A 144,179-nucleotide genomic window follows, 5' to 3' on the forward strand; every position below is an offset into this window, starting at 1 on the left:
GACATCCCAGGGTATTTCAAAAGGCATATTTTGAACCTTAGCATGGGATCATTTTTCCGCTAGCTTGTACCAGGTGTAGTGGTAATGAGCGTTATTAAATTAATTTTTTTACTTTTTAAAACTTTTTTTACTTTTTCAAAGTATTTTTTTAACTTTTGTTTTGCTTATTAATTTTTTTAAAGTTTCCTAAACTTTCGTAAAACTTTTTTTTTACAGATTTAACATTTTTCTAAGCTTTTTCTTTTACCGTTAACCCCTAACTAGCAGTAAGCAGCACTAACAGTAAATTCCCCATTTTCCCATAACTCCCACCCACCCCAGCTAGCAAAATATTTAATTATACAATATTTAAATTAGTTAATTAAATAAATTTAACCCCTGAGGGTTAACAAATAAATAAAAGTTAATCGTCAGGGGTTAAAAAAAAAATTAGATCACAGTATAATACTGTGATCTGTATTTTGATCACTGTAGGCAGTGATAGACTGGCAGGGAAGGGGTTAATTTTTATTTGGACTGGGTAAAGGGTGTATTTTTTGAAATTTTTTACTTAAACGTTATTAAAACTTTTTTTTAACTTAATTTTTTAACTTTTTAAAGCTTATTTTAAAACTTTTTTTAACGCTAACCCCTAGTTAGCCTAACACTAATTCCCCCAATTCCCCACTAACTTCCACCCACCCCAGATAGCTAAATTTATAATTTTAAAATATTTAAATTAATTAATAAAATAAATTTAACCCCTGAGGGTTAAAAAAAAAAAGAATTAACCCTCAGGGGTTAAAAAAAAAATCAGATCATATTAAAATGTAATCCCTGCCAATTGATCCCTCTAGTCAGTGATCAATTGGCAGGGAAGGGGTTAATATTTGATTAATATGGGTAAAGGGGGGTGGGATTTTAATTTAACTTTTTTTTTTACACACCAGGGGGCAGGATCACTGAAGATCCGTCTCCCTGCACTTCACACTGAACCCGGAAGTGCAGGGAGGCGGAGGTGAGTATACAGAGCACATGTGCCCGCTCTGACATGCTGTCAGAGCGGGCACATGTGCTGGGACAGCCCGATCCGGTGCTCCCGGTCTGCCTCTAATGCAGAGATTGCGGCGATTGCGGCGATCTGGGGTTAATTTTACCGCGTGACGGACGAGGTCCGTCATCCGTCGTTAAGGGTATCCCCTGGATGACGGACCTCGTCCGTCACCCGTCCTGAAGGGGTTAAGCACCAGTTGTTAATTAGTTTGCTATGTACTATTAGGAGTGCTACCACATTGCTGAGTCACTTCACACCTGCAAATTAAAACAAGTTATCATGCCCTCATTAGTATCTTAAGATGATTAGATTTTGTGGAATCTACACCATAATAAGACATTGAAAATCCCCTATTACTTCTGTTAATCTTTTTTTTTTTCATGCAATGTTCTGTTTTATTTTAACATTATTTTAAAGATCTAGCAAATTACATCATAATTCCCAGATTTTACTAGTAACATGACGTAAAGTCATGATTTTATTAAAGACACGGAGGCGAGTATTATGCATAACTCTTTCTTTATTTCCTCAGCAGCAAAGATAGAGGAATATAAATATTATCGAAATTGAAAGCAAAAAACTGTACAGGCATAACAGGCAGCCAATCACATAACAGAGGAAGTAGCTATATAAGCCCTGTGTCTCCCACAATCCCCCTCTTTCTTGCGAAACCGAAGACCAGGTAAGACGAACGATGCTCCATTAGATCCAAACAGGAAACGGGAGACAATGCGAAAACTTCAAGCTACAAAAGATAGAAAAATATGGTAATTTCCAAACTCAAAACTGTAGACTTACCAAACATAACTGTGAGGAGCCATACATAAAACTGGATTCTGAAATATAAAATATATAGGATTAGAAATCAGCAAAAGCGTTCAAAATCATCCAAAACATGATAAAACACATGATACAAATACATGATCTAAACACATGATATAAATACAGACCTGATTGAAAAAACATACCTGAATCGTATCGAAGCATCTCTTATCCCAGATCCACACCGGGAGGGTGGAAGGGAATAATACTCGCCTCCGTGTCTTTAATAAAATCATGACTTTACGTCATGTTACTAGTAAAATCTGGGAATTTTATTAAAGACACGGAGGCTCATATTATGCAAGTTCAAAGCTGTGCCACCACTCGAGATGCGATGTGTTCAATAGGTCTGAAATAGAAGTCTCGAAAGGTCGATTCTCGGGACCAATCTGCCGCTCGCATAATATCTTCCAGACGGCATCCGACTGAGGAAGCTTTTGAAGCCATCGCGCCTCGCACAGAATGAGGCGTAAATACAGAGGTGTCTATACCCACAGAGGCTAACAGCCAACGCACCCAACGTGCCAGAGTAGGTTCGAAACTGGCCGATGAGGAGACTTAAAAGATACAAACAAATCGTGCAGATTGGCTGAACGAAGAGAGCGCGTAACATCCAGGTAAACTTTGATGCAATCCACCGGGCAGAGCGCCGGACACTCAGAAAATCTGGGATATGAAAATGACTTGGATGCAGATTTAGTCCTCCTGGATATGTCAAAACTAACACCCTCCGGGGTGAATGCAACGGCGTCCCAATCCAGGGCCCTGATGTCCGAGACCCTCTTGCAAGAGATCAAACAGAGTAGCATCACCAACTTGGATGACAATCGTTTTAAAGTCAGTTCTTGGTTAGGGTACCACGATGAGAGGAACTGTAACATCACGTTGACATCCCAAAAGGCCGAGAAATGAGGCCGAGGAGGACGAGCAAGGCGAATACCCTTTAGAAGACGACATACAAAAGGATGTCTGCCTACAGGGGAACCATCCAAACCCTTGTGGCCGGCCGAGATAGCCGAATGGTAGAGATTGATCGTGCGGTATGCCTTGCCCGAGTCAAACAGGGACGTGAGGAATTCTAGGATCAAACAGAGAGGGGCAGATACGGGATCCACTGCCCGTTCCATGCACCAACCAGACCATGATCTCCATGAAGCTCGATAGGCTGTACGGGTGCCTGGGGCCCAGGCGTTATCGAGGAGCAGGAGAGTTGCCTGCGGAACGTCCGGGACAGTCCAAGGTCCCCTGAAAGGAACCACGCTATCAGGGGTAGCTGGTGTTGCAACACCAGCTCGTGTGAGTTCCCATCCGGATCCAGAAGGAGGTCCTGGAAGACAGGTATCAGCCGAGGGTAATCTATCGATAACTCCATCAAGCGAGGGAACCATGGTCGAGGTCTCCATAGAGGGGTGACCAACGCCAAACGACAGTCGTGGCGAACCATCTTCGAGATCGTGCGCACGATCATGTTGAACGGGGGAAAAGCGTACAGATGACCCCGTGGCCATTCCTGGAGAAAGGCATCTGTCGCCACCGCTGCTGGGTCCGGCCTCCAGCTGTAGAACTCCGGCAGCTGAGTGTTCAGCCGAGATGCGAACAGATCCATCTGGAATCTTCCCCCCAGCATGTCCAGGCTCTGGAACACCGAAGCGTGTAAACGCCAATCTCCAGAGTCTCTTAAGTGTCTGGAATTCCAATCCGCTCCCGAATTATCCAGACCCGGAATGTGTTCCGCTGTCACCGAAACGTTGTTGTAGAGGCAGAACTGCCAGAAATCTTTTGCCAGAATCGCCAACATCTTGGACTTCGTACCCCCCAGGTGATTTATGTAGCGGACCGCCGATACGTTGTCCATCTTGAGGAGAACGCAGCAATTCGCCCGTTCTGGGGTAAGGCTGCGGATCGCGAACGCCCCTGCCAGGAGTTCCAAGCAGTTGATGTGTAACGACTTCTCCATGTCGGACCATCTGCCTCCTGTGGAAACGTCGCCACAACGAGCACCCCAGCCGTGCAAGCTGGCATCGGACTCGATCACTACGTCTGGGATGGAGCCGAAAATTGCTCTCCCGTTCCAAGCCTCCATGTGTGCCAACCACCACACCAATTCGTTCCTGGACTCCGCGTCCAAGCGTATCCGAGACTCGTAGGAGTGACCTGACCGAAGGTGTGACCCTTTGAGCCGTTGGAGGGCCCGGTAATGCAGCGGGCCTGGGAAGATCGCTTGAATAGAGGCTGCGAGAAGGCCAATTATTCTCGCCAGTTGTCTGACGGATAAGTCTGAGACACGAAGAGCCCTTCGAATTTCCTTCTGGATGGCTCTTACCTTTGAACACGGTAGGAACAGAAATTGTTGTACGGAATCCACTCTGAAGCCCAGGAACTCTATGGACTGGGCGGGAACTAGGACCGACTTGTCCCAGTTGATCAGAAAACCCAGCTTCTGTAGCAGGTTGGTAGTCCACTCCAGATGTAGGAGGAGGTCCTCCTTTGATTGGGACAAAATCAGAATGTCGTCCAGGTAAATAATGAGGCGAACCCCGCGGGTTTGGAGGAACGCCACTACAGGCTTCATGAGCTTGGTGAAGCACCAGGGAGCCGATGAGAGACCGAAAGGCAGGCAAGTGAAGCGCCAACGACGCCCGTGCCATGTGAAATGGAGGTAGTCTCTGAACTCCAAAGCAATGGGTACCGTGAAGTAGGCGTCCTTCAGGTCCAGTTTGGCTAGCCAGTCCGACTGGCGTAGAAGGTCTCTGAGGCAGTGTATACCTTCCATCTGGAAGTGTTGGTAACGTAGGAAGGCGTTGAGGGGACGAAGATTTATCACAGGGCGAACTCCGCCCCCTTTCTTGGGCACCAGGAACAGATTGCTCGTAAAGCCTACGGCGGCAAATGGCAATTCCTCTATAGCGCCCTTGGACAGCATTTCCACGACTTCCGTGGAAATCATCTCGTCCTGATCCAGTGGAAGAGACAGTTCTCTGGGGGAACAAAACTGGACAGGCATGGAAACAAACTCCAGGCGATACCCCTTTACACATTGCAGAACCCAAGCATCTGAGGTGATATTTTCCCACTCTCGGTAAAATAAAGCCAGCCTCCCTGCCACTTGAACGGGAGGGAAAGAAAGGGTACTCACCGTAAGGACGTCTGCTGGGGGTACCACCGCGGGGGTATCTGGAGCCCCAAGCCCGACCTCTGGCTGGGAAGAAGGGAGGGGTTCTCTGATCCTGAAATCCCCGGGAGGGAAAGAAGGAACCTCTGGTTGCGCGGAATGCGTCTCGGAAACCACGGCCGGGTGGACGGTTCCTGCTACGCCCGGCCCCTCCGAAAACCTTAGGGGCGAACATGCGCTTCATGTTCGCCTGCGCCTTGTCAATAGCAGTAAAGGTCTTGACATACGACCCCATGTCCTTAACGAAGGAGGTGCCGAACAGCAAACCCTCATCGGTCGGCTCAGGCTCCGCCACATTCATGGTGACCAGCTTAGGGTCGATCTTTAAGAGAATAGCTTTACGCCTCTCTGTAGACATCGCCGTATTGGCGTTCCCCAGTAAGCATATGGCCCGTTGGACCCAACCTACGGCCACATCAATATCCAAGACCGAGTCGCCAGTCCTGGCAGAATCGAGAAGCTCGTACAGCTTCGAGAGGGGTCCTAGCGTATCCAGGATCTTGTCCTGGCATCCCTTCAGGGAATGGTCAAGGCCCTTCTTGGGCTTCCAGCCCGACTTATTTAAAAACTGGGCAATCTGCGGGTCAATGTCTGGGGTCTTACAGGCAGCGCCTGGGAGGGTAGGGCGTGGGCATTCGGCGCGCAGTTTATTGCGGCCTTCTCTAGAAAGGGGCGTGCTGATGCGCTTAGCCACATACTGGGCAATATGGTCCGGGGGGACCCATTCAGCGGACCTGGGGTGACGCAGGTCATCTGGATCAAACAGGGGGTTACCCTGCGGGTCAAGGATTGCCTTGTCGTCCCCAGAGGGGCCTAATATCTGACCCCGGGCCTTGGCAGAGGACCCCGAGGGGTTCACGCCCGTAAGGGGCAAATCCTCGCCAGATATCTCATCATCAAAGGAGTCATACCCATAGCGTCAGTTTCTTCCTCCACACTCCGGTCAGTATCCGACCCATCATCAAGGGCTCTAGCCCGTTTCCACAACCTAGCCTTTTTAGCCCGGCCAGGGGCTCTTTTGCACGTGGGGTGCGCGCCATCTGTGACCGCCTCTAGCGTGTCAGTCATGGCAGGCATAGCCTGCATCGAGGAGTGGGAGCCGACATTTTTAGCCTTGGCTCTAGCCTTACGGGCCCCAGGCACAGACTGGGCAGGTGAAGGGGACCCCCCACCCTGGGGGGTCGGGGAGGCCATAGCAGGCAAAACCATAGAATGGAGGGAGTGGGTAAAGGAGGAGGAGACAGCCCCCATGGCTGAGGCAATAGCCTTCTGCAAGGAAGAAGCCATAGTGGCCTCAAGCAAGGCTTGAAATTCCTGAGAGGCCATAGCACTCCCAGTATTCTCCAAGTTAAATTCCCCAGAGGGACTAGTAGGCCCATCATCCCTATCCTGCATAATGGCAATGAATTGTAAAGACCAGAAATTGAAAACTAGTGAAGTGGGGCAGGAGAGAATTGAAAGGGTTGAGTAACCCACAGCACAGAAGAACAAATATTAGCAATCAGACCGTTAGTGTGCCCAGGAGAGATCGAGGCGACCGACCGAACGGCAGCTAGGATGCAGACCTCGTGGAGGACCGTCCAAGATGGCCGCCGCACGCGAGGGAAGTGCTCGCGGTCGTGCACCCGTGGGGGAAGGGGCGCGTGCACTCAGCCCGCGCGGGAGTCCGTGAGCGGGTAGGGGAGTGCACGGAGCCGCGGCCGCGAAGAAAAGAACGGCCGCGGCAAAAGAACCACTGCAGGTACCCGCGGAAGATGAGGGGAGCAGGGGAGGGTAGGGAGACAAACTCCCGGCAAAGGGGGAAAAACCCCGTGGTCCCCAAGGCACACTAAGGAGTGAAAACGAACAAAAAATGACAAGAACAAAACAAATAACCGTCAATAATAAATAAAATAATAATGATAAAGGCAAAATTCAGTAAAAGAACAATAATCACAAGCACAAACACTATGATAAATTGTAATGAGTAAGAGAGCTAAACAGGATACTTAGCTGTCTGAGGAAGCAGCAAAGAAAGAGGGGGATTGTGGGAGACACAGGACTTATATAGCTACTTCCTCTGTTATGTGATTGGCTGCCTGTTATGCCTGTACAGTTTTTTGATAATATTTATATTCCTCTATCTTTGCTGCTGAGGAAATAAAGAAAGAGTTATGCATAATATGAGCCTCCGTGTCTTTAAGAAAATCCTGTGAACCCCTGGCACAACCAGGGCACACGATGCAAATGAAGAAAAGAAACAGAAACACCATTTCATTTCTTCATTATATGCTTTCTCTATGCTGACTGTCGGGCTCAAACAAACAACAGAGCATATAACAGTGATTGACAGCGAACTAAGCTGGAGGCACTCAGTTGCAGTATAAAGAGATGTAGAATTCTACATTTTATTTCATTTTTCACACCTCATACCATAAATCTTGTTAAACATACAGAATATGTTAATTGATGTTTAAATTTCTGTGAAGTGACAGTTCTCTTTTAATACTTTCAATCTTCAACATTTAATTTTTTTTTTTAATTAACATAAAAGGGTGTAACAGTTTTCTCTACACAATTCAAAAAACTAAATCTATCATAACTTTTGCATAAAATTACAATTGGTGGACTACTGGATAGAGCTACATCGATCCTTGTGGATATATTTTATATAGTAGTTGTGTTACCTATTGCCTGGCATACTATCTGATGATACTTGTTGGCAAAGCGTTGTAAATTTTTTAACTTTGGCCACAACAACCTGAATCTCACATCGATATAGCAGAATCAATTATATTTTCTAGTAAATGCATAACAAACCTTAGTTTATGTTATAAGTTTGGGATTTTCATTAGGACTTGCAAAAAAAAAGTATAATTTAAAATGCCCCCAGACTGACTTGTTTAAAAATAATAGAAATGAGTGTAGGAATTGTCCCAGTTAACTTGGCAAAACTAAAATTGTGAACTGTGTTCGAGAAGATCTGTGGAATAATAACCCAACGTCCAGCCAGTGTTACTTTTTTTGTAGGCCAACCCAATCACTGCAAGGGACATGGCTTAATTTTATTCAGCCAAAGTTTGCACAGAGTTAGTCATCATGTGTCAAAGGCCAAGTAAAAGCAAATGTGAAAACTGAAAAGCTGGTGCAAAAGGTTAGCAGCAAGTGCAAACTTCTCGGACAAAGACTGTGAATCTCTCGGGGATGGAGGGGGAGGGTGGGAAGCGTGATGCTGTCCCACCCAATTTATTTACTGGAAGAGGGCAGTTCACATCTGAATGAGAGGAAGCCAAAAGGAGTCAGCTATAGAAAGAGCCCAGAGAACAAAATACAAGCCACAGGGCTGGAGAACAGATGGAAAGCACAAAAGGATCTGAGTCTCCTAACCCTATGAATAGCAGAATTCTACAGCCTATGGGTTAACCCGTTAAGTGCCCAAAGAGTGAACCTCACAGGGCATTCACTTTTCACAGTTCTCTGGAACTCAAATGGTTATTTAAAATACTAGTGAAAATGTTTTATCTGAAAAGTGGTACTGTTAAAAAATGAATTTGTTTAAGTGCTGTCCAAATTTCTTATGTTTTATTCATACTGTCCTGCTATTTGGAAATCCAATATTTGTGCATAACTTGTTTATCTTTGGTCACGGAGTATAACCCTAACACGCAGAGTTTAGGATAGCAAGGAACGGACTAATTAAATATAAACGTCTTACCGGGTCTTAGAGTGGCCGGACTTAACGCTAGACAGAGTAAGGCATAATAGAAATACGAGCTGAAGTCTGGGTAACGGAGAGACAGCAAAAACGAGAATTATCCAGAGACAGGTACACAGTAACAATAAGAAGGGCAAACAAGACAGGCAAGGGTTAAAGAGAAACTCAGAGTCAGGAAACAAAGCCAAAGTCAATACCAGAATACAATACTAATCACAAGGAACCCACTAAAGGGTACTGGGAACAGAAACCACAATAGGGCACAGAATCTAGGGTCAGGTAAGTTTAAGACTTGCGTTTAAGAGAACACCCCATTTCAGCCACTTGCCAGTTTAGCTATTTTGACCTTAAAGGGAGATTATAGGCACCGGAAGCACTACAGTTTTTTTCTTTTTAGCAGTGGGTCATATGCGATTTCATGACATGGGTAGATCATCTGGGTGGTGCATTATGATGTCATATCGTGGGCAGAGCATATGGGGGCGTCAAAATTGTTTTTGCCTGGGGTGGCAAAAATCCTTGCACCGGCCCTAAATACAGACTATTAGAATATATTTCAAGAACTGAATTAATAACAAAATATCCAATATTTACAATGATCAGCCACAACATTAAAACCACCTGCGTAATATCATGTAGGTCCCCGTCATGCTGCCAAAAACAGCTCTAATGTGTCGAGGCATGGACTGAACAAGACTTTTCAACGTGTTCTGTGATCTTTTTGCTTGCCCATTTTTCCTGCTTCCGACACATGAAATTCAAGAACTGACTGTTCATTTTTTTGCCCAATATATCCCACCCTTGACAGGTGTCATTATAATATATAATCATTGTTATTCACAAAACCTGTCAGTGGCTCTAATGTTGTGGCTAGTGATGTCGCAAACATAAAATTTTCAGTTCGCGAACAGCGAACGCGAACTTCCGCAAATGTTCGCGAACGGGCGAACCGGGTGAACCGCCATAGACATCAATAGGCAGGCGAATTTTAAAACCCACAGTGACTCTTTCTGGCCACAATAGTGATGGAAAAGTTGTTTCAAGGGGACTAACACCTGGACTGTGGCATGCCGGAGGGGGGTCCATGGCAAAACTCCCATGGAAAATGACAGAGTTGATGCAGAGTCTGGTTTTAATCCATAAAGGGCATAAATCACCTAACATTCCTAAATTGTTTGGAATAACGTGCTTTAAAACATCAGGTATGATGTTGTATCAATCAGGTAGTGTAAACTCCCCATTTGCACAAGGTTGGATACCAAGCTAGCCATGTCTCATTCCTTGTCCTCACTGATGTCATTGAAGGTCTCTTCCTCCACCCAGCCACGTAGAAACATAGAAACATAGAATGTGACGGCAGATAAGAACCATTCGGCCCATCTAGTCTGCCCAATTTTCTAAATACTTTTTCATTAGTCTCTGGCCTTATCTTATAGCTAGGATAGCCTTATGCCTATCCCACGCATGCTTAAACTCCTTTACTGTGTTAACCTCTACCACTTCAGCTGGAAGGCTATTCCATGCATCCACTACCCTCTCAGTAAAGTAATACTTCCTGATATTATTTTTAAACCTTTCCCCCTCTAATTGAATGTCCTCTTGTTGTGGTAGTTTTTCTTCTTTTAAATATAGTCTCCACCTTTACTGTGTTGATTCCCTTTATGTATTTAAATGTTTCTATCATATCCCCCCTATCTCGTCTTTCCTCCAAGCTATACATGTTAAGATCCTTTAACCTTTCCTGGTAAGTTTTATCCTGCAATCCATGAACCAGTTTAGTAGCCCTTCTCTGAACTCTCTCTAAGGTATCAATATCCTTCTGAAGATACGGTCTCCAGTACTGCGTACAATACTCCAAGTGAGGTCTCACCAGTGTTCTGTACAATGGCATGAGCACTTCCCTCTTTCTACTGCTAATACCTCTCACTATACAACCAAGCATTCTGCTAGCATTTCCTGCTGCTCTATTACATTGTCTGCCTACCTTTAAGTCATCAGAAATAATCACCCCTAAATCCCTTTCCTCAGATGTGGAGGTTAGGACTCTATCAAATATTCTGTACTCTGCCCTTGGGTTTTTACGTCCAAGATGCATTATCTTGCACTTATCCACATTAAATGTCAGTTGCCACAACTCTGACCATTTTTCTAGTTTACCTAAATCATAAGCCATTTTGGCTTATCCCTCCTGGAACATCAACCCTGTTACATATCTTAGTATCATCAGCAAAAAGACATACCTTACCATCAAGACCTTCTGCAATATCACTAATAAAAATATTAACGAGAATGGGTCCAAGTACAGATCCCTGAGGTACCCCACTGGTGACAAGCCCAAGCTTCGAATATACTCCATTGACTACAACCCTTTGTTGCCTGTCACTCAGCCACTGTCTCACCCATTCAACAATATTGGAATCCAAACTTAAAGATTGCAGTTTATTGATAAGCCTTCTATGTGCAACAGTGTCAAAAGCCTTACTGAAATCTAGGTAAGCAATGTCTACTGCACCACCCTGATCTATAATTTTAGTTACCCAATCAAAAAAATCAATAAGATTAGTTTGGCATGATCTCCCTGAAGTAAACCCATGTTGTCTCTGATTTTGAAATCCATGTGTTTTTAGATGTTCAACAATCCTATCCTTTAACATGGTTCCATCACTTTCCCCACTACTGAAGTAAGGCTTACTGGCCTATAGTTGCCCGACTCCTCCCTATTACCTTTCTTGTGAATGGGCACAACATTCGCCAACTTCCAATCTTCTGGGACTACTCCTGTTATCAATGATTTGTTAATTAAATATGTTAATGGTTTTAGTTTAAATCCTTTTTTTTATTGAGTTTTATAACAATATAAATATACAATACAATAATCGAGAGAGGTACTACAAAAAAGACAACCCTTCTCGAATAAGACAAATACAGGTATGGCAAATTACATCATATAAATGTAGAAGATATCTTTTCCGATGCGTAAAGATTTAGTATGCAATATCAGAATATATAGACATCATACTCCAGCAAGGGCCCATACCCACAAAAATAGGACATACAATACAAACAAAACTGATCCAAAATGTTATAAGAATATGGTAGGTCAAAAATTACATTAAAAAAAGTAAAAAATACTGCTAAAATCAGATATATGGTCAAGGAGCCCCTAAGATATTGTCCAGTACTGGGTTACAACTAGTTCTAGGGAAGTAATTAATTTTTTTTTTCTCCCTTCCTTCCCTTTTCTCCTCTCTCTATTTTCCTTCCCCTTTTTCTTCCCCTTTTCCTTTTCCTTTTTTCTTTTTTTCCATTAAGCTCGCCTCAATACAGCCCTCTAGTCTTGTCAATGAGGTTGGAATATAACGTCAAAATATTAGCGTTAATATGATCATTCATGAAGGTCAGCCCTTTTTCCATCTCAAATTGGTATAGTAATTGGGCTTTAACTTGGTCTCTAGTGGGGATCTCAGTACTTTTCCAAAGTCTAGCGATTAATATTTTAGTCGCCATTAAACAATGTATAATCCCAATATCGAGATTATCTTTTATTTCTGAACCCATAAGATGAAGAAGGGCAATTTCAGCTTTATGTTCCAAACGTAAACCTCCAATCCTATATATAAGATTAAATGAAATATTCCAAAGAGGCTTAATTCTGGGACAGGCCCACCAAATATGGAGCATAGAACCGTCTGGGTGAAAACACCGCCAGCAATTTGACGGGTTAGTGTTGGATATTTTAGCAAGTCTAGTTGGTACCAGATACCATCTATACAGGATTTTGGTGAACGTTTCTCGAATATTCAAACAGTGAATGTTTTTTTTAATCATCATAAAGGATTTACACCAGTTATTGAATGGAATAGATATTGCTAAATCATTTTCCCATTTAGTTAGAGCTTTGGGAATATCTGGGATCCCCTTAAGTTTTATTAATTCTATCGCAAGAGAGAACACCTTATTTACCCTAAAACTGGAGAAAATTTTCTTAAACAGTTTACCCAAACGGCCATCTAACGTTAGTATATTATCTTTAAGAAAGCTCTTGATACGAAGGTAATTAAATATTTCTCTAGGAGGTAAGTCCAACATTTTTTAAGGACTTCAAAGCTTTTCAATTGTTGGTCATTATAAAGATATTTTATCTTGTAGTTATAGTTTTTATACCAGTTTATCAAGTTAATCTCTAACATATAGTGTTCTAAAGAACTTAAGCTAAGGTTCTCATATAGTTTTTTATTAATATTCAGCTTTTTCTTTATAGTATTCCATTCTTTTAATGTCTGTGATAAAGACAGGGGAGATTGGGATGTGAACTCGACCATTTGCTTATTCTGGCTTGCCTCTCTCCATAGAAGAAGCTCCAGATTATCTAGTCCAATTCTAGCTGACTCAATTTTGTACCAAGCTTGGTTTTTGGAATCACTTAGTTGTAAATTACTAGCATGGACCAACATATTGGCCTGATATATTTGAGTAATTAAGGGGTAGCCCAGTCCCCCCTGTTGGGCCTTCCTTGATAGAGTATATGTATTTATTCTTGGTCTCTTCCCTCTCCAAATATAAGATGTAATACTACTTTGTAGCATATTTAACCAATGGCTAGAGATCGAGAGAGGGAGCATACCAAATAGGTAAGCCCATTTAGGGATTATATAAGCTTTAATGGTGTTAATCCTTCCCCACCAGGAAATTTCATGCACTCTCCATTCTTTTAATAAGACTTTGGTCTCTTTTAATAATTTCAAAAAATTAATTTCCATGGTCCGCCTTATATCTGCAGAGATAATCACCCCCAAGTATGTAAACTCTTTTTCCGTCCATTTAAAATTAAAATCTTTCTTTAAGGAAGTTAGTTTGTCTCTTTGTATATCAATTGACATAGCTATTGTTTTATTCATATTTAAGCTGTAATTTGAAACACTACTATAATTATCAAATTCTTGGATTAAGTATGGAAGAGAGACATGTGGATCAGTAATAGAAATTAAGATATCATCTGCATATAAACATATCTTCCATTCGTCTTCCTGAGTTCCCAATCCTTTGATCTTAACATTATGTCTGATGTTATTGGCCAGAGGTTCTATTGATAAAACATATAATAGGGGGGAAAGAGGACACCCCTGTCTTGTCCCATTATTAATACTGAACCAATCAGAACATAAATCACGTGCTACTATACGGCTGAAGGATTCGAATATATGGCTCCTACCGCACCCATAAACCACCCTTCGAAGTCGAACTGCGATAGAGTTCTCCTCAAGAACCCCCATCCGACCCTGTCAAAGGCTTTTTCTGCATCCACCGACAGGGTCAGGAGGGGGGTTCCCTCAGTCCGAGCCCACTCCAATAGATCTAAGACCCTACGTGTGTTATTAGAGGAGTGCCTACCCAGCATAAAGCCTATCTGGTCCCGATGGATGAATGATGGCAATTCAATTTTTAATCGTTCCGCTAAAATAGCGGCATAAAGTTTAACATCGACATTAACCAAAGAAATAGGATGATAATTACTCACTTCATAGGGGATTTTACCTTGCTTCAAAATAGGAGTAATATGTGCCCTTAATAAATCCGAGGAGGCCGACCCTTTGGTCGCCATTTTGTTAAAGGTATCAGTTAACAGCGTGAGTAATTGTGTTTTGAAGACCCTATAGAACAAATTCGAATACCCATCCGGACCAGGAGCTTTGCTATTAACAAGCTTATCGATTGCTAAATCGACTTCATTCTGAGATATACTTCTATTAAGCCTCTCCTTCTGGTCATAAGATAATTTTGATAAATTAGATTTTTTTCAAATAGTTATCCAGCATGCCTATGTCAGGAGACTTATTCAAGTTATATAATTTTTCATTAAAAGATCTAAATTTACTAGCAATTTCATCTGGTTTATAGATATAATTTATTCCATCTCCTAGTTTGGAGATTTTTGATCAGTCATCTTTTTCTTTAGCTTATTTGTTAACAATGAGTCAACACGATTATTCTTGTAATAGTATTTAATATTGAACTTATTTAGATTACGTTCTATCCTGTTCTTAATCTGGACATTTATCTTTTCTTGACAAATTTTAATGGATGATGCTCTCTCCACGGAATAAGATTGTTTATTTGCTTTAGAAAGATTGTAAAATTCAATATAGAGATCGGACAAAATATTATCTATATTCCTTTTTTGATAGCTTGCTAATTTAATCCAGTATCCCCGAATAAGTACTTTACAAGAGCACCATAGGCATTCCTTGGATAGCTCCTCAGATGTATTCTCCTTAATAAAAAGATCAATTAACTTCGCTATATGTTCTATATTTGCCTTATTTTTTAACAGATAATCTGCCAGTCTCCAAATCGGAGGGGGTCTCATATTAGTTACCACCAAATCTGCAATTACCATATCATGGTCAGACCAGGTATTTTCAACAATAGGAATTGTAGAAATCGCCTGTACTAATTTTAGATTACCCAAAATCATATCTATCCTGGCAGCCGAATTATGAGGGATTGATCTATGCGTGAAATTCCTTTCATTAGGATGTGACAGTCTCCAGCAGTCAAACAAATCCGCTTTCTTAATCACTCTACTTAATGACGCTGCCTGTCTTTTCAGGGATTTATCTATCCTCTGATTTTTAGCCAGTTGTTTGTCCAATAAAGTGTCAAAAATACAATTAAAATCACCCGCAATCATAACTCTACCTTTTTTAACCTGTTCCACCAGACCTAAGGCTTTAGTCAGTATTTTGATTGGGTCTTTATTAGGTAAATACACATTGACTAAAGTATAATCCGTCCCGTTCAGTTGGCCCACCAGAATGATAAACCTCCCTTCCGGGTTTATATGATCAAAACAGCAATCAAAGGTAACTTCCCTAGAGAAAATTATTGAAACACCACATTTCTTTTTTCCTTGTAAGGAGGCAGAATAAATCAAAGGGTATTTTTTATAAAACCATAATTTCCTACACTCCCCAGTCCAATGGGTTTCCTGAATAAACCCTACTTGTATTTTCTGCTTAACAAGAGTATTATACAAATAGCCTCGTTTAACAAAATAATTAAGGCCTTGGGCATTAATAGTTAGGACTCTAACCATGTCTCAATCTGTTTTTCTTTTTTGGGCTCCTTGACCATATCTGCAATATACTAGACCAGTTAAACAAATTACACATCTGACAAAACATAAAAACATTCATATCTACATAAAGACCTGGAGCACAAAAAGTTATTCCAGGTACTGGGAATCCCATAGAATCCCAAGGAGGGGTATAGAGACTCGGAGAGTCATTATAGAGAGAGAGGAGATAAAAAAATAATAAAAAAAAAAAAAATAAAATAAATGAAGAGAGAAAGAGAAAATGAAAGAAAAAAATCGCCACTCTAGGTTGGTTGCTATTTGAATTACTGCAGTTAAATTCACCGTTCCAATATATTACCCTTGCTTATTTGCTTATTATTTTTCCTTTTATCCCTTTTGGAGCCTAAAAAATAGACTCTCGACCCCTACAAACTAATCCATGTGTAACATCTCGAGTATATAGGTGTGAGTTTGCTTATCATATTGTGATAAAAAAAAAAGAAAAAAAAAGAATACAAATAAATTAACTGCAGATCCTAAACAATTGCGGCAAATTACTTATATAATAAAGTGACGTAGTAAAACTAGGCTAATAAAACTAAAAATAATTTACAATAGCCCATGCAATCCCATATATCTTTAGATTCTCAAAAACCAAACACCACTCTTGGTCAATTACTCTTTTGCTTATTTATTTTCCTATTATCCCTTTTGAAGGCTTGTAACTATACTCTCAACTCCTACAAACTATTCCATGTGTTAACATCTAAAGGATATAATAATCCAAAATATTTTATACTGCAAATCCCAAATACCAGCTACAATTTAGTTATATACTAATGTGAAAGAGTAAAGCAAGACTAATAAATCCCCCCAAAAAACAAAAAACAAAAAAAAAAAAAAAAGAAATACAAATAAATTAACTGCAGATCCTAAACAATTGCGGCAAATTACTTATATAATAAAGTGACGTAGTAAAACTAGGCTAATAAAACTAAAAATTATTCATAATAGCCCATGCAATCCCATATATCTTTAGATTCTCAAAAACCAAACACCAGTCTTGGTCAATTACTCTTATGCTTATTTATGTTCCTATTATCCCTTTTGAAGGCTTGTAACTATACTCTCAACTCCTACAAACTATTCCATGTGTTAACATCTAAAGGATATAATAATCCAAAATATTTTATACTGCAAATCCCAAATACTAGCTACAATTTAGTTATATACTAATGTGAAAGAATAAAGCAAGACTAATAAATCACACAAAAAAACACAACAAAACAAAAAAAACATACACTTGCATTGCACCTTACAAACTAATGTGTTAGTACAATAGCTACATATCATTATCTTTTAGCCAAATATGAACAAGATCCGATGTCTTAAAAGACTTCCATATGTCTTTATAGCAAATTAATAAGGCCGATTGCGAATTCCATTTGAACTTTAAATTATATTTCTTCAAACACGGGAAAACCGTAGAAAAGAGATTCCTTCTTTGCCTCGTTAGATAGGAAACATCTGTTAAGACTCATTGCTTTAAACTGTTCGTCATTTATCTTCATCTTCCTTGCTGACTGGAGAATCTGTGTCCTGAAATCATACGAAACAAACGCCACAATAACATCTCTTGGATATAATTGATCTTGCTTTCTTTGAAAGAGACGATGATAACCGGAAATCTTTATATCTTGCTGTGCCAGAGAAATCCCCAGACAGTTAATATATTTTATTAGAAAATCATGTAATTGGGCATCTGATATTTCCTCAGGTATATTTCTGAACCTTAGGTTCAGTCTTCTTGATCTATCTTCCAGGTCACATACTTTATCTTCTAATTCTTTCAATTTTGATGCCATCTTAGTTTGGGTCTCTTTCACCTCATGAAGCTGAAATTCTAAAGCCTCTTCCTTTTCTTCAATTTTCTGGATACGCCCATTTAACATGGCTAAATCCGCTTTCATATCAGAAAATTTATCACTCAGCTCCTTTTTAATATCATTAGAGATATCTTCCAGGCATTTCTTTAATAGGATAGGTGTAACTACCTCTTTATCTAAAGCCTTAATAGGGGAGGGGAAACCCCCTGTATGTAAACACTCCAAAGATGATTGTTCCAGACATTCTTGATTGTCTTGTGGAACAAAAAAAGCCGAAAGTCTCTTTTCCTGTTTCTGGCCTTTCTTATCGGCCTTCGTTGAGGCTTTGTCTAGTGCTTTTTTAGATGACATTTCTTTAAAAAAAAAAAAAAAAAAAAGGTGACTGTATTGAGTTGGGAATTGTGAGAATAGCTAAATCCCCTCAGTAGCTCAGAGAACCCATACCACACTTGGGAGTTTAGCAGGGAAACCCCTATGCATCCCGATATTAGTGCATGTGAAGAGAAACAGAAATAATAGATCAAAGTCCAAAAATTAGATCATAGTTTGAACTCTCTGTGCTTTGTCCCAATCCAAAAATCCAAAAATCAATAAAACCAATTTAGCCCTTTTTCTCAATAGTTAGTAAGGACTAAAGGCACAGCTCATCTCCTTTCCTTTCCCTCTCTCTTGCCCCTCACAGGAATGCTTCACCAAAAGATTCAGGCATCCCACACAGTCTTCGACAGCTTGTCAAACTGACTCAACCCGGCATAAGAGGGAACTGGAAATATACTGGTAGTATTATATCGCTGGAGCAGCTATATCAGCATACCCTCCTGGTCCGGTCTCATCCTATCTAGGCTCCGTGCTAGCAAGTGCCTCGTAGTCTCTCCTCTCTCCTCGGGATCTCTCATCTCCTCGTGGCATTAGCGTCTCAGCTTCACTCCGGTCATGGCCCCTCCCCTCCCGGCGTGAGCGTCGTTACGTCATCACGCCAGCCCACGCCAGAATGGGTAAATCTGTTAATGGTTTTGCTAGTACACCACTAAGCTCTTTTTTGAATTTTTTTTTTATATTTTATTGAGAATTTTGCATCAAAGAATACAACTAATACAGAGTATGTCATGGAGGCAAGCATTATTCTTTGCCTCTTCTATAGGTCTTAAATTTTAGAGTTCTGCTATTCTTTCATACATGACACATAGGTTGCCTTCAATTGGGTCTTGTTATAGTCAGGTGTGTGTGCGCTCGTCTCTTGTGAGTGATTTTGTGTTGTCTATGTTGTGTAGTCTATGTGGTGCTGCGTCTCATAGTGTGTCTTATATTATGTCTGAGGGCCTGAGTGTCATGGGTTGCCTTCCAGTTCGTCCTAGTGTGAGGCTGTCTCCCTGCCTGGCTATGTGAGTCTTGTGTGGTCTATAAGGCGTGTTGCCTGGCATGGGGTTAGTCAAGTGGTGGGTCAGTCCTTGTTATAGGGCGGCTCTGCTCGCAGTCAACCCTTATTTGCACACTCAGGGTCAGGCCCCAGTATTTTGTAGTTCTTTGCCCGGCAAGTTTATGGTCTTCCAGAACGCCGTGGGGTCTTCCCCGGCCGATAGGGTAAGTGTCTCAGTTCCCCTTTGGATGTTCAGCGGTCCATCTTCTCCCCAGCGGTACCGGACCTCTGTCTCTCTCAGTTTCTTGACTACTGGTGCCAGTTGTCTCCTTGCCATTAGTGCCTTGAAGGGAAGGTCCCCATAGAACGTCACGCAACAGCCCTCGAGCCGGAACGTCTTGATCTCTCTGGATCTGTTGAGGATAGCGCTTCTCACCACAATGTCTCTGGTGATGACTATTGTGTCTCTCGGAGCCCCTTGAGGTGCCACTGCCGCTTTTCGCACTCTGAACGCTGAGACTACCATCCCCTTGGTGTCTTTGCTCTTTAGGCCCATCGAGGCCACCAGTCTCTGGGTGAAGGGTAGCAGGGCTTCGTCGTTCACTGTTTCCGGTATTCCCCGCATGCGGACATTCTTGCGCCTGTGGCGGGATTCCAGTGCGGTCACCGACCGGGTAAGTTTCTGCACCTTTGTGGCCAGGTCCTCTATTTGGTTGTGCGTGTCCTGCATCTGGTGTTCCCGTGACTGCTCTTTATTTTCTATTTCGGAGATCCTCTTGCGGAGGTCTCCTATGTCTGCTCGAGCCTCTTTCAAGTCCGATTTCCAGACTTGCCTTATGTCTTGCAGGAGGTTTTTTATGTCTCCTTTAGTCACTGGGGAGGAGTCCTCCTCGGAGTCCGTTTCTGGGTAGTCTTCTCCCGGTTCAGGTGAGGTGGATATGTCCCCCTCATCTTGGGATGCGTCTGAGGCCTCCTCTGCAGCCCGGGCCGCGGGCGCCATTTTGGCGGGAGCCGCGGCCGCAGCTGCTGGTCTCTCAAAGGAGAGCCTTATGTCCGGCAATCTCGGTGTCGCTGGCGGCTGGTTTTTCCTATTTTTGCGCCCCATGGCAGCCTCTGTTGGAGGGTGAGTAGGGATGTCGCCTGTGGGGCTCCTATATGCCTGGAATATCGCTGTATTTAGCTTTCTGTCTCGGAGCTCCAGAGGTTTGCGTCCGCTCTGTTGCTCAGCTAGCCACGCCCCCACTAAGCTCTTTTAATAGCTTTGGGTGTATTCCATCAGGTCCCAATGACTTATTTGTCTTTACTTTTTTTTTTTTTTTAATTCTTTATTTATATCTAGGCAGAGCACCAATAATGATACAAACAACACAATACAGTAAGACACAAGGTAGTATAGCATACATCCAATATTGCACAAGTGAGGAAAACAAACACATTGAAATAAGGTATTCTCCGAGTGCATGCGTAAATCGTGTACAGACTGTCATATCCCAAGTTCTGAAAGTGCCCCGCCAGGGTTTTTTATAAGAGAGATAATATAAGAGATGAAAATTATCGAGATCCGACCAGCTATCAAGTTCCGTATCCTCTCACACCATGCTCATATGTAGTTACCCATATAAAGTACAGGTGGGATCAGAATGTTTGAGGGAGCCTAAAACTTTCACAGAGTCGTCAGCACGTATCTGCCAGCATTACGCCAGTACCGCCTAAGACTCCACACCTGCGCACCTGAGCCCACCTACTTGGTGATAAAGGAGCACTATTATCGGTCAGGACCGAGAAGAAGGTGACATATAGAAAAGTGGAAGCACATAAACTTCCAAGAAGTAGAGATAAAGGAGAGAGGGGTAGGAGGAAGGTATAAGAGGGAGAAAGGAGGGGGACAGGAAGGGGTGGACCAGGGAACCAATCGCCACGACCCCAACAGAGTCACGCGGCCCAGGCCCACAATGGAACTCGAGCAATTAGCAACATTCGTCCCTACGAAGGAGCGCCGGGTGGATGAAACAAGGCCAGGGGATGACGGCCAGCAAGAGACGTAAGGGGCCGGGGGAGAAACCTCCCCCCACTCCATCACCTATTCGCCGACTCCACTCTCCATCCACGGGCCCCAGACCTTTTCAAATCTAGACAATGTACCCCTGACCTGCGCTGTCAGCTTGTCCATTAGGTAATTATCTCTAATCTTTTGAATAACCAGGTCTCGCGAGGGGATCCCCCTCTGCAGCCAGACCTGTGCCAACGCCCTCCGAGCAGCCAAGTTCACCTAAAGTACCAGTTTCTGTTCATTCCTGGTCCAATCATCCATGGTCCTGGCCAGGAGGAAGACCCAGGGGTCCAGGCGGACTTCTCTATCAAAAATATCCCGTAGCAGGTTTGCAATCAATTTCCAATACTTTCGTATCTCAGGGCAATCCCACCACATGTGAAGATAAGTCCCCTTTTGGCCACAACCTCTCCAACACAGATCATTGGGCACCCTATGCATCTTGTAAAGCTTTACCGGAGTGGTGTACCATCTAAACATGGTCTTGTAAGCCTGTTCCTGCAGGGAGACACACATTGACGAGGTCGCCGCGGCCTCCCAAATCTCCTGCCACTCGACCCCTTCTAGCTCCTCATTCAAGTCTGCCTCCCAGTGGGCCGTGTAGGTCAAATCCCCCCACTCAGTCGTGGTCGTGCTTAAATGTGCGTATAAATTAGTAATCTTAATAATTAGTAATTAGTATAAATTAGTAATCTTAATTAGTAAGACCTTTCGGGAATTGTTCTTTCACGCACATCCGTTCAAAGAACGTGAGCGGGGTCAATGCGGCCGTTTTTACCTCCGGGGTCAGGGCAAAATCCCTTAGTTGGAGGTATCTGAAAAAGTCAGACGGACGTAGAGGGGCTCGGGATTTCAATTCCTCAAATGTTACAAGCGATCCGCCTTCATAAAGTTGGTAAAATCTCTGGACCCCAGTGCCCTCCAAACCTCGAAAGTCCCTCGCCTCCATCCCAGGTAGGAACGCTGCATTCCTCAAATAAGGGGTCAAAGGGGACACATGGGGAGACAAGCCATACTTTAAAGCTGCTGCATCCCATATTTTTATAGAGTTATTGATAGCCGGGCATGCTACATGGGTCGTTGGTCTACGGTCCCGAGGGACCCACATGTAGAATTGTGGCAAATCTGATCCCAAGATAGCAGATTCCAAATCAACCCATCGCCTCTCCCCGACAGGGGAGTGCCACATGGCTATCTGGGTCAGTTGGGCTGCCAGATAGTAAAAATAAAGGTTAGGCAGCCCCAAACCTCCCCTCGTTTTCGCTCTATAAAGAACATTACGTGAGATCCTATGGCTCCTATTCTGCCAAATGAATTTACCCACCGCCTTCTGAAGCGCACCCAAGTCCGCTCTAGTCAGTCGGACCGGGAGTGCCTGAAACAGGAACAAGATTCGGGGGAGGACATTCATCTTGACAGAATGGATCCTGCCGATCCAAGAGATCGGCTTATCCACCCACCTCTCCATATCGTCAATCAGTGTTCGCATCATAGGGGCGTAATTTTGTTGGAACAGCTGAGCAGGGTCTGCCGTAAGTCGGACTCCAAGGTACGTAATATAATCCCCCGCTATACGTATATTGTACGTTCGTCCTATAAGGTCTAGTTCCGCGGCTCCCACCTTCACGGGAAGCACGCTCGACTTGGCCATGTTAACCTTATAGCCGGCTATTCCGCTATACACATCCAACAGGAGCGTCAATGCCTCCATAGAATCCAATGGGTCAGTCAGAGTAAGCAAAATGTCATCAGCAAAGCCCGACACGACATACTTCTGCCCTCCAACCATAACCCCCTTGATATCCACGTTTTCCCTGACAGCCTGCAAAAGGGGTTCCAAGGAAAGGGCAAACAGCAGGGGCGACAAAGGGCAGCCCTGTCTGGTACCGTTCCCCAAACTGAAAGGCGTTAACCTGGCCCCCGCTATCCTTACCCGTGCCCTAACATCCGTGTACATAGCTCTAATCAATGTAAGGAACGGGGTTGGAAAGCCAAAGTGTCGAAGTACTTCGAACAGATACGGCCACTTCACCCTGTCAAAAGCCTTCTCGGCGTCGAGTGATAGTATCAAGGTTGGGGTGTCCCTAGCGGTTTGTCGCCAGATGAGGTCAACATTGCGCCTAGTATTCTCGAACAGTTGCCTACCTGGGACAAACCCCACTTGGTCCGGATGTATTAGGCCTGGCAGCAAGGGGTTCAGCCTATGAGCCAGAACTTTTGCCAGGATTTTGCAATCATGATTGATCAAGGATATAGGGCGAAATTTTCCGGCACCGTGTCATCCCTACCTGGCTTTGGCAATAGAACAATATCGGCCAATGACATGTCTCCATCCGGTGCGCCCCCCTCCAAGAGATCGTTGAACCATTTCTCCAAATGGGGAGTCAGTTCTTCCCGAAAGATCTTATAGTAACCCCCATCGAAGCCATCAGGGCCCGGAGCCCTGTTGCCTCTTAACGAGGAGATAGCCGCGTCAATTTCCTCAGCCGTAATCCGCATTCCTAGGGCCTCGGAGTCTGCACCCCGTAAGGCCGGGAGGGACAATCGGGAGAGGAAAGAGCGGGTGTCGTCAGTTTCCTTAGAGGGGTCAGTGCCCGTCCCCCCAGAATGGTTATATAATTTGGAATAATATTCCGTAAAGACTTGAGCTATCTTAGAGGGGTCTGTATGGCCTTTGCCAGAGGCATCTTTAATGCTCGTAATGTGCGTGCTCCTCTGTCTCGGTCGGAGAGACCTTGCTAATAGTGTATCCATTTTGTTTGCTTTTTCGTAATAAGTCCGCTTGGACCACACAATAGCCCTGGCCGTCTCGTCGAGGAGAGTTTCGCGTATTAATGCCCGGAAGGCTTTAACGTCAGCTAGGGTGCGAGGCGAATTGTTAAGTTTATGTTTCGTTTCTGCTTTTCCAAGAGCCTCCAGGAGCGACGCTAACCGTTGAACCTTTCTCTTTTTTTTCAAGGTGGCTTCTCGGATTAGAACACCCCGGATTACGGCCTTGTGCGCTGCCCACACCGTGGGCGGGCGGACACCAACCTCAGTATTTCTAGCGAAATACTCTGCCAGTTCCCCCCGAACCTTCTCCACCACGATCGGGTCCTGGAGCAGGGAGGTATTCAGCTTCCAAGACCACGGAGAAGCCGTACACAAATTTTCCAAGGTCATTGTGACCTCCGCGTGGTCCGACCAGGTTATCGACCCCACCGTGGAGCCGGATACCTTGGGCACCACATGGGGGTTCACAAGAAAAAGGTCGATCCGCGAGTAGGTATCATGGGGAGCGGAATAAAAAGTGTAGTCCCGATCATCGGGATGATGTGCTCTCCAGATATCCAAAAGACCTGTACGCCGAATAAAGTCATATAACAGTTTATCCTGTCCCCCTCTCCCATGGGATCGAGGGAGTCCCCTGCATGGCCCTCTATCCACCGCCGGACATGGAGCCGCGTTGAAATCGCCTCCAACTATCACCATGCCATGCGGTAAAGAATTCACCAATCGAGCCATATCCTCCCAAAAATCGGAGGAGGGGGCGTTCGGTGCATAGATATTAAGAAGGTGTATCGGGTGCGAATGAACACTCCCCGTCACTAAAATAAAACGCCCTCCTGGATCCGCCTGGACCGTTCCCACTCTGATCGGGCATCTATGATGAATAAGCACCGCGACCCCATTTCTCTTGTTTAAAGCCCTGGACTCATAGGCTGTCCGAAAGGTATGGTCCTTCAAGGCCAGTTTAGCTACAGCCGGGATATGTGTCTCCTGTAGGAATGCTATATCAGGATTAAGGCGCTTAAGTTCCCGAAACATAAGGCGGCGCTTGTTCGGAGCATTAAGGCCTTTCACATTCAAGGATAATAACTTTAGAGGCATCTTATTCTACATGTTGTCCAACTAATCTCGTGAGCCAACTCGCCCTGAGGCCAAGAGGCGCGGTCTGTCATAACGTAGCTCAAAAACATTAATAGGCCCAGGCCCAACTGACTAGGACAATAGTACGTGACACAGTTAGGTTCACCCGTTCCCCCCTCCTGAGGGGATAACACAAGGGAAGGGATAAGAAAAGGGAAGTAAGGGGGAGAAAAAAGGACAGAAAGAAAAAGAGAAAATAAAAAATAGAACATAAAAAAAATAAGCCTGGTCTTACCTATAGCCAGGCATGTCTGGGGTGTAAGCTCCGTTCTCCTCAAAACCTCCATGAAGATCCATCGGATTAGGAACATAGACCAACAACAAAATGCACCACAAGGGTGCCAATGTCAACTAATGAAGAGATATTAAATATACTACCATTAGGTGGGTGACAGTGCAGATTACCCACCCCAACTCCAAGGGGTCTGCCCCCGCAGCTAAAAGCCGCCCCGCCAGCCTCCCCCCCAGGAATCTACCCGAAGGCCCAGGCAGACAACCAACCCCCGCGACTCCACCCCCGCAGCCATGATTTCAGAAGTAACGAAGCCATCCCTCCCCCAGTTGGCAACCCTTCATACACCGGGCCCTCTAGCGCGGCACGGCCGATCGATCCGCTCAGGGGGTAAGGAGGGGGGGGGAGGGGCCAACTCCCCGCCACAGACCCAAAAATCTGATCCCATAGCATATCCGGAACAGTTACATAGCATAACCTGAACAGTTACAGAGCATGACCCAAATAAGAACCCCGCCCGCCGCCCCCCACCTCCACCCGACCAGAAACAGGACCGGGATATAAAAACTTGGAGAGTAGGGAAAGAGCCGTCTACCACCCGGAGCATAGCCAGATGAGTTTAGCTAGGGGTCCCAACATCACATAAAAATCTGAATTAGTACATACAACCCGAAACCATTGCGCAAAAACCAACCCGCCGCCCACCACAACCCGAACCTCCCATCAAAGACAAAAGGAAGAGAGGGGGCGGGGGGCGATAGCCTCCCAACACAGTACAACATAAACCTAAACTTAAATACATGACCCCTTTCCGCCGCATAGGCAGGCTCCCCCCGCCCAGGTCAACCCGACATACACACATTGCAGAAAAACGACCTCATCCATAGTATATCCTGATGATTATGTAACAAGCAAAATCTACCCTGCCGGTCCCCAATAACTAGCGCAAACCCCCACCCGCCGCCCACCGCACAGAATAAATCCAAGGCCACCAAAGTCTTGTCAATGTCGCTCAAATAGAGAGAGTGTGACGGTGGGAGGGCCAGGGCCAGAGAGAAGCGGTGACCCGAATGTGAACGGCCACCTCTGCCCCTAAAATACAGCGCTCACCCCCGTCAGCTCGTCGGGACAAAAATGACAGGCCGTAGTGAAAGTAAACCCTAGCCCACCCCATAAAGAAGTCCCAACCCCAACAAAAAGGGAAGCTTGAAAAACAAATAGGGTCGGGCCGACCCAGGGCCTTGGGGGGGGGGGAATGGGAGGGGGGGAGGAGGGGGGGGAGGGGGGAGGGGGGGGGAGGGGAACAAGTAAAAGGATCAGGGAACCCCCCAGATCTACCCACCCAAACAGCGAGAGCCCCCCCTGAACACCTGAGAGCCCATAGCCACGGACATCCGAATCGGTAGATCGCCAAATAAGCCGATTCCCTCACTCTCCCGCCGTGAGCCAGTCGCGAGGCAGAGGAGTCAAGGTGCCTGCCGATGTAGCCTGTACCGCCAGATCCTCTGGAACCAGAATACCCATCCCCTGCAAGAAAGGCACCGGGTCACCATCAGCCAGCAAGATTTTGGTGCGGCCATCCTTAAACGCCATCAATCGGAAGGGGTGGCCCCAAGCATATTTAATGTTGTTGCTCTGGAGAAGTTCAGTAATAGGGCGCCACTCGCGCCGCTTCTGCAGCGTGGCAGGCGTTAAGTCCTGGTAAACAGCCAGTTCAGCCCCATTATACATTATCTTGTTATTCCTACCATGTTTCATGATAGCTTCTTTAGTTTGAAACGACAGGAACCTGATGATCACATCCCTCGGCCGCCTGTCGTCCATCCGCCGGGCTCGCAGTGCCCTATGGGCCCGTTCAACATGCCACAGATGTTCTGGTATGTCAGGGAGAAGCGGTCTAAAAATGCTCACCACCAGTTCAAGGAGAGACCCCTCCCCCTCCTGCTCCGGCAGGCCGCGAAGACGGATATTGTTCCTCCGTGATCTGTTGCCGAGGTCATCGATAGCTAATTCGGCTTGGGATAGTCGGGACGTCAGGACGTTAATTTGCCCTGCAGCTGCATTGTGGGCTACTACAGTAGACTCCATCCGCTGTTCCAGGGCAGCTGTCCTGACGCCCAAGGCCTGAATCTCCGTTTTGACCTCGGCCGTGTTCCTGGCAATCTCCGTGGCTAGGTAGGACCGAACCTCCGCCAGCTTCGCCAGAATTTGGCCTGTGTCGGTTTCCAGGGCCACCGAAGAGACTCCGCTCCCCGGGCTGGATGGTGAGTGAGGCGTCCCCCGGCCATCTCGTCCGCCATCTTGAGTGGCCATGCGCATGGCGCGGGAGGCCGCAAACATTTCCGACACCGTAGCGCCCGGTTCTGAAGATTTTTTTGCTGCTTTCTCGGGGCCCGCCTATCCATCTCAGGTTACCCACCTAAATCCGTAAGTTATACAAGTATATCTCTGCTAATATAGGCCGTTGGCACCGTGGTTCAGCGGAGCTCTATCCGGACACGTCCAGCTCGCTCGGCTGCAAACCACGCCCCCATTTGTCTTTACTTTTGACAGTTGAAATAGAACCTCTTCCTCTGTAAACTCACGTGTAATAAATAACTAATTTATCCTTTTTCTTAACTGAGGTCCCTCTCCTTCATTTTCATCTGTAAATACCGAACAAAAATATTCATTGAGGCAGTCAGCTAGACCTTTATCCTCTTCTACATACCTTCCTTCTTTTGTTTTTAATCTAACTAATCCTTGTTTTACTTTTCTTTTCTCATTTATGTATCTAAAAAAAGTTTTGTCCCCCTTTTTTACTGACTGTGCTATTTTCTCTTCTGTGTGTGATTTGGAAGCTCTTATAACTTGCTTAGCCTCTTTCTGCCTAATCTTATAGATCATTCTGTCTTCCTCACTCTGGTTTTTTTTATAATTACTAAATGCTAACTTTTTGTTTTTTACTATTTTGGCCACATCTGCGGAGTACCACAGTGGTTTATTAAATTTTTTGCTTTTACTGACAAGCCTAATGCAATTTTCTGTTGCCTTCAGTAGTGCAACTTTTCAATAATCCCATATCTCTTGGACGCCATTTAAATTGCTCCAGTCTGATAATGACTCATTTACACATATTCTAATTTTAGAAAAGTCTGTTTTTCTAAAGTCTAAAACTTTTGTTTTTGTGTGGTGTGACTCAGTCACTGTTCTTATATTAAACCACACTGATTGATGATCACTGGATCCTAAACTTTCACCTACAGTAATATCGGATACCAAATCTCCATTTGTTAACACTAAATCTAGTATGGCCTCTTTACGAGTTGGCTCCTCAACGACTTGTTTTAGAGACAATCCCAGTAGGGAGTTTAGAATATGTGTGCTCCTGGCAGAAGCAGCTATTTTTGTTTTCCAATTCACATCAGGAAGATTAAAGTCACCCATGATGATAACTTCCCCCTTCATTGTCATTTTAGCTATTTCCTCAACTAGTAGATTATCTAACTCTTCAATTTGTCCTGGGGGCCTATAAATCACACCTACACGAATTACTGTGTGATTACCAAATTCTAACATAACCCAAACGGACTCTATGTTCACCTCACTAAGTTTTATTAGGCTAGATTTTATGCTATCCTTCACATACAGGGCCACCCCTCCCCCTTTCCTGCCTTCCCTGTCTTTTCTATATAAAGAGTACCCTGGTATTGCTATGTCCCAGTCATTTTTCTCATTATACCATTGTCAGGATCGGGACAGGGATCCAACACGCAGAGTACAAACAGGTGGTAGGTACGTATACCGGACCTTAGAATGGCCGGACTTAACGTAAGGAGTAAGTAGAGAATGGTCTAGGAACAAGCCGAGGTCGAGGGAACGAGAGGACAGGTAAGCGAGAGACAAGCCGAGTCAAAGGGTAACAGAGATAAACAGGGTAGTACAAACAAGCCGGGTCAGAACCAAAGAGACAACTAGAATACAAGAGCACTGAGTGACTAGACAGGCAAGAACCACGACAGGGCAATGAGCAGATGCCGAAAGCCTTACTTTATACCTTGATTCTAGAGGGTAATCACACCCCCGACGAGTCCTGATTAGTGCTCAGGACTTGACTGACAGGTCGACCCGGGTTGGCGTCATGACGTCGACTACTGAGCGTCGCGTCATATAAGGAAGTGGATCCCTCGCGGTCGGCTTGTAAATGGCCGAGAGAACCGCGAGGAACGGAAGAAACAACCCCTCTGGGAGGATAAACGTCTAAGTCTCTCACCTCCTCTGAGGTAGAGACTACAGGTACCCTGACAGTACCCCCCCTCTCAGAAACGCCCACCGGGCGGAAGGAACCGGGACGAGATGGAAAACGGGAGTGAAAAGCCCTGCGGAGGCGAGGAGCATGTACATCCTCCTGAGGTACCCAAGTCCTCTCCTCAGGACCATATCCCTTCCAGTCAATAAGATATTGTAACTTCCCCCGGGAGATTCGAGAATCGATGATGGAGTTGATTTCATACTCCTCCTGACCCTCAACCTGAACAGAGCGAGGAGAGGATATAGTGGAGGAAAATCTGTTACAGACTAGCGGTTTCAGTAAAGAAACATGAAAGGAGTTAGGAATGCGTAAGGCAGCTGGAAGAGCTAGGCGATACGCAACTGGGTTAATTCGAGTCAGAACCCTGTAAGGGCCAATGTAACGAGGAGCGAATTTCATAGAAGGAACCTTCAAACGAATGTTTCTAGTACTCAACCATACCCTATCACCTGGAACAAAAACCGGAGCCGCCCTTCTGTGCTTATCAGCGTGTTTCTTGAACAACATGTAATTATGTAGGAGAATTTGTCGAGTCTGATCCCACAACTTCCTCAAATTGGCAACATGAACATCAACCGACGGTACCCCTTGGGAAGGAGAAACCGAGGGAAGAATGGAAGGATGAAAGCCATAATTCATGAAGAAGGGACTGGAACGAGTAGAATCACAAACGAGATTATTGTGTGCAAACTCCGCCCAAGGAATCAAACCGACCCAATCGTCCTGGTGTTCAGAAACAAAACAACGCAAATATTGTTCAATCTTTTGATTGGTACGTTCAGCAGCTCCGTTAGACTGAGGGTGATAGGCAGAAGAAAAATTCAATTTGATGCCTAGTTGAGAACAGAAGGATCAAAAACGTGAAACAAATTGGGAACCTCTATCGGAAACAATTTCGGAAGGTATCCCATGTAAGCGATAAATCTCTCTCGCGAATATCTCCGCCAATTCAGGAGAAGTCGGGAGTTTAGTTAAGGGCACGAAATGAGCCATCTTAGTAAACCTATCAACCACCGTGAGGATCACAGTCTGTTTTTTAGAAACAGGCAAATCTACAATGAAGTCCATAGCCAAACAGGACCATGGTCTCTCTGGAATGTTCAAGGGATGTAACAACCCACATGGAAGCGTATGAGGTTGCTTAGTCTTCATACAGACCTCACATGCTCCGATGAAATCCCTAATATCCTTCCGTAAAGAAGGCCACCAGAAATCTTTAGAGATCAAGGAACATGTCTTGCGAATACCCGGATGCCCAGCCGCCTTACTGTTGTGAAAACACTGTAAGAGTTCCAGTTGGAGTTCAGGAGGAACGAAATGCCTTGCCCCAGGAGTCTGTCTAGGCGCCAGATGTTGCAACTTCATGATCTGACCAAGCAACGGAGAGTGAATCTTAAGACTCGTGTTGGCAATAATATTGCACCTGGGTACTATAGAAGACAAAACCGGCTCAGATATCGCAGAAGGTTCATATTGTCGAGACAAAGCATCAGCTTTAGAATTCTTAGAACCAGGTCTATAAGTGAGCACGTAATTGAAATGCGTGAGGAATAAAGACCAACGAGCTTGCCTGGAGGACAAGCGCTTGGCCTCCCCAATATAGGACAGGTTCTTGTGGTCTGTCAAAATAGTAACAGGATGTAAGGTGCCCTCCAATAAATGTCTCCACTCCTTTAAAGCCATGATAACTGCTAGTAATTCCCTGTCACCAATGTCATATCTGCTCTCAGGACCTGATAGTTTCTTGGAAAAAAAACCACATGGATGTAAGGGCTTATCCACACCTAACCTTTGGGACAGGATAGCACCTATACCTGTCTCTGAGGCGTCTACCTCGAGTAGGAAAGGCAGAGTCGTATCAGGGTGAACTAAAATTGGTGCAGAAGCAAACAGTTCCTTGAGTGTTTTGAAGGCAAGAAGGGCTTCAGTAGACCAGTTCTTAGTGTCAGCCCCCTGTCTGGTCATATTGGTAATAGGAGCTATAATTGAAGAGTAACCCTTAATGAAGCACCTATAATAGTTGGAGAATCCAATAAACCTCTGAATGGCCTTAAGGCCCCTGGGTAAAGGCCAATCCAAAATGGACTGGAGCTTATCCGGGTCCATCTTAAACCCTTCCCCAGAAATCACATAACCAAGAAAGTTTATCTAGGATTGGTCAAAGCTGCATTTCTCCAATTTGCAGTACAGGCCATGTTGAAGAAGCTTGCGCAATACCCTTCTGACTTGTCTGTGGTGAGTCTCAATCTCTCTAGAGTGTATAAGTATATCATCCAGATATACAATAACGCAGTCATGTTGAAATTCCCTAAGAACTTCATTGATCAGGTCCTGAAATACTGCCGGTGCATTACAGAGGCCAAAAGGCATTACTGTGTATTCATAGTGCCCATAACGGGTATTGAACGCCGTCATCCACTCGTGTCCCTGCTGAATTCTCACCAAGTTATACGCCCCTCTGAGATCTAACTTGGTGAAAATCTTGGAGCCTTTTAGACGATCAAAGAGCTCGGTAATCAAAGGAATTGGGTAGGCATTTCTAATGGTTATTTTGTTCAAACCTCGATAATCAATGCAAGGTCTTAGTGTACCATCCTTCTTTTTAACAAAAAAAAACCCAGCCCCGGCAGGAGAGGAGGATCTCCTAATGAATCCTTTTTCAAGGTTCTCACGAATATACTCCTCTAAGACTAAGTTCTCTTTAGTGGACAAAGGATATACATTACCCCTGGGGGGCATAGTACCAGGTAGTAGATTAATCTTACAATCAAAAGACCTGTGTGGAGGTAAAGTATCAGCATTCTTTTTGTCAAATACTGCCTTTAAATCCAGGTACAGGGGCGGTATTTGTACCTCTGTAGAGTAGGTAGAATTAATCGGTGTGTTAACTGCGCAAAGCGGTGACACTGTCCGTAAGCACCTGTCCTGACAACCCTGACCCCATGAGATTATCTCCCCTAATTCCCAATCAATAATAGGGTTATGTTTTTTTAACCAAGGGTACCCCAGGACTATGGGAACAGAAGGAGAAGAAATAAGCAATAAAGATATGTCTTCCTCGTGTAAGATACCAACAGTTAATTTAACGGGTATGGTTTCACGGAAAATAACAGGCTCAACTAAAGGTCTACCATCTATGGCCTCAACGGCCAAGGGTGTCTCCCTTAACTGGGATGGGATAGCGTGTTTGGTAACAAAAACTTGGTCGATAAAGCTCTCAGCAGCTCCGGAATCTATCAATGTCATAGTTTCTAGTACTCCCTTCTCCCAAGTTAAAGAAACGGGTAGCAGAAGCCTGTGATCTTTATAATTAAGATTAGAGGACAAAATAGAAACACCCAAGGCCTGTCCTCTAGAGAAACTTAGGTGCGAGCGTTTCCCGAGCGATTAGGACAATTTAGGCGTAAATGACCTCTGACTCCACAGTACATACACAACCCCTCCCTTCTCCTGTACTGTCTCTCCTCTTCTGAGAGGCGAGTATTGCCTATCTGCATAGGTTCTGGAAAAAGTGAGGTTGTGGATTCAGAACTTTGAAATGAAGGAGCTAGTTTAAAGGAAGGTCTACGGTTTCTCTCTCGAGTGTTCTGCCTCTCTCTTAAACGTTCGTCAATGCGAGAAATAAAAGAAATTAAATCCTCCAAATTTTCAGGAAGCTCTCTAGTAGCAACCTCGTCAAGGATAGGAGCGGGGTTGTAATTCGAAATGGATACCTATTTGGTTTAAGAAACCCACGACACTTCTCTGGAGAACCACCATAACGTTCAGGTGGAGTGATACGGGAAGAAGCACCTACAGTGGCTACCTCTAGACCTGAACTCACAGGAGAGATAGAAGTATTACGCATCTCCTCTGGTTGATTACCAGAACGAGATAGTAACGCCTGTAGTGCTAGAGCCATCTGGTCCATTCTGTGATCCATGGCATCGAACCTAGAGTCAGAAGGACCAACCTGAGTGTTTGTACCTGCAGGATCAATTGGCCCTGTCGTAATGTCAGGATCGGGACAGGGATCCAACACGCAGAGTACAAACAGGTGGTAGGTACGTATACCGGACCTTAGAATGGCCGGACTTAACGTAAGGAGTAAGTAGAGAATGGTCTAGGAACAAGCTGAGGTCGAGGGAACGAGAGGACAGGTAAGCGAGAGACAAGCCGAGTCAAAGGGTAACAGAGATAAACAGGGTAGTACAAACAAGCCGGGTCAGAACCAAAGAGACAACTAGAATACAAGAGCACTGAGTGACTAGACAGGCAAGAACCACGACAGGGCAATGAGCAGATGCCGAAAGCCTTACTTTATACCTTGATTCTAGAGGGTAATCACGCCCCCGACGAGTCCTGATTAGTGCTTGGGACTTGACTGACAGGTCGACCCGGGTTGGCGTCATGACGTCGACTACTGAGCGTCGCGTCATATAAGGAAGTGGATCCCTCGCGGTCGGCTTGTAAATGGCCGAGAGAACCGCGAGGAACGGAAGAAACAACCCCTCTGGGAGGATAAACGTCTAAGTCTCTCACCTCCTCTGAGGTAGAGACTACAGGTACCCTGACAACCATGTCTCAGCGACTAAATCTACACTATCAGTTGCCATTATTGCCACAAGTTCATGGATCTTATTCCCTAAACTACGAGCATTTGTAGACATGACTCTAAGCTTATCATTTTTTAACACACTTGCTACAGGCACCTTCTGTCCTTGTTTTGGGGGACAATTGGATTGATGTTTTATCACCCTTTTGCCCCCCTCCTAGTTTAAATACATCCTAGCAAAACCTCTGAACTGCTCACTGAGAACATTTGTTCCCTTTTGAGAAAGATGCAAACCATCTTTTTTGTACAGTTTATTTCCATTCCAAACAGAGCTACCATGAGAAATAAAGCCAAATCCTTGCTCCTGACACCATTCACCAAGCCACAGGTTAAAGTCCCTAATACACATCCGCCTGTCGTTCTGAGTGTTATGCATAGGCAGAACTTCAGAGAATGACAGTGTGGAAGCAACCTGCCGTATATCATTGGCAAAAACACTAAAAACGTCCTTAACCTCTGAAACCTCATTGCAAGCCAAGTCATTTGTCCCTAGATGGACAAGTACATCCAATTCCCCTTCCTGCTTTGCTCGCTTAACAATATTACAGATACGTTTCCTGTCTCTGTGAGCAGTAGCTCCGGGAAGACACCTCACAAGACCACCATTGTCCATCTCCACACCTCTTATGATGGAATCCCCCAACAACTGCTTTCTATTGGGCCTCACCATAGTCTCCAAGCCTCTCTCCACAACACCACTAGCCTCAGTGCCTCTCTCCACAACACCACTAGCCTCAGTTCCTCTCTCCACAACACCACTAGCCTCAGTTCCTCTCTCCACAACACCACTAGCCTCAGTTCCTCTCTCCACAACACCACTAGCCTCAGTTCCTCTCTCCACAACACCACTAGCCTCAGTGCCTCTCTCCACAACACCACTAGCCTCAGTGCCCCTCTCCACAACACCACTAGCCTCAGTGCCTCTCTCCACAACACCACTAGCCTCAGTGCCTGTCTCCATAACACCATTACACTCTGAAAGTGCAGAAAATGAATTATGTAGAGCAACAGACTGTGCAATATGCCTTTTATCCACAACTCTAAGTCTACCAGATCCTACAGTGATCCATTTGCCATTCCTATTCTGTCTCTGCGGCAGTGGCTTTGCAGCAGTTCCAGCCTGAGTTTGTTTACCAGATAATTTACAAATCTCAGACTTCAAAAATACAATCTCCTGCCGCAAGATAGAGAACTGTCTACAGATTAGACAACAACCAAACCTCCAAAAAGTGGAACGTGAAACAAATGCATAGCAACTATTACACTGAACTAAGTCTGCCATTCCAATAAGGCGAATAATTTAAATCAAACAAATCTTAACTTTTAATTTATCCTCCTGAATACCTCAGATTACCTCCAGTTTATCTCCAGAATATCTCCAACCACACACACTTAGAAACAACACTCTCCAGAATATCTCCAACCACACACACTTAGAAGCAACACTTAGATGAAGCAACCAAGCTAATGACAACAACTCTTATATACTCCTAAAATCACCACCCACTTGGAATGAAGCCCATGGAACAACGCAGTAGGAGGAGTGGGCCTTGACAGAGCCAGGAAGTGGGCAGGTGCTAGTGTTTGGGGGTTGGATTAGTTTAATGGAGCTTGGGGGCGGAGACAGGGAGTATAAAGAGCAGCCATTTTAGAATAGGGGCCATTTTAACCAGAGCCTTTCTTACCTGTAAATTGTGTCAGGTCGGCGAGGTTCTTTTTCTTTGTCGTTTCTGCAGGATTATGGCGTCGCTAGAGGAGATCCTGGATGGTGTTCGGGCAGCTGTGAAGGACAGAGGACTGGATTGGCTTCATCAGCAGTTGGGGACCGCCGGGCCTGCTCCTGCGGTACCGGCCCGTCGACCGGCGAGGAGGACGAGACCACCTCAGCGTTTGAGCCCGGGCGCTGGGCCCGAAGCGCGGCGGAGGAGGAGCCCTTCGGCGGGATGTGGTGTGACCGACGGTCCGGGTGAGGCCCGGTCAACGGAGCCAGGCAGGCGCACGGCTCGCTCCGGTGGGCGCGGCAGCGGCCTGGCGAGGACGGCCGCACAGCGCATGGTGGCGGAAGGATCCAAGCCACGCGGTTCCGCGGCTGGCAGGAGGAACGGTCCGGGCGGATCTCAGAAGACGGCCGGGACGGAGGCCAGGCCGGCTGGGAGTCATGTGAGCGGCGGCACGAAGCGGACACGTCCCGGTGAGTCAGCCACTAGTGCGAATGCTGGAGGGCAGGGGAGTAATGGTGATGGCGGATGTATGACGGCCCCTCAGGCCGTGGGGGGAGGCCAGGACAGCGGTGTGAGGGCAGGGACGTCTCAGGCTGAGGCAGGTCAGGGAGACAGATGCAAGGACAAGGGGACCTCACAGGAAGCGAGTGGGTCTGGGCGCACGGCAGGCTGCCAGGATAGCGAAGATGAATCTGATTTGGGGCAGACGGCCGAGGAGAGGCCAGGCTCGGCACTGACAGTTGTGGGACAGGGTGCTCAAACTGTTAAGCTGGTTCGGGATGTCAGCGGTAGGCGGGAGGGCCCATCTGGCCGCTCCCAGGGTCAGCTTCAGGACAGGGAGGCCGCAGGGAGCGAGTGGAGAGCAGAACGACGCTTCTCTGGCGTCAGGCGCAGCGTTTCGAGGAGCAGAACAAGGAGTTCAGGGAGCAGGGAAAGATCACCTGCGCGGAGCGGGTGCAGCATAGCGGGCTCATGTTGCAGGAGGCGTGATTCCAGGGATAGCAGGAGGAGGAGCCAGCGGAGAAGATCAGGTTCGCCGGGAGGGAGGCCCAGTGGTCGGTGGAGGGGATCACCTCGTGAGGGCAGTCGCCCTGCGAGACGCAGTGTTGCTGAGGAGGATTGGGAGGAACGTAGGGAGGAAAGGCGGGTGTGGAAGGTGCAGGACAGACTACCCAGATTTCCTTCTCCCTACAGGTCTCGGAGCAATACCCCTACGGTCTCGAGGCGAGTCCAGGCGGATGGGAGTCGGCGACAACGGGACTCTCCGGTGCCTGAAAAGGTGGACGGAAGGACGGCGCCTCTGCAGCCAGCTACGGCCAGAGGTTCGAGTGGTGAGTTCCTACACACACGACACCCAGGACAGTTGTTAAATGATTTAAGAACATTTTTAGATTCTTGGTCTGGGACAGAGGGGTCGCCTGCGCAATTCGGGAAGGTGTGGGCGCGAGAGAGTAGTCGGGACATAGCCGCAGGGCTCGGGGTTACACAGCTGTCCGCGCACGGAGGAGGTGAGTCGGGAGCGGGGGCTGATTTGTCTGGGTTGGAAGGAGGGGGCGAGGAGCGGGAGTTAGGTGATGTCCCGGATGCGGCGCGGCAGAATGTGCACGTGTCCTTCGCGGGCCCCCTCGGATGTCATTTAAAGGTGGAAGTGAAGGAGAAGATATGGAAAGGTGAGTTTGTGGAGATATTTTCCCTCCTTCCCCTAGAGGAGTTCTTAGACTTGAAGGAGGAGGATAAGAAGGATGCTAAAAAGGAGGAGGAGGAGAAAAGGCGGAGGTATCGCAAGATACCTAAGACCTTTGGGAATTGGTTGAGGGCCTTCTGCATTCTGGCTAGTGTAATTGGGGAGAAGACTCCGGGGCGTTGCTCGGAACTATTTTGTTATCTGGATGGGATAGGTGATGCGTACCGAACCTACGGAGGTTTGGCTTGGTGGAGGTACGACGAACAATTTCGTCAGCGGCTGGCAGCGAATGCGAGCATGCGGTGGGACCAAATGGACCTGCCGTTATGGATGCGCCTTATGATGGCCCAGAAGACGGCGCCCTTTCCTGGGGCAGCCGGCACGGCCTCAGGGGCCGGGTCGGCTGGGCAAAAGAAAGGTTTCTGTTGGATGTTCAACGAAGGGCATTGCAAATGGGGAAATAACTGCAGGTTCCGGCACGAATGCTCAGGCTGCGGGGGGTCCCACGGTGTCAACCGTTGTTTCAAAAAGGGTAAGTCTGGCGGGGGAAGCGGGCCCGCAGGGGCGGCAGCCACCGCAGCTCCCGTTGGGAGCGTCTCCGGTGAAAATAGACGTGATGTTGCCTTGGCTAAGGCGATACGTTAACAGGGAAGATGCTATTTTCTTGTGGCGGGGTTTTCGGGAAGGGTTCTTTATTCCCTACGTAGTAAGGGGACCTGGTACGTTGTGTGGGAATCTTAAGTCAGTGCGGGAACACCCAGAGGTAGTGAAGGACAAGCTAAGTAAGGAAGTGCAACTGGGGAGGATGGCGGGTCCGTTTTCGGCACCGCCATTGCCCGATTTGCGAATATCCCCGCTGGGCGTGGTCCCCAAGAAGGAGGCAGGCAAATTCAGGTTGATTCACCATTTATCGTACCCGAAAGGGGCTTCGGTGAATGATGACATCGACACGGCTCTTAGCTCCGTCTCTTATACGTCATTTGACAAGGCAGTCGAGTTGGTTCGGAGGCTGGGGCATGGTGCGCTGATGGCAAAGGTAGATGTGGAAGCAGCATTTCGACTGCTCCCGATACACCCGGACTGCCATCATCTGCTCGGTTGTTGTTTTGAAGGGGAATACTTTGTTGATCTGTGCCTGCCTATGGGGTGTTCGATCTCGTGTGCCTATTTCGAGAAGTTTAGTACCTTCTTGGAGTGGGTGGTGAGGAAGGAATCGGCAGGGGGTGCGGTGGTGCATTACCTCGATGATTTTCTTTGCGTGGGCCCGCGGGACTCGGAACGCTGTAAACAGATATTGGACGTGTTTCAGTGGGTGGCGCATAAAGTGGGGGTTCCCCTGGCGGAGGACAAGACGGTGGGGCCTACGACGTGCCTTAGTTTTTTGGGCTTAGAAATTGACTCCTGTAAATGGGAATGCAGGTTACCGGGGGACAAATTGTCACGGCTGCGGGAGCTGGTGGCCACGGTAGGGAGGGCCAAGAAGGTGACGCTGCGTGGGCTCCAATCGCTGGTGGGGAGCCTTAATTTCGCGTGCCGGGTCATACCCATGGGGAGGGTTTTCTGTAGGCGCCTTGCGCAAGCTACGAGTAAGGTGCGTCTGCCGTCACATTACATTAGGGTTTCGGCGGATATGAAGGCGGATTTATTGGTGTGGGACCGGTTCTTGCAGGATTTTAATGGGACGGTGATTTTTCGAGAGCCGGCGGCATCTGGGGAGGTTGTTGGTCTATACACCGACGCTTCTGGTAGCATAGGCTTTGGGGCTTACCTGGGGGGTCATTGGTGTGCCGAGCCATGGCCTGAGACCTGGAGGCAGAGCTCGTTGATTAAAAACCTAGCGTTTCTGGAGCTATTCCCGGTGGTGGTAGCGGTGAGTTTGTGGGGGCAGGTGTTGTCCAACAAGCATATTGTATTTCACTCAGATAACATGGCGGTAGTACAGGCGATCAATAGTTTGTCGGCGTCGTCCCCCCCTGTTTTGTGTTTGCTGCGGCGTTTTGTCCTTCTTTGCATGTCTTTTAATTTGGTGTTTAGGGCTAGGCACATCCCTGGTATGTTGAATGTGGTAGCTGATGCGCTTTCTCGTTTTCAGTGGGAACGATTTCGGGACGCAGCGCCGGAAGCTTTGGCACAGGGGCAGGCTTGCCCTGGCGAGATGTGGCAGCTCGGGACCGCATGCTTGGGGAGTGTATAAAGAATTCTCTTGCGCCGAGCACTTGGTCAGGCTATGTCAAGGTTTGGAAAGAATGGGACGAGGCGGTACAGCAGGTAGGGGGTGACAGTTCACAAGGGCAGAGGGTGGATGTGCTGTTGTGGGTACTGTGTCGCTTGTTTGCTAAACAGGCGTCGCCGGCCGTGATAGATAGGTGCATGTCTGCCATGGCGTTTTTGTTCAAGTTCAACGGGTGGGAGGATGTAACGAAGAATTTTCTAATAAGACAGGCTTTGAAGGGCTTTAACCCCTTAAGGACCAAACTTCTGGAATAAAAGGGAATCATGACGTGTCACACACGTCATGTGTCCTTAAGGGGTTAAGAAGGGTAAGAAGCTCGCGGACCCGAGGCGACCGGTGTCGTTTTCGGTCTTGCAAAACCTGTTAAGTGTGTTGATTGATCTGTGTAATTCCCCTTTCGAAGCAACACTATTTTCCGGGGCGTTTGTCTGGGCGTTTTTTGGGGCTTTTCGCATTAGTGAGCTGGTGAGTGCCAACAAGTCGGGGAACGACGGTTTAATGTTCAAGGACGTGGTCGTAGGTAAGGATCAGGTGGAGATATGGCTGCGCCGGTCTAAAACGGACGTGTACGGCAAGGGACGTGCGGTGGTACTGTATGAGTTGCCAGGATCAGAGGCTTGCCCGGTGGCTTGTGGCAAAAGGTACTGTGAGGTGCGGCCAGAAGGTAAGAGTTGTTTCTTTTTACACGCCGATGGTTCGGCGTTGTCGCGATTTCAGTTTCTGCGGGTTTTTCGAATGGGTTTGCAGAGAATGGGCTTAGAGCCGAGTCAATTTGGGACGCACTCCTTTCGCATTGGGGCAGCGACGGAAGCTGCGCGTTTAGGTTTGGGGGACGAGAAGATCAAGCAAATAGGGAGGTGGGAGTCCGTGCGATTCCGCTCGTATGTGAGGCCTGATAAATTGGTGTAATTGGTAAGGTGCAAGACTATGGGATGGGGACGTTGCCTTTTTCCTGCCACTAATTTTGTCTCTTTTCAGGTTTGGAAGTTTGGTTGCTGGGCCACTCGTATGTGTACTGGGCGGAGAAGAGAGCCGCAGTTCGCAGAAGCGGATCACAGCTGGGCTTTCCTTTGGAACGAGTGACTCTATGTTGGTTTGGTTTCAGGGGCGCTAGTTGGCAGAGTTTGTGTAATTTCTTGTTTCAGAAAGTGGTTGGTGGGTCGGTCACGGATGTGGTATTGATTCATGGAGGAGGGAACGACTTAGGTGGGATTCCGCAACGGGAATTGGTGAGAAGAATGAAAAGGGATGTAGATCGGCTGAGGGAGCTGGTTCCTGGCGTGGTGGTGGTGTGGTCTGAGATGGTTCCGCGATTTGCGTGGCGGCGCGCCAGGGATCCGGCTGCAATAGCTCGATCGAGGGGTAAGGTTAATAAGATTATGTCAGTTTTTATTAGACGTTCTGGGGGCGTAGTGGTGCGTCACAGAGAGTTGGAGGGCATGTTACCTGGGTATTTCAGGAGGGACGGAGTACACCTGTCAGACGTGGGGAACGATTTGTTGAACCTTGGGTTCCACGAAGGTATTGAGCAGGCCTTGTTTAGGTGTGGTGGGGGTCGCACATGCGCTTAAGGAGGTCAAGCCATGTGCTGTGGCGGAACAGGGCATAGTAGAAATTGGAATTTGGCGTAGAGTTTGGACTGGACAGGCCGAGGTGTAGGCCTGATGGAATTAAGGACTGGTTGGTTCTAGCTCTTCGGTGGCGACGAACCTGTGGGTGTAGGGGTGTCTGAGGTACACCCCTACAGTTAACAATATGATGTGGGGCCTCTTTGGTAGGCCGTGTTTCAAGTGAATTGTTATTTGTTATATATTGTTCAATTGGTAGGGTCATTGTCAGGGGTACTGTGTGGGGGGTATAGTAATTTAATGTATAGTTGGACAATGACCCTAAATTATGTTAATTTATGATAATTTAATTAATAATTTAATTAATAAAAGCTGTGGACTTTATACTCCAACAGAATTAACTGTGTCCGTGTCTTATTCAGTTTAAGGTTATAGTGCATGACGAATATCGTCTGTACAAAGGTTTATATAAAAGTTTAAGCACATGCCGAATAACGTCTGTGCAAATGTCATGTTTAACACCTGGGTAGGCCTCTGCTTATTTGCAAACAATAGCTAATTTAAACAGCAATCAATAGCAAGTAGCTAACTAATCAAATCAAATGCCTTATAATTACCAACAGGAAATCAAACCGTGTGCAATCAGTAACCTTTTCCTACAGATGAATCTTACCTTGTGCAATCAGTACCTTTTCCTACAGATGAATCTTACCTGTAACAGTAAAAAAGAAAACTCTTAGCACAAATCTTAGACAGTTGAAGCTTCTGTAAAACTCTCCAGAATATCTCCAACCACACACACTTAGAAGCAACACTTAGATGAAGCAACCAAGCTATATTAGCCAAGCTAATGACAACAACTCTTATATACTCCTAAAATCACCACCCACTAGGAATGTTTAACCCCTTAACGACGAGTGACGGACGAGGTCCGTCACTCAGGGGAATGCGTTAATGACGAGTGACGGACCTCGTCCGTCACCCGTTAAAATTAACCCCAGATCGCCGCAATCGCGGCGATCGTGGGGTTAATGGTGCTCCGGTCTGCCTCTGCATTAGAGGTAGACCGGGAGCACCGGATCGGGCTGCCCCAGTACATGTGCCCGCTCTGACAGCATGTCTGAGCGGGCACATGTGCTCTCTATACTCACCTCCGCCTCCCTGCACTTCCTGGTTCTGTGTGAAGTGCAGGGAGACGGATCTTCAGTGATCCTGCCCCCTGGTGGAAAAAAAAAATAGTAAAATTAAAATCCCACCCCCCTTTACCCCCCCTTTACCCATTTTAATAAACAATTAACCCCTTCCCTGCCAATTGATCACTGACTACAGTGATCAATTGGCAGGTATTACATTTTACTAAGATCTGATTTTTTTTTAACCCCTGAGGGTTAATTCTTTTTTTTTTTTTTTAACCCTCAGGGGTTCAATTTATTTTATTAATTAATTTAAATATTTTAAAATTATAAATTTAGCTAGCTGGGGAGGGTGGAAGTTAGTGGGGAATTGGGGGATTTAGTATTACGCTAACTAGGGGTTAACGTTAAAAAAAGTTTAAAAATAAGCTTTAAAAAGTTAAAAAATTAAGTTAAAAAAAAGTTTTAATAACGTTTAAGTAAAAAATGTAAAAAAATAAACCCTTTACCCAGTCCAAATGAAAATTAACCCCTTCCCTGCCAGTCGATCACTGCCTACAGTGATCAAAATACAGATCACAGTATTATACTGTTCTAATTTTTTTTTTAACCCCTGACGATTAACTTTTATTTATTTTTTAACCCTCAGGGGTTAAATTTATTTAATTAACTAATTTAAATATTGTATAATTAAATATTTTGCTAGCTGGGGTGGGAGTTATGGGAAAATTGGGAATTTACTGTTAGTGCTGCTTACTGCTAGTTAGGGGTTAACGTAAAAAAAAAAGCTTAGAAAAATGTTCAATCTGTAAAAAAAAGTTTTACGAAAGTTTAGGAAACTTTAAAAAAATGAATAATCAAAACAAAAGTTTAAAAAATAGTTTTAAAAAGTAAAAAAAAGTTTTCAAAAGTAAAAAAATACATTTAATAACGCTCATTACCACTACACCTGGTACAAGCTAGCGGAAAAATGATCCCACGCTAAGGTTCAAAATATGCCTTTTGAAATACCCTGGGATGTCTTCTTTAAGAAATGGTATGGCTTTATGGGGTATTTGGTTTATATAGCCTGGTAAAATACTCTAAAATGGGACATGGGCACAGCGTAAAAATTCAAAATTTGAAAAAAAATGGAATGGCTGTGTCCCAAATGTGCCCCTCCGATGTCCACATATACCTGGCAAAGGTACATACGGGGGTATTTTTGTACTCAGCAGACATAGCTGAGCAAAATATGAAGTATTATACAGTGGTAGTACACATATGGTTTGCAAAATATACTGTGCAAACTCACTTTGTGTGTCAAAAAGGCAGAAAAAAACGCTTATAACCACTACACCTGGTACACGCTAGCGGAAAAAATGATCCCACGCTAAGGTTCAAAATATGCCTTTTGAAATACCCTGGGGTGTCTACTTTAAGAAATGGTAGGCCTTTGTGGGGTAGTTTGAATTTAAAACCTGCAAAGATGCTTGGAAATTGCACATAGGCCCGGCGTCAAAATTCAAAGTTCGGTCAAAACTGATATGGCTTGGTCTCCTATATGGCACTGTAGCTTCACAAAATAGTGCCATAGACATACAATGGGGGTGTCCTTTTACTCAGAAGACTTAGCTGAGCGTAATTTGGGGGGTTTGAACTTAGTGGCACATGAAATATACAAAATGCCCAGCAAAAATGCAATCCGTATGTAAAAAATGCACAAAATAATTTTTTCCCACATACTTTGGCATGTAATGGTAAAAAAATGGGGGCATGTTAAGGCACAATATGCACCTTATGAGATACCCTGGAGTGTCTACTTTTACAAATGGTAGGCCTTTGTGGGGTTTTTTTTGAACAGTCAAACTGTTATAATACCCCAAATGGAAGCATAGGCTCATTAAATCCGTCTCTCAAAATTCTACTGTGAATACTGAAAAGGACAGGTCTCCTATATGGCACTGTAGCTTCACGAAATAGTGCCAAAGACATACAATGGGGGTACCGTTGTACTCAGCAGAAGTAACTGAACACATAATAAAACTTTGTACAGGAATAGCACACACCAACTTTACAAAATACACATGAGAAGTTCTTTGTTATAAGTTTGTGTGCGAAAACCCCCAAAAAACACAATTTTACTCCAATATTTAGCAGAGGTTGGCGGTAAAATGGCTACGTAGAAAGTGTCAAAACAACCTTAGGTAAATAGCCTGTGGTGTCTACTTTATATAAATATATACTTTTGTGTGGCAATTTTGCTTTCTTTTATGGCTATTAGGCTTACAAGACAAACATACCAAATTCTAAAATCGCTCCACATAAAAAGTTTATTTTACTCCTTGTGCTTTGTGACCTGTAACTACCAAAAAAAACTTAAAATCCCAGACACATTATATATTATGTAATTCAGAACAACTAAATGAATTTATTTTTAATTACTTTCCTTAACCTGCACTAATTATGTACACGTTATTATTGCAAAAACTGTAAAAAAAAACACACAAAAATTCATTTTTTTGCATATTTCTGTATTTTTTTATAATAAATAAGCATTTATATATATATGTGTTACATGAAATTAAAGCCCTTTCTGTCCTTTAAAAAACGGTATATAATATGTGTCGGTGCAATAAATTAGTAAAATGCAAATTGCAGTTGAACGCAAATAGCAAAAAATGCCGTTGTCATTAAGTGAAAGACAAGCTTCTGAAGCTCTGTCCTTAAGGGGTTAACACCTGGGTAGGCCTCTGCTTATTTGCAAACAATTTAAACAGCAATCAATAGCAAGTAGCTAACTAATCAAATCAAATGCCTTATAATTACCAACAGGAAATCAAACCTTGTGCAATCAGTAACCTTTTCCTACAGATGAATCTTACCTGTAACAGTAAAAAAGAAAACTCTTAGCACAAATCTTAGACAGTTGAAGCTTCTGTAAAACTCTCCAGAATATCTCCAACCACACACACTTAGAAGCAACACTTAGATGAAGCAACGTACAACACCAAGGGTCCCCGAAAGGTGACAAAAAGCCCCCTGTATTTTTTTTTATGTACACTACTGTTACACCAGATATGAGTTGCACTGGTGTGACACTGTGCCCGGACAGGCCCTGAAACACACACGTGTGAAGGAAACTGACTGCTATTATTTCACAGTCAAATTTCTAGTTTTTTTTTTAATGTACACTACTGATTGGCCCACGTCATGCCTACGCCCCCAAAACTTTCGTGTGTGGGGGTGCTGGAATGACGTGGGCCAATGGGAGCCTGAATCAACTTTTGGCTCCCACTGCCCCTTTAAGAGCGAGCTTGTGACTCGAGCCGTGCTCCTAGTGCCAGACGGGCCACGTGACCGATCACTGCGGTCAGTGCACGCGGCTAAGTCAGAAGAGGAGATCAAGCCGCATGCGGCTCGTGTGGAGGCAGGAGTGATCCAGCCACGCGCGTCTCAAGCTTAGGAGCCAGGTCGGTCCCAGGATAAGGTAAATACAGCCACAACCACTTATCCCAATCACACACCATTCCTAACGTCCTATCCCATTAAAAGCATATTACCACGTATTTAATAAAACAGATAGACCCCCTACTTCATCCAGGTTACCGATCGATGGTTCGATATTCTGAGCCCTCTCTGATTTACTGTACACGACTATTCGATATTCACACAAATATTATATATAGCATTTTCCGTTTGTTTGAGACCACCTTAAAATTATTGGATATCGCTAAAAATCATTATCACTATATACTTTCTCTACAAACCTCTAAAACGAACCAAACTACTCATCCATCCGCTATACCACTTTATCCCACCTAGAACTAGTGCCCAGTTAAAATACTTGACTCTTACTTACCCACACTCAGTCATGCCACACACATTTCACCACTACTCTCACTGAATCCCTCTGACTACGGCTAAATTCATCTTCTACATCAGAACACTACTCCTAAGATTGGGTTGTATCCATGTCTCGGGTCTTTCATTTAGAATACAGGCAGCTTCGGTCTCCTTCAACACTGACACTCTAGTGCATATTATTAAAAGATTGGACAGATGGAAATCCTCAGTCTACAACCGATTTATTCCTCATCCCGAGTAAGAAATGAGGAAAGCTTTTAAAAGTTTGGCTTTGTAAATTTGATGCAATAAGTGTGTTTTTCTTTAATACCTTTTCACCCACTTTGCATGAACCCGATTTACATATATTACTAATATGTTTCTGAACATGTATATTATATTATTCACTCACTCACTCTCTGGGCCGGCCTAAGACATCATGCTGCCAAGGTCCAACGATAAATGACTATGGGGGATAATGTATAATAAACACAGGTTACTGGCTATGGGGGGGATAATGTATAATAAACACAGGTTACTGGCTATGGGAGGGATAATGTATAATAAACACAGGTTACTGGCTATGGGAGGATAATGTATAATAAGCACAGGTTACTGGCTATGGGGGGATAATGTATAATAAACACAGGTTACTGGCTATGGGGGGATAATGTATAATAAACACAGGTTACTGGCTATGGGGGGATAATGTATAATAAACACAGGTTACTGGCTATGGGGGGATAATGTATAATAAACACAGGTTACTGGCTATGGGAGGATAATGTATAATAAACACAGGTTACTGGTTATGGGAGGATAATGTATAATAAACACAGGTTACTGGCTATGGGAGGATAATGTATAATAAACACAGGTTAATGGCTATGGGGGGATAATGTATAATAAACACAGGTTACTGGCTATGGGAGGGATAATGTATAATAAACACAGGTTACTGGCTATGGGAGGGATAATGTATAATAAACACAGGTTACTGGCTATGGGAGGATAATGTATAATAAACACAGGTTACTGGTTATGGGAGGATAATGTATAATAAACACAGGTTACTGGCTATGGGAGGATAATGTATAATAAATACAGGTTACTGGCTATGTGGAGGATAATGTATAATAAACACAGATTACTGGCTATGGGAGGATAATGTATAATAAACACAGGTTACTGGCTATGGGGGATAATGTATAATAAATACAGGTTACTGGCTATGGGGGATAATGTATAATAAACACAAGTTACTGGCTATGGAGGATAATGTATAATAAACACAAACACACACAAAAAAAAGAATAAAAACAGGTTACTGGCTATGGGAGGATAATGTATAATAAGCACAGGTTACTGGCTATGGGGGGATAATGTATAATAAACACAGGTTACTGGCTATGGGAGGGATAATGTATAATAAACACAGGTTACTGGCTATGGGGGGATAATGTATAATAAACACAGGTTACTGGCTATGGGAGGGATAATGTATAATAAACACAGGTTACTGGCTATGGGAGGGATAATGTATAATAAACACAGGTTACTGGCTATGGGAGGATAATGTATAATAAACACAGGTTACTGGCTATGGGAGGATAATGTATAATAAACACAGGTTACTGGCTATGGGAGGATAATGTATAATAAAAACAGGTTACTGGCTATGTGGGGGATAATGTATAATAAACACAGATTACTGGCTATGGGAGGATAATGTATAATAAACACAGGTTACTGGCTATGGGGGATAATGTATAATAAACACAGGTTACTGGCTATGGGGGATAATGTATAATAAACACAAGTTACTGGCTATGGAGGATAATGTATAATAAACACAAACACAAAACACATAAAAAGAATTAAAAAAAAAGAATGCAGCTTCAGAATTAATCTAAATTGTATGCTGTCTAGGTGGAAGGGTCTGGGAGGGAGGGTCTGCTGCTGATTGGCTGGAATGTGTCTGCTGACTGTGAGGTACAGGGTCAAAGTTTACTCAATGATGACGAATAGAGGCGGACCGAACATCGCATATGTTCGCCATCTGTGGTGAACGCGAACAAGCTATGTTCGCCAGGAACTTTTCGCCAGCGAACCGTTCGGGACATCACTAGTTGTGGCTGATCAGTGTAATTGGTGTTGGAAATAGGAATCAAACAGTGATGATAACTTAAATTATTATTTTTTTTTTAAAAAAAACAAAGTAGTAAATAAACTGCATCTATTTTAGCTAAAAATAAATTAACTGCATCTATTAGATATGCTAACTGAAAAAAAAATATATATATATCATAGAAACTACAAGGATCTCAAATTTTATTAAAATATTTTTGTTTTCTTGGGATACTGCATATTGTTTATCATGTACAAGTTTAATTAATTATCAAAAGAGCCTCATCCTGAGACTTAAATATTAGTATTCTATCCCTTTGCTTTATAAATCTACAATCATATTGATTATCTGATAAGACGTTGCTGTCATATTAAATGCAAGTTAAAAGAAGGTTTGGGGCAAATCATTTCATAAAGAAATATCTTAGATATACTGTATGATCTTTTATTAAAAGATGTAAGCATATGGCATTTTTTAAATAAGCTTTTCAAATGATATAATATTTTTGGATAAACTTTTACAATTATTTAATATTTTTTTTTTTTTTAATTCTTTATTTTTGTCATTTTTTATAATATTTTATAATATTTTCAGTGTCATTGGGGTGGGGGTACAGAAAAGAACAAGGGAATAAAATTATTGTTACAGAGGTCATAAAGCTTATTTACCATTGTGATGACAATCATACATAATATACTTGCAAGGTAAGGTCTTTCATTGGTTGCAATATCACACGTATGTTGGTACTTTTGTGCTATCCATGCAACATTTGTTGCTGCGCTGATTCTAAGGGTTAGGGAGGGGTACAAAAATAGAAGGGGGGGGTACGGGTACCCTGTTTTCTTATTTTTGTTTTTTAACCTCGTTGTTTTCAAGAAAGGTTATGTTCCTTGTCGTTGGTAGAGGGTACAGGGGAGGGTGAGGCAACAGGGAGGTGGTTCAAACAGTGCCAAGCGTAACATTGTTGGCATTAACAGTCATACTGTATAAGCATGTTAGGTACAATTCGTCTTTGGTTACATTAATTGCTGTGTATCCGGGTACCAATACTTTGTGTGTAACCTTTAAGATTGTTCTGAATCTAAGAGGGGGGGGGGGGTACAAAAGTAGTAGAGGGAGGGGGTACGGGTGCCCTATCTAGTTCGTTCACGTTCTAGTTCAATATTTTCCGCAATTTAGCATGCGTGTTGGGTTGTGTACCTTGATAGGTATAGGTGGTAGAACAGGTGAGGGGTTGAATAGGGTTGGAGGGGGGTGTCGGGTCCCCTATCTGACCTGTTTTACCGTTCGGTTTGTGTCCCCGTGTAGTTATGTTGTCTTATGTATTCATGGTCGGCATATTAGTCTGTGGCCGAGTCGGTGATCAAGCTTATGTCAAGGTGTGTCCGAGTTTGCGTATCATGTGATGCGGATTTATCGGGGAATACGTTTATCGTACAAAGGTAAGTCGATGGGGTCATGAGTGGAGGGTTGGTCTCAAGGTAGTACATTCTCATGGGGGTCTCTTTCTGCTGTTATATGGGGTACGGTAAGGCACGGGGCCCCGGTCCGGAGGGGTCAGATATGCTCTGGGTGTTCTTTTGGTTTTAGGGTTACTCCCTGTTCTTGCGCAGTGGGGGGTTCCTATTGTTTCGAGTCTTTTGTTTCCTATATTATAGTTACCAAGGTAGGGATGTGTCTCCCTCGATCCAAGGGTCCCAAATTTTGTGGTAGCGTTTAGGTGTGTCGTGGAGCAAGGATGTGAGTTTGTCCATTTGTATGTGATCTAATATTTTTTTTGTGATAGTTGTCGGGGATGGGATTCGGGGGGTCGACCACAGTTCCGCTATTGCTCTTCTAGCTGCAAGAGCTATGCGGGCGCTAAGTTTGTTTTCTGCTCTTGTGAGTTCTTCCAGTGGTTTTGATAATAGTAACGCCCATGGGTCTAGTGGGTATGGTTTGTGCAGTATTTTAGTCAGTAGGTTTGTGACCTTTGTCCATAGAGGTTTGATCTTGGGGCAAGTCCACCAACAGTGGAGGAATGTCCCTTGTTCGCCGCATTGTTTCCAGCATGTGTCGGGTGTTTTGTGTATGATTGCTAGCCGTTTGGGTGTGAGGTACCATCGGAATAGCATCTTATATGCTTGTTCTGTATGTGTTACACAGATGGAAATGGTCGCCGTAGCGTCCCAGATATCAGCCCAGTCTGTGTTGTCTCCTGGAGGTCCCAGGTCCCTCTCCCACGCCGCGATGTATGGGAGGGTGACCTGGGTGGGATGGGTTGCTAAAGTCTTGTATAGGTCGGATATTTGTCCTTGTCTGGTCGGGCATTTCATGCACTCCTTTTCGAATCGGGAGAGAGTTGCTGTGCCTGCTTGCTGGATTGTCGGGTTTGAGGCGAAGCTTCGTAACTGGATGTACCTAAAGTGATCGAACGTCGTCAGTGTGTCGGCGTCTTTGATTTCCGTGTATTGAATCACCTTGTTATTTAGATATAGGTGTTGGAGTCTGTCTATGTCCCTTTGATCGAAGCTGGCAAATTGAGTTGGAGTGAGCCCTGGTGGGAATAGCTTATTTCTCCATATCGGGGTCATTGGAGAAAGGAATGAGGATAGATCGAATTTATTCTGTAATTTATCCCATAGGTCTAGAGAGTGGGTAATGGCTGGGGCAGTTGGGGGGGGCAGGGGTCGGTGGGGTCTTGGGACCCACATGTAGAAGGATGGAAGGTCTCTTCCAAATATGGTATGTTCTATATCTACCCATCTTTTGGTTTGCGGGGGTGCGTGCCAATGTTGGATTTGGGCCAGTTGAGCAGCTGCATGGTAGTGTGAGAAGTTAGGTAGTCCTAGGCCTCCTTGCTTTTTTGGGATATAGAGGGTGGTTCTGCGGACCCGGGGTTTGCGGCCGCTCCAGATGAATTTGTCGACCGCCTTTTGTAGCGTTTTGAAGTCTGTTGTGTTGAGGGGTATGGGTAGTGTTTGGAAAAGATATAGTAGCCTGGGAAGTAGGTTCATTTTTACGGAAGTAACTCGACCAAGCCATGATATTCCCAAGGTCTCCCATTTTTGGAGATCGGCATGTGCTTGGCGTAATAGCGGTGTATAGTTGTTTTCGTATAGGGTGTGTAGGTCAGCTGGAAGTTGAATTCCTAGGTATGTTATGGCTGCCGGGCTTATTCGGAATGGGTGTTTGTGTTTGAGGTCAGTTAGTTGTGTTTCCGAGATTTGTATTGGTAGTATTTCCGATTTTGCGATGTTTAGTTTGTACCCTGCCACTTCAGCGTATTCGTTTATGGTGTCCAATAAGGAGTCTATGGAGTGATCTGGGTTAGTGAGTGTGAGGAGTATATCGTCTGCGTAGGCGGATACCGTGTACGTTTCGCCCCTGATGGTTATTCCCTCTATGCTAGGATTGGTGCGGATAGCGTGGAGGAGAGGTTCTAGTGACAATGCGAACATGAGGGGTGAGAGAGGACAGCCTTGTCTCGTGCCGTTTAGGATCGGGAATCTAGGTGGGGAAATGTTGGGGAGCAGAAGGGCTCCCTGTGGGGAGTGGTATGTTGCCCGTAGGAATGCTAGAAAGGGGTTCGGGAAATTCATGTGTTCTAATGTGCGATAGAGGAAGGGCCATAGTAGGCGGTCAAATGCCTTTTCGGCATCCAAGGAGATCACTGCGGTGGGGATTTTGCGGTGTTTGGCTAGCCAGATGAGATCAATGTTTCTTCGTGTGTTATCTAACGCTTGCCTGTTGGGTATAAAGCCCACCTGATCTGGGTGTATTAGCTTGTCTAGGTATGGATTAAGTCTTGTGGCCATCATCTTGCTCATGATTTTGAGATCTACGTTAAGTAGAGAGATAGGTCTATAGTGATCCGGCTCTGTGAGGTCTTTGTTAGGTTTGGGGAGCAAGCATATGTTCGCTGTCGTCATGTCCGGTGGGAGATGGTCTCCCTTCAGGGTAGCGTTAAATACTGCGCAGAGGTGTTTGAGGAGCAATGGGCTAAATTCTTTGTAGTAGAGGGCGGTATATCCATCAGGGCCAGGGCTTTTGTTTGGTTTGCAGGCCCCCAATGCCGCTGCCATCTCTTCCACCGTCGCTTCAGCCCCTATGGCATGTTTAGCATTTTGGGGCAGGGTGGGTAGTTTTAAGCGCTGTAGGTATTTATCTATTATTTCTTGGTATGTTGCTGTCTCTTGGTTAAGGTGTGGGGAGTGGTTATATAGTGATTTGAAGTATTGTTGGAATGTGTCGCCTATCTGGTCAGGCAGATCGGTAAGTGTGCCCGTTTTTGTGCGTATGGAGGATATTTTCTTGGCTTCTATGCGTTTTTTGAGTCGTCGGGCTAGCATGGTGTCGGCTTTGTTACCCTTTTCGTAGTATTTTTGTTTAAGCCACATCATTGCTTTAGTTGTGTCTGTAAGGGTGAGTTGTTTAAGGAGGTCTCTAGTGGCGGTTAGATCGCGCAAAGTTTGTGGTTGTGGGTTGTGTTTGTGGTTCATTTCTAATCTTCGTAATTCAGTTAGCGTGTCCGTTATCTGTTGCATTTTTCTCTTTTTATGCGCAGAGGCAATGCTAATTAGGGTTCCCCTGATCACTGGCTTGTGTGCAGCCCATAATGTTATTGGGGAGGTTACCGAGGTTGCGTTGGTGTCGAAGTATTCTTTTATGGATTGAGCGAGTGATAGTCTTATTTGGGTGTCATGGAGGAGTATCGGGTTTAACCTCCAAGTCCATGGCCTTTTCAGGTCTGGTATGCGGATGGTGATAGTTATGTCTGCGTGGTCTGACCACGAGATATTACCTATGGATGTGTGGGTTATCTGGGTTGTCAGGTTCGGAGAGATAAGGAAGTGATCTATGCGTGAGTATGTATTGTGTGGATTCGAGTAGAAGGTATAGTCGCGGTCGGATGGATGTTGTGCTCTCCATATATCTACTAGTGTTTGTGTGGCTAGGAATTGTGCAAAGTATGCGTCATTTCTTGATGGTTGAGATGTAGGCACCCCGCGGGTCGACCTGTCTATGGCTGGGATATGCGTGGCGTTGCAGTCTCCACCTATTATCATTCTCTTGCCTGTGTAGACTTGTAAGTGGGATGCGTAGTGGTTCCAGAACGTGCTATCTGGCACAGAAGGGGCATAAACCGAGCTTACGACGTAGGGGGTTGCGCCTAGTTTGCCTTCTATCGTGACATATCGGCCTTGTGGGTCTGCGGTGCTCCTGACGTCTGTCAGGGGGCAAGTGGTTTTTAGTAGTATCGCTACGCCTTTTGTTTTTGTGGTCGGGGAGTGGGCCATGTAACTCCGATTATAGTATCGATTGGTAAGGGGGAATGACCTTTTGGTTGTGAAGTGTGTTTCCTGTAGGAGTAGTATATCTATGTTTTGCCTGTGGGCCCATCGTAGGAGGCTATGTCTTTTGGTGGGTGCGTTAAGACCCCTGGCATTGATGGAGACACATTTCAGTAGGAGGGGCATTATGGCGGTTAAACGTCCAATATGGTTATACTATTCGCCTGGACGTGTAGAGTATCTGTGGTCAGTGGCCGGGGCGGTGGTCGCGCCCAAAGGTGGGCCGGGGTCCCGTGCCTTGGGTATAGGGCGAGGAGGGAGGTTGAGGAATAGGGGCGAGGGGTGGGTGGGGTGGGGATAAAAGTAGACTAAAGGTGGGGTTCTCCCTATAAGGGCCCTAGGGGGCCTGTCTATTGGTCTTATACGTTGCCAATAGGTGGTGGGGTGGGTCGCCTGACGGCTCCTTAAGGGTCAAAGGTGGTAGTGGATAGAGTAGTGGTCTACGGTGGCGGGTAGCCAGAGTCGCGGTCTGGTCCTTTGGTCAAGTCATTGCAGTTATCTTATTAGCACGTAGTTGTGTGTGCCACAAGTCGATGTCCGCGGCATCACCCCCCCCCCCCAGCCGCCCCCCCATAGGGTGGGGCAGCCGGGGGGGGGTGGGGAAAGGCCGCGTGTGTGTGTCGCCAAGGGGCGAGTGGTAGGTTTGTGTACTGTACCCAGAGTCAGTCGTCATTTGAGGGATGTGGGTCTTTCCCATAGGGCGATGCGTCTCAGTGTGGTCGTCTTCTATTGTTGCAGTCATCACTGGTGTTTAGGGTGCCATGGTAGGGGGCCACTGGTTATACATTAGCGTTCCTGAGCAAGATAAAGTAAAAAACATTTGAACATCATCGCTTTACATTAATACAGTTATGGTTATATAAGTGCTAGTACATTCTCTTCGCATTCTTATACCATACCCATTCCTGTCAGTATTGTGATTTCGCCTCATTCCCATCTTGTTTTAGTTGTGTTACCTCTACATGCTCTCCCCTTAGGTGAAGTAGGTTTAGTGGTTTACATGTTGCGGAGGAGCAGGGACTGAGCTGCCTTTATGTTATAGACTGCTAGTTGTCCAAATACTATACAATCTATGGTATCTCTTTCGTGCATGGTATTAGGCCATTAGGTCTGTCCTGGCTGCTTTGGTGTGGCTAAGTATCTATGTTTCTATTGTGAGTAGTTCGGTTCTCTGGTGTCCCTGGGTATCGTCTTTCCCATAACGGGATCTATTTATGGTAGCTTTACTCAGGTGCTGTCATGTGGATGTTGTGGTGCGTCCATTGCACCTTGTTCATTCTAGAGGTAGTGTGTATCCTGATATCATGGTCATTTGATCTAAATTTCCCCCCCCCCAGATTACTCGCTTTATTAAAGGACTGTGGTGTTTGTTTGTCCCCTTTTTTTTTTTTTTTTTTTTTTTTTTTAATTAAATTTATTTATTTATTTATTTTTCAATTACCGCATACCTTATGGATTGGCATATAAGCGTATAGATTGGTACCGTATGTACATTTTAGCAGTGATAAGGCGGATAGTAAATCTAGACCCTGTCCTCATAGGGTCGCCTGCAGCTAATTTAGCCTGGGGGATATATTCAATTATACATTGGAGGATATAAGCACAATCTGTTCTTATTGAGTCTATGTTGAGATGTTGGTCTCTCAGGTGCGGTGATACCTGGGTCAGGGTATGCGCACCATATTGCTTTAGGTGTTTCGTGTCCCCTTTGAACCCACGTATGTTATAGTTATGGCTATTCCTTAAGATTGGATGCTGGGTGGGATAAGCCCAAATGGTTGGGGGTGTTATGAGTGTGCAAGTGGGTGGAATCGTGGATATGTCTCAGCTATGGGTATACATTTGGTTATTATCATGTCATGCATAAGCAAGGAATACTTAAGTGTCCGTAATGGGGGATCATCGTCCGTTTATCTTGCTGGTGGCGGTGGCGTCTGAGGCTGTCGGTATATCGTCTCTGGGTGAACTTCAGTATGTCAAGCGTTGGAGTCTCTGGGTGTGGGAGCAAACAGTCTGTGGCAATGTGTTGATCGGGGTCTTCATGTCAGTTTGCGGTGTTCAGTTCTGAGCGCTGGGGTTCAGGTTATCAGGAGGTAGCCGGCGTTGGTGGTGAGAATCTCTTTCCCTTCGGGTGGATGGTGTCTGGGCTAGGTCGGATCCCTCTCCATGGTTGGTCTCAGGGTGAGGTAGGCCCAGTCGTTCCGCGAAGTTGGCCGCATCTGCGATGTCGTGCAGGGTGTACGTGTGATTATTCCGGCGTACCGTGAGTTTAAAGGGGTGCCCCCAGGCGTATCGAATTCGTCGTCGCGTTAGTTCCAGGGTGAGTGGTTTTAATTCTCTTCGTTTCCTCAAAGTACTGGGGGCCAGATCCTGGAAAAACATCACCGGGTGGCCTTCTATTTGGAGGGGGTTGTCTCTGGCTGCTCTCATTATGGCCTCTTTTATGTGAAAGTAGTGGAGCCGGACTATCACATCCCGCGGTCGGGCCATGCCTGGTGTAGGGGCTCGCAGGGCTCTGTGGGCACGATCCAGAAGGAGCTCGGCCGGAGGTGCCTCTGGGAGCAGGCTGCAAAATGTCTCCCTGATGGTGGATGCGAGGGATTCCATGTCGATCGTTTCGGGTATGCCTCTAATTCTTATATTATTTCGGCGTGACCTGTTGTTGAGGTCTTCCTGGGCATCCTCGAGTTGCTTCATTTGTTCCCTTAGTTCTTTGATGGCCTGATCTTGCGTATCTGCCCTGGTGGTGGTGTCGGCCATTTTATCTTCTAGTGAGCTGGTTCGTTGCACGAGGTCGGTGAGGCCTGCTCTTATGGGCGCCAGATGCTTAGAGAATTCTGCGGCCATATTAGCCTTGATATCGTGCAGTAATCCACGGAGGTCTTCTCTTGTGATAGGGTTAGTGTTTTGGTGGTGGCTAATATCGCTTGCCGTCGAGTCGGAGTCATACTCCTTTGGGTCTCCGGCCTTTTGTTCCTCCTCCGGCCTGCGGGTTTTGAAAATCGGGGCCACTGCCGACCCCTGCTTGGATTTACGTCCGCCGCCCATATTGCCGGGTACACCGTCGATGGCAGGTTTAGGGGTGAGTTTTTTTGGGTGGCTTTGGCTGCAATTGTTGCTAATATTCGCTTTTGTAGGACCAGGTTGTGCGGAGCTCTAGCAGAACGCCGCCATCTACACCGGAAGTCAAGCGCCGCCCCCCCCACAATTATTTAATATTTTTAAAAAATAGTTTAATATTTTTATACATTCATATTTTGTATATGTATATTTTGATATTCAATTACATATATATTTTTTAAGTTTATCCAATAATATTAAATCATTTGAAAAGCTTATTTAAACGTATTAAATCAAGGCCAATATTACAATTTATATAATAATATATTGGAACCATGATTTTCCTGGTGATGACAATGTTTAAAAGTGCTTCCAGATACACTTCCACCCATGCTGTGTTTTCACATGTAAAGGCATTTAAGGCTGAATGGGTTGTTCAGAATACAATACTATGTCTATGATTAGAATTCTCCAACCGATAAAATGTATCTATAATTGCTAAGCCTTTTAATAAGATGTTTTGAGTATAAGGGCCAAAGCTCCAAATGTGTAAATAGGTTTATTATAATTAATTTGTATTTCAAAAAATATTTTCATATTTAGTTATTTTTTTATATTTTTTTTTTATTTTTTTTAAATTCTTTATTTTCATTGTGCATGAAATAACAACAGGCGTGCAGAGCCACGATAGCAGCTGCAGGCTTTTCATAACATTTTTACAAATTATATTGTGGCAGATTAGACAGCACTTTTTTTTTTTTTTTTTTTGTAAAACAAACGTGAACTTCTGGCTTTATAATAGTAGTAGATATATTTAGACATACTAAGCTATACGATTCTATGAGTTGTCTAGTTTAACGACGTTTAAGATTATATTAAATGTTTTGTCACATAGGTGCAATATCTGAGTTATGCTATGCATTTTAAAGTAGCAAGGTATGCAGACGCTAGTATGCTCATTCATATTCTGCGCTTGTAGTGGTAGTTATACATTAAACAATCTCGCTTTTAAGAATGCAGGGACATAAAACATGGGATGAAGCGTAACTCAAAAATGGCAATTACAAACATCGAGAGTAAATCTAGGCATTGTGGCTTCAATCTGTATTACAAGCTATATATGTACCAATGGTGTCTGGTCCTAGCATTAGAAATTGCAGAACATGTTAATTCAAATTGCTCATACAGTCAAGGATGTTGGTGTAGCTTTATAAGTAGGCTGGGGGATATACAGCAACAAGAGAAGATTATATATATTTCCATGTTGAGTCTCTCAACGGGTAAGTCCAGTTACTCGGCTTCCCCTTTAAGTGACTGGGCATCACGGTTGCGGGTTGGAATACCTGCTCAGCCTATTCCCACTAGTGGCAAAAATAGTGCAGGCGTGTGGGCGATAAGTACTACAGGTAATGTAGTTCAGCGCTAGTGGCAACATTCAGCTAATACAAGTGTACCTGTGGACGTTAGTACTTGCGCTTTTTAATGTTATAGGTTAATACACACAGATTGATACAGTGGTGAACAAGCTAGGTATATACATCTAACTCTAAATCATTTGTTATGACTAAATGACTTTGCTAATTGTTAGATAGATAGAAAACAAGCTTTGGTGTAGCTGAAGCTTTGCACATGTTTAATAAAACATGGAGTCACTGGAGCATGCAACTGGTCTATCTCCGGCTGCTTAATCCTATGCTTGCCGAGTGCTGCTCAAGCAGAGGAGACAATTAGTAAAAAAGCAGAATAAAAGTAATGATACAAAAAAAATATTGAAAAATATAGTAGGCACATCAAACTTGCGTCCAATTAGTGTGAGTCACTATAATACAGTAAAGTCTCTCTTTGGTCAGGTTTTTTTCTCTCTTTGTTTATCTTTTCGGAAGATCAATTCCCCCAGACTTCAGTGATTTCCGTGGGGCCCCATATGACCTCTTTGGTTTCCCGGTCGCGGAACACTGCTAACGGCGCGTTCTTGATGGCTCACCCGATGCCTCTTTGGGGCTGTGCTGTTCCCTGCTGCGGGTGTCTGGGTTCCTTGCTCTGCGGTCTGGGTGTGCAGAGGAAAGAAGCGGCCGTGGAGGTTACAGACTCGTCTGGCAAGCCTCCTGGGGTCCTGGCTCTAAGTTGCGCTGAGCGATGCTGTGGCCGTGTTGCGATTTTTGTCAGTGCAGGCTTGACGGTCTGCCATCCCCTTAGTCTGCCTGGGTGGGTTTTGCAACTTTTGGATCTTCGTTGGGTCATCGCTGTGCGGCGAGGCTGGCTGTGGTGTTGTGCAGTGGGAGTCCCCTTAGTTTGGCGGGGTTTGAGTTTAGGTGCGGCGTCGCTCCGTTTGGGCAGTGGTGGGCCAGACCCTTTCCCGTGAGTGTCCATTTTAATAGTGGGGTTAGTCCCCTTTGTCGCTGTGCCCATACGCTTCAGTCCCTGCAGCGTCCCGCCAGATGAGGATTCCGCTTGCTGGGGCCACAGTAGAGCCTGCAGCTTCTCCCAGGTCGCTCTGAATATGCGGTTGTACCGTAGCTCCGTGTCCCTCTCGATCGTGTGCTCGGCAGTGGAGCATGTGCCATCTGCCATTTTGTGGGCTCCGTCTGCGTTCCCCGGACTCCGTAGTCCTGACGCTCGGGCCTCGTGTGGCCGGTTGGGCATGAGGGGTAGGACCGGGATATCCCCCGCCGGTCCAGAGGGGGGGGAACGAGGGCCCTGAGTTGGTTGCCCCCTTAGTTTTCGGCTGCAGAAGAGCGGCCGCTTCTCCCGCCAAGCTAGTAGGCCTCACCGGTGTGAGCGGCGTGGGTCGGGTCGATCGTCGCTTGTAATGTATCCTTTTGTTTGTCCCGATTTCCCCCATCGCTTGGTGGTCCCGGCCTGGCTTCTAGGTGCCGTTTTGGAATAGTTATTTCGCTTTTTCAGTGGTTTGATGCAGGAGCTGTTAATGGCTGCTGCTGCTCCTTTTATATTTTAATATAAAAAAAAAAAAACAATTGTAAAAGTTAATCCAAAAATATGAAATCATTTGAAAAGGTTATCCAAAAATATTACACTTTATATAATAATATACTGGAACCATGTTCTTCTTGCAGATAACATGGTAGAAAAGTGCTCCCGGCCTCAACCACCTCAAGGTTGTGCTGTGTTTTAACATGTAAACAAATGTAAGGTTACATGGGTCACTCAGGATACAACGTCTATCAATAGAACTCTTCAATCAATAAGATCTATGATTTGTCAAGTACTTAGATTTACGGGCATAACAATTGGGGCCACAAGGAATGCAGTTGTAACCGGTCCATCAAGTCCATGGGGAACCCCCTCAGTCTTCCTACTATTGGTGATCTAGCATTCTTCAAACAAGACTCCATACTCATTTTGGCAAAGGCATTCCTATGGCAGCAAACTCTACAACTTAACTGCCCTGACTGTAATAGAAATAATGCTATATTGCCAACACATCGTTCTGTGTTTCTCCCTGTACATATCTCCATACTGGTTGCTAGAATTGCCTTTTCCTCTAGAAAGATATTGTCACAGTTATCTTTCCAACTAACCTCGAGTATTAGTTTAATCTATTTTTTTTAGCAGATCTTATAATTATTTTTTTTAATAGTTTAGTAAGCTGTATTAGACAGACACTGTGTAATCCTCAGAGTCATTTCTAAAACTCTCCCGTGGTCATACCAGAAGTCTTTCTGTATGACATGAAAGACCTTTTTTTATAGTGGCATCAGCACTTCTGAGTCCAAACTCTCGCTATTAAATTCCGCAGTCACTTCCTGGGCAACGTATTACAATGAGCAGTAATTTCTTCCTTGTCATCTCTACACTACCTGCTTGCTCCCAGCTGGGTAATGTAAATTGGTGGCCACAAGATGGGTTTTCTTCATATGAGTTCTTTTATTCAAGCCTTATACGGAGTTCATGTTTGGAAAATGAGTTATGTAATACCAGCTCTAAGATTATTTTCAACTCAAGTCATAATTGACATGGTGAATATAATTCACAATATCTTGCATATTTGTGCTAAACTGCAAAGCTGGCGTTCAATCAAGTCAGAGGTCAGAACAATGAGCACTTTGTTGCAACTTCAGACCCAGACTATCTTATAATATGAATGGCATTGCCTCGGGAAGGATTTAACTCACCCCTCCTGTAGGATTTCGAAATACCTTAAATTAAGTCCCCAGACAGCAGGAACCATACAGGTCTTGTCTGAGAGGGTAAAATATATTTAATGAATACAAAGTGATGGCAACTGCAGACTGAATAAACACATGATAGATAGGCAGATAAGCAAACAGATAGATAGACAGATAATTTAACATGCAAGCTTGCCATAAAATGCAGAGGATTCCAGTTTCACATGGAGGTTTTGCCATAATGTTGCAGTTAAGTTTTCAACTCAGCACATTTAATGGTTTAGTGTGAAAAGTAAGCCTTGTGGGGTGTACAGTCAATCATTTTTTGCAAATCCAAGCCCTTATAAATAACAACAAATAAAATAAATATCTGCCTACTCTCTCACTCTAATAATAGTGATGGGAGGGTCAATACATCTAATATCTTTTTAAAGGGACACTGTAGGGTTAGGAATCCAAAACTGTATTCCTAATGATACCGGAGAAACTGACGGAAGCCAAGCACAGAGAGATGGACACAGGTTTCTTCAGGAAGGAAGAGATTCTTTATTGGATCACCGATCGGGACTCAGAGGGACTAATGTCACCAAAATACAGCAAGTTCTGAGCCCCGGACAATAGTGCAGGCTCCTTATATAGGCATATAACTCCTCCCATATTAAGCTCCACCCGCACATTCTCTTAACCAATCAACACAAATAAGAATTAACTTCCTGTTTGACCGCATGGCTTGTCCAGCACAATGGAGGAGGGGGAATACTATATCCTGTATTCTTGCACATGCTCCGTACACTACTGATCGTATCTTGCCTCGTGCAACCAACTGATCGATACGTCAGCATATGCACGTACACATGCCACGTGGTAATCTCGGCCTACTAAATTTATTTTTACCGAGATTCCACCACATTCCCCCCTTTGATGCCTCTTGATATTTTACAATTACTTGAGGCATCACATAACCTTAGTTTTGCTTACACCACAAGTTACCTTGAACCAGACCAGACTTATCTTATGATGTGAATCTTCAACATTCATCTTCTTGCATTGGTTCTCCCTGATCTAGAGCCTTATATTTATATATCGCCATTATCTGTGCAGCAGCCTTCCTCTCTGCTATACTTCCTATCAGGCTTTGCACAGACCTAACTACTAAGGGTATAAGACACGGTAGGAGTAGACACAACAGTAAAATCAGTAGGACTCCACCTACCACTGCCTTAAGCCCTCCAAACCACTCATACCAGCTACCAAACCAACTACTTGGATTGTACCCTTTCCATACCTGAGTAGGCACATGCGCTAGTTTAACCATATGGCTAGTAAGCTCAGCTATTGCTTGCCCTTCGTCGTCTATTTGAAGACAGCAATTGCTTAGGTTAAACTTCCCACATACACCTCCCTCTACTGCCAAAAGGTAATCCAAGGCTAATCTATTTTGGTAGACTGCTGTCCTCATCCTGGTGTTATGCTTCGCTAGAAGATTGAGCGCTTGTGATGTTTCGTTAGTGATAATCTCAACCACCGCCTGTAATCTTATAATGCGGTTGAGCATATAAATAGGGGTTCTATAACCAAAGGTACCATCCTCAGCCCACGTGGCTGGCCCATAATAATCTATGATACGCTGGGGAGGCCATTCATTATCTTCCCAGGTGCCTATCTCTATGGGTCCCCTTTTCTTCCTATGATTCACATCATACACTTTAACACCTAAAGTCTCACCTGTTTCAATCGGTAACAAGAAGAAGGATGGTTTGAGCATACCCAACACACATGCCCCTTCCCAGTCCTGTGGCAGCTCCGAATAGGCTTTCTTACCACAGATCCAGTACAAATTTGCTGGGGCTCTCCAGGTAGATGTGATGGATAGATCAAACCACACATCCTTTAAATTGGCGTATCTAGCAAACGGGTTTGATGGTTCTGAGACATTTGAAGCCGACCACCAAGTTGTATTCTTTGTATCATCATCATAAGCTTTTTGCCCTAGACAAGTTAATTCTCCTACAGAAGTATTATACATTATTCCTTTCCTTGCTATGCAAACATAACCTATGATGGAGGTCTTTAATCTCCACTCAGATTTACCTCTAACACTCATATGATAATCGGCTTGTGTAGATATTAGTTGGTCAACTGCCTCAGAACCGGACATTACCTCCTTTGCTTCCCAAGGCCATTGGTCTCCCATGTTAGTACCTCCACACACATAGCAGTTGGTAACATTAAGACTACCGGCAATACTTTCAGCTAAATCGATGAACAGGTTTTTAGCGTTATGGGGGATCTTATTATCTATACTCATCTCTTCATAAAAGGAATGGTATACTTGATGAGTCTGGGAGGATACCGTATCAGTCTCTATTCCTATAAACAATAATGTCCCAGGATCTAAACCCGTCCCGTATATCTGAAACCCAAATAAATTGCCATATTTGTCTAAGAACTTATCGGGGTTATTTATAAGTATATGGATGGGATTACATTCCATAGACTTACAATATGGGCTGGTAGGCAACTTAGTCACTATCATGTCCTTGTCTACTGTCTGTCCCCAAGTTGCCCACCCCACACAAGACCAATATGGGCAAAAGTTATAATCTCTATTTGGGCATCTAGGACTCACATATTTATTTTTACTACTGGGACAAATATATTTATCGTTAGACCCATACGTCCTCTCCCATCTAAGATCCCCACATACATTCCACGGCTTTCTACCACTTGATATCGCCTTACACGCATCAAATAGCAGAACACCCGAAGAATGTACGGATTCTAATACTGTCTTGTTAATTAGGGTCCCCTGAGGATCTCCATTCCTGAGAGTCAACCAAATTGTACGAGGTTGATACTCTGGACTGAAGCACTTAGGTTCTCCTACTCCTAAATGGCACACACTATAGTCTATATTTAGGTATCTACATCTTGATACCTCTCCTTTACACTCGTATTGTGAATGCCAAATTAGGGTTTGGGAAATATGGTTACCTGTTCTCGTAGTCTTAATGCATACCTCACAGCTAGGAGTGTCGGTACCTCTACCTTCCTGAATATAAAAACACATATAAATAAACACAATCAAAAGCACATCTTTCGCCGTCATCCTCAGTCTTCGTCCGTGCGATGGAACCTCAGCTTCCAGGATGTGAGGGCTGCAGGGAATGGAGTTCTGCTCGTCTTCACAGGTGTCCCTTCGAGACTTTCCTGGCTTATACACTATGTGTTGGTAAGAGGACAGGCTTTATTATGGCCTTCTCACTCACACCTGTAACAATAAAATTTGTAATCCACAATAATTCCTCGTTACTCCGACTGAGTAGTGCGTTTCAACCGGATCTTGCAGGGATTCTCTGGATCTGCTGTAACTTGCCAAGAATCAACTGCTGCTGGCTTAACCCTGGAGTGATGTATCCACGGAGTCACTTCGGCTACTTTTATCGCTGTAGGGGTAGACAAAAGAACAACATAAGGACCTCTCCACTTGGGCCCTAACGGTACATTATTCCATTCTTTAATCCACACTTGGTCTCCTGGATGATAACTATGAACAGGGGGATAAATATTCACAGGTAATCTATCTTGTACCCATTTCTGTACCTCCTCCATAGTCTTACCCAACTCTACAACCTGCTGCCGAGTAATTCCTTCTCCCAACTGACTCAAATCCCCCCTTAAGTTACCAAGTACGGGAGGTGGTCGCCCATACATAATTTCAAAAGGAGAGAGGCCCATCCTTCTGGTAGGGGTACTGCGGATTCGCAATAGAGCTACAGGTAAGAGAACGTTCCACTTAAGTTGGGTTTCCTGACACATTTTAGCCAACTGGTTCTTAATAGTTCTATTCATTCTCTCTACCTTACCAGAACTCTGGGGTCTATATGCAGTATGAAGCCTCCACTTTATACCAAGCATATGAGTCAGTTGTTGTAGGCACTGGTGAACAAAAGCTGGACCATTGTCCGATCCTATAGAACAGGGTAGTCCATATCGGGGTATTATTTCTCGTAGCAGGAATCTCACAACTTCTCCTGCTTTCTCTGTACGAGTAGGACATGCTTCTACCCAGCCTGAATAGGTGCACACAATTACCAGCAGGTAACGATGTCCACCCGATTTAGGCATCACTGTAAAGTCTATTTGTAGATCGGACATGGGGAGTCCCCCCATAAACTGGACTCCTGGTGGCTTTACTGGTCCTTGTCTTGCATTATTCTTAGCACACGTTACACATCTGCGTACAATGGCCTGAGTCAAGTTGGACAATCTTGGTATGTAGAAATGTTTCCTGAGAGATTCTTCAGTACTGTCTCTCCCAGAATGTGTCCCGTTGTGATAATTTTGGACAATTTCTACTGCTAGTGATGCTGGTATGACTATTCTTCCATCTTCTAGCTGATACCACTTGTTCTCCAAATACTTTCCCGGTTCAGTCTTTGACCACTCCTCTTCTTGAGTTGTATAAACTGGAGTCCATTGAGACAGTGGGGTTGGTATTAGAGCAGCTATATGCCCCACATACTCCTGTCTTCCTGATTCAGCAGCACGCTTAGCTGCACTATCTGCCATCCGATTTCCCTTGGTTACATCACCATCTCCTCTCAGATGCGCTCGACAATGTATAATACCGACTTCTTTCGGCTCCCACACTGCTTCCAATAGTTGTAGGATTTCAGCTGCGTACTTGATTTCTTTGCCTTCTGAATTCAGTAGTCCTCTTTCTTTATACAAAGCTCCGTGGGCATGAGTGGTTAAAAACGCATACTTAGAGTCCGTATAGATATTCACTCTTAAACCTTCAGCCAATTGTAACGCTCGTGTTAGTGCTATTAATTCTGCCTTTTGTGCTGATGTTCCTTTCGCCAGTGGCCGAGCTTCTATCACCTTGTCTATTGTTGTTACTGCATATCCTGCATAGCGGATCCCTTCTTTCACATAACTACTGCCGTCGGTATAATATTGAACATCGGGGTTCTGGATGGGAAAATCACGAAGATCTGGTCTACTTGAGAATACTTCATCCATTACTTCCAAACAATCATGTTGACTTTCAGTAGGTTGTGGCAAAAGGGTAGCTGGATTTAAGGTGTTTACAGTCTCTAAATGCACTCTTGGGTTTTCACACAACATTGCTTGATACTTGGTCATACGGCTGTTACTAAACCAATGATTTCCTTTGTAATCCAACAACGTCTGTACTGCATGTGGGACTCGTACATAAAGTTCTTGACCCAGAGTGAGTTTATCGGCTTCAGCTACTAGCAGGGCGGCTGCAGCTACGGCTCTTAGACAAGGTGGAAGTCCGCTGGCCACTGCATCCAGTTGCTTAGACATGTAGGCAACAGGTCTTTGCCATGATCCCAAGTACTGTGTCAATACTCCCACAGCCATTCTTCTTTGCTCGTGTACATATAAGTAGAATGGTCGTGTGTGATCAGGTAAACCTAATGCTGGGGCACTCATCAAAGCCTTCTTCACATCTTCAAATGCCGTTTGCTGTTCTTGGGTCCATAAGAAGGGGTCGTGCTCTGTACCTTTGATAGCTGCGTACAGAGGTTTTGCCAGTATCGCATAGCTGGGAATCCATATCCTACAGAAGCCTGCTGCCCCCAAGAATTCTCGCACTTGTCTTCTATTCTTGGGTATTGGTATTTGGCAGACAGCTTCTTTTCTCTCTGGCCCCATAATCCTTTGACCTTCAGAGATATGGAATCCCAGATACTTGACAGTTGGCAAACACAACTGAGCCTTCTTTCTAGACACCTTGTATCCTGCCTTCCAGAGAATGTGCAGTAGATCGTGCGTTGCTTGCTGACAGATTTCTTTTGTAACTGCTGCTATCAACAAGTCATCTACGTATTGTAACAAAACACACTCTCCTGGGATGGACTCGAAATCCAGTAGATCTTGACTTAGGGCTGAACCAAATAGGGTAGGTGAATTTTTAAACCCTTGGGGCAGTCTTGTCCAAGTCATTTGGCGTTTTGAGCCCGTTACAGCGTTCTCCCATTGGAAAGCGAAAATACATTGACTTTCTGCGGCAATTCGGAGGCAAAAGAAGGCATCTTTGAGATCTAAGACTGTGAAGTAAGTAGCCCCGCCCGGAATTAAAGCAAGCAGGTTATATGGATTGGGTACAACTGGATGTATACTAACAACCGCATCATTGACTGCTCTCAAGTCCTGCACAGGTCGATACTCATCTGTACCGGGCTTTTGAACAGGCAGCAATGGGGTGTTCCAGGGGGAAGTACAGAATTTTAGGATACCATACCGTATGAACTTATCCAGATAGGATTGGATGTTCTTCTTAGCCTTCTGTGGGATGTGGTATTGTCTTAGGCTCACTGGATAAACCCCAAGTTTTAGTTCAATTTTTATAGGTGGAATATTGCGGGCCAGTCCTGGTGGGTTGTTCTCTGCCCAAACTCCTGGTATGTTAAATAATGTCTCATCACTCCTAGGGTTTTGGCTAGTCAACACTGTATAAAGTCGCCACTCTTCTTCCTTTGGTACGGATAAAGTCATAATACCTGAAGGTCCATTAAACTTTAAAGATGTTGTTCCATTTGGTAGGAACGTAATCTGCGCTTGTAATTTTGATAGCATATCACGTCCCAGCAATTGGACTGGACATTCAGGCATATAAAGGAATTGGTGTTTTACTACGTGGCCTCCCAATGTACAGAGTCGACTTTTAAGAACCGGTCTTTCAGCACTTCTTCCAGTTGCTCCTATCACAGTAATAGTCCTTCCAGATGGAGGAGCAACTAGATTAGTCACCACTGAATGTTCAGCACCAGTGTCGATCATGAACGCACTCCTTTTTCCCCCTATTGATACATCGACCATAGGCTCCGCTCGACCAAGGGGGATGGAGCCTGGTCGGTATCAATAGTCCTCCATGACCGTGTCAGCCAATCCTACGAAGTCCCTACCTTCTCTATCGCGGGACCTTTGCGCTGCTGGAATATACCTGTCTTCCCTAACACTTCCTCTGTTCCCATTACTCCCTCTATAACCATTACTCCCTCCGGGGCCTCCTCTACCTCTCGCTCTGCCTCTAAAGTTTCCGTAGCCTGCCCTGGGTTGGTCTCTCTCGTACTGCTCTCTTTGCGGACATTCGTTCCTCCAATGCCCTTCTTCCCTGCAATACGCGCACTGATCCCTACTCAAAGGCTCCCTACTCCATCTATTATTGCCTCTATCTGGGCCCCGTTTATCTACGCCTGCGATCGCTACCGCTAGCATATCAGCCTTTTTACGCATCTTGCGCTCTTCCTCTTTCTTACTTTCTGTATCCCTGTTCATATAAACCTTATTAGCTACCTCCATTAGTTGGGTGATGGACTTACCTGCAAACCCTTCTAACTTTTGTAGCTTGCGCTTAATATCTCCGTAAGCTTGGCTGACAAAGGCGGAGTTAACCATTCGGGAATTGTCTGCGTCTTCCGGATTAAAGGGGGTATACAAGCGGTATGCCTCCAATAATCGGTCATAAAAGACACTGGGCGCTTCATCGCTTTTCTGGATCACCTCAACTGTCTTCGACATGTTAATGGCTTTCTTTCCTCCTGCTTTCATGCCAGCAATTATAGCGTCTCTATAGGCTCTGAGTTGAACCATATCAGCACCATTTACATTCCAATCGGGATCAGTGTTGGGATAATGTGTTGCGGCCCATGCTGCTGGATTAGCTTGGTTCAAAGCACGGGCTCTATCTTCTAATGCTTTAATGGCTGCTTGATTTATTCTTGTCCTTTCCTCATTGTTAAATAAAGTCATTAATAACTGCTGGCAATCAGCCCATGTCGGATTATGCGTCTGTACTATTGAGGTGAACAGATCAGTCATGGCTTGTGGTTTCTCAGTATACGAGGAATTATGGGTCTTCCAGTTTAAAAGGTCGGTTGTGGTAAATGGGACATATACGAAGACTGGGTCAGCGTGTGCCATTTGACCTGCGGCATCGATATAAGCTGACCCGGGATTTAGGCGAAGAGGCATCTGATAGTGCTTTAATTGTTGGGCACCAGTCAACTGTCGGGTTTGGATGGGGCTACGTAGAGAGGCGTCAGTCATGGGTTCCGGTCGGGGAGAGATAGGGTATGGGGATGTGGGAGGTTGGTTTTGGGAAAAGGTCGTAAATAAAACACTTCGAGCCGAGCTAGATGAAGCTTGACCGGAAGTCTGAAGTGGCGCCAAATCAGGATATTCGTTTTTAATGGGGGTGGGTTCTGGTTCCGGAAGGGGAGATTTAGTACGAGGGGGGGTGGATCCTGTACTGGAGGAGGAAGCGGAAGTGGATGAGGGTAATGAGGGGAGGGGTGCAGGACTTCCTGCGTTTGCGTCACTTCTTCTTAACGGAAAGTAAGGGGGCGGCAAAGGGATCTCGGACTCAGGGGGCGTGTCCAAAATGGGCCTAACACCAGTCCTAGTGGACCAACAAGTCCTAGCTACCATGAGGCGACACTGCTCCTCGTGGCATGTCTGGAGCCATTTTGGCGAATCATTTACGGCCTGTCTCCAACAGTCAATATAAGGAAACTGGCCGTAAAGTTCAGGCCTACCTGATACAGCCACGTGTAAGCGCTGTACCAGAGTTAGATCCAAACTGCCACGTGGCGGCCATGCCGCAACCAAAGTAGGCCACTCCCTAGTGCACAAAGTAACTAAACGTACAGGAGACATCTTAACCCCAAAATCACAAGTTTTGAATCCCTTTTTAAAATTCTTCACCATACAACCTAAGGGATCCGGAATCGTTGACTGCGACGCACCCATACTTAACAATGGAACGTCGTCGACAACGAATACTATACACGCGTACTATTCAACAGTCACACCCGTTTCCTCTGGCAACAGCACCACGTGGTACGGTTACCAAGTGAAACGTACACAATAACAATAAACACTCAGGGAATTCCCGTACACACACAGCTGTTACACCAGTCACTATATAATCAATATTATGCCCTTTGGCGTAACTATACAGTCACCCACGCTATAATTCTCTATATACGAATTACCCGTCTATAACACACCCCAGTAACATCGTCTTTTACAAATAGCGGTTACAGTACGGTTAACATAGGTCAAAGCACAAGTTAAGGTCACAATACAATTATTAGTGGTTATGGTGTTAAACATGCAATGGACGACAATGATTAGTACTTATATACAGTGTCAGTAAATATACAGGGTTATGGTACCGTGCACTATAATACAGCAACACACTATTAACACTCTCGCTAGACGGCTGAGCTCGCGCTATCTAACAAGATATACACTTTACTAAAACAATCGTTAACACATTTACAATTCCCAACTAAACTATTGGCCAGTACCTTGAATGGACTACCTAAAACTATATACACCCGTTTTGGTTAGCCACACTGCCCAATCACCACATATATAGCGAGCTAGAGAACCGAATTTACACAGGCGCCTCTTAGTCGCACTATCAAAAGTCTAGTGGGTTCCAAATTTACACGCCTTCCCACTTAGCCCAGATAGGATGAGAACTAGCGAACCGAATTTACACAGGCGCCGCTTAGTCTCCCGGTCCCTCCGACCTAGCGAACGTAATATACACCCTAGAACGCTAGTCTAGACAAGACACCGGTGTCCGGCTAGGGCTATTTACACCAGAACCCCGCCTGACTAACCAAATCAAACGGTCTGACTAAAGAGCGTTCGATCGAGCGGTGCGCCTTCGCTCCTTCCCTCCGACAGAGGGGGAGATACACAGATTCAAAACCCCTTATGGGCCTACCGCACAATCGGTATACCCCTAGTGGGTCCTGCCGTCTAAAACAGCAGTTGTCTTACCTCCTCGTTCCTGAACCTGAGTTCACACTCATCGACGGGGACACCCCAGCACTTCTCACGTAGAGGCCGATGATCTCCTGGACAACGGCCCAGTGGCGCCGAGACGAAGGGAGGTCCACGCAGAAGTTCAGGGGTGCAGCCGTAGAGAACGTGGGCAAAGATAGACCGTCTCACGCCTCTGCCTCTCAGCTACCGTTGAACGATGAGCTTCCCGGCCAATGCACCAAATGATACCGGAGTAACTGACGGAAGCCAAGCACAGAGAGATGGACACAGGTTTCTTCAGGAAGGAAGAGATTCTTTATTGGATCACCGATCGGGACTCAGAGGGACTAATGTCACCAAAATACAGCAAGTTCTGAGCCCCGGACAATAGTGCAGGCTCCTTATATAGGCATATAACTCCTCCCATATTAAGCTCCACCCGCACATTCTCTTAACCAATCAACACAAATAAGAATTAACTTCCTGTTTGACCGCATGGCTTGTCCAGCACAATGGAGGAGGGGGAATACTATATCCTGTATTCTTGCACATGCTCCGTACACTACTGATCGTATCTTGCCTCGTGCAACCAACTGATCGATACGTCAGCATATGCACGTACACATGCCACGTGGTAATCTCGGCCTACTAAATTTATTTTTACAGAGATTCCACCACACTAACACTATAGTGTCCCTCTGCCCCCGCGCCATCAAAGGGTTAAAAATCCTTTTAACAGTGCCGAGGTCCCTCAGTGCTGGCACCTTCTCCGCCTCCTCTGACATCATGGCGAACGCCGTGTGCGTATTAGGCTTTTCTCATAGGAAAGCATGCTTTCCAATAGGGTTTTTAAAGACATTGGACATTCTCAAGAAAAGTTAAACTCTGTGAAACAGCAGCTACATGGGTACATGGATCTAGTGTCTGTCTGGTAGACAGCCATTAGAGGTGCTCTTAACCCCTTAACCCCTTAAGGACAGAGCTTCGGAAGCTTGTCTTTCACTTTATGACAACGGCATTTTTTGCATTTTTTGCTGTTTGCGTTCAACTGCAATTTGCATTTGACTAATTTATTGCACCGACGCATATTATATACCGTTTTTTAAAGGACAGAAAGGGCTTTCATTTGATGTAACATATATATATATATATACATGCTTATTTATTATAAAAAAAATACAGAAAAATGCAAAAAAAAGTTTTTGCAATAATAATGCGGGCCTAATTAGTGCAGGTTAAGGAAAGTAATTAAAAATAAATTCATTTAGTTGTTCTATTTACAGAATATATAATGTGTCCGGGATTTTAAGTTTTTTTTTGGTAGTTACAGGTCACAAAGCACAAGGAGTAAAATAAACTTTTAATGTGGAGCGATTTTAGAATTTGGTATGTTTGTCCTGTAAGCTTAATAGCCATAAAAGAAAACAAAATTGCCACACAAAAGTATATATTTATATAAAGTAGACACCACAGGCTATTTACCTAAGGTTGTTTTGACACTTTCTACGTAGCCATTTTACCGCCAACCTCTGCTAAATATTGGAGTAAAATTGTGTTTTTTGGGGGTTTTCGCACACAAACTTATAACAAAGAACTTCTCATGTGTATTTTGTAAAGTTGGTGTGTGCTATTCCTGTACAAAGTTTTATTATGTGTTCAGTTACTTCTGCTTAGTACAACGGTACCCCCATTGTATGTCTTTGGCACTATTTCGTGAAGCTACAGTGCCATATAGGAGACCTGTCCTTTTCAGTATTCACAGTAGAATTTTGAGAGACGGATTTAATGAGCCTATGCTTCCATTTGGGGTATTATAACAGTTTGACTGTTCAAAAAAAAAAACCACAAAGGCCTACCATTTGTAAAAGTAGACACTCCAGGGTATCTCATAAGGTGCATATTGTGCCTTAACATGCCCCCATTTTTTTTACCATTACATGCCAAAGTATGTGGTAAAAATAATTTTGTGCATTTTTTACATACGGATTGCATTTTTGCTGGGCATTTTGTATATTTCATATGTGCCACTAAGTTCAAACCCCCCAAATTTTGCTCAGCTAAGTCTTCTGAGTAAAAGGACACCCCCATTGTATGTCTATGGCACTATTTCGTGAAGCTACAGTGCCATACAGGAGACCTGTCCTTTTCAGTATTCACAGTAGAATTTTGAGAGACGGATTTAATGAGACTATGCTTCCATTTGGGGTATTATAACCAGGGGCGTATTAGCCGCGAGGCAAACAAGGCATTTGCCTTGGGCGGCATTTTCCAGGGGGCGGCAAAAAAAGCCGCCCCCAAAATGCCCAAGGCAAATGTCTTGTTAGCCTTGCGGCTAACAGACATGCCGGCGGGCTGCTGGGTGATCGGGCGGCACTGCTTGGCGGGCGGGCGGCTGGCCGGCGAGGGAGCACTTCCCCTGAGCTGTCTGCTCAGCTCCCTCGCCAGCCGCAGAGTGAGTCTGGGAGCCGGAATATGACGTCATATTCCGGCTCCGCCTCCCAGCCTCACTCTGCGGCTGGCGAGGGAGCTGAGCAGACAGCTCAGGGGAAGTGCTCCCTCGCCGGCCAGCCGCCCGCCCGCCAAGCAGTGCCGCCCGATCACCCAGCAGCCACTGGACCACCAGGGAGGAAGAGACACCCCCCTCCCCAGCATTCCCAAAGGTAAGGAGGGGGGTGTTAAATTAAAAAAAAAAATGTGTTAAAAATTAATTTAAAAAAAAAGTGTTAAAAATAAAATAAAAAAAAGTGTTAAAAAAAAATTAAAAAAACTATTTGTTAAAAATAAATTAAAAAAAATGTGTTAATGTGTTAAAAATAAATTTAAAAAAAAAGGGTTAATGTGGGTGGGTGAGTGTGTGTCTGTGTCTGTTAGTGTGTGTGTCTGTTAGTGTGTGTGTGTGTCAGTGTTTGTGTCTGTTAGTGTGTGTGTGTGTGTGTGTGTGTGTGTCTGTTAGTGTGTCTGTTAGTGTGTGTGTGTCAGTGTGTGTGTCTGTTAGTGTTTGTGTCTGTTAGTGTGTGTGTGTGTGTGTCTGTTAGTGTGTGTCTGTGTCTGTTAGTGTGTGTGTCTGTTAGTGTGTGTTTGCCTGTGAGTGTGTGTGTATGTTAGTTTGTGTCTGCTAGTGAGTGAGTGTGTTTGTCTGTTAGTGAGTGTGTCTGTTAGTGTGTGTGTGTTTCTGTTAGCGAGTGTGTGTGTGTGTGTGTATTTAGAATGCGGGGCGGGGGGAAAGGTTGGGTGGGGGTGGCGCGGGGGGAGGGGTGGCGCGGGGGGAGGGGGGGCGCCTGAGTTTTGTCCTGCCTAGGGCAGCACAAAACCAGGATACACCACTGATTATAACAGTTTGCCTGTTCAAAAACACCCCACAAAGGCCTACCATTTGTAAAAGTAGACACTCCAGGGTATCTCATAAGGTGCATATTGTGCCATAACATGCCCCCATTTTTTTACCATTACATGCCAAAGTATGTGGTAAAAAATAATTTTGTGCATTTTTTACATACGGATTGCATTTTTGCTGGGCATTTTGTATATTTCATGTGTGCCACTAAGTTCAAACCCCCCAAATTATGCTCAGCTAAGTCTTCTGAGTAAAAGGACACCCCCATTGTATGTCTATGGCACTATTTTGTGAAGCTACAGTGCCATATAGGAGACCAAGCCATATCAGTTTTTACCGAACTTTGAATTTTGACGCCAGGCCTATGTGCAATTTCCAAGCACCTTCGCAGGTTTTAAATTCAAACTACCCCACAAAGGCCTACCATTTCTTAAAGTAGACACCCCAGGGTATTTCAAAAGGCATATTTTGAACCTTAGCGTGGGATCATTTTTCTGCTAGCGTGTACCAGGTGTAGTGGTAATAAGCGTTTTCTTCTGCCTTTTTGACACACAAAGTGAGTTTGCCCAGTATATTTTGCAAACCATATGTGTACTACCACTGTATAATACTTCATATGTTGCTCAGCTATGTCTGCTGAGTACAAAAATACCCCCGTATGTACCTTTGCCAGGTATATGTGGACATCGGAGGGGCACATTTGTGACACAGCCATTCCATTTTTTCTTCAAACTTTAAATTTTTACGCTGTGCCCATGTCCCATTTTAGAGTATTTTACCAGGCTATATAATCCAAATACCCCATAAAGCCATACCATTTCTTAAAGAAGACATCCCAGGGTATTTCAAAAGGCATATTTTGAACCTTAGCGTGGGATCATTTTTCCGCTAGCTTGTACCAGGTGTAGTGGTAATGAGCGTTATTAAATGTATTTTTTTACTTTTTAAAACTATTTTTTAAACTTTTGTTTTGCTTATTAATTTTTTTAAAGTTTCCTAAACTTTCGTAAAACTTTTTTTTACAGATGTAACATTTTTCTTAGCTTTTTTTTTACGTTAACCCCTAACTAGCAGTAAGCAGCACTAACAGTAAATTCCCCATTTTCCCATAACTCCCACCCACCCCAGCTAGCAAAATATTTAATTATACAGTATTTAAATTAGTTAATTAAATAAATTTAACCCCTGAGGGTTAAAAAATAAATAAAAGTTAATCGTCAGGGGTTAAAAAAAAATTAGATCACAGTATAATACTGTGATCTGTATTTTGATCACTGTAGGCAGTGATCGACTGGCAGGGAAGGGGTTAATTTTAATTTGGACTGGGTAAAGGGCTTATTTTTTTTATTTTTTACTTAAACGTTATTAAAACTTTTTTTTACTTAATTTTTTAACTTTTTAAAGCTTATTTTTAAACTTTTTTTAACGTTAACCCCTAGTTAGCCTAATACTAAATCCCCCAATTCCCCACTAACTTCCACCCTCCCCAGCTAGCTAAATTTATAATTTTAAAATATTTAAATTAATTAATAAAATAAATTTAACCCCTGAGGGTTAAAAAAAAAAAAATAATTAACCCTCAGGGGTTAAAAAAAAAAAATCAGATCATAGTAAGATGTAATCCCTGCCAATTAATCACTGTAGTCAGTGATCAATTGGCAGGGGAGGGGTTAATTTTTTATTAAAATGGGTAAAGGAGAGGTAAAGGGGGGTGGGATTTTAAATAAACTTTATTTTTTTGTCACCAGGGGGCAGGATCAACACTGATCCGTCTCCCTGCACTTCACACTGAACCCGGAAGTGCATGGAGGCGGAGGTGAGTATACAGAGCACATGTGCCCGCTCAGACATGCTGTCAGAGCGGGCACATGTACTGGGGCAGCCGGATCCGGTGCTCCCGGTCTGCCTCTAATGCAGAGGCAGACCGGAGCACCATTAACCCCACGATCGCCGCGATTGCGGCGATCTGGGGTTAATTTTAACGGGTGACGGACGAGGTCCGTCACTCGTCATTAACGCATTCCCCTGAGTGACGGACCTCGTCTGTCACTCGTCGTTAAGGGGTTAAGGACTGAGCCAAATGTACAAGTTGTGAACGAAACAAAATGTAAACAAAACCTGGCATTTGCGCTATATGTCTGTCCAACCGTAATTCACCTCTTTCATATTAAATGCACCCCCCCTTATTATATATCATTTTATTCAGGGGGAACAGGGCTTTCATTTAATATCAAATATTTAGCTATGAAACATAATTTAATATGAAAAAAATGGGAGAAAATAAGTTTTTTTTAATTTTTTTAGTTCTACATGACATTTTAACTGTCAATGTCATAATACTGTTTGCTTTTACTGCAATAAAATACACATATTTGTATTCAGCAAAGTCTCACGTGTAAAATAGTACCCCCTATGTGCAGGTTTTATGGTGTTTTGGGAAGTTTCAGGGACAAATATAGCATGTTACATTTGAAATTGAAATTCGCCAGATTGGTTACGTTGCCTTTGAGACTGTATAGTAGCCCAGGAAATAAATTTACACCCATAATGGCATACCATTTGCAATAGTAGACGACCCAAGGTATTGCAAATGTCCAGTCTTTTTTAGTAGCCATTTGGTCACAAACACTGGGCAAAGTTAGCGTTAGTATTTGTTTGTGTGTGAAAAATGCAAAAAACGCCAATTTTGGCCAGTGTTTGTGACTAAGTGGCAACAAAAAAAGACTGGACATACCCCATTTGCAATACCTTTGCAAATAGTATGCCATCATAGGGGTAATTTTCATTCTTGGGCTACCATAGGGTCATAAAGGCAACATAAGCAATCTGGCAAATTTTAATGTGAAAAAAATGAAACACAAGCCTTATATTTGACGCTGTAATTTTTGAAAACACCCTAAAACCTGTGCATGAGGGGTACTGTTGTACTCGGGAGACTTCGCTGAACACAAATATTTGTGTTTCAAAACAGTAAAAATTATTGCAGCAATAATATCGTCCGTGTAAGTGCTGTTTGAAGTCTCCCGAGTAAAACAGTACCCCCCATGTACAGGTTTTATGGTGTCTTGGAACGTTATAGGGTTAAATATAGTGCTATCAAATTAAATTCCCTATACTTTCGGCATGGGTTGTCAGGCAGGTCCCGCTAATTGTAATTAATTAGGATACCTAATTATGTAAATTTATTACATAAATATATGTGTAGAATTAATATATGTATATATATACATATGTGTATATATATGTATATATATATATATATATATATAATCTTTTTAAATATTTTTATTTATATATAGGTATATATATAGTGATATATACTTATATATTTATGTATATAAAGATATACGGTATATTATTTCGTTCTACGTGTATTTTGATATAAATATATATATATTAATATCACAATACAGTTAGAACGAAATAAAACACATCTATATATTTTTTAATATTTTATTTTTAATTATTTTTTTTATTTTTTTACGTATTTACATATTTTTTTATATTATATATATATATATATATATATATAACAATAATTATATATATTTAATCAGTATCAGTCTACGTGTAATTTGATATTAATATATATATATATATATATATATATAATTACATATATTAATATTAAAATACACCTATACAGTGTACATGTGTGTATATATGTATATGATCTAAGTATATATATATATTTTTTTACACTTATTTTTTACACTTTACACTTATTTTTTTACACTTATTTTAAGTTATTTTAATTTGATTTTCAGCCAGCATGGGGACTAACTGTCATTACAGTTAGTCCCCCTGCTGGCATTGCTGCAGCCAGCTATCCCGGCCATGTGATTGTGAGGTCCTCGCAAGGACCTCATTCTCACATGGCCCGGGGGAGCTGAAGAGGGAGGACGTGCCATGGGGGGCTCCCTGGGAGTCCCCCCAACCGCGATCGGGTAAGTTACAAAAAAACGGAGTGCGTACTATTACGCCCTGCGGCGTTTAGAGTCGCTTTTTAAAGGACGTAATAGTACGCCCTCCGGTCTTAAGGGGTTAATCTTGCAATGACAACATAGTTTCTCTAAAACTGCTGTTTTCAGCTGCAGGTTTAAAGGGGCAATTAATCTAGACCACTTAATTGAGATGAAGTAGCCTGGGTGTCTATAGTGTATAGGGTGTATAGGGACACTATAGTCACCTGAACAACTTTATCCTAATGAAGCAGTTTTGGTGTATAGAACATGCCCCTGCAGCCTCACTGCTCAATCCTCTGCCATTTAGGAGTTAAATCCCGTTGTTTATGAACCCTAGTCACACCTCCCTGCATGTGACTTGCACAGCCTTCCATAAACACTTCCTGTAAAGAGAGCCCTATTTAGGCTTTCTTTATTGCAAGTTCTGTTTAATTAAGATTTTCTTATCCCCTGCTATGTTAATAGCTTGCAAGACCCTGCACGAGCCTCCTGTATGTGATTAAAGTTCAATTTAGAGATTGAGATATAATTATTTAAGGTAAACTACATCTGTTTGAAAGTGAAACCAGTTTTTTTTTTCATGCAAGCTCTGTCAATCATAGCCAGGGGAGGTGTGGCTAGGGCTGCATAAACAGAAACAAAGTGGTTTAACTCCTAAATGACAGTGAATTGAGGAGTGAAATAGCAGGGGAATGATCTATACACTAAAACTGCTTTATTTAGCTAAAGTAATTTAGGTGACTATAGTGTTCCTTTAAATCTTCTTTACAAAAGCCAAATGAAAAAAACGCCTTGACAAAAAAAGCAAAAGTAAAAAATGCAATATAATAAAAATTAATCAAGATGAGCCAATTCAGGGCTCCATGCAGAATGAGCTTTCATGACTGGAGGGCTTCCCACACTATGCAATGTCAGTCACAGCGCTCTGATTGGCAAGGGAGTAAACAATGGGGGCAGCAGGCTACGGTCTGGTGGGCACCCTCCCGGTGTCAGAAACAAACTGTCTCCGATGTTTAACACAGAGGTTGGATTGGAGACCTAGTTCCAGGTCCATGCCCGAAATAGGCCCACTGTAATGCTCCCCCCTACACTACTCCTCAGCACCACACAGTAGGGAGATTCTGTGTTAAATGGAATTAAATCACAGAAGCTGAGATTTCAGATATAAAATATAGATATCAGTTTCTATAGTCAACCAACATTTATCGGTTCTAGATACGCCTTTAACAGCCGTAATGTAATTGATTAAATGGCTTATCGGAGCCGATAAGAAAATATGATCAGCTCTGATTAAATCGAGGCCTTGGTTTCCTCTCTTGGGCTTACCCCCATATTTACTGTTAGTGTTTATTGGTTTCCTCATTAATTTCCACAGAAATTTAAAAGAACTAAACATAGTAGTCCTTAAACTAATATGAAAATAGTGAATGCACCTGGATTTTAACCAAGTGCACTCAAGTAGTACTCGAGGTTCAGCTGTCTAACACTGTGTTTAAGTTATATAGTTATACGTTTGATGAATAAACATTAGTTTGGAAGCCTATTGTTTATGTGGGTGCATGGCCTGTCCAACTATCAACCTCGCAAAAATATTCTTGAAAACGATTTGTGCAAACCAAAAAAACATATAAAAACAGGCCAATCAGTGTACTGCAAAATATAAGCATTATAAAAAAAAAAAAAAAAAAAAAAATATATATATATATATAAAAAAAATAATAATAATTATATATATATATATATATATATATATATATATATATATATATAAAAGATTTCTTCCCCCCTTCTTACATAATCTGTAAATAAAACCAACATTTAATTGTTGTAATATTTTAACATTTAGGTACTTATGATGCTTGAACATTTATTTTTTAAATCACTTGAAAAAGAATTCACAATTTTGTACTATATTTATACTAAACCTGAAATAGTAAATGCATCTTAACTCTAGATAAACCTGACCCTTAATGTCTTAATCAGTATGAAACAGGTTAACACAGATCAAAACTGCACAGCGGTTGCACAATAGACCTAGTGTTACAGCGAAACAGCTGATATGTTTTTGGTAAGACAGGTGCCCTGACTCAGCTAATACTGGCATTAATACATGAGCAAAACACACACACAGGAGAATCATCTCGCACTCTTAATGCCAAATAGCAACAACCGGTTTAACTGCCATCAGGAATCATTTTGTGTGACTGTGTGCTTTCCAACGGCACACTGTGAAATTTGAAACAATCCACACCTGTCCGAACAAAATAGCTTTCCTGTAGTGTCTGATAGGCCAAAGCTCGTTCCCACTTTTATTTGGATCAGAGCGCAGGCAGTCTGTTAAGACTGCACCATTAGACACATGCATGATTCGTAAATGTTACTGTACTCTGGATGGAACATAGAACCATCTTCAGTGTAAGGAGACACTGGCCCTTGCTCCACTGGTGAATCCTCTTCCCTATCTCTAAACTAGAGTTTGTTTGCAGTGAGTTTAGGTGGGTTACCTGTATCACTTATGGGGGGTAGACATGTGCAATTCGTTTCGGGCTGAATATGAATTCGGATGAATTTCGGGCAATTAGGACATTCGGGTACTTCCGAATTTCCGAATTGCCGAAGTGCTGAATTACCGTGGTCCCCAAGTTCAGAAATTACAGAATTTCCGAAGTGCCGAAGTTCCAAAGTGCTGAAGTGCCGAAGTTCCGAATTTTGACGAAGTTCCGAAGTGCCGCAGTGCAGAATTGCCGAAGTTCCGAAGCACAGTATTGCCCAAGTACTAATATACTTACCCAGTGAAAGAAGAAGAATGTTATATTGTATACAATTTTAAATAAAAAGTATACAAACATAGCCAGGATTCAGCTGTAAGCATTTGCAACACTTACAACAATCAAGTAACATACATTCATATAAAATGTAAGTTACTTGGCCAGTCAGTGTAATGACAGGAATGAATAAGTAGATAACTCCCTAATTCCCACGGTATTAGGGAGCTATCTACTAAAAGACTGAAAGACCTGAATTGGTCTTTCAGCCAAATTTACTAATACTAAGTAAAGATTACTTAGTATTAGTAAATTATGCCTCTACTCGCTATACCACGAATAGGGGCATGTCTATTCAAACAGTGAGCAGCCTGTGGCTGCTCACTGTAAAACAAAACAAAACAAAAACGTCCCTCCTAACCTGAAGGGGGGACCTATTGCCCCCTCCCCCCCTGGCCCCCACCCCTGAAAGGTGGGTGGGGCCCCTAAAGTAAAGTAATGGGGGGACCTAATGTCCTCCCCCTTGGCCCCCACCCATGAGCGGTGGGTGGGGGCCCTAAATTAGAATGAGGGGGAGGACCTAATGTCCTCCTCCCTGGCCCCCACCCCTGAGCGGTGGGTGGGGGCCCTAAAATACTAATTAGGGGGGGACCTAATGTCCTCCCCCCTGGCCCCCACCCCTTAGCGGTGGGTGGGGGCCCTAAAATACTAATTAGGGGGGGAACATAATGTCCTCCCTCCTGGCCTCCACCCCTGAGCGGTGGGTGGGGGCCCTAAATTAGAATGAGGGGGGAGGACCTAAAGTCCTCCCCCCTGGCCCCCACCCCTGAGTGGTGGGTGGGGGCCCTAAAATACAAATTAGGGTACACTAGGTCCTCCCCCCTCATTCTAATTTAGAGCCCCCACCCACCGCTCAGGGGTGGGGGCCAGGGGGAGGACATTAGGTCCCCCCTAATTAGTATTTTAGAAGCCCCCACCCACCGTTCAGTAGTGGGGGCCAGGGGGGAGGACATTTGGTCCCCCCTAATTAGTATTTTAGGGCCCCCACCCACCGCTCAGGGGTGGGGGCCAGGGGGGAGGACATTAGGTCCCCCCCCCTAATTAGTATTTTAGGGCCCCCACCCACCGCTCAGGGTTGGGGGCCGGGGGGAGGACAATAGGTCCCCCCCCCCATTATTTTACTTTAGGGCCCCCACGCGCCGCTCAGGGGTGGGGGCCGGGGGGGGCAATAGCCCCCCCACTTTAGTTTAAAAGGTGGGGTTTCGGGAGGGGGGACTCCGTTTAAAAAAAAAAAAAATTTAACATGCCCCTACTCACGGTATAGCGAGTAGGGGCACAATTTACTAATACTAAGTAATTTTTTTAATTCATGCACAATAACCACTACAGCTCTGTGTAGTGGTTATGGTGCCAGGAGTGCTGTGTCCCCCTCTCAGAGTAAGTAGTTAAACCGTTTAAGAACAGTTTGACAACTTACCTGGGGTCTGCTGGGATATGGGGCTGTAGTAGGGCATAGGAGCAGTGGTGTGTGAGAGTGGTGCAATGTGTGTGTGTGGGGGGGGTGTAGTGTGTGAATGTGTAGGGTGTGTGGGGCAATGTGTATGTGGGTGGCTGTGTATGTGTGGGACAACGTGTGTGTGTGGGGCAGTATGTATGTGGGGGCAGTGTGTGTATGTGTGGGGTAGTGTGTGTATGGGTGGGAAGTGTATGTGTGTGTGGGGGCAATGTATGTGTATGGGGGGCAGTGTGTGTGTGAGGGGTAGTGTGTGTGAGGGGAGTGTGTGTATGAGGGGTAGTGTGTGTATGGGGGGCAGTGTATGTTTGTGTGTGGGCAATGTATGTGTATGGGGCAGTGTGTGTGGGGGGGGGTAGTGTGTGTATGGGGGAGCAGTGTATGTGTGTGTGTGGGAGCAATGTATGTGTATGGGGGGCAGTGTTTGTGTATGGGGAGCAGTGTGTATAGGGGCAGTGTATGTGTGTGGGGGCAGTGTGTGTATGGGGGGGCACTGTGTGTATGTGGGGCAGTGTATGTGTGTGGGGGGGCAGTTTGTGTGTGGGGGCATTGCGTGTGTGTGGGGGCAATGTGTGTGTGGGGGCAGTGTGTGTGTATGGGGGCAATGTGTGTGTGTGTATGGGGGCAGTGTGTGTGTGTGTGAGGGGGAAGTGTGTGGGGGGGCAGTGTATGTGTGTGTGGGAGCAGTGTGTGTGTATGGGGGCAAAGTGTGAATGTGTGGTGAGGAGGGTAGGGGGGCTTTCTTATAAAAAAAAAAGAATTTATAAAAACACATTAATACACAGTCTTAGATACACTCAGTGACAGACACATACACACAATGACACACAGATATACACACATTGCCAGATACCACACACACATTGTCAAATACACACACATGTCATTTTATATATTTGAAGTCACCCTCCTGTTGCCTCTCTTTCTCCAGTGCAGTGTTTTCTATATGAAGCTGGGAGTAAGTGATGGTTGCGCAATTAATCGGCCATGGCGCTGATCGGGTCTGTGTACAGCAATGCCCATCGGGTGGTCCTAAGTGCATGGGCCACCCGATGGGCAAATCACAGGGGAAACCCAATTTTGCTGGGTTTGTTTTGTACTAAATGCGTTTGTCTGACGAACTTAACTGGGGCTTAATTTTGGTTAGGGCTTAAATTACGAGCATCCTGAAAAATCGTGCTATGTATGTGTATATGTATATATATATACACACTAACATCTTTCTTATTGACAGACAAACAGAACATGGTTTTCCAGGATTGAAAGAATGATCTAATCTTTAAAATGATGTAAAGCATTGAAATAATTCTAGTTTGTATTTTCATGGGACGACCATGAGTTTGAACATTCCAAAAACTAGAATGATTTGAATGAGTTTGCAAAATTAAATGTGTTAATATTGTCCTTCTCGCTCTCTTAATGTAGGTGTACACATGTAAGAGCGAGAGCAGCATGCACAGTTCGTTTTTCAATTCTCACCATTTTGTCAGAGCATGCTTAACATCTGGTTTGACAAGTCTTTCCAAGGGCATCAGATTTCATGTCATACTCAAAAGTGAGTCTCAAGCTTCTTTTTGTGTGTGTGTGTGTGTGTTCTCTTGTTTTGTTTCCATTGTTTTTTTCCCCTGTAGTATTGTCTTTCTTGTTTCCTTTTAGTGAGCACAAGAAAAGTTTATTGTGTTTCACCACATTGTGGAGAAGATCTTTTTTCTGGTTGGTCCTGTGGGCATACAGAAAAAGTTCTCCTGCGCTGTTTATTAATTAATTTTCTCTGCACATGAATTGTGCTACTCTGCTTGACGTCAGGCTTCTCAAGTCATATAGTATAATATAACATATAATATAATGTCGTATGTCAAGTCATAAAATGACATTTTCCATCTGCACACTTTCAGTTTGCTCAAATTGCCAATAAAAAATATAAAATACAATACACTTTCTATAAACAGTTATGTATCCAATTGATCCATTGTGATACATTTTGCCAAAAGTCTCTTTTCAGGGTAAAAGTACTCCCTGATAAGTAAATACCGTGTTTCTCCGAAAATAAGACCGGGTCTTATATTAATTTTAGTCACACAAAACACACTAGGGCTTATTTTCAGGGTAGGGCTTATTTATTTACGGTACCGGTATGTACATTGAACCCCCCCTTTAATTAATCCACCCCCCCTTTAATTAATCCACCCCCCCTTTAATAAATCTACCCCCTCTAATTAATCCACCCCCCTTTAATTAATCCACCCCCCCTCTTTAATAAATCCACCCCTCTAATTAATCCACCCCCTTTAATTAATCCACCCCCTTTAATTAATCCACCCCCTCTAATTAATCCACCACCCCTTTAATTAATCCACCCCCCTTTAATTAATCCACCCCCCTTTAATTAATTCACCCTCCCTCTAATTAATCCACCCCCTCTAATTAATCCACCACCCCTTTAATTAATCCACCACCCCTTTAATTAATCCACCCTCCCTTTAATTAATCCACCCCCCTTTAATTAATCCACCCCCCCTCTTTAATAAATCCACCCCCACTAATTAATCCACCCCCTCTAATTAATCCACACCCCCTCTAATCCACACACCCCCTCTAATTAATCCACACACCCCCTCTAATTAATCCACACACCCCATCTAATTAATCCACACACACCCTCTAATTAATCCACACCCCCCTCTAATTAATCCACACCCCCCTCTAATTAATCCACCCCCCTCTAATTAATCCACACCCCCTCTAATTAATCCACCCCCTCTAATTAATCCACACCCCCCCTCTAATTAATCCACACCCCCCTCTAATTAATCCACACCCCCTTTAATTAATCCACCACCCCTTTAATTAATCCACCCTCCCTTTAATTAATTCACCCCCCCTTTAATTAATTCACCCCCCTTTAATTAATTCACCCCCCCCCTTTAATTAATTCACCCCCCCTTTAATTGATTAAGTCCCAGACATAAAATACCGGTATCTACTCACAGTTCAAAGAGTCCGACCACTGGGTGCCTCACCGCCCGGAATGGATCGTTCCGCTGAAGATCCGTGAAGGCAGACTGACGGCGCTGCGCATGTCGTCATCACGCTGCGCACGTCGTCATCACGCTGCGCGATGCCGCGGCCCGCAACGCTCCTCTCCCTCCTCATAGAAGAAGGAAGTCCCGCCGGGCCGCAAAGGTAAAATGCCTAGGTCTTATTTTCGGGGTAGGGCTTATATTGCAGCCCACCCCGAAAATTCGGCTAGGGCTTATTTTCGGGGTAGGTCCTATTTTCGGGGAAACACGGTAGCTGTTCATGCTACACAGGGTGTGATACAAATGTAACTCAGTAATCACATTATTACTCATTTGCTAAGAGAATCCAGCCTATAGTGTCTAATGTCTTCGATCTTATCTGCGTTTAATATCTTACATACTGGTTAGAAATGTAAACTAGGGTTATTAGTCTTGTACTAGTATCTGTGTAATGTAGACAATGTGAAAGGATTGTTAAAAACATCCAGAACATTTCATCTCATGGAAGTGGTCTGAGTGCAAAGGCCTAATAGTTTTAACTCTGCAATCGAAAACAATGCCTTTTAGTAAATATGGCAATATTTTGGTCGCAAGGTTAACACATCTCAAAAGTGGCTTTCTTCCTGATAATAACTCGATTGTTAATAAAATGCGGCTCCTAGAGAGAATTTTATTGGTGCCTCATGTATTTGCTGCACATGTGCAATAGCTTCCCAATATCTACTATGTGCAAGTATTGGGTTGGATGAGATGTTCAATCTTGATAATCTCAGCCAAGCAGGCGAGACCGTCACCCTCTCCCTCTGTTTAGTTCATTCTCCCAAAGCCGTTTCACTCATAACATAAAAATGTGTGGAGCTACTTTACAAGTTGATAGTAAATATACAACTATACAGTTTTGTGAAAAAGATTATGAGAATCAATCTTCAAGCTGCTGCCCTTTCATATGTGCCAGATTGAAGATGCCATGTGTCTGTAGGCACAGAATTCGAAGGAGCCCCTTGTCCTCCCTCCCTCCCCAACCCCCCAAAAATAGGCATATTAAATCAGTTTAGTAAATTTATTAACAGGTCTTTTAAGGCATATAGTAATTTTAAAAAATGCATTGAAATTAGAACATTTCGCATATAAATATATATTTATTGTTATTATATCCATTTATATAGCGCAAACAGATTTCGTAGCACTTTACAATGCGAATATCGCTTCTTGCAATCTATTGTGTTGGAATCTGAGAGTAAAGTGACTATATTCAGCTGTGTAGATGCATTCAGAGGTCCAATTAAAGGACCACTATAGTGCCAGGAAAACATACTCGTTTTCCTGGCACTATAGTGCCCTGAGAGTGCCCCCACCCTCAGGGTCCCCCTCCCGCCCGGCTCTGGAAAGGGGTAAAACTTACCTTTTTCCAGCGCTGGGCGGGGAGCTCTCTGCCTCCGATCCTCCTCCGTTCCGCCCCGTCGGCTGAATGCACACGCGCGGCAAGAGCTGCGAGCGCATTCAGCCGGTCGCATAGGAAAGCATTTACAATGCTTTCCTATGGACGCTTGCGTGCTCTCACTGTGATTTTCACAGTGAGAATCACGCAAGCGCCACTAGCGGCTGTCAGTGAGACAGCCACTAGAGGATTTGGGGGAAGGCTTAACCAATTTATAAACATAGCAGTTTCTCTGAAACTGCTAGGTTTATAAAAAAATGGGTTAACCCTAGCTGGACCTGGCACCCAGACCACTTCATTAAGCTGAAGTGGTCCTTTAATGTTAGCTGTAATTAGGGTAAAGGGAGGTTTAAATTTATAGAGATGTTAATTTCTGAGTTAGATTACATAGGGGACTCAAATCTTAAGAGGGGGCGAGGGGGCGGTCTGCCTCGGGTGCCACTTGCTCAGGGGAATGCCATTCATCCGTGGCCAAGCAGCACAACATAATTATGTGAAGGAGAAGAGGGGCGGAGGCACGCAACACTGCGCCATGTGGACGTACTCCGTCCAGTCTTCCTTCACACTCATCACACAGCATCAGACACTGGGGGCAGGCGGTGGCAGTTCTTCTTATTAATTGTGAGTTTGCTGGTTTTGATTTTTTGTTTTTTTTAATGGGTATCAAGGGGTTTGTAGGGGTTAGCATGGGGTTTCTAGGGGGTGGAAGGGGTTTGTAGAGATGGGCAAGGGTTTGTAGAGCAGCCAGGAGTTTTGTGGGGGGTGGCAGGGATTTGTATGGTGTGGCAGGGATTTGTAGGGAGTGGCAGGGGTTTGTAGAGATGAGAAGGAGTTTTGTGGGTGGTGGCAGGGGTTTGTAGTGGTGAGCAGGGATTTGTAGAGAGTTGCAGGAGTTTGTAGGGGGAGCAGGAACTTGTGGGGGGTGGCAGGGATTTGTCGGGGGTGGCAGGGGTTTGTAGGGTGGAGCAGGGATTTAAAGAGGGTGACGGGGTATTGTAGAGATGGGCAGAGGTTTGTAGAGGAGCCATGTATTTTGTGGAGGTGGCAGGGGTTTTATAGGGGGGAGCAGGGATTTGTAGGGGGTGGAAGGGATTTTCTGGGGGGTGGCAGAAGTTTGTAAAGATTGGAAGGGATTTGTAAAGATGGGCAGGGTAAGTAAGGGGTGGCAGGGGTTTGTAGGGTGGAGCAGTGATTTGTAGGGGGTGGAAGGGATTTATACAGGGGTTTGTAGGGGGTGGCAGGGGTTTGTAGAGGAGCCAGGGGTCTTCTGGGGGGTAGCAGGAGTTTGTAGGGGGGGAGCAGGAATTTGTAGGGGTTTTCAGAGAGTGGGGACTAGGGGTTTGTCATGAAGAGCGTTTGGAAGGGCGGCAGGGGTTTGTAGAGGTGGGCAGGTGTATTTTTTAGAGGGGCGGGGTTTTTGAAGGGGGGGCACAGCGGATTGTGAATGTGCCTAGGGAGTTGTCAGTCCTACTAAGTTAGATACATTAAGAATGAAAGATACATTAAGAATGAAAATATATAATCATTATTATTTATTTAGTTCTAAGAAATAATAATGATTATATATTTTCATTCTTAATGTATCTTGATATAAATATATCAATATCAATATATATCTATATATATATGTATATATCAATGTATATAGACGTATGTAGGTATAGTGGCACTCACCCTTTCATGTAGTCTAAGTATGAAAAAATATGCCCTGGAGCAATCCCACGCTGGGTATAGAGAATAGATGAAAAAGAGATGCACTCTGTGGTCTTTAGAAGAAATCACTGGTATTTAATATCCAATACAATTACATAAATCTGATCGACGTTTCGACCTCTTCAGGTCTTCCTCAAGATCAATTTATAGACATATATGACAAAAATATATAGAAAATAAGAGAAGGTTACTCGCCAATCGTGCAGTGTTCACCGGTTTCCAGTAGCCCGAACCCGGAAGTGTGCGTAAGGCGTCACGTGACGTGTGACGTGTGTCGTGTGGGCGTGCCCATCCCCCAGCCGTGGTTGCTAGGAGAGCAATAAACTATGACAAAACAGTGTATAGTAAGAGTCCGGTGGTTCGGAACTTATTAAGAAATCGTGTGTGTGGTGTCCAGTAGGCAAATAACGCCTAGTGAAACTATCAAGTTACATTTAATAAAGGGTGCAGCAGTGTGTAGAGTAAACGTGTGGACTCTAAGTCCAAGTGTGCATAGTGTGGTGTCACACAAGGTGACCTGAGTATTAAGTGCCGCATGCATCATTTAAAGATGACAGTAGATGTGTGTGAATAATATAGGTCATGCACATAATAAAAACAATACCAACGAAGGCAATAAAAGTATATCATAAAAAGTTACACCAAGCATATCATGGAGCCATATCATTGGATTAATAATCAGAAAGAACATTTTCTAATGCCCAAAGCATATAATAGGCAAATACTTAATAATCATACTTTGATTGAGTAATGAGCAAAAAGGTAGAGAGTCTGCAGGATATATTAGGCTAGATATAGTATTTAAACCCAGAAAAACGAAAAAGCAATGAACAACCAGCACTAAAAAGGCACAATAAAAGTATTGATCCCAGAAATCCAGACTAAAGAAATCTGTCTAGGCAAGGCCGGAACATATGATAATTACCTCAGCATCAAAACATATTAAGAGAGGAGCATGAACTCACTCTGTCAGGGGGAATGGAGAATAGAACCTACCTTTGCCCAAAGGACTCAAGGCTATCCAAAGGTTTATTGGTTTTTCCAACTACTATAGGCGCTTCATTAAGGGTTACTCCTCTATCATTGCGCCTATTACCAATATGACCAAACAAGGGGCTGATACTAAGTTCTGGTCTGAGGAAGCTCTTGGTGCTTTTAACCCCTTCAGGACCGGCCTGTTTTTGCGATGTTTGTACGTTAAGGACCAGAGCAGTTTTAACACTTTTGTGGTGTTTGTGTTTAGCTGTAATTTTCCGCTCTCTCATTTACGGTTCCCATACAAGTTATATATTGTTTTTTTCAGGACAAAAGGGACTTTCTTTACATACCATTATTTGTATTATGTCCAATATTGTATTTAAAAAAAATAATAAAATATGGTGAAAAATTAAAAAAAAAACATGTTTTTGGACTTTTACTTGAAAAATCTTTTACTTATCTACAAAAGCTAATGAAAAAAACTGCTAAATAGATTCAAAATTTTGTCCCGAGTTTAAAAACACCCAGTGTTTACATGCTTTATTGCTTTTTTTTGCAAGTTATAGGCCTATAAATACAAGTAGGAAATTGCTGTTTCAATATATATATATTTTAAATGTATCAATAGTGACCTTGTAACACCGTTATCTGTCATAAATCCCTGAAACACACCTAACATGTACATATTTTTTTAAAGTAGACAACCCAGGGTATTCAAAATTGGGTATGTCCAGTTTTTTTTAGTAGCCACTTAGTCACAAACACTGGCCAAAGTTAGCATTTATATTTGTTTGTGTGTTAAAAATGCAAGAAACGCTAACTTTGGCCGGTGTTTGTGACTAAGTGGCTACTAAAAAAGGCTGAACATACCCCATTTGCAATACCTTGGGTTGTCTTCTTTTGCAAATGGTATGCCATCATGGGGCTAATTCTCATTCCTTGGCTACCATACGCTCTCAAAGGCAACCTAACCAATCCGACAAATTTCAATAAAAAAAAAAGTAAAATCAAGCCTTATATTTGACCCTGTAACTTTCACAAACACTATAAAACCTCTACATGTGGGGTACTGTTATACTCAGGAGACTTCGCTGAACACAAATATTAGTGTATCAGAACAGTAAAATGTATCACAGCAATAATATCCTCAGTGAAAGTGCTGTTTGTGTGTGAAAAATGCAAAAAACTTCACTTTCACTGACAATATCATCGCTGTGATATGTTTTACTGTTTTGAAACACTAATATTTGTGTTCAGCGAAGTCTCCCGAGTAAAACAGTACCCCCATGTACAGGTTTTAGGGTGTCATAGAAAGTTACAGGGTTAAACACAGTGCTAGCAAATTAAATTATCTGGATTTTCGGCCTGGGTTGGCAGGCAGGTCCCTCAAATTGCAATCATTAAAATTACTTAATTAGGTAAAAATATTACATAAATACACATGTAGAATTTTAATATATATACATATTTATATATTTGACGTCTACGTGTATATTTATGAAATTATGTATGTAATTATGTATATGGACATATGTATATTTCGTATTGTTTTTATTTATTTATTTATACATAGATATATATATCATTACATTCTAAGTATATTTTGATATAAATATATATATATATATATATATATATCAAAATACTGTTAGAATAAAATTGCATATATAAATATTTTTTTATAATTATTAAAAATTATTTTTATTTTTTGTTATTTATTTTTATTAACATATTATTTGTATTTTATAATAATATATATATACCATATATATAGCAATTATATATATTGTATATATTCGTGTGTAATTTAAATATAAGTGTATTTTTATATTAATATACGTATATATAAATATAAAAATACACTTAATATGACATTATATATATGATACATATACATATATTATATATAGATATAATACATGTATATATATCATATATATATATACACATATTATTATTTTTTTTTACACTGATTTTACACTGTTTTTTTTTAACTTTATTTTTTTGATTTTTCACTTGCAGGGAGACTGCCTGTCAGCACAGACAGTCCCCCTGCAGGCAGATACACAGACACCTATTGCGGTCATGTGATCGAGTGATCACATGGCCGTGGGGTCCTGATCTGCCGAGGGGGGACTGCCCGGGCAGACAGGCAACCCCCCTGGACCGGGTGGAGCACTGATCGCCGCCGTGGGACCGACGGCGATCAGGTAAGTAGCCCCAGACCGTTATGACGGTTCAGGACCGTCAGCGGTCCAAACGCACGTTTTACCGCTGACGGTCCTGAACCGTCAGCGGTCCTGAAAGGGTTAAGACTCTCAAGGAACTTTTGCCTCAGCTCCCATTCTAGTTCATCCTGATACGACCCTGCCTTTCTTGCTCGAGGTCGATGCTTCTGAGACAGGAGTTGGGGCTGTTCTGTCTCAAAGGTTAGGGGTGGATAAACCGTTACACCCTTGTGGTTTCTTCTCTAAAAAAATTTCTGGGCCTGAGAGCAGATATGACATCGGGGAGAGGGAACTGTTAGCGGTCATTAAGGCTTTAAAGGAGTGGAGACATTTACTGGAAGGGACACTACACCCTGTTACTATTCTAACGGATCATAAGAACTTGTCTTATATTGGGGAGGCGAAGTGCTTGTCCGCCAGGCAGGCTCGCTGGGCCTTGTTCCTCACTCACTTTAATTATGTACTTACGTATAGACCTGGTTCTAAGAACTCTAAAGCTGATGCATTGTCTCGTCAATATGAACCATCCACTATAACTGAACCACTTCTGTCCTCCATAGTTCCTAAGGGGAATATCATCGCGAACATGAATCTCAGGATTCACTCTCCATTGCTTTCTGAGATCATGAAGTTTCAGCATTTGGCACCCAAACAGACCCCTGGGGATCGACACTTCGTTCCTGCCGCTCTCCAACTGGAGGTGCTACGCTGTCTCCATAACAGCAAGGTGGCTGGGCATCCTGGCATCCGCAAGACTTATGCGCTGGTCTCTAAAGATTTTTGGTGGCCTGACTTACGCAAGGATATTAAAGAATTCATCGGGGCATGTGAAGTTTGTACCAAGACCAAGCTACCCCATTCGCTTCCATGCGGATTTCTGCACCCTTTAGAGGTTCCTGAAAAGCCTTGGTCCTGCCTGGCAATGGACTTCATTGTTGATTTGTCTATCTCTAAAAAGCAGACTGTCATCCTCACTGTGGTAGACAGATTTACTAAAATGGCTCACTTCATTCCCTTACCTAAACTCCCATCTTCGCCCGAATTAGCGGAGATATTCGCCAGGGAGATTTTCCGTTTGCATGGGATACCTTCCCAGATTGTCTCAGGCAGAGGCTCCCAATTTGTTTCCCGTTTTTGGAGATCATTTTGCTCCCAACTAGGCATCAAATTGAATTTCTCCTCTGCCTATCATCCTCAGTCCAATGGAGCTGCTGAACGCACTAACCAAAAAGTTGAACAATATTTACGTTGTTTCGTTTCAGAACACCAGGACGATTGGGTCGGTTTGATTCCTTGGGCGGAGTTTGCACATAACAATCTCATTTGTGATTCTACGCATTCTAGCCCTTTTTTCTTGAATTATGGCTTTCACCCTTCTATCCTTCCTTCGGAATCTTCTTCTCAAGGGATACCGTCGGTGGATGTTCATGTTGCCAATTTAAGAAAGTTGTAGGATGAAACTCGACAAATCCTTCTGCACAATTCTACGCTGGTTAAAAAACACGCTGACAAACGTAGAAGGGCAGCACCGGTGTTTGTTCCAGGCGATAAAGTATGGTTAAGTACTAGAAACATTCGGTTAAAAGTGCCGTCCATGAAGTTTGCTCCTCGATATATTGGACCTTACAGGGTACTGTCTCAAATTAACCCAGTTGTGTATCGTTTAGCGTTGCCTAATGCCTTACGCATTCCTAATTCATTTCATGTTTCCTTGCTAAAACCATTAATATGTAACAGGTTCTCCTCCACGATCGCCCCTCCCCGCTCAGTTCAGGTGGAGGGTCAGGAGGAGTATGAGGTCAATTCCATCGTTGATTCTCGAATCTCCCGGGGGAAACTGCAATATCTGGTCGATTGGAAGGGTTATGGTCCTGAGGAGAGAAGTTGGGTACCTCAGGAGGAGGTGCATGCTCCCCGTCTCCGCAGGACGTTTCACTCTCGATTCCCTTCTCGCCCTGGTGTATTCCGCCCGGTGGGCGTATCTGAGAGGGGGGGTACTGTCAGGGTACCTGTGGTCTCTACCTCCGAAAGAGGTAGAGACTTAGCTGTTCCTCCATCCAGACGGCCTGATGGCTCTCTTCCCCACGGTCTATCCGGTCATGCAAGGCCGGCCGCGAGGGAGTGACTTCCTTTTACAACATCTAGGCAGGAAGTTGTCATCAGGACACTCCTCCGGAACGACCTGTCACTCAATTGCTGCAGGACCAATCAGGACGCCTCGGAGGCGTGGTTACTGCTCTGAACAGGGTATTTAACAGAGCTTCTTTCATTAGCTCATTGCCCTGTCGTGGTTCTAGCTTGCTCTAGTCACTCAGTGCTTGTGTATTCTATTATCCCTTTTGGTTTTGACCCGGCTTGTTTACCTTACTCTGCTTATCTCTGTTACCCTTGATTCGGCTTGTCTCTCGCTTACCTGTCTTCTGTTACCCTCGACCTCGGCTTGTCTTTGACCATTCTATACTGTACTACTTACGTTAGTCCGGCCATTCTAAGGTCCGGTATACGTATCTGGCTACTGTTTATACTCTGCGTGTTGGATCCCTGTCCCGATCCTGACACTTAGCCGACATGCGTCCTCTCTCCTCTGCGTTGAAGCCACGCCCCCTGACACAGCCATTTTTAAAGAAACATAAGAAGGACATACGCACCTCCAACCCCTCTATTAAGACCTTCATCCAGACCGTGAAGGCAGACACAGATATGATGGTGAAAATCCCCCAAATACCACCAGAATTTAACTCTGGGTGAGAAAAAGGCTCTACAAGACCTCAGTTAAGACTCCAGTATTGTCATACACCCTGCAGACAAGGGTGGAGCTACAGTGATACAATCATACCAAAACTACGGCAGAGAAATATTGCGTCAACTTGATGATCATGCTACATATACCAGACTCACATTTGATCCTGTGAACAAATTCCATTAAGAATCAGATTGACCTGGGCATTCTCAACAAGTTTCTGGATGAGAAAATGGCACAGTCTTTATTCGTGGAACACCCTAAACATCCGGTACTCTACACCTTGCCCAAAATACACAAAGATCCCAAGACCCCACCAGGCAGACCCATCGTGTCCGCTAAAGAAAGCCTGCTAGAACCAGTGGCTAAATATGGAGACTTCTATATTAAAGATAGTGTAGTGGCACTCCCCACATGTTCACGTGACACTCAAGATTTTATCCAGAAAATCAATCTATCACCCATGATTGAAGAAAGTTCGATATTGGTTACCCTTGACGTTCAGAGCCTATACACAGTCATACCACACGAGGACAGGTTGCAGGCTCTTAGAATGATCTTAAGTGAATCCGCAGTGTACACTGGACCACCCGTAGAATTCGTACTAGAGTTCTTACCTATTGCTTTAACCTGCAACTATTTTAAATTTGAAAAACAGTTTTTCTTACAACTCTCTGGGACAGCCATGGGAGCGGAGATGGCGCCGTCATACGCCAACGCCTTCATGTATGTGTTTGAGCACAAGTACATCTTACAGAAATTTGGAGATTAAATCAAACATTATCATCGTTTTGTGGACGACATATTCCTTATATGGACAGGTACCGTAGAGTCATTGAACAACATGATAGCCGAAATTAACCATGCTCCAACTTCAGTGAAACTAAGTATGCAACATGATTCACAATCCATCCAGTTTTTGGACGTTACTATTTACAAACGTCTTGGGAGATTGGAATTTACCTTGTACCGCAAGGAGACGGACCGCAATACACTTCTGATGGCTTCCAGTTTCCAACCTAGAAAATTCAAGGCATCACTACCTATATCTCAATTTCTTAGGGTTTTTAGATACAACAGCAAGTCTGAGAACCGAGATACCCAGCTCCAACAAATGTGGAATAGATTCAGGGCCAGAGGATATCAGGTCTGTACCCTTCAAGAAGCTCATACCCAGGCTGTTGAAATATGGGAATCAGAGATTAACAATGTGGCTAAAATCGGTGTGACACCGACACCCAAGATGTTCCTGCCTCTTACACTTCACACTGGCACATCCATAGTGAAACAATCCCTCAATAAGAATTGGGAATTACTACAGTCAGATAAACAGCTCCCTGCTAATTCCAAAAACGACCTATTTTAAGCTATAAGAGGAACAGAAAACTTAGGGACATGTTGGTCAGGAACGACCCCATACACTGCTATCAACCTACTTCTAAAACCACAAGAAAAGGATGTTTCAAGTGCAGTGGCTGTGTAACCTGCAGTCACATGCTCAGCGGCATACGTTTACACATCCCCACAGTGGTCAAAGAATTAATATTGCACACCATATCACATGTACTACAGACCATGTGATTTACTTAATCACTTGCCCCTGCGGATTGTCCTATGTAGGCAAAATGAACCTCACCCTAAGGGATCGGATACGTGGACACAGTTTGACCATTACCACCGCATTCTGGGACAATTATAGTGACAAACCGGTGGCAAAACATTTTTTGGCCTTTTCACACAGACTACCTACGTTACGCTTTATAGCGATTGACCATATTCCGCCTCTACCAAGAGGTGGTGACACGTCGAGAATGTTACTCCAACGTGAAGCACGCTGGACATACCAACTTGATACGGTGACTCCAAGAGTACTGAATGAAAACATTGTGTATTCAGTGTTACTCTAGTATAGCCTTACTCGTAACTGAGGTTCAGTGACGCACCTATGTACTATCTTATACTATCTTGTAATGTGGATAATACTCTTTCTATGTTCCTCAAATAGTCCCTTTCTAGGTCACTCATTAGTATATGCTAGTATCCCTGTTATAAACCTGGGTGCAGATACTTTGCTGTGCTAGGAGGTAGGTTCTATTCTCCATTCCCCCTGACAGAATGAGTTCATGCTCCTCTCTTAATATGTTTTGATGCTGCGGTAATTATCATATGTTCCGGCCTTGCCTAGACAGATTTCTTTAGTCTGGATTTCTGGGATCAATACTTTTATTGTGCCTTTTTAGTGCTGGTTGTTCATTGCTTTTTCGTTGTTCTGAGTTTAAATACTATATCTAGCCTAATATATCCTGCAGACTCTCTACCTTTTGCTCATTACTCAATCAAAGTATGATTATTAAGTATTTGCCTAGCATATGCTTTGGGCATTAGAAAATGTTCTTTCTGATTATTAATCCAATGATATGGCTCCATGATATGCTTGGTGTAACTTTTTATGATATACTTTTATTGCCTTCGTTGGTATTGTTTTTATTATGTGCATGACCTATATTATTCACACACATCTACTGTCATCTTTAAATGATGCATGCGGCACTTAATACTCAGGTCACCTTGTGTGACACCACACTATGCACACTTGGACTTAGAGTCCACACGTTTACTCTACACACTGCTGCACCCTTTATTAAATGTAACTTGATAGTTTCACTAGGCGTTATTTGCCTACTGGTCACCACACACACACGATTTCTTAATAAGTTCCGAACCACCGGACTCTTACTATACACTGTTTTGTCATAGTTTATTGCTCTCCTAGCAACCACGGCTGGAGGATGGGCACGCCCCCACATCACACGTCACGTGACGCCTAACGTACACTTCCGGGTTCGGGCTATAATATATATATATATATATACCAACCTCTGCCACTCACCATCAATGAGTGAAAATCAATGAAATAATACCTGGGTGCTTCCAGCGCCAAAATAAATACTAAATAAACGGTGCACTCCTTAGGAACTTTTCAAAAGTGTATTTAACAAATAATCAACGTTTCGATCAAAACATTGATTAATCGTTAAAAAAATTCCTAAGGAGTGCTCCGTTTATTTGGTATACCGGTATATATATATATATATTCTTGAAACCATAAAAATTGCAGGTGATTTTTTTTTTTACCTTTCAAAGGAGGGGGGGAGGGAAGTGTTCCTTTAATTTGCTAAAATATGATGCTTAGCGAATAACTGTATTAATTCATTCATGTACAAAAGGTTATAAGGAAATCACCAAACCCTCCGCCATAGCAGGGATGTAGTGAACAAGCTATTCATCATAAGTGCCAAAACTCTCACTCGTACTTAACGAATCAAGAAATCTAAGCACTACTTTATCAAAACAACCCTTCATTGAGTGTTAATGCACCAGATTTTGCTGAAAAGCAACTTAGAGTGCTTTTCTGACTACTTTGTGGCTCACAAGTGACACGCAGTAACACTCGCACACCTGTTTAGGCTTGTTTTCGGCCCCGTGCCAAGAAAGCAGGAAGACTTATTTTGACAGAATGTGCTTTAACCACTAAAATGTACAAAATACAATCTCCCTGAGAGTGGCATGGCAACAGGTGTCAGATAAACTAGGTATTGTTTGTTGAGCTGTATTAGGAGCACAATGTTTGTGGTTACGTTTTACACACTGACAAGCAGCATAATTAAGATATTTCCTATCACACCCCAGTTACATACTTGTTTTCCGGAACAAAATATGTGAAATACTCATAGCTTTAACCATTTTTGTGGTAAGAATAATACAAACTAATATGTTATTGATCATGTGCGGGAACAACATAATATTAAGCCCTGGTGATTATTTTCTTTTTAAGGACTTATATTTCTTGTAAGTATTAGCACAGAAATAAATTGAGATTTGTTTTGCAACTTATACAGTGAGTTAAATAAAGACAGTGCTTTGTTCATTTTTGTGAACTGTATTTTAACTCTTTAAAGCGTCTCTTTCACCAAAAATAAACTTAATTTAGTCTGCTTCTATGTAGCTCTATGTGTCTGAATTTCTTTTTAGAATTATTCCAGAATGCTGTATTTTTCTGCTATACATAAGAAGTAGTAGGAAGTACTTTTCCTTATGTATAGTAGTCATATTTGCAAAAGAGGAGGTCAGCCCAAGGCCCACACTCCTATCGAACTTAGCCAGCAGCAGTACCCCAGGGAAGCCATAAAAGGTAAGTTAATAGGACGGTGGCTAAAAATATAAAAATGATTATATGTATATGCGTATTTGTGTGTATGTGTAACTGTGTGTGTATGTGTCAGTGTGTATCTGTGTGTGTATGTGTCAGTGTGTGTAACTGTGTGTGAATGTGTCTGATTGTGTATATGTCAATGTGTGTGTTTGTGTGTATTAAGTTTGTATGTGTTAGTGTGTGAGTGCATATAAGTGTGAGTGTGTATGTGTCCATATGTGTATCTATGTGTGTATCTGTGTGTGTATGTGTCAGTGTGTGTAACTGGGTGTATGTGTCAATGTGTGTATGTAAGTTTGCATGTGTTAGTGTGTGAGTGCATATGTGTGTGAGTGCATATGTGTATCTATGTGTGTGTCAGGGTGTTTGTGTATGTTAGTATGTGTGTATGTATATGTGTGTGTGTAAATGTGTATCTGCATAAGTATGTATATTAGTGGCAGTATATTTCTATATATGCATACATCCCAGCAACCAAATGCCAACATTACATGCAAACACACCCTGTATTAAAATGCCAAAATTATATGCAAAAATACCTTCTTTCAAACACTAACACTATACACAAATAGTGCACCTGCATTTAAAAGCCAACACTACGTACAAACACAACCCTGCATTCAAACGCAAATATTACAGAGACGTATACCACTGCATTCCAGTGGAAACAGTTCACACAAATACTTCATACAAAAATATGATTACATTCAAACACATAAATACTGCTCATAAATGCAACCCTAAAGGATGGGCAAATAGCCGATCATTAACTGACATAGCATCATGGGCGTTGTACATAGTATAGCGGAGCTCAGTACTCAGGCTCAGTACATCCGCATATAGTTTTCTTCTTGCAGGAGAAAGTCGCGCTTATGTGATTATATACCTCTCTCCAGACACTAGGCAGCACATAGTGCTGGATACAAGAACACACTTTATTGTCACCAAACAGCTGTATATATAGGGACATTAACAACAGGGGGTCACAAAAAAGAACAATGGGTTACCACTTTTACTAATGGGCACCAGAATAATAAAACATAAAAAAAAAAACAACTTACTCATAATTTTCATACACAAATGATATATCCACAGACAGGTCTTGTTCCCCCAAGTAAAGTGTCCAAAAAGCACCTAGATCGGATGTGTCTAGCCTGAGAAATTGCCAAATGGAGTTTGACCGGGCTGAGGCTACATCCCGATCTGGCGTGGAGTCCAGGTTGTCGCGGCTAAGTGTCAGTCACTGAAATTGTCTGTTTTTAGCATGGAAAAAGGCGGCTCCCCCTGGCTCTTAGGTAGCGATTGTTAGTCTGTCTTTTCTCTGCCTCCTCTCAGAAAGTACTCTTTTAGGTGGTAAATTGTGGGAGTAGGACCGACCATTAACTTCACCGGGCAGCTGCGCCGGTTGGGAGGCACTCTGGGGAAGGTGTGGGGATGCAATGGAGAGAAGGTGTGAGGCACTGTGGAAGTACAAAGGAGGGTGTGGGCAGGGCCGGCCTTAGGGGTGTGCGAGCTGTGCGGCTGCACAGGGCGCCATGGAGCAGGGGGCGCCCTGCGGCCGCATAGCTCACACGGCAGGGGCGTATTAGCCACAAGGCAAACAAGGCATTTGCCTTGGGCGGCATTTTCCAGGGGGCGGCAAAAAAAAGCCGCCCCCAAATGCCCAAGGCAAATGTCTTGTTAGCCTTGCGGCTAACAGACATGCTGCTGGGTGGGCGGGCGGCTGGCGAGGGAGCTGAGTAGACAGCTCAGAGGAAGTGCTCCCTCGCCAGCCGCCCGCCAGCCAGTGCCGCTCGCCCAGCAGCCACTGGACCACCAGGGAGGAAGAGACACCCCCCCCCCAGCATTCCCAAAGGTAAGGAGGCTGGGGGGGGGGTGTTTAAAGAAATTTGTTAGTGTGTGTCTGTGTCTGTTAGTGTGTGTGTCTGTTAGTGTGTGTCTGTGTCTGTTAGTGTGTGTGTCTGTTAGTGTGTGTCTGTATCTGTTAGTGTGTGTCTGTTAGTGTGTGTGTCTGTTAGTGTGTTTCTGTGTCTGTTAGTGTGTGTGTCTGTTAGTGTGTGTCTGTGTCTGTTAGTGTGTGTCTGTTAGTGTGTGTCTGTTAGTGTGTGTGTCTGTTAGTGTGTGTGTCTGTTAGTGTGTTTCTGTTAGTGTGTTTGTCTGTTAGTGAGTGTGTGTGTGTGTGTCTGACTGTGTGTGTGTGACTGCCTATGTGTGACTGTCTGGGCAGACTAGATGGGCCGAATGGTTCTTATCTGCCGTCACATTCCATGTCTGTGTGTGTGTGTGTGTTTGTGTGTGGCTGTCTGTGTATGACTGCCTGAGTGTGTTTGTGTGTGTGTATGTATGGCTGTCTGCCTGTGTGTGTGACAGAGTGTGTGGGAAGGGGGAAGGAGTGGGGGAGGGGGGGACGGGAAGGGGGGGCACTGTGAAGATTTTTCGCACAGGGCGCCCAAATGCCTAAGGCCGGCCCTGGGTGTGGGACAGTATAGTAAAAAATAATATAATAGAGTCTGGGGGCGTGGCTTGGCAGCCGAAGAACATGGCCGCTTAAACTTTCCCGCCGCCCGGGTCCCGACGCCAAAACCGCAACCTACCCGCTACACTGCCGACATGGGGAGACCAAATAGGACCCCACAGACCGGGAAGACCCCAGAGCCCAAAAAGGGACAGCTTACCTCGTCCCTGCGCCAGTTCCTGGTGACCCCTGCAGACCTCGCGACACAGCCGCATGGCGCCGACGGATCAATGGTGTCGGAGGAGTCCGCGCCGTCATCACCGGCATCAGACATGCTCACGGGCGGCACAGAACGGCCCCCGTGGTTAGACCTCCTGAGAGCACTGCCCACCAAAGAAGATCTCCGCTCGGCCACCTCAGAAATGGGAGCTACAATCCGGCAGGACATCCAGGCACTGAGAGCTGACATGCAGGGCCTGTCAGACCGCGTGAGCCACATAGAGGCAGCCTGTGACAGCCTGAGGGAAACACAGAATACACTAGCAGAGGCTGCAGACACCACCTCAGAACAGGTACGTGGCATGGCCCTACATATTGAGGATCTGGACAACAGGGGGCGACGCAATAACTTAAGACTGCGCGGCCTCCCTGAAACTGAGGACTCCCCCCAGCAGCTACAAGAAATCCTCCTGGAAATATTAAATGGGATCCTGGGCCGCGACCGCCTGACACCCATAGAATTTGTAAGAGCTCATAGAGCCCTCCGTCCTAAGGGCACGCCAGATAGCCCACCCAGGGATGTCATATGCTGCCTGGCGAATTTTGCCTTAAAGGAGACTATCCTTAAACAAGCACGAGGCCGGCAATCGCTCACCTACCGGAACCAAGACCTGCAACTCTTTCCAGATTTATCACCGGCTACCCTGACCTACCGACGCGCTCTGAAACCACTCAGGAGGGTACTGGTGGCCCAACAGATCCGGTACAGATGGCAGATGCCCACGGGACTGCTCGTCCACACGCCGAGAGGTCCGTTCCTGGTCCGCACACACAGCGACTACATAGCACTGGGCACGGAGCTCCAACTGCCTGCCATCAACATGAGATGGCCTGACCCATTGGACATCTATACCACCGCAAGAAACCCTTACCCGAGACCGGCGCTGCCGCAACGCACTAGAGGGGGACGCCAGGAGGCCACTAGGCCCACAGGTACCGCCCGTTAGAGGGCATGACTTTCCCCCCTTCCCCCCCACAATGCGCCCAACACCAGCCTGACCCCCTCCAGGGCACTAATAGCCCCGTTCCAGGACATAGACACTGTCCCCAGATACGAACTTAGCCAACCTACCACTTGGACACCCCACATTGGCACCCTGTCTCTCCGCCCCACAGAACTGATCCTTATGCCGGGCGGACAGTTGCTGAGCCACACCTCACCTACAGCCAGGCCGCACAGAAGCGCCACCATGGACACGAGGGCCCTGTCTACCCCGATGGCGTTAGGTGTGGCGGTGGATATGGCCCAGGGGACCGTGGTACCTGACAATGTCCGCCAAGGTTGACACTGGCCCGCTGGGTGCACCTACTGCCCTATGTCCCTGTGGCACACGCGCCCACGCATGCTGCAACTGCCCACCGCTTATGTGCCAGCGCATGCTATAACTATCCACGGCGCTGCATATCACCCGCACGCACAGGTCACAACTACCCCCCCCACGCTGCACACCACTGTTTCTGCGCCCGCCATCACTAAAACGGCTCACCGCAGTGCAGGCACCACGGCACAAACGCCCACACCCGCCACAATTGTCTACTGCATTACATTGACCGCTGTAAACGTACCGGCTGGTGTATAGCCCCATATGCACGCTCGCGCATGCTCAAATTGCCCATTGCATTGTATAGCACATGAGATGTTTTTTCCTAGGAGCTGTTCGCAGGTCCCCCTACTTGTGGGGCTCCCTTTTTGACATGCCCCCCTAGTACCCTGCATTGCTTTATATCTGTACAATATGGTGTTCGCGCCTGCTACTGTTAGACTTGTCTACGGCACTACATGAACCAATGTGTATATATTGTGTATATATGTGAATGTGTATATATATGTGTAGACCTGCCAGGCAGGCTAACGGTACTCCTTGGTGCACATGCCACACTGCGTACACACCCGTACACGCTACTAGCACCATGGGACTGGGTACAACACAACATATGCCCCTGCATGTCCAACACCGGGCTACTACTTATACCTCAGGTTCGGCGCACGTGCAAGTCCCCAGGGTATAGGGGTTCGCATGCAACATTGGGATAGGTGCCAGACCTCGCTACACCAGGGTACAGCTCTATATGTAATATAGTATGAGCATCCGCGTACACAACCCAGAGACCTGCTGCAACCAGAGCGATGCAACCCACCACCACAAAGAAGGGGGAACCCACAAGGGGGTCCGTTAACCGGGATACCCTCCGGGGGGACACAGGCTTCCCATACCACTACCAGGGACGGAGGAATGGCACCACGGGACTACGCTGATGCTCATAGGGGGAATGGGATGGGGGAGGGGGGATCCACCAATATCCTAACCACCCGCACTGTAGAAAGGAGGTTACACCCTGGGTAGGCTAGTGCATCTTCCCTTCAGATAGGACAACGTCGGGACCCGGGGGCGAGTCCCTGCAGACACACAACAGGTTACAGTTACAGCCGGAACCCGGCCATACCCTGGGAAACTCGCCCCGGGGGCGCGACAGCAGTTTTCACAGGTTTAAGTTACACCCGTTGGTGTTTGTTTTGATACACAACCGCCGCTGTTGGCGAGTTGACAAGGCGCCTTCCACTCCCCGTGAGGTCAGTGTCTACTGTATAGGGGGGCCATCCCCCACTCCGGTCTCCGGGCCGGGGGATCTCTACCCCCCTGACACCGGTGCCTCTGCTCCACTGCGCGGAGATATCCGCTCCCCGGCTCTGCCCTGCGTCCCCCGGACCGGGCTCTACCTACCTAGGCCATCACCCGCCTTCACTGACCGGGGCGACTTAGACACCCGTGGGACTTGACATTATGGCGACACCCGCACCCAAATACGCACCGGCCCCACTCACCTTCTTATCCCTAAACGCAAAGGGCTTAAACTCCCCCGAAAAGAGGTCACATGCTCTACGCCTCTGTCGGAAAACCAGAGCCCATGTGGTCTACCTCCAAGAAACCCACTTTAAAACCAACGCCGCCCCGAAACTCTGCAACCATATATACACCCAAGGCTTCTACAGCAATAACCCGGAGGGGAAATCTAGGGGGACGGCAATACTCCTACACAAATCCATACCCTTCGTAGCTGACTCGACCATGACTGATAACTGGGGCAGATACGTATTCGTTAGGGGCAAAATCCTGGACGAAACCTACACCTTTGCCAACATCTACGCCCCAAACACGCGACAGGACAGATTCCTCCGGGACGCACTCCGGGCCCTTCACGACTTCACGACGGGCTGTCTGGTCCTGGGTGGAGACTTCAACATCGCTCTACACCCGACGATGGACGCATCCAGGGGCCACTCATCGACACCCCCCCCACACTGCTTAAAATACGTAAACTTCTCCACCAGTACAGGCTTACAGATTGTTGGAGGGCGACACACCCGACAGCCAGGGACTACACCTTCTATTCGACCCCGAATGACTGCTACACACACATCGACTACTTCTTTCTGCCATACTACTATCTACCCAGACTGCGGGACGCTGCCATAGGGGGGACAATGTGGTCCGACCACGCACCACTCACGATCCAACTCACATCGCCACTACACAAACCCAAAACCACGACATGGCGACTCCACGAAAACCTCCTATCCAACCCACAGGTGGCCCAAGACGTACAACAAGCCCTGACAAACTACTTCGCCGAGAACCTACCACAGGACACATCCCCCCTCTTGACTTGGGAGGCCCACAAGTGTGTGATGAGAGGAATTCTCATCTCACACTCCTCTGCCCTGAAGAAGGCACGGGACCACACGATCCAAGAACTAACTGCCAGGATAGGGACCCTAACACAGGCCCACAAGCAAACACTAGACGACACACTTCTCGGGGAACTTACAGCAGCCCGTGAAGAACTAGCACGGACCCTGCGGCAATCGTACACTAGGGCTCTCCAGCGCACTAAATCGTTCTTCTACACAGAGGGAGATAAGTGCGGCAGGTTGTTGGCCAGAATGATTAACAAAAAACGCTCCATGACATATATTGCACGCATGCGCGACGCCGCAGGCCAACTACACCACATGCCAGATCAAATCGCTACAGCCGTAACCCGCTTCTACACGGAACTTTACGCGATCCCCCCCCACACCCCTTGGGCGGACCCTAACGTGGGAACGACCCGCATGAACGCATACCTCTCTAAATACACTAAATCTAAACTCTCCACAGACGCAGCGGAGGCTCTGGAAGCGCCCCTGACAGAAGGGGAACTGGCCCTAGCCATTAAATCCTCAAAGACCGGCACAAGCCCAGGCCCTGACGGCCTCCCCCTCAAATACTATAAAACCTTCCTGGCCACATTGTCCCCCCAATTTATCTCGGCCTTCAACTCTATAACAGAGGGAAATACTATCCCCCAGCAAACACTAGCGGCCAATATTGTCCTGCTGCCAAAGGAGGGGGGAGATACCGAACGGTGCACGGGCTACCGACCGATATCGTTACTTAACTGCGACCTACGCCTATTCGCCAAAATACTAGCTACAAGGTTGAACCCACACATACCAGACTTAATCTCACCTGACCAAGTGGGATTCGTCCCCCACAGGGAAGCCCGGGACAACACGGTCCGGGCCCTCTCCCTGATCCACCACGCACAGCGCACCTCGGAGAGCCTTCTCCTCCTCTCTACGGACGCGGAGAAGGCCTTCGACAGGGTGGCGTGGAACTACCTGTTCTCGGTACTGGAGCATGTTGGCATGGGGACTCACATGCGCCAGTGGATAGAGGCCCTCTACTCGTCCCCCACGGCCAGGGTGTGCATAAATGGGGTCTATACAGACGCATTCCCGGTCAGGAATGGCACCAGGCAGGGCTGCCCTCTGTCGCCGCTTTTGTTCATCCTGGCCTTGGAGCCCTTCCTACAAGCGGTAATGGACAACCCAGATATCTCGGGGGTGGCGGTGGAGGCAGACCACCACAAAATCGCAGCATATGCGGACGATATGCTATTTTTTATAACAAACCCAGAAATCTCCCTCCCAAACCTCATGGCAGAGTTTAAGACATACGGCCACATCGCCAACCTCAAGATCAATTACGCTAAATCCTCTATTCTTAACATTGGCTTCCCCCAGAAGAGGGCAGACCAAATCCGACGAAATTTCCCCTTCCAATGGCAGGACACCGCTATTAAATACCTGGGGGTGAAGCTCATGGACGACCTATCCAAACTCTACCATATGAACTTCACCCCACTGATGGCAACATTACGGAAGAACCTGACGGAATGGGCCACACCTCACTTCTCCTGGCTCGGTAGGGTGGCCATTGCCAAAATGAACATCCTCCCACGGGTACTTTACCTATTCCAGACACTGCCACTCCAACTCCCTACCACATTCTTCTCCGCACTCCGCACCCTCCTCATTAAATTTATCTGGAAGGGTACTAAACCCAGACTCAAGTATACACAACTCACACTCCCCAAAACAGCAGGAGGCCTGGCCGTTCCTGATTTTAAACTATATTACCAAGCATGCCACATGCAACGGGCCCTGGAATGGGCAAAAGAGGGGATTAGCAAACACTGGAAGGCCATCGAAACACACCACGCAGGCAGGCCCCTTTCAGCCCTCCTGTGGCTGGACCCATCGATTGGTAGGCGGCTAGTCCGCCAACAGCCCTTCACCACCGCCACCCTAACCGTATGGCACTCACAAGCGAGGAAACTACGCCTCTCCTCCTTCCCGTCCCCGCTGGTATCTGGCGTACAATCCGGAGTTTGAACCGGGGGTAAGACCGGGGAGCCTCCGCTGCGTCCTCCCTCAAACCATACCCAGACTCCGAGACATGACCGCCAATGGGAAAATTGTGTCCCTACAGACGCTCACGGGCACACCCACCCAGCCTTTCATGACAACATTTAGATACACCCAAATTAGGAACTACATCACCGCTATACCACAACATCCCGACATATATAGGGACCTTACGCCATTCGAACAGCTATGCCAAGACCCGGAGCCCATGCCCCATAGTATTTCATACCTCTACTCCATGCTACAACGGCAACAGGGACACCCCCCACCTCCCTTCATGTCCAAATGGGAGACTGCCGTAGGGGAAACACTTACCGAGACCCAGTGGCACAAGATCTGCGACCTAGTGCACCATTGCGCAATCGCTAGCAAAACCCAGGAAACGGCCTATAAGGTTCTCACACAATGGTACCTGACCCCAGAACGCTTACAGAGAATGCATTTGGACGCGGACGGCCTCTGCTGGAGGTGCAAGAGAGGGGCAGGATCCTTTCTTCACATATGGTGGGAATGCCCACTCATAGTACCGTTCTGGGAGAAAATAGCTGCCATGGTGGCCATGTTCACGGACAAGGTCCCACCCTTCCAGCCCCCCCCATACCTCCTACACCACACGACAACCCCCACATCACGTTACAAACGCTCCCTGACCATCCGAATTCTTAATGTCGCAAAACACCTAATACCTTTGTACTGGAAAAAAGACACAACCCCAACACTCTCCCTGTGGTTTACCAGAATGGAGGAGTTACGAGTCACAGAGGAGATCTGGTATTCAGCCCAAGACCGAACGCAGACATACTTAGACACATGGACACCCTGGTTGGCACGGGTGGGTACAGAGGCATTCCGGACTATGCACTTGGCCATGGGGGGAGGAACAGACAATCCCCAGGAGAGGACGCTGGGAGACTAGCGGGACGATCCACACCTGGCCCAAAACGTGATGCCTCACTCCCGCCCCCCGTCAAAAGGGGGTGGGGCGCGGTCCGGGGGACCCGGGGGGCGGTGCCTGGGCCGACCCCGCGGGGGTGTGCGGGGAAGGCTACGGCGCCCGCTGGGGTGCGACCACATGCGGAGCCCGGGGCGGCCTGCAGCCCCGCTAGCGAGGGGGGTGGAAGTGCACCAGTTTTGTGAGCTATAGAGCTAATGAGTTTGGAAGGAGTCGTAGGATACCCCTTAGGTTATCCCCATCAGCACAACCTACACCGCTGGGCAGAACCGAACCATACTAAGGTAGGGGGCCAACACCCCACAACACTGCCATCCAGGACCATTGACACAGGGTCACTGGAGGGTTGCACGTCCTGAAGGGACCCTATACAACAGATGGCCACATGCCTCACTACTGCCTAGAGGCTACAGGGTGGGCAGGGGGAATAGACAAACAAAACACAACAGTGGGGCATGCAAAACCACCCAACGTAGAAATGGTGCATATTGAATATAACAGAGTACGAAACACCACCGGGTAACACCGGACCTGCGAGTCCATAATACACATGCTATTTACTCAAGAAAGCGACCTGCGAGTCGCCCAGACACGTACGTCATCATATGCCCTCCGATGTATAAGCTTTTGTGAATGACCAGAGGGACCTGGGAGTCCACGTTTCTCTTGTACATGTTGCAAAACCAACAAAAACGAAAGGTTCAATAAGAAGATATTTACAAAAAAAAAAAAAAAAGAGTACTAAAAAAAAATAAATAATATAATAATAATGGTAATAATAATAGTGAAAAAATAATATGTAGGACAGATGGCAGACACCGCTGGGACTAGACTGGACGGTGTTGTAGGAAATTACTGTGGGAACCACACAAAACCGCAAACTACCATTTATCTTATTTTTCCACACTGCCAATTCATCACACTATAAATATTATTCCCAAGAATTCACTCCTTCTTTTCATACAATCCCCAAACTATTCCCCTTTGAACTTATTAAACAATGAAAATTACCACCATTGCATCCTTGGTGGTGCTGGACTGTCTTCAAGCCAACCTGGTGTCCTGCTTTGGTGGCTCGGTGGTTTCATCTGTCAGTGAAGTAGTTCCTCCTCTTCTAGGCAGTTGGAATTGGAAAGGGGTGAGTGGATGTGAATCTCATTATTTCAACTAACAATGACTCTTGCTTTTTTTTAATACAAGACAGCAAAAGAAAAACCAAAAACCAATGAATCATTATAAAACTCTCTTCATTATAAAGTATGAATCATTATAACATTCTCTCTTTTTCTGTTATGCTTTTTGTTTTGTTCATTTTTATATTGTTGTTTCAAGGCTTTATTGTAGCAGGAATTTATATTCACAATAGTTTAACGGTGCTGTAGTAGCGAACGTGAGACTCGCAGAACCCATAACTGTGTATGAACATTTCAATGGAGCATTGATATGCAGTAAACAATAAGTCAGAGGACACATGAAGTGGTATATCGTATCAACTTGTACGTTTTGCCTAGCTTTGTTGTCAGTACTCGTGTGTATTGTGCGTTCACCCCCCAAGGACTATGCTAGCGTGTTACCCGGTCGCTTGGTACGCCACCAGTATTTCTCAGTAGGGGGGGAGGCTCGTCTGATTCTTCATTGTTTCCTAGCTTCATTAAAGCGTGTGCATTTACAGTCAGGTCCATAAATATTGGGATATCGACACAATTCTAATCTTTTTGGCTCTATACACCAACACAATGGGTTTGAAATGAAACAAACAAGATGTGCTTTAAATGCAGACTTTCAGCTTTAATTTGAGGGTATTTACATGCAAATCAGGTGAACGGTGTAGGAATTACAACAGTTTGTATATGTGCCTCCCACTTTTTAAAGGACCAAAAGTAATGGGACAGATTAACAGTCATAAATCAAACTTTCACTTTTTAATACATGGTTGCAAATCCTTTGCAGTCAATTACAGCCTGAACTCTGGAACGCATAAACATCACCAGACGCTGGGTTTCATCCCTGGTGATGCTCTGCCAGGCCTCTACTGCAACTGTCTTCAGTTCCTGCTTGTTCTTGGGGCATTTTCCCTTCAGTTTTGTCTTCATCAAGTGAAATGCATGCTCAATCGGATTCAGGTCAGGTGATTGACTTGGCCATTGCATAACATTCCACTTCTTTCCCTTAAAAAAACTCTTTGTTTGCTTTTGCAGTATGCTTCGGGTCATTGTCCATCTGCACTGTGAAGCGCCGTCCAATGAGTTCTGAAGCATTTGACTGAATATGAGCAGATAATATTGCCCAAAACACTTCAGAATTCATCCTGCTGCTTTTGTCAGCAGTCACATAATTAATAAATACAAGAGAACCAGTTCCATTGGCAGCCATACATGCCCACGCCATGACACTACTACCCCCATGCTTCACTCTATGAGGTGGTATGCTTTGGATCATGAGCAGTTCCTTTCTTTCTCCATACTCTTCTCTTCCCATCACTCTGGTACAAGTTGATCTCGGTCTCATCTGTCCATAGGATGTTGTTCCAGAAGTGTGAAGGCTTTTTTAGATGTTGTTTGGCAAACTCTAATCCGGCCTTCCTGTTTTTGAGGCTCACCTATGGTTTACATCTTGTGGTGAACCCTCTGTATTCACTCTGGTGAAGTCTTCTCTTGATTGTTGACTTTTACACACATACACCTACCTGCTGGAGAGTGTTCTTGATCTGGCCAACTGTTGTGAAGAGTGTTTTCTTCACCAGGGAAAGAATTCTTCGGTCATCCACCACAGTTGTTTTCCGTGGTCTTCTAGGTCTTTTGGTGTTGCTGAGCTCACCGGTGCGTTCTTTCTTTTTAAGGATGTTCCAAACAGTTGATTTCGCCACACCTAATGTTTTTGCTATCTCTCTGATGGGTTTGTTTTGTTTTTTCAGCCTAATGATGGCTTGCTTCACTAATAGTGACAGCTCTTTGGATCTCATATTGTTAGTTGACAGCAACAGATTCCAAATGCAAATAGCACACTTGAAATGAACTCTGGACCTTTTATCTGCTCCTTGTAAATGGGATAATGAGGGAATAACACACACTTGGCCATGGAACAGCTGAGCAGCCAATTGTCCCATTACTTTTGGTCCCTTGAAAAGTGGGAGGTACATATACAAACTGTTGTAATTCCTACACCGTTCACCTGATTTGGATGTAAATACCCTCAAATTTGTATCTATTCAGGTGTACTTTTTTGGTATTCCACATGGTGGCTTTCAGGGAGTGTCCTATTCTGTCTTTATCCAATGTTGTCCATAGTTTTTGTGGAGCTGTGTGCCATTCCAGCGTTTTTTGGAGCGCCGCCGCTTGGTGGTATCTGCGGAAGCCTGGGAGCGCTAAGCCTCCTCTCTGTCTCGGTAAGCATAGTATTTCGTATCGTATTCAAGGTTTTCCGTTCCTCCATACATATTTCTTTTTTTTTAATATGTTTTTATTTGTTTTCGCATAGAAAAAGTAACATTGAGACTCGCAGGTCTCCATTTTATAGTCTTTAGTTTTAACATTTCACTTGTACATTTCGAAACTCGCAGGTTTCAGCAGTTATGTGTATTTCATACTTTGGAGACGCGCAGGTCTCCCATCTCTTTTTTTTTGTACGTTTCGTTTTGGTTGAGATTTTCAATTTGTAAATTATGTCAGCAAGTTGAAGGTTTCCATTTGCATCAGTGTGTTAGGAAGGGATGTGCAGTATACCGAACCTACATGGTAAGCACAGTGGGGTGTGCATGAGTATACATTACTTTTCAACTTACATTGGACTCGCGGATCCATTATTAGGTGCATGGCTTTTTTTTTTGGGGCGCGCAGGCCTCAATTTCAAGATACAGTTCAGTCACTGATTAAGCATCTTGTTCCTCTTCCCCCCTCCTCCCCCCCAGGCCCTCCCCCGAGTTCCGCTCCCCCAGAACACACGTCCACAGGTCTCTTTACCTGTCGTACTCTAGGGTAGTTCCCGTGTGTTGTGTGTTGCCTGTGTATTAGGTACCTGTGTGTTTATGTTATCGGTATCAACTCTTCGGGTGGCTGGTGTGTGGGAGGGGGTAACTCTTGTGGCCCTCTGTGTCAAGGATCGGATCAGTCTTCCCCTCAGTTGTTATAGGGTAGATTGCGTGTCGCCCTTTGCGTGTGTCTATCACATTCCCATTGTGTTGCGTTTGTAGATCGAGTACGATTTCCTCGTTCTCATTTAGTCCCCGTCTCCCTCCTGGAACTTTAGCCCTTCAAGCGGTCGGGGGTGCCCATTCCCCCGTCTCTCCCTCTCGGTCAGTTTGGTTGGTGTGGTGGGGTAGGGGTGAGAGGTGTCCGGTCTGGCGTCATAATGGGTTGGGGGGGGGGGTCGGGATGTTTGGTGGTGTCCTGGCAAGTCAGTTGTCTATTGACGTCTGGGTTCTGTTTAGTCTACAGGAATTCCTAGTGGCCAGCATCAGGTAGGTGGTCGTATCGGAGTTTACGTTGAAAGTCTTCCTTTCCTGTCTCTAGGATCCATTGTGTCCATATGTCGGTGTAGATTGTTGGGTTAGTCGTGGATGTCAGGGTCAGCTCCTCTATCGATCTGAGTCCCTCCATTTGGTTGAACCAGACTAGTAGAGAAGGGGTTTTCTTCTGTTTCCATAGTTGGGGAAGGACCTGTTTTGCTACATTTAATATTCTAACGGTCATGGATTTTTTGTAGCGCGATTTGGGCATGGTTGTATGGTGGAGCAGCATCGCTGCCGGTTCCAGGGGGGGAGGCGCATCGGAGAACATCCCCAGGATTTTGTGGATCCCCTCCCAGTATGGCCTGATCATCTCGCATTCCCACCAGATGTGTTTTGTGGTTCCTAGGTCTTTATCGCACCTCCAGCAAAGGTCTGAGTGGGTCGGGTCTATTGCATGGAGGAGGTGTGGTGTCCTGTACCAGTTTGTCAGTATCTTGTAGGCCGTTTCCTGTGTCTTGCTATGTACTGAGCAGTGGTGCGTAAAGTAGCATATGGTTTCCCACTCTGTGTCCGAGAATGTGGGGGCTAGCGCCGTCTCCCATTTGCCCATGAATTGGGTTGTCTCCTGTGGTGTCTCAGCTTGGAGCATGGAGTACAGTAGGGATACGCCGTGTGGGGTTGGGGCTGGTTGCATGCATATCTTTTCGAACGTGGTATGATCCCTTGTGAGCGCTGACCCCTGGGGTAGGGTGAGGACATAGTTTGTGAGTTGAGTATGTTTAAATCGGTGCATGAATGTGGGGGTAGTGTCTCCTATCATGTCCGACAACGGTTTGCATTTCCCGTTCCGTAATATGTGATGCAGGCGCGGTGTGGGGGTTGGGAGGATGTTCCGAAATGCCCGTGGGTCTAGGCCTGGTGGACAGGCTTCATTGTGGGTTAGCGGGGTTAAAGGGGATGGGTATGGCGCCAGTCTCCGTTGCTTGGAGGTCCTTCGCCACATGTCTAGGGTGTGTTTCGTGTATATCGACAGTGCTTGGGTGTCTGTGACCTCCCTCATCCAGGGGATCCCGGAAATCGGTTTACCTGCCTCCGCCTCCTCCGCTATTTTCCATAATTTGGTTAATCCCTCTTTCGACCACTCCATTACCCTCTAGGTGTGAGGTGACATAATATAGATGGAAATCTGGTAGGGCCAGCCCTCCCTTATTTTTGGGTTGCATCAGGGTGGTGAGTTTAAGTCTGGGCCTCCCCCCGTTCCAGATATATCTAGTCATCGCGGGTGTAACTGGGGCGTGATCCGACCACGTCGCCTCTCCTATGGTTACGTCCGTTACCAAGGGTAGGTCATGGTGTGTTACATAGAGGTGATCGATGCGGGAGTAGGAGTTATGGGGGTAGGAATAGAAGGTGTAGTCCTTGTCTTCTGGATGATGGGCTCTTCAGCTGTCTATGAGTCGGTGATTGCGGAGTAAGGATTTTATGTTTTGGAGTTGGTATGAGGCGGCATGTGAGGTGCCTGTGGAGCAGTCCCATGTGGGGTCAAGTGCTATATTGAAGTCCCCTCCCAGTATGAGTATCCCCTCTGTAAAGTCCTGGAGAGTGCGTAGTGTGCGTTTGAGGAATCGGTAGTGATGTTTGTTTGGGGCGTATACGTTCGCAAATGTGTATGGTTGGTTCGCGATTTTCCCTTTGAGGAATATATATCTGCCCTCTCTGTCCACCCTGCACCCCCCCTCCTGGAACGGCACCGTTTTGTGGAGGAGAATGGCTGTCCCCCTGGATTTACCACCGTGGTAGTCACTGTAGTATCCATGTGGGTAGTGGTGGTTGGTCATTTTAGGCCTGGCTCCCTCTCGGAAGTGCGTCTCTTGGATCATTATTATAGAGGCTCTGCGTCGGTGGAAGTCTCTCAGTGCCCCTGATCTTTTCTCTGGTCTATTCAGTCCTTTGGCATTAATCGTTAGGATAGTAAGGGGTTTGGGTATTAGCGCCATGTCGTCTGGATACTGTAGTTGGGGTCACCTCAGTCGTCTCTGTCCGGTGACGATCCCGTCCGGGGGGGGGGGGAGGGGTACAGCGGTCAGGGGAGAATGTCCGTTGTCGTCCTCGGGGGCCTGGAAGTGGGCGGGTCGTGAGGGGGGAGTCTTGGTGAGTAGTATTGGGGGGTTGCGATAACCTTCCCCAATGTCCGTCGCTGGTCTGCGTCGGTTAAGGCGCAGGCGTCGGGGAGCAGTGTCCCACGCTACCACCTGTGGTTTGCGTGGTCTGCTCACCTGTATGGTGACGCCTCTGCCTGTGGGACGTCAGAAAGACTTCCAGATGTACCTGTCAGTATGGGAGTGTTTTAGTCCTATACCGGTGGGGTTTCCTGTTGTCCTCGGGGTGGGTCGGTTTGTGTCCCGTGTTGTCCCGTTACAGCTCTGTAGAATGGTGCATGGTTCGGTGTGCTGTGTTTCCTCGCCATGGTGTGCGTTGGTCTAAGGACCGGCATGGGTGTGTGTGTGTCGGGTATGGGTGTGTCCCTGTTCAGCGGCAGATCATAACATAGGCATAAACATGCAATAACATTTCGTCAACATATTACAACATAACTGGTAATAAACAATCAATTATTTAAACAGGCTTCAAGTATCACCCTCTCCGGTTGTCCCGTGAGACTCCCTCCCTCCTCCCCCTCTTTTCGGACTTGGTCTGTGGTGGCTGAAGGGGGGTGGTTAGAGGTCCCCCAGATGGGTCCCCGAGGGCGGTGCCGCCCGTTTAGATTCCTGTCCATCAACGTACGGTGACTATTTTCGCCCCATGTTTCCCCCCCCCCCATCCGGGGTGTATCATTCCCATATCTATATACTTTCCCCCCAGGAGGTGGTAGAGACACCGTGCGTCTCGGGCTTCATCGTCCTCTCGCCCGTGTAGGTGATGGTCCCCACCAGAGTGGGCCCCCCCGGCGCTGCCCCCCGCCTGCTCCCCTAGGTTCGTCACAGGTTGGGTAGCCTCGGCGGCCGGGTCCAGTCAGGTGGCTGATCCCCCACCCCCCCTATGAGTTCGTCACGTGCACTTGCTACGTGGCACGGCCTATGTGCGAGTACCCCCTGTGTGTGACCTGGTCTCTGTCAGTAACCCTTATTAAGTGTACCGTGTATCCATAATGTGGCAATACGTAAAACTCTCGTCTCTCCAGTGGTACGCCCCTTTAATCTTAGCTTGTTCCAGGGGGCCCTGGAGAGGGAAGGAGGGGAGTCTGAGCTCTAATATCTGTCTACCTGATCTCTCTGTCGTGTCCCTTGCTCCCGACCCCCCCCCCCCCGCCCCGTGGGTGTAATATCCAGGCAGGTGTCTAGTGGTACCGCCGACAAGGCGGGATACTTGCGGTTTGCAGAGTGCTCAATGTCTCTTTGGTTAGTCCATAAGACCTTGCGTGCGTCATCTTGCGGGGTGTTCGTTTAGAAGGTGGGTTAGTCTATAGGTGAGAGTCCGTGGTGTACCGGAAGGGCTTACTGTGTGATGGGTCTCAGACGTTAGCTCCCGATGGGCGTGTAGCCTGTTGCCGGGTTCTCCTAGGTCTGGCTGCTTGCAAGGGTTGTTGTTGCGGATCTGTCGTGTAGGCGTAAAAGGTCATCGGGTCTGGCCATGACATTTGTAGCGGTGGTAGTTGTAGTTCCTTTTGTAGGTCGATTAGGTCCTCTTTGGTTTTCACATTGAATGGTCCATTAGCTGTGGTGACCTGTAAGCCGGTTGGGAAGTTCCAGCGGTATCTGGTCTTGTTGGCTTGTAGGGTCCTAGTTAGCGGGCGCAGTGCCCTGTGGTACGCCAGCGTTGCCGGTGATAGGTCTGGATATAGTTGGATATCCGCCCCATTGAGTAGGATTTGTTTAGTGTCCCGCGCCTTACGCAGTATATCTTCTTTTGTTTGAAAGTGTGCGAGACAGCATATTACATCATCTTAAGGGGGTGACCTGGTCCGTTTCTTCCGGTAGGCCCCTAATTCTTATGTTTGGTCTACGTCCCCTATTGTCCAGGTCTTCTAAGTGTAATGCCATTTGTCGGAGTTGTGTCTCCTGTCGCCTTATTACACTTGTGTTTGCGGCCTGCGCCGCTGTCATGTGGTCGCAGTCCGCTTCCAGTTGTGCTAGTTTAGTCTGCATACCTTGCATGTCCCGATGTGTTTTGCCCATGGTGTCGGGTGTAGGTGCCGGTTTGGCGAGGAATTGCGGAGAGCCTGGCTGGAGCTCGCGGGTTACGCCGCCATCTTGTCCGCGGGGTGTTAGCGGTGTGGCCGGCCTGCGTGGCCCGATGTGTTTTGCCCATGGTGTCGGGTGTAGGTGCCGGTTTGGCAAGGAATTGCGGAGAGCCTGGCTGGAGCTCGCGGGTTACGCCGCCATCTTGTCCGGCGTCCAAGCCACGCCCCTCCATACATATTTCAGTACCGATCTGCGGAGGGAGGTGAAGAAAAACATGTGTAAGGCTTGTGGTATCGTCTGGAAGAGGTAAAGGAGTCTCGGCAGGATGTTCATTTTGACTACCGATATGCGTCCGATCCAGGAGATGTGTGGGTAATGCCATTTCCCGAGGTCATGTTATATCTTATGTAGTAAGGGTATGAAATATTTCTGATATAGGTCTGAGAGGCCAGTTGTTATCCATATCCCCAAGTATTTTATTTGTGCGGGACACCAGCGAAAGGGCAGTTGTGATCGTAGAGTTTCTGTCTCTTCTGCCGAAACGGCTATGCCCAGGACTTCACATTTAGAGAGGTTGAGCTTAAACCCGGCCAGTGCTCCATATGATTCTAAAAGTTTGAGCAGTCGTGGTACGGAAGTCCGTGGTTCTCGAACAAAGAACATTAAGTCATCGGCGTATGCCGCTACCTTGTGAGTTTTCCCTTTCCTGTGGAATCCCTTGACTTCTCCGCTGCGTCGCACCACCTCCAGCACGGATTCCAGAGATAGTGCAAACAGGAGTGGGGATAATGGGCATTCCTGTCGCGTTCTGTTCCATATTGGGAATCTGTCCGTCAGGGCCCCATTCACCCGGACTCTTGCATTCGGGAAATCATATAGAGCGCCTATCCAGTTCATCCACTTATCCCCGAATCCAAATCTGTGGAGTGTAGCCATGAGGAAGGACCAGTCCACTCTGTCAAAAGCCTTCTCCGCGTAGGTGGAGAGGAGGAGCAACAATGTTCCTGTCTTGTGTGCGAAGTATTGGATAGAGAGCATCCGTAGCGTGCTATCTCGTGCCTACCTGCCCGGAATGAACCCCGTCTGATCTGGGTGAATCAGGTTTGGGAGCTTCACTCCCAGGCTGACCACGAGGACTTTCGCGAGGAGCTTCACGATGATTTTGAGTAAGGAGATCGACCGGTAGCTGCTACAGGGTGTTCGTTTTTATATAACTATATTTGCCGTCAGGGACAATAAGCCGAGTTATAGTAGTGGTGGTTGAAGTCGGTTGTAGTGTGCCGACATCAATGTTCGGATAGGCCTGTAAAAAAGAGGGCCCACTAACATTGAATGGCTTGAGCAAGCCTTCGCTCACCACATACATCAATGAGCCTTGGGCGCCCATGACCCTGACTGAGGTTCACCGGTTGTCCTTCCTTGCACCACTTTGTTAGTCAGTAACCACTGCATACCAGGAACACTCCACGATACTTGCTAGTTTGCTCTGACCCAGTAGTCTAGCCATCATTATTTGGCCCTTGTCAAAGTAACTCAGATCTTTATGCTTTACCATTTTTCCTGCTTCCAGCACATGAAATTTAACACTTGATGCTTAATATATCCCACCTCTTGACAGGTCTTATTGTAATGATATAAGCAATGGTACTCACTTCATTTGCCAATGGTTTTAATGTTGTGACTGATCAGTGTATAATATGATAAGCCCTACAAACAAGGGTCATGGTCCCCTTGGTTTTAAGAAAGCCAAGGGGCTCTCATGTTTATTTGGATCCTCTAACACTGCATGGCTTGTACACCTCTAATAGCAACCCAGTACACAATCATCACTAAATAAAAATAAAATCCACATTGAGTGAAATATTATATCAGGTATTCTAGGGGCTAGAATTTTAGGTTTCCTGTGACTTTTTTTTTACTTAGAATGTAAAATTTACGTTGAACTCCCAACAATTTACACTTTAGTGATTATGCCAGTATATTTTGTTTGTTGAGTTTTACTGCCTACTGTTTATTTTAAATGCAGCATAGATTTTTTTTTAGGTTGTAATAATGTATTGCAGTCATGCTGTAACACATAAGACATTGGCAAATGTTTGCAGAAAAGATTGTGACAAAGGGTTTGCAAATGTTAGACCAAAATAGCTGAAACAAAAAAATAGCTTAGTACTAGAATTTTTCCATTTTGGCTATTATGGCATTTCAGAAATGTATAATTTGTCATTAACTGACTAAGCAACACAAATTTTCTGTCAGACAGTCTTGCCATTCAGATTTTTTGCATGCTATTGTAAGTAAGTGAAAAAACATACTTCTCTACATATGTATTCCATTCCCTCCTATCTCCAGGCTCTGTAGTAAGTGTAGAGTTACTTTTTTAACCTGTGGAACATACGCATGTACACTATTGAGCTGTTGTATAAACATGTGGTGTGCTGTTCACTTGCTCATTACACTGAGAAATACCAGTATTAGGAAAAGGGTCCAGGCACTTCAATGCCTTCAGGCACCTTTATTAGAACATGTGGAATACTGCAATGTTTCGACTCCCAGTGGAGTCTTTGTCAAGCTCCAATAAGCTGGATTGGTCTGAAGCTTGACAAAGACTCCTCTTGGAGTCGAAACGTTGCAGTGTTCCACATGTTCTAATAAAGGTGCCTGAAGACATAGGAATGCCTGGATCCTTTTTCTAATACTGGTATTTATTTATTTTTGTTGTGCGCAGGTTAACAATACACGCTTGTCTAGCCACGACAGCATTCACAAGCTTAATTATCACAAACAATGTTGGTCATAGTATGGCATTTCAAATAACAGCACACATTTTTTGAGTACCTAGTAGAAACGTAAGAAAGATTAATCAAGCATTTGGTAGCATATAGATAAACAATAATCTGCTCACAAGATAGAGAAAACACTTTGCTCAAGGAGATGTATATGATGGTTCTGCACCATTTTCAATAGGTAGTCATATCAAGTTTGGAGACAAATAAGCAAATGTCCACTGAAGGTGAGCAGAATCTTGTACAATGAACAGACTCTGTGTGAGGGTATGTGGGGAGGAAAGGCAGTAAAGGACAGGATTGGCTGCAGTGTAAAGCTAAGGTCCCTGCATAATACAATAATAATATAATAAGTAGTTGAAAACATAGAATTGTGATGATAAAGCAAAACAAGTGCTCAGTAGGTACAAGCATGAGATAGATTGATAAAGTATGATACCAGAGAGTAAGTCCTGGACCCCACACTTCATTCAGCCGATTCAGTGCATGGGTTGAGCAAAGTCCCTCCACGGTAAGTTCTGTGGCAGGCCTAATGGATCTCCAGCATGGACAAGTCGGATCGTCATGTTGCAGTAGCCGAAACCTGGTAGGATTCGCTTGATCCAACCTGTCTCCCTCATTGTTTGGCAGGATGCAGAGCAGGGCCATTGCTTACTGTGACAATTAGATGACCTGCACACAGTTGTCTTTGTGTTGGGTCCTGCATATCGCCGGTGCTCTGTCCAGGTCCGGTCAGGAACTGGGTCTACAGCCTGCACAGCTTTGGGCTTAGCTTCCGCCAACTTGTAGCTTGTTCTCTTCCATCTCCCTCGGACTCGATTAATCACAGTGCCCTATTGGAGACCTGCAGACGGAGCCAGGTGTCATGACTCGATGGTGTGCAGTAGTCCCAGTGCTGGGTCGCAGTGGGGCCCTCCTTCTTGCTGCTCTATTCAGGCACGTATTGCGTGGCCTCCATGATGGGGCTCGATTTGCTGCAGGAGCCTTGTTTATTTTTATTTGCCGCGATTCAGGCAGTCGCTTGTGTGGCAGTTCGGCAGCTGGTTGGGTCTGGGCAGGGCGGTGCATCCTTTCCTCCAGTTTGCGCCAGAAATCTTGGAAGATCTTATCCAACCTGGCCACGTAATCCTGTTTGCCTTCCGTGTTGCCGGGGATCCACGTGGCGTCTGCCATCTTAGGTTTGTCGTTGTATTGTGCAGCAGCCTTCATGGTATCTCCCCACTTAGCCAGTAGGTCAGGGTAGCCACCTAAGTTTGGACCTGGATAACCCCCACTGGTCCGGGGGGGGGAGGGGGTGATACTGGGCTCTTGTGCAGCTGTGGGTGCCGACACGCGTCTCTGGTCTGGGGGATCGGCCACCTCCCCGTCCAGTGCGTCTCAGGCTGCTTGTTTTAATTCTTGCAGTTAACGAGCTCCAGACTCGCCGGGGAGCCTTTCCTCGGGTCACTGTGGGATCGGGAGTCAGGTAAGTCGCTTTTAAAGATCCACCGTATCTTCAATGGGGGTAATAATTGCAGTTTTTCACGGCATTGGAGAGGAGCATAGCATGTCTTCCCTCCATGATGTTCAGGCGCCGCCCCCAATACTGGTATTTATTATGTTTTGGGCTTGTGCTGGCCTTTGGTTCAGCTAAGCACCCTGTCTAAAGTGAATTGAGTGTGGTTAATTTTCCATTTTTGCAATTACAGTGTGAAAAGCATGTTGCTCTTCACTTAAAGGGACACTGTGTGTACTGTAACTGCTTCATCGAATTGAGTGGTTGTAGTGTCTGGAGTCCACTGGCGCTGTCCTTCAGTTTATCTTTAAACAGATTTTAATGGTTTAACACTAAACCAGTGTCCTCAGCAGCTGCAATGGTAGTAGCAGTGGACAGTGGTTGAACGTGTCAGCTGACTGCTTTCAGCCTATCACAACCACCCATTTACTAGTATGAATTGTTACTCTAATAATGCTCGTGGGGATGGCTATGGCTGTGGGCAGCCAGGACCCTCATTCACTGTTAAACTTCTCAAAAATGGGCTAACACCGAATGGAGGGAAGGCACTAGAGAACACCAGGCACTATGACCAATTCAATGAGATGAAACTGTTAACCCCTTAAGGACGGCGGGCGTGCTGTGCCGTCCTTAGGGAACTGTCCCTAAACGCTGGCGGGCGGCATAGCACGTCCCCGCTGCCCGCCGGTGATTGCTGTATGGGGACTTACCTGGGAGCCCAGGGAGTCACCCTCTGTCGGTTTCAGGCCCCCTTTGGGCCATGTGATCGCGAGGTCCTTGCGAGGACCTCACGATCACATGGACGGCATAGCTGTCCAAGGCATTGCCAGCAGGAGAATGCTTGTAATGACAGGTACTCCCCCTGCTGTCTGTAAAAAAAATTAAATGGTTTAAAACAGTGTAAAATTAAATTATATAACTTAGATCATATATATATTTATTATATATTTGATCTAAGTATATATATATATATATATATATATATATACACATATACATACATATACATAAATACACATACACTGTCTAAGTGTATTTTAATATTAATATATATATATAATTATATACATATTAATATCAAAGTACACGTAGAATGATATTGATTAAATATATATATAATTATCATTATATATATATTTATATATAATATAAAATAAATAAATACGTAAATAAGTTAAAAAAAATAATACAATATACCGTATATACTCGAGTATAAGCCGACCCGAATATAAGCCGAGGCCCCTAATTTTATCCCAAAAAACTGGGAAAACTTATTGACTCGAGTATAAGACTAGGGTGGGAAATGCAGCAGCTACTGGTAAATTTCTAAATAAAATTAGATCCTAAAAAAAATATATTAATTGAATATTTATTTACAGTGTGTGTATAATGAATGCAGTGTGTGCGTATGTGTGTGTGTATGAGTGCAGTGTGTGTATAAGTGGAGTGTGTGTATGAGTGCAGTGTGTGTGTGCATGAATGCAGTGTGTGTGTGCATGAATGCAGTGTGTGTGTGCATGAATGCAGTGTGTGAATGCAGTGTGTGCAGGGCCGGTGCAAGGATATTTGCCGCCGTAGGCAAAAAAAATTTTGCCGCCCCTTCCCCCCCCCCATATGTCCTGACTTCCCCTCCTCCTCCCTCAGTGGTCCTTACCTCCCCACCCCCGTGTTCCTTCACTCCCCCCCCCAGTGGTCCTGACTCACCCCTCCCCCAGTGGTCCTTACCCTCCCCTCCCCTAGTGGTCCTTACTTCCCCCTCCCCTCCCATAGTGGTCCTTATCCCACCCCCTCCCTCTCATAGTGGTCCTTATCCCCCTTCTCCCTCCCATAGTGTTCCTTATCCCCCCCCCCATCCCTCCCATAGTGGTCCATATACCCCCCCCTCCCTCCCATAATGGTCCTTATACCCCCCTCCCTCCCATAGTGGTCCTTATCCCACCCCCTCCCATAGTGGTCCTTATACCCCCCTCCCTCCCATAGTGGTCCTTATACCCCCCTCCCTCCAATAGTGGTCCTTATACCCCCCCCTCCCTCCCATAGTGGTCCTTATCCCCCCCTCCCTCCCATAGTGGTCCTTATACCCCCCTCCCTCCCATAGTGGTCCTTATACCCCCCCTCCCTCCCATAGTGGTCCTTACCCCCCCCCCCTCCCTCCCATAGTGGTCCTTACCCCCCCCCTCCCTCCCATAGTGGTCCTTATACCCCCCCTCCCTCCCATAGCGGTCCTTATACCCCCCTCCCTCCCATAGTGGTCCTTATACCCCCCCCTCCCATAGTGGTCCTTATACCCCCCCCCTCCCATAGTGGTCCTTATACCCCTTTTTTTTTATTATTATTATTTTTTTTATTATTTTATTTATTTATTTATTTATTTTTTCGTCCCCCCTCCCTGCTTGATATATGGCAGGGAGGGGGGCTCTCCTTCCCTGGTGGTCCAGTGGCAGTTCAGTGGAGGGAGAGGGGGGCTGGCAGAGCTGTACTTACCTGTTCTGCAGCTCCTGTCAGCTCTCTCCTCCTCTGCGCCGTCCGTTCTGCTCTTCTGTCAGCTCCCAGTGTAAATCTCGCGAGAGCCGCGGCTCTCGCGAGACTTACACTGGGAGCTGACCGAGGTGCTGAACGGACGGCGCGGAGGAGGAGAGAGCTGACAGGAGCTGCAGGAGAGGTAAGTTACATCTCTGCAGCCCCAGTCTGTATTATGGCAATGCAAATTGCCATAATACAGACTCTGACTCGAGTATAAGCCGAGTTGGGGTTTTTCAGCCCAAAAAATGGGCTGAAAAACTCGGCTTATACTCGAGTATATACGGTAAATTAAAAATATATATGTGTGTAATTTCGTTCTAACTGTATTTTAAAATTAATATATATATATATATATATATATATATATATTGATATCAAAATACACATAGAACGAAATAATATATATAAATATATCTATATACATAAGTATATACGTATATATCACTATATACCGTGTTTCTCCGAAAATAAGACCGGGTCTTATATTAATGTTAGTCACAAAAAACACACTAGGGCTTATTTTCAGGGTAGAGCTTATTTATTTACGGTACCGGTATGTACATTAAACCCCCCCTTTAATTAATCCACCCCCCCTTTAATAAATCCACCCCCCTCTAATTAATCCACCCCCTCTAATTAATCCACCCCTCCTTTAATAAATCCACCCCCCTCTAATTAATCCACCCCCTCTAATTAATCCACCCCCTTTAATAAATCCACCCCCTCTAATTAATCCACCCTCTTTAATAAATCCACCCCCCTTTAATAAATCCCCCCCTTTAATAAATCCACCCCCTCTAATTAATCCACCCCCTCTAATTAATCCACCCCCCCTAATTAATCCACCCCCTCTAATTAGTCCACCACCCCTTTAATTAATCCACCCCCTCTTTAATTAATCCACCCCCTCTAACTAATCCACCCCCCTTTAATTAATCCACCCCCTCTAATTAATCCTCCCCTCTAATTAATCCACCCCCTCTAATTAATCCACACCCCTATAACTTGCAAAAAAAAGCACGTAAACACTGGGTGTTTTTAAACTCAGGACAAAATTTTGAATCTATTTAGCAGTTTTTTTCATTAGCTTTCGTAGGTAAGTGAACATTTTTCAAGCAAAAGTCAAAAAATATGTTTTTTTTTAAATTTTTCACCATTTAAAAAAAAAATTAAATTACATGAGATTGTGACATTATATAAATATAATATGGTAAAGAAAGCCCTTTTTGTCCTGAAAAAAACAATATATAACTTGAATGGGAACAGTAAATGAGAGAGAGGAAAATTACAGCTAAACACAAACACCACAAAAGTGTAAAAAGATGCCTGGTCCTTAACGTACAACATCGAAAAAACAGTCCGGTCCTGAAGGGGTTAAGGGGCTAAAGTGCCTACAGTGTCACTTTAATATCAGAGGCACCTGGAACTATTCACTAAACACCGGATTTTTTTCAGATAGTCAAAATCTGATGAAAATTACTGAATGCAGACCAAAATAGACACATATTTACGAAGTCCAAATACGGTTGGAAACCTGCAATCTGCAGTTTTAACAAGTTAATAGATATGCCCCAAACCAGGTGGGGGTATAGTGAGGTTTAAAACCTCCATTACAGTAATATAAAAGTTTTATCAAATCCTTGGAGTCTGAATAGACCCGTACCGAATGAGGCAAAACCATCCAGCTGCATATCAGGACACGCGGACTTTAGTGAAAAACAGGCAACAGGATTGAAATTAAAAGTAAAGCTGGTGAAAACCTGGATGGTACAGTAATATAGGACCTTCCTAGGAGACACAGGGTAGGGAGTGGAGACAGAATAAATAGGATATGCAGATAAAGTGCAATACAGAGGATAAGACAAATAAAGTGCAATGAGCAAAATGTAAAAATCAAGATAAACCAAATCTTCCACTACAACTGGTAAGATCTATGAAGTCCCCACCCGAGGCCAAAGAAATATGAATTAAATAGCAAAGAACTCTGCTATTAAAGCAACCAGGAATAGGAGATAGATGGTGTAATAGAATACTGACAGTTCAGAAAGAAAAAAAGGGGAATATCCACTAAATGTCTGTATGTTCAAAGTGCAATAGAGATTTAACAAATCATAAAAATCACTGAATAGTAAGAAAAAAGGATTGGCAGTAGGTAGCCACAATATCTCCACTCTGAGGTAGTTTGTGAGAGAGTCAATTAATTACTGTCTCTATGTTAGAACAATGTATCAGCTTGATAAATTTATAGCGAAGTTACCCCTACTATGGTGAAAAGTCTGGGGACTTCCTAAATAAGCTGAACTGTTATAGTATTAGGGTGTAGTCCAATATGTACCATAAGCACTATTACAGCTTGACGGGTCTTTATGATTTGATTGTCAGGATCCCACAGTGTGGTGTATCCAAAATGAGAATAGCAGAGACATAGTGCTCGCTGTAAAAACTTTAATAAAGTAAAAGATAAGTTAAAACTCACTCATATAAGATGTAGGTATGGTTAGCACATCGCCTAGTGGGATATTAGTATCAGTCTGTAGGTCCCTTAGTTGCTCTTTTCTATTTGCTGGCTCTGGGAGAGAGTGGGGGTTCTGAATACTGTGTTTGCCGCTGGAATTTCTTCGCGTTCGTTCCACTGCGAATTGCTGTGCGTTCCACCTTTTCTTTTGCCCTTGTCGGTGAAGTGTGAGTTATTGCTGCCTTATGCGCGTTTCCTGATTGTTTGAATCACTCCATCAGAGGTCTGGATTGATGATTGAAATTAAAGTAACACTTTAGTGCCAGGAATACAAACATGTATTCCCGACACTATAGCTCTAATAGTGATATTTTGACCCTCTCGGGCCCCCATCAGCAAATTAAAAGGTGAGTTTACTCGCCATTTTTCCAGCGTCACGCCAGTCTCTTTGCGGCTGGCCCTGCCCCTGCACCGCCTCCTTGGCTAAGATAATCAAACTTGATGATCCCTGCTAATCCAATGCTTTACCATAGGAAAGCATTGGGAGGCTATTATGCATGAGCGGCAAAACGCTGTGCTGCGCCCGTAAGCATCTCCTCATGGAGATAGATTGAATTAGATGATTTATAATATTGGAGTATTCTCTTTGGGGTAGATGTAGGGTACCCACAATTTAAAGGGACACTACAGTCACCCAGACCACTTCAGCTTATTAAAGTGGTCTGGATGCAATTCCCCTGTCCCACTTAGTCCTGCAATGTAAATCATTGCAGTTTTTGAGTAACTGCTATAATTACATTGCAGTACTAAGACTGCCTCTAGTGCTTTCACACTGTGCATGCCAAATTAAAGCAAAGCTTTCCTATGGGGAGGGGCTAATGCGCTCACTTTGCATGCGCATCAACCCCTCCCCCCACCACTGTCAGATGACATCAGAATTGAAAGATCAGAGTGCCGACATTTTTCCATTGAGGTTACATCTAATTACAGCTTGGAAAAGCTGCAGATCTCTTGTCTGAGGCCTTTACAAACCTCCCCCCTCCCCTTCTTCCACAGCCCAGACTTTCTGTGGCTGTCCAATCACAGACTTCTAAATACAGCTCAATTAGGAGTCTTTGCAAGGCAGGTGCTCTAAGCAATCATCTTCCTCTTTAGTTTAGATCCACTGAGCTAACCAAACCAGGAAGTAACAGGACTTGTTGTCTGATTGACAGCAGATGGGTTTAACAAGGTTTATTTATAAACAATTCTACTGAACTCGTTTTGTAAAATAAAGAGAGGACATACTCTTCACACACAAAGCACTTTAACAAACCGAAGCGATTTAGAGGTCCGGAGTGTCCCTTTAAATTGTGAAAGTTGCAAAGGAGGAAAAAATGACTAATATTTTATTGGGTTATATTTCCAATGTAAATTTTCTTTTAATTTTTAGTATTCTCAGCAAAATAGAATAAAAAAGCACATAAACCAGCCATGCTATATTTTTTACTCTAGCACTGTCAGCTTCCTGGTTAATGTGGTGAGGTTTATATTCGGTTACTTACCTACTCAGCTGACTGATTTCCTTGCTATTTTGACCACTTCAGCGGTAAGGGATATGCTATGCATGAAGTGGAAGGCATAAAAATAACACTTCTATTAAATTACTAAACTGGCTTTTCATCCTGTGGTAAGTGGGACCAGGTATCCTTAGTGACTAATGACTGACGAGCGCCATGCCAAAAAAGCCAAGGGAAACAGCATGCTATAGACTCCGAAATATTAAACAACTGCTCGTCTAGGTCTTCCAAGTTAGTCATCTGAGTCTAGGCGTATTGATTAAAAGTGAACAATTCCTTCTACTGATGTGGTACGGAGCATGAAAAAGAAAAACTTGCTGCCACTTGCCAAAAAAAACAGGTTCCTCTATTTTTGTACTCAAATATTTCTGATTACAAAGTTCAGACACTGATGCAGCATTTAAATATTATTACAGTAGCGTGGGTGAGCCATTAACTGCCAAATGCTTTCTTGGTAGATTACAGTGAAGGATGGGCATACAGTGAATTATTTTCAGAATTGAGTCAACTTGCACCTCAAAGGGATAATCATCACAAATTACAAGTGCTCTTTTCTTTTTTAACTATTTTGTGCAAGCATGTAGGCGAAAATAGCAGAGTTCGGGCCCAAGTTTTGCTCACCGCACAGATTGCTTTTTAGTGCATAAACCACAAACAGTTAAAAGTAATTCAACCAGGAAATGTTAAATTAAAGCAAAATCAACTCTTAGATGTGCAAGTCTGTTTCTGATAGATACATGACAACTATAATAATTCTAATCTGGCTTCATAATGCTAGATGCATTGTTATGGAATATAAAAAATATACCGGTATTGAAAATTTGAAAAAAATCTTACACCTCATCCACACCTGTTTTTATCTACTGTCAATATGAAGTAGTGAGGTAGTAGTGTACAACTGTATATGTCCTATAAAGTCCTGTTGTGCAGAAGTTTACGTAAAACTTACAGCTGACATAGGTTTTCATTTGAAGTATGTACATTAGCACACGGGGTCTTATTTACTGGAAAATTTTCAAAAAATGTGCTTGTTTTAGTGATTTGGGATTTTTTTAAATTTATTTTTACTTTAAATGATAAAACAACTGTTAATGGATCTATTGTGTATGAGCACCTTTCTGTATATTTGAAGGGAGTGGAGTGTGTGTGTGTGGGGGGGGGGGGGGGGGAGGAAGGTGGAGGAGATAAGGGCAATTCTTAAAGGAGTGGGTTTTAAATGGGTGGACAGTGTGAACTTCAAATAAAGTAAAGGATAGGGCAGGGGCAGAGAAGATTGGTTGAAAGGTACATTGAGGGGAGAGAAGAGGAGAGTTAAATTACTTTGTTAATGCAGCCCTAGGCACATCTCCTCTGCCTGTGACTTACACAGCCTCCCTGCACACTTCCTATAAAGAAAGATCTCATTTTAATATTTAATCTTTATGACACAGTGTGTTAATTTAAGAACTTTGTATCCCCTGCTCTGTTAATAGTCTGCTGGAGCCTCATATGTGTGATTAAAGTTCTATCAACAGAATAGGATATACATTTATGTATATCTCTAATGATGCCAAGGGAGGTTGATACCGGAGAAACTGACGGAAGCCAAGCACAGAGAGATGGACACAGGTTTCTTCAGGAAGGAAGAGATTCTTTATTGGATCACCGATCGGGACTCAGAGGGACTAGCGTCACCAAAATACCACAAGTTCTGAGCCCCGGACAATAGTGCAGGCTCCTTATATAGGCACATAACTCCTCCCATATTAAGCTCCACCCGCACATTCTCTTGACCAATCAATACAAATAAGAATTAACTTCCTGCTTGACCGCATGGCTTGTCCAGCACAATGGAGGAGGGGGAATACCATATCCTGTATTCTTGCACATGCTCCGTACACTACTGATCGTATCTTGCCTCGTGCAACCAACTAAACGATACGTCAGCATATGCACGTACACATGCCACGTGGTAATCTCGGCCTACTAAATTTATTTTTACCGAGATTCCACCACATTCCCCCCTTTGATGCCTCTTGATATTTCACAATTACTTGAGGCATCACTTAACCTTGGTTTGCATACACCGCAAGTTACCTTGAACCAGACCAGACTTATCTTATGATGTGAATCTTTTAACACTCATCTTCCTGCATTGGTTCTCCCTGATCTAGAGCCTTATACTTATAAATCGCCATTATCTGTGCAGCAGCCTTCCTCTCTGCTATATTTTCTATCAGGCTTTGCACAAACCTAACTACTAAGGGTATAAGACACGGCAGGAGTAGACACAACATTAAAATCAGTAGGACTCCACCTACCACTGCCTTAAGCCCTCCAAACCACTCATACCAGCTACCAAACCAACTACTTGGATTGTACACTTTCCATACCTGAGTAGGCACATGCGCTAGTTTAACCATATGGCTAGTAAGCTCAGCTATTGCTTGCCCTTCGTCATCTATTTGAAGACAGCAATTGCTCAGGTTAAACTTCCCACATACACCTCCCTCTACTGCCAAAAGGTAATCCAAGGCTAATCTATTTTGGTAGACTGCTGTCCTCATCCTGGTGTTATGCTTCGCTAGAAGATTGAGCGCTTGTGATGTTTCGTTAGTAATAATCTCAACCACCGCCTGTAATCTTATATAAATAGGGGTTCTATAGCCAAAGGTACCATCCTCTGCCCACGTGGCTGGCCCATAATAATCTATGATACGCTGGGGAGGCCATTCATCATCTTCCCAGGCGCCTATCTCTATGGGTCCCCTTTTCTTCCTATGATTCACATCATACACTTTAACACCTAAAGTCTCACCTGTTTCAATCGGTAACAAGAAGAAGGATGGTTTGAGCATACCCAACACACATGCCCCTTCCCAGTCCTGTGGCAACTCCGAATAGGCTTTCTTACCACAGATCCAGTACAAATTTGCTGGGGCTCTCCAGGTAGATGTGATGGATAAATCAAACCACACATCCTTTAAATTGGCGTATCTAGCAAACGGGTTAGATGGTTCTGAGACATTTGAAGCCGACCACCAAGTTGTATTCTTTGTATCATCATCATAAGCTTTTTGCCCTAGACAAGTTAATTCTCCTACAGAAGTGTTATACATTATTCCTTTCCTTGCTATGCAAACATAACCTATGATGGAGGTCTTTAATCTCCACTCAGATTTACCTCTAACACTCATATGATAATCGGCTTGTGTAGATATTAGTTGGTCAACTGCCTCAGAACCGGACATTACCTCCTTTGCTTCCCAAGGCCATTGGTCTCCCATGTTAGTACCTCCACACACATAGCAGTTGGTAACATTAAGACTACCGGCAATACTTTCGGCTAAATCAATAAACAGGTTTTTAGCATTATGGGGGATCTTATTATCTATACTCATCTCTTCGTAAAAGGAATGATATACTTGATGAGTTTGGGAGGATACCGTATCAGTCTCTATCCCTATAAATAATACTGTCCCAGGATCTAAACCCGTCCCGTATATTTGAAACCCAAATAAATTGCCATACTTGTCTAAAAACTTATCGGGGTTATTTATAAGTATATGGATGGGATTACATTCCATAGACTTACAATATGGGCTAGTCGGCAACTTAGTCACTATCATGTCCTTGTCTACTGTCTGTCCCCAAGTCGCCCACCCCACACAAGACCAATATGGGCAAAAGTTATAGTCTTTATTTGGGCATCTAGGACTCACATATTTATTTTTACTACTGGGACAAATATATTTATCATTAGACCCATACGTCCTCTCCCATCTAAGATCCCCACATACATTCCACGGCTTTCTACCACTCGATATCGCTTTACACGCATCAAATAGCAGAACACCCGAAGAATGTACGGATTCTAACACCGTCTTATTAATTAGGGTCCCCTGAGGATCTCCATTCCTGAGAGTCAACCAAATTGTACGAGGTTGATACTCCGGACTGAAGCACTTAGGTTCTCCTACTCCTAAATGGCACACACTATAGTCTATATTTAGGTATCTACATCTCGATACATCTCCTTTACACTCGTATTGTGAATGCCAAATTAGGGTTTGGGAAATATGGTTACCTGTTCTCGTAGTCTTAATGCATACCTCACAGCTAGGAGTGTCGGTACCTCTACCTTCCTGAATATAAAAACACACATAAATAAACACTATCATCAACACATCTTTCGCCGTCATCCTCAGTCTTCGTCCGTGCGAAGGCACCTCAGCTTCCAGGATGTAAGGGCTGCAGGGAATGGAGTTCTGCTCGTCTTCACAGGAGTCCCTTCGAGACTTTCCCTGGCTTATATACTATGTGCTGGTGAGCGGACAGGCTTTATTATGGCCGTCTAAAAACACTCACTTCACCAAATCCCTGTAACAATAAAATTTGTAATCCACAATAGTTCCTCGTTACTCCGAGTAGTGCGTTTTAACCGGATCTTGCAGGGATTCTCTGGATCTGCTGTAACTTGCCAAGAATCGACTGCTGCTGGTTTAACCCTGGAGTGATGTATCCACGGAGTCACTTCGGCTACTTTTATCGCTGTAGGGGTAGACAAAAGAACAACATAAGGACCTCTCCACTTGGGCCCTAACGGTACATTATTCCACTCTTTAATCCACACTTGATCTCCTGGATGATAACTATGAACAGGGGGATAAATATTCACAGGTAATCTATCTTGTACCCATTTCTGTACCTCCTCCATAGTCTTACCCAACTCTACAACCTGCTGCCGGGTAATTCCTTCTCCCAACTGACTCAAGTCCCCCCTTAAGTTACCAAGTACGGGAGGTGGTCGCCCATACATGATTTCAAAAGGAGAGAGGCCCATCCTTCTGGTAGGGGTACTGCGGATTCGCAATAGAGCTATGGGTAAGAGAACGTTCCACTTAAGTTGGGTTTCCTGACACATTTTAGCCAACTGGTTCTTAATAGTTCTATTCATTCTCTCTACCTTACCAGAGCTCTGGGGTCTATATGCAGTATGAAGCCTCCACTTTATACCAAGCATATGAGTCAGTTGTTGTAGGCACTGATGAACAAAAGCTGGACCATTGTCCGATCCTATAGAACAGGGTAGTCCATATCGGGGTATTATTTCTCGTAGCAGGGATCTCACAACTTCTCCTGCTTTCTCTGTACGAGTAGGACATGCTTCTACCCAGCCTGAATAGGTGCACACAATTACCAGCAGGTAACGATGTCCACCCGATTTAGGCATCACTGTAAAGTCAATTTGTAAATCGGACATGGGGAGTCCCCCCATAAACTGGACTCCTGGTGGCTTTACTGGTCCTTGTCTTGCATTATTTTTAGCACACGTTACACATCTTCGTACAATGGCCTGAGTCAAGTTGGACAATCTTGGTATGTAGAAATGTTTTCTGAGAGATTCTTCTGTGCTGTCTCTCCCAGAATGGGTCCCGTTATGATAATTTTGGACAATTTCTACCGCTAGTGATGCTGGTATGACTATTCTTCCATCTTCTAGCTGATACCACTTGTTCTCCAAATACTTTCCCGGTTCAGTCTTTAACCACTCCTCTTCTTGAGCTGTATAAACTGGAGTCCATTGAGACAGTGGAGTTGGTATAAGAGCAGCTATATGCCCCACATACTCCTGTCTTCCTGATTCAGCAGCACGCTTAGCTGCACTATCTGCCATCTGATTTCCCTTAGTTACATCACCATCTCCTCTCAGATGCGCTCGACAATGTATGATACCGACTTCTTTCGGCTCCCACACTGCTTCCAATAGTTGTAGGATTTCAGCTGCGTATTTGATTTATTTTCCTTCTGAATTCAGTAGTCCTCTTTCTTTATACAAAGCTCCGTGGGCATGAGTGGTTAAAAACGCATACTTGGAGTCCGTGTAGATGTTCACTCTTAAACCTTCAGCCAATTGTAACGCTCGTGTCAGTGCTATCAATTCTGCCTTTTGTGCTGATGTTCCTTTCGCCAGTGGCCGAGCTTCTATCACCTTGTCTATTGTTGTTACTGCATATCCTGCATAGCGGATCCCTTCTTTCACATAACTACTGCCGTCGGTATTATATTGAACATCGGGGTTCTGGATGGGAAAATCACGAAGATCTGGTCTACTTGAGAATACTTCATCCATTACTTCCAAACAATCATGTTGACTTTCAGTAGGTTGTGGCAAAAGGGTAGCTGGATTTAAGGTGTTTACAGTCTCTAAATGCACTCTGGGGTTTTCACAAAACATTGCTTGATACTTGGTCATACGGCTGTTGCTAAACCAATGATTTCCTTTGTAATCCAACAACGTCTGTACTGCATGTGGGACTCGTACATAAAGTTCTTGACCCAGAGTGAGTTTATCGGCTTCAGCTATTAGCAGGGCGGCTGCAGCTACGGCTCTTAGACAAGGTGGAAGTCCGCTGGCCACTGCATCCAATTGCTTAGACATGTAGGCAACAGGTCTTTGCCATGATCCCAAGTACTGTGTCAATACTCCCACAGCCATTCTTCTTTGCTCATGTACATACAGGTAGAATGGTCGTGTGTGATCAGGTAGACCTAATGCTGGGGCACTCATCAAAGCCTTCTTCACATCTTCAAATGCCGTTTGCTGTTCTTGGGTCCATAAGAAGGGGTCGTGCTCTGTACCTTTGATAGCTGCATACAGAGGTTTTGCCAGTATCGCGTAGCTGGGAATCCATATCCTACAGAAGCCTGCTGCCCCCAAGAATTCTCGCACTTGTCTTCTATTCTTGGGTATCGGTATTTGGCACACAGCTTCTTTTCTCTCTGGCCCCATAATTCTTTGACCTTCAGAGATATGGAATCCCAGATATTTGACAGTTGGCAAACACAACTGAGCCTTCTTTCTAGACACCTTGTATCCTGCCTTCCATAGAATGTGTAGTAGATCGTGCGTTGCTTGCTGACAGATTTCTTTTGTAACTGCTGCTATCAACAAGTCATCTACATATTGTAACAATACACACTCTCCTGGGATGGACTCGAAATCCAGTAGATCTTGACTTAGGGCTGAACCAAATAGGGTAGGTGAATTTTTAAACCCTTGGGGCAGTCTTGTCCAAGTCATTTGGCGTTTTGAGCCCGTTACAGCGTTCTCCCATTGGAAAGCGAAAATACATTGACTTTCTGCGGCAATTCGGAGGCAAAAGAAGGCATCTTTGAGGTCTAAGACTGTAAAGTAAGTAGCCCTGCCCGGAATTAAAGCAAGCAGGTTATATGGATTGGGTACAACTGGATGTATACTAACAACCGCATCATTGACTGCTCTCAAGTCCTGCACAGGTCGATACTCATCTGTACCGGGCTTTTGAACAGGCAGCAATGGGGTGTTCCAGGGGGAAGTACAGAATTTTAGGATACCATACCGTATGAACTTATCCAGATAGGATTGGATGTTCTTCTTAGCCTTCTGCGGGATGTGGTATTGTCTTAGGCTCACTGGATAAACCCCAAGTTTTAGTTCAATTTTTATAGGTGGAATATTGCGGGCCAGTCCTGGTGGGTTGTTCTCTGCCCAAACTCCTGGTATGTTAAATAATGTCTCATCACTCCTAGGGTTTTGGCTAGTCAACGCTGTATAAAGTCGCCACTCTTCTTCCTTTGGTACGGATAATGTCATGATACCTGAAGGTCCATTAAACTTTAAAGATGTTGTTCCATTTGGTAGGAACGTAATCTGCGCTTGTAACTTAGATAGCATATCACGTCCCAGCAATTGGACTGGACATTCAGGCATATAAAGGAATTGATGTTTTACTACGTGGCCTCCCAATGTACAGAGTCGACTTTTAAGAACCGGTTTTTCAGCACTTCTTCCAGTTGCTCCTATCACAGTAATAGTCCTTCCAGATGGAGGAGCAACTAGATTAGTCACCACTGAATGTTCAGCACCAGTGTCGATCATGAACGCACTCCTTTTTCCCCCTATTGATACATCGACCATAGGCTCCGCTCGACCAAGGGGGATGGAGCTCGGTCGGTATCAATAGTCCTCCATGACCGTGTCAGCCAATCCTACAAAGTCCCTACCTTCTCTATCGCGGGACCTTTGCGCTGCTGGAATATACCTGTCTTCCCTAACACTTCCTCTGTTCCCATTACTCCCTCTATTACCATTACTCCCTCCGGGGCCTCCTCTACCTCTCGCTCTGCCTCTAAAGTTTCCGTAACCTGCCCTGGGTTGGTCTCTCTCGTACTGCTCTCTTTGTGGACATTCGTTCCTCCAATGCCCTTCTTCCTTGCAATACGCGCATTGATTCCTACTCAAAGGCTCCCTATTCCATCTACTATCGCCTCTATCTGGGCCCCGTCTATCTACGCCTGCGATCGCTACCGCTAGCATATCAGCCTTTTTACGCATCTTGCGCTCTTCCTCTTTCTTACTTTCTGTTTCCCTATTCATATAAACCTTATTCGCTACCTCCATTAGTTGGGTGATTGACATACCTGCAAACCCTTCTAACTTTTGTAGCTTGCGCTTAATATCTCCGTAAGCTTGGCTGACAAAGGCGGAGTTCACCATTCGGGAATTATCTGCGTCTTCCGGATTAAAGGGGGTATACAAGCGGTATGCCTCCAATAATCGGTCATAAAAGACACTGGGCGCTTCATCACTTTTCTGAATCACCTCAACTGTCTTCGACATGTTAATGGCTTTCTTTCCTCCGGCTTTCATGCCAGCAATTATAGCGTCTCTATAGGCTCTGAGTTGGACCATATCAGCACCGTTTACATTCCAGTCGGGATCGGTGTTGGGATAATGTGTTGCGGCCCATGCTGCTGGATTAGCTTGGTTTAAAGTACGGGCTTTATCCTCTAGTGCTTTAATGGCCGCTTGATTAATTCTTGTCCTTTCCTCATTGTTGAATAAAGTCATTAATAACTGCTGGCAATCAGCCCATGTCGGGTTATGTGTCTGTACTATTGAGGTGAACAGATCAGTCATAGCTTGTGGTTTCTCAGTATACGAGGAATTGTGGGTCTTCCAATTTAAGAGATCGGTTGTCGTGAATGGGACATATACGAAAACTGGGTCAGCATGTGCCATTTGACCTGCGGCATCGATATAGGCTGGCCCATGATTCAGACGAAGAGGCATCTGATAGTGTTTTAATTGTTGGGCACCGGTCAACTGTCGGGTCTGTATGGGGCTACGTGGAGGGGCGTCAGTCATAGGTTCCAGTCGGGGAGAAATAGGGTATGGGGATGTGGGAGCTTGGTTTTGGGAAAAGGTTGTAAATAAAACACTTCGAGCCGAGCTAGATGAAGCTTGACCGGAAGTCTGAAGTGGCGCCAAATCAGGATATTCATTTTTAATGGGGGTTGGTTCTGATTCCGGAAGGGGAGATTTAGTACGAGGGGGGGTGGATCCTGTACTGGAGGAGGAAGCGGAAGTGGATGAGGGTAATGAGGGGAGGGTTGCAGGACTTCCTGCATTTGCGTCACTTCCTCTTAACGGAAAGTAAGGGGGCGGCAAAGGGATCTCAGACTCAGGGGGCGTGTCCAAAATGGGCCTAACACCAGTCCTAGTGGACAAACAAGTCCTAGCTACCATGAGGCGACATTGCTCCTCGTGGCATGTCTGGAGCCATTTTGGCGAGTCATTTACGGCCTGTCTCCAACAATCAATATAAGGGAACTGGCCGTAAAGTTCAGGCCTACCCGATACAGCCACGTGTAAGCGCTGTACCAGAGTTGGATCCAAACTGCCACGTGGCGGCCATGCCGCAACCAAAGTAGGCCACTCCCTAGTACACAAAGTGACCAAACGTACAGGGGACATTTTAACCCCAAAATCACATGTCTTGAATCCCTTTTTAAAATTCTTCACCATACAACCTAAGGGATCCGGAATCGTTGACTGCGACGCACCCATACTTAACAATGGAACGTCGTCGACAACGAATACTATACACGCGTACTATTCAACAGTCACACCCGTTTCCTCTGGCAACAGCACCACGTGGTACGGTTACCAAGTGAAACGTACACAATAACAATAAACACTCAGGGAATTCCCGTACACACACAGCTGTTACACCAGTCACTATATAATCAATATTATGCCCTTTGGCGAAACTATACAGTCACCCACGCTATAATTCTCTATATATGAATTACCCGTCTATAACACACCCCAGTAACATCGTCTTTTACAAATAGCGGTTACAGTACGGTCAGCATAGGTCAAAGCACAAGTTAAGGTCACAATACAATTATTAGTGGTTATGGTGTTAAACATGCAATAGACGACAATGATTAGTACTTATATACAGTGTCAGTAAATATACAGGGTTATGGTACCGTGCACTATAATACAGCAACACACTATTAACACTCTCGCTAGACGGCTGAGCTCGCGCTATCTAACAAGATATACACTTTACTAAACAATCTTTATCACATTTACAATTCCCAACTAAACTATTGGCCAGTACCTTGAATGGACTACCTAAAACTATATACACCCGTTTTGGTTAGCCACACTGCCCAATCACCACATATAGCGAGCTAGAGAACCGAATTTACACAGGCGCCTCTTAGTCGCACTATCAAAAGTCTAGTGGGTTCCAAATTTACACGCCTTCCCACTTAGCCCAGATAGGTTGAGAGCTAGCGAACCGAATTTACACAGGCGCCGCTTAGTCTCCCGGTCCCTCCGACCTAGCGAACGTAATATACACCCTAGAACGCTAGTCTAGACAAGACACCGGTGTCCGGCTAGGGCTATTTACACCAGGACCCCGCCTGACTAACAAAATCAAACGGTCTGACTAAAGAGCGTTCGATCGAGCGGTGCGCCTTCGCTCCTTCCCTCCGACAGAGGGGGCAGATACACAGATTCAAACCCCTTTGGGCCTACCGCACAATCGGTATACCCCTAGTGGGTCCTGCCGTCTAAAACAGCAGTTGTCTTACCTCCTCGTTCCTGAACCTGAGTTCACACTCATCGACGGGGACACCCCAGCACTTCTCACGTAGAGGCCGATGATCTCCTGGACAACGGACCAGTGGCGCAGAGACGAAGGGAGGTCCACGCAGAAGTTCAGGGGTGCAGCCGTAGAGAACGTGGGCAAAGATAGACCGTCTCACGCCTCTGCCTCTCAGCTACCGTTGAACGATGAGCTTCCCGGCCAATGCACCAAATGATACCGGAGAAACTGACGGAAGCCAAGCACAGAGAGATGGACACAGGTTTCTTCAGGAAGGAAGAGATTCTTTATTGGATCACCGATCGGGACTCAGAGGGACTAGCGTCACCAAAATACCACAAGTTCTGAGCCCCGGACAATAGTGCAGGCTCCTTATATAGGCACATAACTCCTCCCATATTAAGCTCCACCCGCACATTCTCTTGACCAATCAATACAAATAAGAATTAACTTCCTGCTTGACCGCATGGCTTGTCCAGCACAATGGAGGAGGGGGAATACCATATCCTGTATTCTTGCACATGCTCCGTACACTACTGATCGTATCTTGCCTCGTGCAACCAACTGATCGATAGGTCAGCATATGCACGTACACATGCCACGTGGTAATCTCGGCCTACTAAATTTATTTTTACCGAGATTCCACCATAAGGTGTGATTAGGGCTGCATAAACAGAAAAAAATGATTTAACTCCTAAATATCAGAGAATTGAGCAGTGAGACTGCAGGGACATTATTTATAGAAACATAGAAACATAGAATGTGACGGCAGATAAGAACCATTCTGCCCATCTAGTCTGCCCAATTTTCTAAATACTCTCATTAGTCCCTGGCCTTATCTTATATCTAAGATAGCCTTATGCCTATCACACGCATGCTTAAACTCCTTTACTGTGTTAACCTCTACCACTTCAGCTGGAAGGCTATTCCATGCATCCACTACCCTCTCAGTAAAGTAATACTTCCTGATATTATTTTTAAACCTTTGTCCCTCTAATTTAAGACTATGTCCTCTTGTTGTGGTAGTTTTTCTTCTTTTAAATATAGTCTCCTCCTTTACTGTGTTGATTCCCTTTATGTATTTAAATGTGTCTATCATATCCCCCCTGTCTCGTCTTCCCTCCAAGCTATACATGTTAAGATCCTTTAACCTTTCCTGGTAAGTTTTATCCTGCAATCCATTAACCAGTTTAGTAGCCCTTCTCTGAACGCTCTCTAAAGTATCAACATTGTTTATACACTATTAGAAAAAAGATTAAATGATTATGAGTAAATCTGGGGAGGAAAGAAACACTGAGAGATGCGTTTCTATTAATTTAAATGAATTACCTAAAAAAATACTTTAAAATGGGTTATAAATATAAGAAGTAGGGTTGAACATACTAATCTACTGTTGACTTATCAGGAAAGCCGCAAATAAATTATAAAAAGGGATAAGAAATTATTCAAGATGTTTCAATTTATTTGGTAATTTTAGTGAATAAGCAACCTCATAGCTCCATTGTAAATATTACTTTTTCTTTTATTATGCCGACAGAGGTCAGACTGGAGACATTTTGACCTTCACCGGTCCTTATATATGTTTCATTTGCATTGTTTGTTCAGGATTAATAGATTGCTCAAAAGCAGGGTGTGTATTCGAGAGAGGGGTGAAGTGATCGCCACACTGGTAATTAATCAAAGTGTAATATGTGCATGAGACTAGAGAGCGGCGATAATGTTGCCATAGAAACATCAATTAACAATTAACAGGAAAAATCTATTACAACTGTAACATGTATCATTACTTAAATCAACTCAATAAATCATTTTACAAAAAAAATTAAAAGTGTGCATGATTACACTGGCAAAACATTTATTTATAATGTGTACACTATCTGCGTACACTAAAAAATAAATTATTTATATGGATACAATTAAAACTGTTAGTCGTTAGAAAACAACAGATGTCTTCTCCTTTCATCCCACCTATTTTACTTTCCGACGTTACCTTGTCAAACTATTACAATTCTGATATAGCGCATTTTCACAAATTCTCAGTTTGATCGTCTCATGTTAGCTGAGACATATGTTCACATAATTTTGCTAACACATTTTTCTGTTTACACCTTTGATTTTCAACTTATATAATTACGTTACACACTTATACTTTATTACAGTCTAAAATAATAAAATGTGATTTGTAAAAATACATAAGGAATGTATTCATTTTAAAGAATAAAACTGGTTGAAATGAAAACATCCTACACATTTTTAGTTGTAGTAGATCTGATATCTTGGTAGGATTAATTAGTAGGATAATTAGTAAACCATACCAGTAATAATAAGAGGTTATATTAAAGTACTTTATTCATTTATTTTCTCAAAAAAAAATAAAAAAATTCTACTGGCTAATATACTACAAATAGTAATGGAAGAACAGGTAAGCCTGATCTTTGGAGACACGGTTATGACTGTGTAGCAGAATGAGTCTATATAACTTCTTATTAATATACAGTATTACAGGCAATGTCAAAATATAGTACATTCACATACAGCAGTTAATCAAACTAGTAAGGATATACGTAAAACAGATATGAAAACGTATGGTAAGCAAGACACTGCAATACATCTGCAGAACGCATACATCATACAAGATTAAAGGGACACTATAGTCACCAAAACAACTTTAGTTTAATGAAGCAGTTTCTTAACAATCACGTTTGTTTCCGCAATCGTCACTGTGCGATGACGTCGCTTGCGGTCTTCCGACACATACTGGTTCCAAAACAGTTTGTGGGCAGTCACTACACTCGAATGGTAAGTGTAAATTTATTTGTCTATTTATTAGCACTCATTGTTACATTCTGTTATCTTGAGAAAAACCCATTTCGAAACATCGATTTGATGCGGATGTAAATTTTTTCACTTTTTTCAAAATAAACCACTACTTCATTTGGACCTCCTGTAAATGCACCCTTACTTTATTTATTTATATGTGTGTGTGTGTGTGTATATATATATATAAGTATGTTGGAAGGCCAATTGGCCTGAATTTGTGGGAGGAGTTATGACCCTATATAAACCCTACCCCGCTACTTACCTTTGCCGTTCAAGCTGTTTTGACTGTCACCATAGTTACCTGCATTTCCTTTCAGCTGTTCCTGCCAAATTCTGCAGCAAGCAAGCAGTCTCCCTCCAGCAGCACCTACCGCAGACTTCCGGGCTCATCCACCGCCTGCCCTGCGGCTTTCCCGACTCGCTACATGGCTGCTGAGCTTCCGGTCATGAGACCGGCACGCAAACGTAAGCTTCAATGTGGGGAATAGCGTTCGGCTATTTCCCATCTTCGGGCGTAAAAATGCGGGGATAGGCTCCCTAGATATATTACTTACCCGTTCGTTCAAACCGCCGTTCATGTACTTCTGCGTTCGGGCACTTTTTAGCCGACCGCAGAGTACACACGAATTTTGTTCTTTCTTACGTTATAAAAATTTTACCGAAAGCTTATACTCACCTTACGTTCACCTGTTTCTCACTTTCGTTAGACGAAACACATACGAACGGCTGGGTCACTAGCATTTCATTTCATTAATCTAAACACACGCAGTCATATTATTTCTCTCGCACGTTCGGTAGCCGTATGCATAAGGTTCTATGCACTTTAAAATTTTTATATTTAAGTATGCTCCTCTATGTATGATTTATATATGTTCATGGCACTACCTACATTTTCCCTTATTCTAAATGGCATTTTTTCACCACACTTTGTCACATTTAATTATGTATATATCCCAGGCGTATTCTCTTAAAGTAACAGTCTCCCCTTTACGGTTAAAGGGCCTAGCCCCACAAAACCTCTTAAAGTTTTCAAACTCCACGCTCACTTTTCCAGTAGCTCTTGTGTTAAAATCTCCATTTATATTGTAATACTATATTTAGGTTCCTTAATTTTAAAAATGTTTTAGGTTGTACTACTTATTTTGTCAAGTATCCAGTATCACGGTATCAGGTAAATAAGGTTACATTTTTTTACATTTCTCCTGAGGCCTCGTTTCAGCCTCCACAGCCTTTTTTTACAATACCATCCCACCTCCCAAAGTGGGCTCAAAACTTTAAACACACCAGGTTAAAAGATGCCTCACTCTCCAGGTTACTATTATATTAAATGTTAAATTCTGTTTTAATTTCTACATATCATTACTTAGACCTGCACCATTGCGCAGATTCACTATGCCTTTAACGACCATCAGTCTACCTGGTTCCCGATGTTCTAGTAGTAGGTATCCCTAATCTTACTCACTACTATTACGGCCTTCTAAGGCCTCACTTCGCCTTCATATCTGTCAAATAATATTGCTCAGTTGTGGGATCCCAGGGGCTTGTCTAAAAAATTTGGACCAACGTTCAGGTCCCTCTGATTACACGAGCATTTATGATACAGTTTTTCTGTTACACACCATTCCATACATTCTAAATTTTTACACTTGGATTACCAATGGCACGCCTCTGGCCTACTAGCATCTTTATTACCCCTAGGTTCCTGGACTGGACCTGTTCTACAAAGTATATATAGACACATATATTGAAGTCGCCCTGAGCAATTTCCAAATATACAGAACTAACACTCAAGGTCAGTATCTACATACGTTACATACTTCCTTCAAGAGACAAGCCCCGTCAGGGTAGAGAACTGTCTTTCAGGGTCAGGTGCTGGCCCTAGCTTCCCTCAATAATACTGCGGTACGTGAGGTCTACACCCCTACCTCATACACGGAGGTTCAGCCCCACGACCAAATCATAGCTAGCCAGCCCCGCTCGCTCTTCTTTAGGGCTACAGTCATGGCTTCCCATGTCGGCCACACGTTTTTGAATCTTTTACAGTCACCGAGAGGCCGACATCCTGCCACCTTCTTCTGGTGCCCACAAAACCCCCTCGGCCCAAATCATAGGTAGAGCCTCTCACCGCCGCTTGGCAATAGCAGGGCCTTATCTGTCACTTGGTTCTAATTTTAATTCTTCGCTTCGGCATTAGCTAGCAGGCCAGTTCTCCGGAGGTGTCATCCCACCTCCACTATACCCTACTTATCCATATCATTATTCCTTTCAGGATGTCTCAAGAACCAATCATCGATCCCCCATCAGATGATATACCCAGCACGCCAGCCAGGCCTGGGTCTCCGGTGGAATCCCTCACTCCTTCTACTCCCAGATCCCTAAGATATTGGACCATTCCAAAAATATCGCCTGAACTTAGGCTCAGGGGAATCCCCTTTCCAGCCACCGCCAGAAAAGCAGAACTTTATATACTGCTGACGACTCAGGCCAACGAACCAAGGCCCGGCACGAGTTTACAAGGGCCTTCAGTTGGCTTCTCTGATTCCACCCAGGAAACTCTGGCGGCTATACTGGCCAATCTGCAATCCATTAACAGCAGGTTGCTGAAGGTGGAATCAGCCATAGCCACTCCAGGTGACTTAACAGCCCCAGCAGTCCCTACACCGGTAACCTCGACCGCTCTGACTGCCATACCCCTCATTTCCCCTCCCCCACCAGCCACTACCACTCCCACTACCCACACCTCACCAGCCCACTCTGTTCCGGCTTCCATCAAGAAAGATATTCTTGATGGAAAAGACGTCAATTTCATGTCCCTTCTCGTAGCCTCCCAAGACGTCTTAGAAAATAGAGCTTATAACTACGGGGACATTTCGGTTGTCTTAAGAGCCAGAGAC

This window comes from Pelobates fuscus, chromosome 9, assembly GCF_036172605.1.
Source record: "Pelobates fuscus isolate aPelFus1 chromosome 9, aPelFus1.pri, whole genome shotgun sequence".
Taxonomy (NCBI): Eukaryota; Metazoa; Chordata; class Amphibia; order Anura; family Pelobatidae; genus Pelobates; species Pelobates fuscus.